This window comes from Molossus molossus, unplaced genomic scaffold (assembly GCF_014108415.1).
Source record: "Molossus molossus isolate mMolMol1 unplaced genomic scaffold, mMolMol1.p scaffold_m16_p_5, whole genome shotgun sequence".
Taxonomy (NCBI): Eukaryota; Metazoa; Chordata; class Mammalia; order Chiroptera; family Molossidae; genus Molossus; species Molossus molossus.
In genome coordinates this window covers 12,527,527-12,660,687 of record NW_023425388.1, presented here as the reverse complement: position 1 = coordinate 12,660,687, position 133,161 = coordinate 12,527,527, and the positions used below count along the sequence as shown (strand labels likewise).

The 133,161-nt window shown below is 50.7% G+C and overlaps 4 protein-coding genes across 6 annotated transcripts in view; 3 read left to right on the top strand and 1 right to left on the bottom strand.

The window, feature by feature from the left end:
• Nucleotides 1-22,329, top strand: part of LSS (lanosterol synthase) — a 29,651-nt gene extending 7,322 nt beyond the window's left edge. The window contains exons 6-22 of one of the 3 annotated variants that reach the window (XM_036242880.1): nt 2,228-2,324; nt 4,802-4,937; nt 5,226-5,334; nt 5,953-6,071; nt 7,275-7,372; nt 7,868-7,895; nt 9,868-9,924; nt 10,560-10,631; nt 10,918-10,968; nt 11,566-11,715; nt 12,429-12,525; nt 13,270-13,375; nt 16,221-16,286; nt 17,005-17,085; nt 17,497-17,667; nt 18,575-18,653; nt 21,357-22,328. In XM_036242880.1, the coding sequence (XP_036098773.1) occupies nt 2,228-2,324; nt 4,802-4,937; nt 5,226-5,334; nt 5,953-6,071; nt 7,275-7,372; nt 7,868-7,895; nt 9,868-9,924; nt 10,560-10,631; nt 10,918-10,968; nt 11,566-11,715; nt 12,429-12,525; nt 13,270-13,375; nt 16,221-16,286; nt 17,005-17,085; nt 17,497-17,667; nt 18,575-18,653; nt 21,357-21,488 (1,649 nt within the window). In that variant the 3' untranslated portion in view covers nt 21,489-22,328. Of the gene's footprint in view, nt 1-2,227; nt 2,325-4,801; nt 4,938-5,225; nt 5,335-5,952; nt 6,072-7,274; nt 7,373-7,867; nt 7,896-9,867; nt 9,925-10,559; nt 10,632-10,917; nt 10,969-11,565; nt 11,716-12,428; nt 12,526-13,269; nt 13,376-16,220; nt 16,287-17,004; nt 17,086-17,496; nt 17,668-18,574; nt 18,654-21,356 lie in introns of all 3 variants that reach the window. The other 2 variants (XM_036242881.1, XM_036242882.1) reach the window with 2 other exon arrangements.
• Nucleotides 22,330-30,468: 8,139 nt separating this feature from the next.
• SPATC1L (spermatogenesis and centriole associated 1 like) lies at nt 30,469-60,135 on the top strand. The gene is made up of 4 exons (XM_036243575.1): nt 30,469-30,670; nt 50,514-50,864; nt 59,080-59,231; nt 59,684-60,135. The coding sequence occupies exons 1-4, from the start codon at nt 30,469-30,471 to the stop codon at nt 60,008-60,010; spliced, it is 1,032 nt and encodes a 343-aa protein (XP_036099468.1). The 3' UTR covers nt 60,011-60,135.
• A 3,084-nt stretch (nt 60,136-63,219) lies between these two features.
• On the top strand, nt 63,220-79,243 carry FTCD (formimidoyltransferase cyclodeaminase). Its single transcript, XM_036243563.1, has 14 exons — nt 63,220-63,273; nt 63,934-64,117; nt 65,295-65,423; nt 66,233-66,321; nt 66,452-66,631; nt 67,667-67,804; nt 67,888-68,019; nt 75,045-75,106; nt 75,479-75,608; nt 75,718-75,879; nt 76,463-76,506; nt 76,725-76,863; nt 77,936-78,031; nt 79,157-79,243. The coding sequence occupies exons 1-14, from the start codon at nt 63,220-63,222 to the stop codon at nt 79,241-79,243; spliced, it is 1,626 nt and encodes a 541-aa protein (XP_036099456.1).
• Nucleotides 79,244-81,834: 2,591 nt separating this feature from the next.
• Nucleotides 81,835-117,307, bottom strand: COL6A2 (collagen type VI alpha 2 chain). Its single transcript, XM_036243680.1, has 28 exons — nt 117,260-117,307; nt 99,490-99,632; nt 98,698-99,296; nt 98,420-98,440; nt 97,744-97,809; nt 97,121-97,174; nt 96,994-97,038; nt 96,658-96,684; nt 96,385-96,411; nt 96,236-96,280; nt 95,581-95,634; nt 95,122-95,184; nt 94,445-94,507; nt 94,120-94,209; nt 93,409-93,471; nt 92,824-92,886; nt 92,550-92,612; nt 92,090-92,152; nt 91,800-91,850; nt 91,471-91,506; nt 91,075-91,137; nt 90,525-90,587; nt 90,324-90,359; nt 89,829-89,874; nt 89,461-89,613; nt 88,845-89,297; nt 88,622-88,660; nt 81,835-82,914 (listed from the first exon to the last, which is right to left on the bottom strand). Exons 2-28 carry the CDS (start codon nt 99,617-99,619, stop codon nt 82,316-82,318), a joined length of 3,075 nt encoding a protein of 1,024 aa, XP_036099573.1. The 5' UTR covers nt 99,620-99,632; nt 117,260-117,307; the 3' UTR covers nt 81,835-82,315.
• Between the last annotated feature and the right edge of the window lie 15,854 nt (nt 117,308-133,161).

Below are 133,161 nucleotides of genomic sequence, written 5' to 3'. Positions count from 1 at the left end.
GTCCTAGAGGCTCCTTACACTATCCTCATCTTTTTGGATTCTTTTTTTCATTTTGCTGTTCTGATTGGGTGTTTTTTGCTTCCTTATATTCCAAATCGATGGTTTGCTTCTTGGCTTTACCTACTCTATTATTGAATCTGTGTAAATTATTCTTTATTTCAGTTAATGCCTTCTTCATTTCTGACTGGTCCGATTTTATGCTCTTGAAGCCCTCACTAAGTTCGCTGAGGTTCTCACTAAGTCCATTGAGCATCCTTATAAGCAGTGTTTTGAAATCAGCATCTGTTAGGTTGCTTATCTCCATTTCGTTTAGTTCTTTTCCTGGAGTTTTTTTCTGTTCTTTCATTTGGGACATGTTTCTTTGTCTCCTCATTTTGGCTGCCTCCCTGTGTTTGTTTCTGTGTATTACTTAACGAGAGGTATGGGGCTAGCTGAGACCAGATGCTGCTTGTTTGAAAGAATTTAGAAAACCTGAAGCAGGATCCAAGACAGGCCAATCCTATAGTTAACCAACTGGCAACAGTTTGGGTGGACCTGAAAGTTGGGTGGGGCAGGGCCTCAGGGGATCACCAGGGCGGGGCAACCAGGTGAGCCAGGTTGCTGGAGTCCCAGATATGGTGACTGTTTGCTGCCCAAGGGAAGGGCTCACCAAAGGAACAAAGGCCTCTGACAGCACGTCTGTCCAGGAGAAAGCCCCCTCTATAGCCCTTGCTCCAGTGCCAAACAGCTCAGTTCTTCCCTGTATGTCTCTGGTGCCCCTCGAGCTGCCTCCCCTCCAAGCTTAGAGGGAGTGAGTTCGATAAGTTCGTGCGCAGGCTCTTTAAGAGGAGCTGCCTGGGGCTCCAGCCGTCTCAGCCTCCCTGAGCCTCAGTTCCCGCTAGTTTTACAGCGAGAGGTTATGGGGATTCTCTTCCTGGCACTGGAACCCTGAGCGGGGCACCTGGTATGGGACAGGGACCCCTCAGTCCTCAGGGAGGGCTTTCCTGGCCAAGGTATCCTGATTTTTATCAGCCACACGTGGGTGTGGGACCAGCCCCTCCGCCTCCGCCCCTCCTACCAGTCTCGGTGTGGCTGCTTCTTTAATTCCGTAGTTGTAGGACTTCCATTCAGCTTGATTTCAGGTGGTTCTGACCAGTAATTTTTTTAAAAGCAAGTTAAGATATACCCTCCAGTTTGCTGAGTTGGCTTCTAGCAGGTAGCACTCCCCCTGCCTGTGTGCTCTGAAGGCTAATAATCACAGCCCTGGGATGGCTCCACGGCTCTCACTGATCTGAGAGCTATCTTGCTGCTCTACAGAACCTGGCAGGTCTTACCGCCTGTCTCTCATGGCCATTTCTCTGTTCACCTGTCCTCCTGCTCTGGAGCTCACACACGGGCTGTCAGCTCCTTGAAGTCCCTTCACGCCACAGGGCTCTGGATGCTGCTGCTTCTGCCTGGGATCCTGCCTTCCACCCCACCCCACTGCCATGGGAGCTCCTCCTCATCCTCTACCTGGCACCTTGGATGTTCCTACTCCCGGATCCCTTCCTGACCTGCCCAGCTAGGTTAAGCTTCCTGTGTGCGTTCTAATGAAATCCTGCATTCTTTTCACGTGTCATTCTTGCAGTGAGCTCCCCATTAGCCTCTGGTCTCACCAGCTGTGTTTGGGCTCCTTGCCTAGGGAGGGAAGGTGATTGGGCACCTTCCTTCCCTGGTGGCTTCCTGTGTTTTTGACTTCCAAATACGTGCGTCTGGGCGAGGCCTCCTTGTGAAGCACAGCCAGGATGGTGTTTCTGTGCCTAGGACCCGTGCTGCTGGGGTGGCTCCAACTTGGGCTAGAGTGTCACTGACAGCCAGGTTGGATTCCTGACCTGCCTGCCAAGTGGGGGCGTGCATGTCAGGGGCAAGTTATAGTGGCCCTAAGAGGAGAAGGCCGAGTGTGTGCACTCACTGCCCCTCATCACCTTCTCCAGTCACATGTGGTACAGGCTGCTGTGTGCATCTGGGCCCTCAGCTTCCCCAGGTAGCTGCCTGTGTGTCTCCTTCCCAAAGGAAGGACTGGACACACTCATTTTGGGGAAGCTGCTGATGCCACCCTGCAGCTGTGGTGTTGGGTAGTTCGGAGCAGCTCTGGAGTCTGCTTCTCATGGGGTTTGGAGGCCCCTGCCTCCAGTTCCTGCAAGAAGGGCATGCATGACTCCTGAGGGTCCACTTGGAGGGAGATGACGTGGGCCTGTTCTCTCCCCAGGTGGAGCTGTGGCCGTCCCATCCTGGGGGAAATTCTGGCTGGCTGTTCTGAACGTTTACAGCTGGGAAGGCCTCAACACTCTGATCCCCGAGATGTGGTACGCTTGCCTCTGGGGACATGGCAGCCCAGTCCCTGCTGCCCTACTGGGTGGAATGACAGGGCCCTGGGTCCCTTGCTGCAGACCGATGGAAGGAGGGAGGGAGGTGCCCTGGGTTGGGCCATGTGGCAGGTGGGTCACCCTGCAGGACTGTTACAGAGCCCCTGGGGTGGAAGGGCGAAGCTCTGGCTTTGCTGCCTAAATGAGCATGATTGCATCTTGTTATTACGGACATTGTGAGCATCTGCAGAAATGGAGAAGGTAAAAGCCCAGCACTCCTCACCAGCCCCCCTATTGGGGTGTGCTGTGCTGTTTTATCTGCTCCCTTGTCTTTTTTGATGGTACAAGTTTTTTTTTTTTGAAAATAATATTTTCAATCCTCACCTGAGGATATGTTTATTGATTTTAGATAGAGAGGAAGGGAGAGAGAGAGAAACATTGATATGAGAGAAACATTGATTGGTTACCTCCCCTATGCACCAGACTGGGGATCAAACCCACAACCTAGGTATGTACTCTGACAGGGAATCGAACTCGCAACCTTTCAGTGTATAGGGCGATGGTAAATATTAAAATTAATCTCAGACATCAGATTTTACCCCTGAACACTTCAGTGTGCATCTTTAGAAGACAAGAATTTTCTTTTGAACACAACCACAATACTATGTACATACTCAGTAAAATCACACTAGTTCCTTATTGTCTGATACAACCAGTGTCTTATAACATTTTGTGAATATCTAGTGTAAGCTGTGATTTATCCCCAGCAAACATTCATATGCATGTATGTACCCCACTATGCCTTATAGGAGGTGAGATCACGGAACCCTGCTGGCCCCCTGGAGCACTGTCAGCAGGGTTAGGTCCCCCAGGAAGCATCAGGAAGGTTGTGGGGCCCTTGTGTTAGGTGACTTTGGTGGAGGAAGAATGCCTGGTGAAGGGGCCACTGGGGAGATGACTGCAGGGTCCTGATGAAAGGACCACAGCTACGAGGCTAGGGTGATGGTGGCAGAGGGACAGCAAGGTAAAGTGGCGGAGGGATTCTGTTACCCAAGGCTGGCCACTCTGGAAGAGGCAGGGAGGCGTCAGGGGGCCATTACAACATTCCTCACTGGGGAGCTTGCCAGCTGGGCTGTGAACCTCACTGGTGTGGAAGGAGTAAGTGAAGAAAGGCACCGAGCAGGCTCCAGGGGGGTGTGGGTGTCAGGCTGCTGTTGGGGAACTGTGTTGTCTGTGTCCCCCATGAGATGGGGCCCTGGCAGTCATTGCCACTCTTTGCTAGAGTTTTGAGAGGGGTGTGGGTTAGAGAGTAAAGGGCAGGTATGCAGGATGGAGGACCTGAACCCAACATGTAAAAAAAAACCAATATCCTTTAAATTGAGTGGAGAAACTTGCAAGAAAGTGAGGGAACTGGCCTCAGGCTGGGAGACATCTGCTCGACCTTCATGACTGGGAGCTGGGTGGATACACTCAGCTCTGCGCCTCCCTTGTGCCCTGCACATGAGGACGGGGACTTGAAGGGGAGGGTGTAGAAAATAATCCAGGTGCTCACCCACCTGGGAAGGTGGCCTGGCTGTGCTGATGTCAGAAGACACATGGGTGGAGGTCACAATCAAAAGCTCAGGCCTAACCATTTTATTTTATCCTCACCTGAGGACATTTTTTGATATTTTGTTCAGATAGAGTGGGAGGGAGGGAGAGAGAGAGAGATAGAGAAACATCGATGTGAAAGGGACACATTGAGTGGTTGCCACCCACACGACCCAACCAGGACCGGGGACAAACTGTAACCGAGGTTCATGCCCTTAGCGGGAGCCAAACCTGGGTCTCTCCGGACCGCAGGCTGACGACGCTCTAACCGCTGAGCTAAACTGGCCAGGGCTTATTTTATTTTTAAAAAAAAATTTTTTCTTTATTGATTTTAGAGAGATAGGAAAGGAGAGAGAGAGAGAGAGAGAAACATCAATGAGAGAAAACATTGATTGGCCGCCTCCTGCATGCCCCCCACTGGGGATCGGGCCCACAACCTGGGCATGTGCCCTGACGAGGAATTGAACCAGTGACCTTTTGGGTTGATATGGGTTGACACTCAACTGCCGGGCAGGCCTAACTGTTTTAAATACACTTATTATTTTGGAATAGTTGTTTCAATTTCCAGAAAAGTTGCAAAGATAGTCCAGAGCCGTCCCACAGACCCCTCACCTGTTTCTCACTATTAACATTCCATGTTACTGTGGTTTGTCACAGACAGCCCTGAAGTCTCCTGGGTTTGGGATGCATTTGGCTGAACCAGGAGTGGCCTGTGCCCTGGGACACCTAGGGGGTTTGATTGCTCCCCATGGGACCATGGCTGTGCAAGTGCTAGCCTTGGCGGCTTGGGTTGGACATTTTGCACCCTGAGTCCATGCTTGGGAGGCCTGGGACTGTGGTGGTGCTGATGGTGGGGCCAGGGCTCCCGCTAATCACTGTTTCCCCAGGCTGCTTCCGGACTGGGTGCCTGCACACCCCTCCACACTCTGGTGCCACTGCCGTCAGGTCTACCTGCCCATGAGCTACTGCTATGCCATCCAACTGAAGGCCAAGGAGGACCCACTGGTTCAGAGCCTGCGCCAGGTGAGGACCTGAATCTGGGCCATTCTGAAGTCCGGCTGGCTATGCATGCCTGCTCCCATGGGCCTGCAGAGCTGAGCCCCCTGAGATTAGGGTGAGGCCTCCCTCTCCTGTCCCCTCAGTGACTGCCCAGAGGGGCTCCTGGGGAGGGATGGGGCACAGGCACCTATCCCTGGGAAGCAGGCCCTCAGGTGGGGTTGGGGTGTGGGGTGTTCATCAGGGTGTGCACTGGGGGAGCAGAGGGAGGAGACAGCTATAGGCAGCCTGGTGCTGAGGTGCTGTCACCCCCAGGAGCTCTATGTGGAGGACTACGCCAGCATCAGCTGGCCAGCACAGAGGGACAATGTGGCCCCCGATGAAGTGTACACGCCGCACAGCTGGCTGCTCCACTTGGTGCACGGTGGGTGCTTCCCTGGGGCTGGCTGGGCCTCTCTGGGGTCAGCTGACATCTGAGGTGACGATGAGTTTGTTCTCTCCTATTGTATGGGTCATGTGGTGACGAGCGGGCTATGTGTGCCTCGTGTCCAGCAGACCTGCCCTTGCCCTTGCCCTTGGAGCAGTCCTGGGTCTTGGGCTCCTAGATGAGAGAACTTGGAGCTGAGGGACCTGGAGGGTACAGTCATTCCTTCCCTGGGGGAGAGAAGGGCAGTTCCCACCAGGCCCAGTCCAGGTTCACTGCCCTGTGGGACCCCTCCCCATCCCCAGAGGCCGGCACAGGGTGCTGAGTGGGGAAGCAGTCGTGTTCCTCTGTGCCGGGCCCTGGGTAGTAGCTGGGTCCCTGTCCCATCAGTGCTGAGAAACAGCTGGATTTCCAGTTATGGAGCCCTCCTAACACGACACGGCAGCATGCCAGAGTGTGGGGGCAGGCAAGGTATGGGGTATAAGGGTCATGGGGGAACAGTAGGAAAGGAAGGCAGAGTAGGGCAGACTGGAGGGGCTCTGGGGGCTCTGTGCCTGGCTGGGCTAGGGCCTGGAGCTCCTCTGTGCCCTTTGCTTGCTGATGTCCTTGCCTCTGCAGCAATCTTCAACCTGTACGAATGCTACCATAGCACCAGCCTGCGGCAGCGGGCCATCCAGAAGCTGTATGAGCACATTGTGGCCGATGACTGCTTCACCAAGTGCTTAAGCATTGGCCCGGTCAGTCCTCCCTGTCCGCTGGGTGTTGGCCTTGGGTGGGCACCTGACTGCAGCCCTAGGGTGGGCCAGGAATCAGGGCGGAAGGCTCAGAGACCAGTCTCTGTGGAATTGGGAGTAGGAGTCTCCCTGCACGTGATCCTGTGCTCCCACAGGACCACATTCTGCCATCACCTTTGTGCCTGGTCCTCCTCCCACCCCCACCATCTGGTGTGTCTGAACGCTGCTCTTTGAGGCTACTTCTCAGGATCTTTCTGGCCAGCCCCACCCCTGATAACCTCTATCTGCCTTTCTCTTATGGGCTTTAGAGCACCAGAGGTGCTTGGGTTCCATTGCTGGATGCCCCCGAGCCCTGTGACGTGGGTCTTGACTTTCACTGCTCTGAGCCTCTGGGCTCCTCACCTGGCTTTGCCTCATGGGGCCAGGTGTGGACACACCTGTGGGGACTGTGTGGCAAGATGCACAGCAGCCAGTATAGGTGGGGAAGGCTGGCTCATGGCCATGGGCAATGGGTGCAGGAAGCAGAGTGGTTTTGAACCCTTGGGTGGGCCATGACCAGGTTCTTGGGGTACACCCAATTGGTACAGTGTTACCCAGCCCCACTCCCAGCCCTGCTCCCCAGGCATTTTCTGGGCCTCATGGGACCCCAGTGGATTGAAAATGATGACACGCAGCAGAGCAGTCCGTTGTGTTTCTTTTAGCAGCAGTGTGACTCTCAGGCTTTGACTTAATGCTGCATAAAGCATGTCTGACTTAAGTTAGATGTAGGCTTCAGTTGGGTCTTGACTTATGAGATCCCAGAGTTGAAGGTCTGGGCCTCTAGAGCATGGCACCCTGAACACCTGCCCCTGTGCACAAGTCTGGTCTCTGCATTTCCCCTGTGCCCCTCAGATCCCACGAGCTTGCTCTGGCACCCACGTGGTGGTTCTGCTTGCTCCCCTGCTGGCTGGGCTCACAACTCTTACAGGTCTCCCTCCCTCCTCTGTGCACACCCTCGGCCCCTTCCCACTTCCTTGGGAGACCTGGTTTCTTGGGCACCAGGGTGGCTCTCTCTCTCTCAGGGCCTGGAAGCAGCGTGTGCTTGGGAATGTGGGTTAGAGGAGAAGGGCCAGCCTGGCCTGGGGTGCTGTGCTGGGCCCTCAGTGGGATTGGGCTACATCCTCTATCCAGGTTAGAGCAGAGTCCTGACAGGCCTGTCCCCTACAGATCTCGAAAACCCTCAACATGCTTGTGCGCTGGCACGTGGATGGGCCAGCCTCCAGTGTCTTCCAGGAGCATGTCTCCAGGATCCCTGACTTCCTCTGGTGAGTGCAGCGGGGAGGGCTGGCTTGGCTGGTGTCATGGTTAGTCTCTGACCTGGCTGAGAGCACGGTGTAGTGTTCATGGGCCCTGCTGCTACAGCAGCAGGTGTGTGCCTGTGTCTCTCTTTGTGTCCTGGTGAGGGTGCAGTGGATCTAGCATAACGCTAGAACCAGTTGTTTCAGGGTCGATGGAAGCTGGGGAGGGTTGTCTTTGAATGGAAAGGTCCACCCCCTAGCACAGACTCTGGGTGCTTTCAGAAGGCAAAACCGGGAAGCCTGTGAGTGGACAGGGCAGCTTCAGGTGAATGTTAGGAAGGCTTTGGTGACGAGAGCTGGTCAGTTATGGATTGTGCCATGGAGGGGGTCTTCTGCTGCCCTTTAACATGGCTGGGGGGAAGGGGAGCTGTCCTTGAGTCTCTTGCACAGTGTGGGCTCTGGGCACCACCTGACTTCCAGCTCTTTGCCCTCTGCTCCCTGACCTGGCTTTTCTCCTCACAGGCTGGGCCTTGACGGCATGAAGATGCAGGTGAGGGCTGCAGGGCCGGCTGCCCGCTTCCTTTGCAACCGTTCCTGCCTGTGGGTTTGTTGAGATTCAAAAATCACTCCTCACAAGGTCTGGCAGTGTGGTGAGCGGCTGCAGGCCCTCCGTCCTGTCTCTGAGGGACATGGGGCACCACCTGGGCTGGTCAGCCTGCAGGGGAGTCTAGAGCCCTAGGGTTGTGGGAGTGTTAAGGGTCAGAGCCCCCCAGGGTTGTGGGAACACTGAGGGTCAGAGCCCCCCAGGGTTGTGGGAACACTGAGGGTCAGAGCCCCCCAGGGTTGTGGGAACACTGAGGGTCAGAGCCCCCCAGGGTTATGGGAACACTGAGGGTCAGAGCCCCCCAGGGTTGTGGGAACACTGAGGGTCAGAGCCCCCCAGGGTTGTGGGAACACTGAGGGTCAGAGCCCCAAAGGGTTATGGGATCACAGAGGGTCTGCAGCCGTCATTTGGGAGCTGTGGGCCAGAGCAGTTCAGAACTGCAGGTCAGGAGGAGACAGTGACTCAGAGCCCACACACTGGCCTGACTAATGAAATTTAGGCTTCAGGTAGGAGGAGAGCCCTGCCCTCCATACCCCCAGCCTAGCACCTGCTGAGCTGCTCCCGCCTTGTCCTCCAGCCCTGAGATACATTCCCATGGCCCTTCTCTGCATGTGTCCCACTGGTTTGTGCTGTGTGCACCACCCCCAGCCCGCTCATATTTTCTGTTTGTGTGACCCTGGGGTGGGATGTCACATTGCTGGGTTTCCTGGGGTGACCTCCTCTGTCTGCAGCGGCTCTGGAATCAGCGAGCCTGGGAGCTGTTGGGCCACGCTGAGGAGTTCTGTCTGCTATACCTGCCTGGCTCAGTGTGGGAGTGCAGAGGTTCCAGCATGGTCCTTGGGGTGCACAGGGCACTGGGTTTTGGGACAGGGCATGGGGCCAGCACCCCCAGCACAGAGCTCACCTTGGTACCTTCTCCAGGCATGCCCCTCTCCCAGCTCCTGCCAATCTCTTATAAAAGGATTTTCAAAACATGCCAAGTCGGAGAGGGTGGCAAGCCTCTGTGTGGGCCCTTTCAGTGCCCTGTGCTCTGGGGCTTCTTTGTCTTTAGGAAGCCTCTGTGCTGCCGCCACCACGAGTGATGCCCTCGTATGGTCTGTGCTGTGCTTGTTGGCATCAGTGTTAGAGCCCAGGGGCTGATCCTTGTAGTTGCTTTCCGCTAGCCATATCCCAAGTGCCTTCTTCCTGGTTCTGACCGATTTCTTCCTCTGGGCCCTGTATCTCCAGCAAACGAGTGGTTAGACCCTGAGGGTTGATCTCATCCAGGTTTCTTTTGGCCAGGCGGCTTTCCTGGTGGTGTGTGTTCTTCCCACACACATCCCACTGGACCTTGATACTTGCTGCCCCGTTGGTGCTGCCCGTTGGTCTTGGCTAAGGTGTTTCTACTCCCATCCTGTTATCTGCCTGTCCGTCAGTCCTGCTCTGTCTCACTGGGGTTTGGTCATCGGTGTTCTGGTGGGACCAGAGTGCTGACCAGTGAACCAGGCTCCCAGGGTGGGATTTGAAGGGGGCCTTCTCAGCCCCTCTGAGGCCTTGGCCAGCCCTTACCACCTTAGAAGTGGGGGGTGTTTCTAGTTATTACTGTGAACAGAGCCAGAGGCTGTCATTGGGTGGGTAGAGGCCACAGGCAGTGGAGGCCACAGGAGGTGGCTGTCCAAATCCTGAAGTACCCTGCCACGGTCCGGTTCTGGCTGGTTGGCCCAGTGAAGGCAGGTAGGGCTACCTGCAGTACCAGCCCCTCCAGCCATCATGGGCTTTGAAGTGTGCACAGAACCCAGAGCCAGAGGTCAGGAAATGCTGGGCTTCTGCCTCTTTGTGGGAGCTGGTGGCAGCCTCCAGACTCTGTCGGATTCTGAGAGGAGTGGGCAAATGGGAGGACAGTCATTGGCTCCTGTAATGGTTCATTCTCTGTGTGCAGGGCACCAACGGCTCGCAGATCTGGGATACCTCATTCGCCATCCAGGCTATGCTGGAGGTACGCGGTGTGTCTCCTTGTTCCTCAGCCTCCAGCTGATCTTCCTGTGCACCTACCCCTGTGCCCAGCGCGGGCACAACACCTGCTGGCCCTGACTGCACTCTCCTGGGCTCCGAGGCCTCTGGCAATGGTCCAGCTTAGGCTGGGTCTTGTCTGGCAGCTCTGGCCAGTGGGCTGGCTTGGAGGCTTCTGGATCAGGGAGGCTGGAGAGGCTGTCCCAGAGACACAGCAGTGGGGACTGCTCTAGGCTCTGCTCAGACTCAAGCTGTTCCTCTTGGACACTTTGAAAAGAGCCTTTGAGCACATAGAGAGAAGCAGGAGTGTGTTTTTATTCTGGTGGAATAGTTTGTGGAATCCTGGGGAGCCCTGAGGAGGGGTCTGGGCTCTGTGGGGCCTGCGCTGCATGGGGCTTGCGCTGGACGGGTCAGGACCCTGAGTGTGGGTGAGTGGGCGTGGTGTGGACATGCCTCCCTGCCCGCCCTCCGTCACGTCTTTCTGACTTGTTGGCAGACCCAAGACCCCAGGTGAGTGTGGTCCTTGTTCCCAGGGTTGGCAAGAGTCAACAGGATTGTCCGGAGACCAGCCCGCCCGCGCTGGTTCCTGCAGCCAGTGGCTCAGCCTCTTCTCTTTTCCAGGCAGGTGCACACGACAGGCCTGAGTTTTCGTCCTGCCTGCAGAAGGCGCATGAGTTCCTGCGGATCTCACAGGTGAACCCTGGGGGCTGTGAGAGGCCTCCCATGGGCAGAGGTTTCCCCTTCCGCCCTGCCTTCTCCAGCTCAAGGGGCGCCTGATTGTGTCTCCCAGCAGTGGGTGGGGCTGTGGTCAGTGGGTCATGGGGGTGATACCTTGAAGGCTCCCTCAGGCACCGATGGCCAAGAGGCCACAGCACAGGGCCCCGCATGTCCTGCTGTGCTGGCCCTGCCCTGGTGTCTGGTGTGACGGTGACACGTTTTCTCCAATGCTTTCCACATGTGCCCTTCGGACAATGCCCAGGTCCCAGACAACCCACCCGACTACCAGAAGTACTATCGCCAGATGAGCAAGGTACCGCAGTCATGCCTACTACCCCAAACCCTGGGAGAGGCTGCCTGTTAGCTGGGCCTGGCCTTCAAGGAGGGCTTCTCCCTCAATTTCCTGTGGGTTCCTGCTCTATGAATGCACATGTGGGCTCCAGTGACGCTCCTACAATTCCCTGACTGAGGCGCGAACAGCCGAGGCTGCTCTTGTGTAAGCCTCTTCACATGCCAGGTGGACGTCCGTGTCCCAAGACGCTTCCATACAGACACATGTCCAGACATGAAATAAGCTGTCACGTTGTGAATTAGAGTGATGGGGAGGACAGGGAGCACCAAGGGCATTCAGTGTGAGTGAGAGTGTAGACGCAGTTGTGACTGCATCCGCACAGGGTTCAGGAGGGTGCTGTGGCTGTTTCTTGTGTCCGTCCTGTGGTGGGGTGAGGGTGATAATGGGGAGAGGCTCCAGTCTCGTGGGGTTCTCGTGCTGGAAGCTGGAGGCCTGTGCACATGTTCAGCTTGGGGTGTGTCTCCGCAGGTGTGGAGGCTGCAGTGGCTTTGGGTGACCCCAAAGATGGGTGTGGGCTCAGCCTCCCACCCCCACAGTCACAGTCTCTGTGCTTTCCAGGGTGGCTTCCCCTTCAGTACTGTGGATTGTAGCTGGATCGTCGCCGACTGCACAGCTGAGGGCTTGAAGTCTGTCCTTCTCGTGCAGGAGAAGTGTCCTTTTGTCACCACACACATCCCGAGAGAGCGGCTCTTTGATGCTGTTGCTGTGGTGAGGCTGCTGCGCCTGGGGCTCTGTTCCCCAGGTGCCGAGGGTGCAATCACACAGGGGTCCCTTGGTTGTGGTTCGAGTTTTAGAGGAGTTCTCATGTACCTTTCCCACGGGGACGGTTTCAGCCAACACTCAGGCCTAGGACCACAAGCCAGAGGGGCCTGTCCTCTAGTGGCACCTGTGCCAGGCCAGTGGGAGGTCCTGGCTGGGTGTGTGCAGAGCCCTGTGCTTCCCCAATGGGCGTATGAGCCAGTGACCTGGGCTCAGCAACCGAGGGCAGGATGGGGCCAGTCTGGGGTAGCTGCCGCGGCCCCATTTTCTCTCCAGTTCTGGAGGCTCACAGACCACTCCCAGGCGCCTCCTTTGGGAGGTCTGGTCGTCTCCACTGGGCGCCTGATGAAAGAGGACAGCCTTTCAGCATACCCATTTCAGTGCCTGCCTTACAGCGGAGGGCACATGGTTCAGCAGCACACACATGACTTATAAACGCACGTGCCTGTCAGGGTGTGTTCCCAGATGGTTACTTACAGCATAGCTGATCCATAAAGGTTGCACTCCTCTTTCAGGGCACCCAAGGGTCTCGGTCTGATGTGAAAACTAGCTCCCTGCTACTCACCACTGTCGGTGCTTAGCCCTGGTGCTTCCAGAAAGCCCACCCAGCCTTGGGCACCCACACATGCTCAGCTCTCAGGATATGCGGTTTCTGGTTTCAGTTGCTGAACATGAGAAACCCTGATGGGGGGTTTTCCTCCTACGAGACTAAACGTGGGGGGTACCTGCTGGAACTGCTCAACCCCTCAGAGGTCTTTGGTGAGTGACCGGCCTGCCGGCATGTGGGCACAACCTGGGTCCCGCCACTCCCAAGGCAGATGAGCTGACCAGAGCCCTGAGGTTTTTCCCTAACCAGGGGCAGTGCCCACAACAGCTCTGGTGGATGATGGTGGCTCCTTTAAGGAGCCCCCCAAACACCAGGTATCCCATGCTCCTTGGCCTCCATGGGTGGCACCCCCTGCTATAAACAGAAAGCTGCAGTTCTGTCTCGGCGGTCACATCTGGCTCTGGCCTGAGCTGGGCCGACTCCTGCTCTGTCCTCCATGGAGACCGTCCTGTCTCCCGAGCGCTTCTTGCAGGGAAGTGTTGGTGGGACCCTCTCCCTGAGTCCTTGTGCTGTCTGTATTCGTTCTGGTCTGTGAGGGCTGGTTCTTTACCCTGGTCTGCCTTTGTGGTCCCCGAAGCCCTCCTATAGCTGTCAAACACGATCCAATGGAAGGTTTTCAGGGTGGGGTGCAACTCTGCTGTGTGCCCCCTACTTTACCCTCCCACTGGCCTTGTTGTCCCACAGCAGATGGGCCACCAGGTCCCTTGTGTAGGTGCCACCTGCCACCTGGTGGCTGGGTTGCCTGGGCTGGTCACGGGATGCTTCCTCATTTCCCCCAAGGATGGTCAGGCCCTTGATGCGCCCTGCAGGCCCTGCGCGTTACGGTGCTGTGTTCTTCACGATTGGCCTGAATTGCTGAGGTAAAGCTCACAGGCCTTGGCCCTTCACTTTCTTAGGGGACATCATGATCGACTACTTGTACGTGGAGTGCACCTCGGCCGTGATGCAGGCGCTGAAGCACTTTCACAAGCAGTTCCCTGAGCACAGGCCAGGGGAAATCAGGTAAGGGTGGCCTAGCCGCCGTGGGTGCCACCAGCTGGGTCAAGAGCTCAGACACTGCCAACATGATACTGAGAGCTGTTGTCCTCTAACTAGGGCCCATGGCATAGGAGGCCCTGGAGTGAAGCTCATTTAGGTATGGGAGGGGTTTACAGCGTTTCTGAACCGAGTTGTATTCCTTGAAGTGCATCAGATTGTGTACTGGGGCTCCAAGGAGCACAGTTACAACACAGAAGTGAATTATTTTTCAAGTTATCTTTTTTTTTCTTTATTGATTTTAGAGAGAGAGGAAGAGAGAGAGAGAAACATCGATGAGAGAGAACATCAATTGGCCACCTCCTGCATGCCCCCCAGTGGGGATCAGGCCCGCAACCTGGGCATGTGCCCTGACCAGGAATTGAACTGGCAACCTCCTGGTGCATGGGTCAACGCTTAACCACTGAGCCACACCAGCTGGGCTCAAGTTATCTTCTTAATAATGTTAAAGACCGGTACCCCCCACCTCCACCTGTGTCCAAATGTATCTTTTAACATTTCCCGATGAAGTTTGACATATGTGCAGAGCAGCACACAGACCCTCTGTTTGGTGCCTGAGGAACATTGTGAAGTGGATGGAACATGTGACCACAGCGGGCACACACATTAATTACTAGAAGTTCCCTTCCCTCCTGGTTTTGTGGCTGCTACCCTTCTGCACCAGAGGACCCAAGGTGGGAACTCAGAGGCCTGGCTTCTCTCACTTGGCCTCGTGCTGACAACACTGGGTGGCAGAGCGGTGGTTCACACTGTCCTCGGCCATCAGCATGTCTGCTGAGCACAGGTCCACGTGTTTGTCGTGGGTCCTTGGGGGTGTTCGTGGTTATTACGGATCATCCTGCTTTGAACACATGGGCTTATCTCTCGGGCACAGAGGATGTTCAGGAGTGACATGCTGTGTCATAGGGTACATGCTACAGGTTTCAGAGGTTTCTTCCTGGGACAGTTCCCTTGTCATGTGTTTCATGGGGGACCTGGTGGAAGCTCAACTTGGTCCTACGTGTTTTCCTTTTTATATGTTGTTGTATTAAGTTTGAGAGGTGTTTTGTTTAGGATGTTTATCAGAGAAACTGGTCTGTAATTTTTCTTATTCTAATGTCTCTGTCAGGGTCTCCTGTGAAGGGATGCTGGGCTCATGAGTTGGACAGTATGTTTTCTTTTTATGCTCTCAGAAAGAGTTTGAGATCTGTGCTATTTTGTCCTAATGTATTTGGAGACTCCATCTAGGCCTGGGGTTTTCTTTGAGGAAAGTAGTCATAGTGGCATCTTTGTTGCGTTTCCTGATTTTTTTATAGGGGAATGCTTCTTATATTTCTCCATTAAGAATGATATTTGCAGTAGGGTTTTGATAGTTAACCCCATTTCTGGGTAACAAAAATTTTTTTTTTCTAATTTGCTAAGTTGTTTCTTTCTGTTGTGAGCATACTGTGTTTAGTAAATGACTTTTCTTTTTTTTGTTTTTTTGTTTTTAATCCTCACCCGAGGACATTTTTCCATTTTTTGTTCAGGTAGAGTGGGAGGGAGAGAGAGGAACAGAGAGAGAGAGAGAAACATCGATGTGAAAGGAACACATCGAGTGGCTGCCACCCGCACGACCGACCAGGGCCGGGGACAAACTGCAACCGAGGCACGCGCCCTTAGCGGGAACCGAACCCGGGTCTCTCAGGACCGCAGGCCGACGCTCTAACCGCTGAGCCAAACTGGCCAGGGCAGTAAATGACTTTTCAATGTCTATGAGATGATTATGTATTTATCTCCTTCATCTCTTAGTGTTGTGGATGATTATTTTAGATTTTTCTAATGTTAAAACACCTTTGCATTTCTGGAATGAACCTGATTAGTATATCTCTACCATGTTCAGTTTCCCGATATTTTGTTTAGAATCTTGCACCCGCATTCGTTGGTGCCGAACTGCGTCATAGCCAAAGGGCACACCCCTCACCTTCCCCGTCTGGCTTTGAAAGGCTTATGCTGGTCCCTACAATGGATTAGGGAGTGTTCCTTCCTCTTTCTAGTCCCTGGAAGAGTTTTTGTGAGATTTGAATGCTTGTTCATGATAGTTTAGTAAAATTCACTTACAAAACTTCTAGGCCTGGAGGCAGGGGTCATGGGTACCTCAGACTGTACTTGTACTTCCTCTCTGGCCTTTACAGAGAATTGGGTTTTCTTCAGAAGTACCAGATAGACTTGCAATAGAGCTTCTCTGTCCTCTGAATCTTTTGTTTCTCTCTGATTTTTTATTTATTTTCAAACTTTTATCTTGTGTGATTTACCCAAGCTTGTGTCACTGACATTGTTTTCAGGGATATTGATCCTGTTACAGCTGCTGCTAATGTTATTTCTTACCTCAGTGTTTGCTTTCCTCTTACATTTCAACTCCTTTCTATGTCCTATAGTTGCTTCTGCTTTGACCTTGTATCTGCTCTTTGAACTGTTGGTTTATTTTTAAACACACACACACACACACACACACACACACACACTATTTTTAAAATTGATTTTAGAGAGAGAGGAAGGAAGAGGGAGAGAGAGGTAGAAACATCAATGAGAGAGAAACATCAACATCTATCTGCTGCGTCCTGCACGCCCCTGCTGGGGATCAAGCCCACAACTGGGGCATGTTCCCTGACCAGGAATCAAACTAGCGACGTCTTGGTGCATGGGGTGATGCTAAACCACTGAGCAACACTGGCTGGGCTGCATATTTTTTAAAGAGAGACCATGCTCATGTTTTTGAGACCATAGAATGGGTAGAACTAAGTAAATTGCTGTTTTGCTGGAATGTTCACTGGGCTGTCCTCTGATGTTGCAGGGAGACTCTGGAGCGGGGCCTGGAATTCTGTCGGCAGAAGCAGAGGGCTGACGGCTCCTGGGAAGGGTGAGTGAGATGGGCGGGACCCAGACACAGCTCACTCACAGTGCACATGTGTTGTGCCAGAGGACTCTGCAGGCAGCTGCTAGCGACGGATGACTGGTGGACCTTGACCCTGTGAATGCCTGGCTCTCACCCCAGCAGTGTTTGGCGAGTGTGTTGGGCATGCTTGGTGGCCTGTGCCTTGTTGGTTGGGTCTGATTATTCACGTCTTCCCACTGGGTTTGGATCAGTTCTTTTTTTTTTTTATCCTCACCCGAGGACATTTTTCCATTTTTTGTACAGATAGAGTGGGAGGGAGAGAGAGGAAGGGAGAGAGAGAGAAACATCGACGTGAAGGGACACATCGAGTGGCTGCCACCCGCACGACCAACCAGGGCCGGGGACAAACTGCAACCGAGGTATGTGCCCTTAGTGGGAACCGAACCCGGGTCTCTCCGGACCGCAGGCCGACGCTCTAACCGCTGAGCCAAACTGGCCAGGGCTGGATCAGTTCTTATCTTGCTTGTGTTTCCATTGGACTTAGGTGTCCCCTGTGGACCTTGGGCAGGTCTGTCTCACTGGCCTTAAAGCTCTGCAGTTGGTGTGGCTTGTGAAGGCCATGTGGATGTTTTTCTTGAAAATAACCGCAGCTTGCCCACGCTGGAGGGTGTTCCCATCCTCTCATACCTGCTGTGAAGAGGCCTGGGCAGCTGAGGCTCCGTTTCCCCTTGTCTCCCTCCAGCTCCTGGGGGGTTTGCTTTACCTATGCCACCTGGTTTGGGCTGGAAGCTTTCGCCTGCATGGGGAAGATTTACCAGGATGGGTGAGTGTGGGCATCCCCCTGGGGGAATAGGGTTTTCTCAGTGTGATATTTTGCTGGGGATCATCTTTCTTTGATGTTTGATTTTGGAAGTGTTTTTACATTTTTTAAACAGTAACAGTTGGAGAGGCTAGAGTTCAGTATACTCACTGGGTTGGGTTGAGGGAAGGGTGGAGGCCTCAGTCTGAGCTGTGTCCAGTGGCCTCATTCAGTTCTGCTTGGCTGGGTGGGTGTTCATGGGTGGTCATGGCAATTAGGCTGCCTGCAGCTACAAAGCTTTTTACTTTATTCATGGTGGGGTGGCCTCAAGTGCTGTGCCCCTCCCCATGGCCCTGAGGAGGCCTGGCCAGGGTGAGAACCCAGGGGTCTTGGACTTCCACTCTGTGATGGCATCTGTGTCTGGTGTCTCTGTAGGGCTGCCTGTGCGGAGGTCTCCCAGGCCTGTGACTTCCTGCTGTCCCGGCAGATGGAGGATGGAGGCTGGGGGGAGGATTTCGAGTCCTGCAAGCAGCGGCGTTATGTGCAGAATGCCCAGTCCCAGATCCACAACACGTGCTGGGCCCTGATGGGGTTGATGGCTGTCAGGTGGGGACAGGCGAAGGCAGGACACTGAGCCTGGTGAATTGGGTGGGATGTGGGCAACTAAGCTCTGCATGCAGAGATGGGAGGAAGTGTGGTTGCAGGGTTCCTGGGGCAGAATGGTAGGTCTGTCTGAATCAGTGGGTTCCTGCAAAGAGCCTCAATACCCACAGTGACAAGGGACACAAGAGGCCCCAGGGAAACAGTGTGAGGTGGAGCATTTACAGCTGTGCTCCGTGGTCTTGTCTGTTTCCACAGAAGTGCTCAGCTATGGGTATGCATGTGCACATCTATGCACACACAAACATGCACATTTATGCATACATGGACATGTGCAGTATCCCAGTCTGTGCTGCCCTGTTGGTTTGGGGTCATTTGGGGAATCTTCCTAAAACCCTCTACAAACTAGGCCAGGCTAGTTTGGACAGCAGGGGTCTAGTCTGTGGGGACCTCGGGGATGGGATCAGGAACTTGCAGGGATGAGCGATGATTAGCATATGTGGCTTCTGTGGCTCTTAGAGGACCCTGAGCATCAGAGGGCAGGGTGGACATCAGGCTTGGCCTCCTCCTCATCTAGGGGGTGCAGAAGAGCAGCACCTTGTGGCAGGGGCCAGAGCGGTAGGTCTGGAGCAGTCAGGGCCCTTCCTCAGCCACGTCTGTGGGGATGCCCACCTAACCTGCGTGCCCCCGCACTGTCTGCATCCTCTGCTTCTCAGATCGTAGCTATGCAGTGATGGCCTGAGGTGTGCTGATTGTCCCTAGTGGTGCCAATACCTTGTGTATGTTGGATTAAGGTTTTCACATCTTTGTCCTTTGCTGGGCTGTGGGGGGTGAGGGCTAGATTTTGGCTGCAGCCAGTGTGGTCTCATCCACTGAGTGGTGATGGTGTGTTCACTGCCTCTTCTTCCCACAGGTATCCTGGTGTAGAGGTCCTAGAGAGAGGAGTCAGCTGTCTGCTGAGAAAACAGTTCCCCAATGGTGATTGGCCCCAGGTATGCTGTCAGGGCTCAGTACTGACTCCGGTTTCACATCCCCTCCTGGCCCTGTGTCCCTCGTGCAGTGCTCATAGGTGGGGTTTAGCTTTGGGGATTTGAGATTCAGAAACGCCACCCACAAATGGCCTGTGTTGAAAGCAGATCTGAGCACTAGCTTGGGCAGGGCTGGTGGTGCCAAAAGGTGCTGGGAGGCGCTGGACTGAGGAAGCCCTGGGGCTCTGCCTGATGGGCCCCTCACTGTTGATCCTTGCAGGCATGGGGTCATGAGGTCACATGAGGCAAACCACCCTCCCCTGGATGAGACTGGGGTTGACACACCTGTGTGGGCCTGGTAACCAGATAGAAGGGTGCTGCAGGGGGAGGGGTCCGGGAGCTGGGATGTGTGGGAGAACTGTGGCTGAGGCTCTGCCCTGTGAACTCACCACTAGCTGCCCAGTCCTCCACCTGGGGTCTCGGTTTGGAGAACCCCTTAGCTACCTGGTGGAGCCTTTGAGTTTAAGTCCCTGTGTTCTTTTTTTTTTTTCTGGTATTTTTGTTTTTTATTTAAAAAGATTTTTAAATCTTTGTTGTTTAAAGTATTACAGATGTTCCTCATTTTTCCCCCATGGACCCCCTCCTCCCCACTCCCGCCCCTCCTGCCTTTCCCCACACTGTTGTCTGTGTCCATTGGTTATACATATAAGTTCTTTGGTTTATTTCTTCCCACCCCCCAACCCCTTTCCCTTAGAGGTTTGTCAGTCTAGCAATGAATTTGTACTTCTTAATCCCTTCACCTTTTTCACCCATTCCCCCAATCCCCCTCCTATCTGGCAACCAACAAAATGTTCTCTGTATCTATGAGAATGTTTCTGTTCTACCTGTTCATTTTGTTTGTAGATTTCATTGTTGATAGATATGTATTCATTGCCATTTTGTTTATTCATATATTTTATCTTTTTCTTCAAAAGACCCTTCAACATTTCATATAATAATGGTTTGGTGGTGATGAACTCCTTTAACTTTTTCTTGTCTGGGAAAGTTTTTATATGACCATCGATTCTAAGTGACAGCTTTGCAGGATAGAGTAATCTTGGTTGTAGGTTCTTGCTCTTCATCACTCTGAATATTTCTTGCCACTCCTTTCTGGCCTGCAAAGTTTCTTTTGAGAAATCAGCTGACAGTCTTATGGGAACTCCCTTGTAGGTAACTAACTGCTTTTCTCTTGCTGCTTTTAAGATTCTCTCTTTGTCTTGAACCTTTTGCATTTTGATGATGATGTGTCCTGGTGTGGGCCTCTTGGGGTTCATCTTGTTTGGGACTCTCTGTGCTTCCTGGACTTGTATGTCTGTTTCCTTCACGAAGTTAGGGAAGTTTTCTGCCATTATTGTTTCAAACAGGTTTTCAATTTCTTGTTCTCTCTCTTCTCCTTCTGGCACCCCCAAGATGCGAATGTTGGCACGCTTGAAGTTGTCCCAGAGGCTCCTTACACTATCCTCATTTTTTTTGGATTCTTTTTTTCATTTTGCTGTTCTGATTGGGTGTTTTTTGCTTCCTTGTATTCCAAATCAATGGTTTGCTTCTTGGATTTCCGTACTCTACTATTGAATCTGTGTAAATTATTCTTTATTTTAGTTAGTGTCTCCTTCATTTCTGACTGTGCATCCATCATTTCTGACCGGTCCTTTTTTATGCTCTTGAGGCCCTCACTAAGTTCACTGAGGTTCTCACTAAGTCCATTGAGCATCCTTATAAGCAGTATTTTGAACTCAGCATCTGTTAGGTTGCTTATCTCCATTTCGTTTAGTTCGTTTCCTGGAGTTTTGTTCTGTTCTTTCATTTGGGACATGTTTCTTTGTCTCCTCATTTTGGCTGCCTCCCTGTGTTTGTATTACTTAACGAGAGGTATGGGGCTAGCTGAGACCAGATGCTGCTTGTTTGAAAGAATTTAGAAAACCTGAAGCAGGATCCAAGACAGGCCAATCCTATGGTTAAGCAACTGGCAACAGCTTGGGTGGGCCTGAAAGTTGGGTGGGCCTGAAAGTTGGGTGGGGTGGGGCGGGGCCTCAGGGAATCACCAGGGCGGGGCTACCAGTGTGAGCCAGGTTGCTCTAGTCCCAGATATGACAGCTGTCTGCCGCCCCAGTGAAGGGCTCATCAAAGGAACAAAGGCCTCTGACAGCACGTTTGTCCCGGAGAAAGCCCCCTCTCCAGCCCTCGCTCCAGTGCCAAACAGCTCAGTTCTTCCCTGTTTGTCTCTGGTGCCCCTCAAGCTGCCTCCCCTCCGAGCTTAGAGGGAGAGAGTCCGATAAGTCCGTGCGCGGGCCCTTTAAGGAGCTGCCTGGGGCTCAAGCCGCCTCAGCCTCCCTGAGCCTCAGTTCCTGCTGGTTTTTCCAGCCAGAAGTTATGGGGATTCTCTTCCTGGCACTGGAACCCTGAGTGGGGTGTCTGGTGTGGGATGGGGACCCCTCAGTCCTCAGGGAAGACCTTCTCAGTTAAGGTATCCTCCTGATTTTTATCGGCCACAGGTGGGCAAGTCTCGATGTGGCTGCTGCTTTAATTCCGTAGTTGTAGGACTTCAATTCAGCTTGATTTCAGGCGGTTTTGAATGAGGGTTGTTCTGTAGTTTAGTAGTAACTTTGATGTGGTTGTGGGAGGACGCGATACCGCATTTACCTATGCCGCCATCTTGACCGGAAGTCCTGAGTCCCTGTATTCCTTTAGGAAAACAACTCCGGGGTCTTCAACAAGTCCTGTGTCATCAGCTACACAAGCTACAGGAATGTCTTCCCCATCTGGACCCTCGGCCGCTTCTCCCGCCTGTACCCAGAAAGTGCCCTTGCTGGTCATCCTTGAGAAGGGGCCTACGTGTGCCTGGCCAGTGGGTGGCAGGCACAGGGATTCCGTGGGGCTGCTCACCGAGGTTGGAGCATCTCGCCGGGACATGGGTACCCCTGTAGCCCCCTCCTCACTGCCTCATTCACAACTTCTGGAGTGAGTCCTGGGACCAGGCCTACCTAGGGGCATGGTGCATGGCCATGTGTGGTCATGGAGCTTGGAGGGCTTTCTTGACCAATAATAGTTCTCAGCAGTTGTGCCTTATCTGCCTCCTGCCTGGTGCTGGGCTCATTTCCCAGACAGCTCTTCCTGCATCTTCTGTCTGTTGGACTGAGGAAGGTGACAGCTTCCCCGAACAGCCTGGAGCAGAAGCTGGGCCTGCCTCCACCATGGCCACCCAGGGCTCCATGAGTACCAAGACCAGACACGCCAACCCTGCCGCAGATTTTGTTCGTCCACGCTGCATCGTGGCCTTCCCCCTGCAGCTGTCGCGGCCCCTGGGCTTGGTCTGGGCTGTCTGGGCTGTCTGGGTTCACCAACTTCTCAGTTTCAGGGAACAAGAGTAGCTGCTTGAAGATAAGCAGGTGCATCTCCAGTTATTTCAAGGGAAAATATTTGTATCAACCTGATTAAAAATCCAGTTCTCTATCCTGGTAAATCATTGAAAAGTCTTGAATTCAAATTATCTTATTTCTAGGTAACAGATTTTGAATATTATGTTGGGAAATTTTCTCTGGAATCACATTAGATTATCTGTGTTCAGCACAATTAAACTTCATACCCTTTCCTTTGAGGAAATGTTTAACTCACAGGGGAAACTTACCTCTAGGAAAATACTTTTTCTTATGAACATAATCACTATTGCTACATCAATTTTATTTAGGCAATAAAAATGTAAGGATCGAGCCAGTCTACTTGGCGTTCTCCTCCCTCCTCCTTCTCGTCTCCCAGCAATTATTTAAGAATCATAGGTTAACCGGTCAGCTTCATTTATTTTTCATCTTCATCTACAATATAAATTATTTATAATTCACTTTGTTTCAAAAAGGAATTGAGTTTAGAGACACGAGGCAAAGGGAAATAAGGGCAGGAGAGTCCGATGGGGTGGGAGGGATGTTAGCATTAGAGATACGTGCCCGTGGGTCTGGTTAATTTGCTGTTGTTGGCCTCCAGGCTCGGTGCTAACTTTCTGGGAGGCAGCGGAGAGGAAGATCCGTGTAAGACAGAACCCCTGTGGCTGAGAAGGTGCACATGCCACTGGTTGTGCTGTTCCTCGTTGGGCCACAGCACAGTGCACCTGGTCACAGCAGAATCCACCAGCACAGAGTCCGCAGGGACAGCTCTGGATGGCTGCGTGATTTACTAGGCACGCTGGCCAGCAGTTCTGGACCTTGGGCTCCTCAGTGATGTGGGACCTTAGTGCCTGGCATTTTCATTTGGTATGTCTGGTGCCATTCAAAGACTCCCTTTCCTCACTCAGGAAGATGAGGGTGAAATGGATAACTTCAGAGTTACTTGTTTTCTTTAGTGAAAATAATTCAAACATTAGTTTCCATATGATGAGAGGGGACAGTGATGCCCCAGGGGGTGTCTAAGACCTATGCTAACACAACTGGAGAACAGCTGGTTTGCATAGCTTCGGGCAGCCTCAGTCACCTAACCCACAGCAAGGTCTTGTATGGGTGTGAGATGCAGTGATCCTGAGACCCCATGTTCCCTGATGCGCCTTCTGGCTCCTGGGGGAAGGCAGAGGAGCAGGGCGGGCCCCTGGCCATTCAGGAATAGGTGAGCACTGAAACACCTGTGGGGGCCAGCAGACTTAAAAACAAAGCAACCTCAGTGACTTGTTTTATAATATAGGGTGAGGCAAAAGTAGATTAATAGCTGTGAGTAGGCAAAACAGTTTATTCTTATATTATTTATTTATTTTATACTTTTTATTGATTTTAGAAAGAGAGGAAGGGAGAGGGAGAGAGAGAAGAAATAGAAACATCGATGAGAGAAAATATCGATTGGCCGCCTCCTGCATGCCCCCTATGGGGGATCAGGCCCACAACCTGGGCATGTGCCCTGACCAGGAATCAAACCAGCGACCTCTTGGTGCATGGGTCAATGCTCAACCATGGAGCCATACCAGCTGGGCTGTATTATTATTTATTAATGTATTATTTTCCATATGAACAACCGCAAACCTACTTTTGCCCTACCCTGTATTGAGTGGTCTAATATATGTGTACTTGGAGTGTCAGAAAAGGGGGACGGAGGAAGGCAGAAAAACTTTCGAAGTAATCATGGCTGAAATTCTTTTAAATATGATGAAATGTATAAGCCCAGAGATCCATGAAGCTCAGCAGACATGTAGCAGAATAATCACACAGACCCTCCCCCAAAACAAAACCAAAAAAGCACTTCATAACCAAATCTATAAAAACCAACAATGACTAAAAGTCTTACAAAACAGACATATCACATATAAGTGAATACAGATAAGGGTGGCCAGCTTCTCATTAGGAAAAATGTAAGCGAGAAGAGAGTAGAATGACATCTTTGAAGAGCTGAAAGGAAAAAAGAACTGGTCATCTTAAATTCCATGTTCAGAGAAAGCAAAAACAAACGAGAGCTGAAGGACTTCTCCAGCAACCATGTCCTGCGAGAGATGTTAAGTTGTTTGGGCTGAAGGAAAGGGGTAACAGTTGGAAACTCGGGTCCTTACCAAAGAATGAAGAGTGCCAGAAATGGTAAGTGGTAAATATGGAAGGCTTTCCCCCCATCATTTAAAATATATATATTTTTAAATTTATTTTTCTTTATTGATCTTTAGAGAGAGAGGAAGGGAGAGGGAGAGAGAGATAGAAACATCAATGAGAGAGAACATTGATTGGTTACCTCCTGCATGCCCCCCGACTGGGGATTTGGCCCACAACCTGGGCATGTGCCCTGACCGGGAATTGAACTGGCGACCTCTTGGTGCATGGGTCGATGCTCAACTACTGAGCCACACCGGCCAGGCTAAAATATTTTCTTTAAAATATTACTAACTTTTAGCCCTGGTTGGTTTGGCTCAGTGGTTGGAGCATTGGCCATGGACCAAAGGGTCACAGGTTCAATTCCAGTCAAGGGCTTGCAGATTCGATCTCCAGCCCTGTCAGGGCTGTGTGGGAAGCAACCGATTGATGTGTCTCTCTCACATTGATGCTTCTCTTCCTCCCTCCTGCCTACTCTCTCTAAAAAAGCAATGGAAAAGTATCTTCAGATGAAGATTAACAACTGTGTGTGTGTGTGTATAAATATCTTTATATATACGTATCTTTATATAAAATTAATGTTTAAAAGCAAAAAAAATAGTGGTGTTTTCAGATATAGAGAAGTAAAAGATATGACACCAACGACAGGAAGGGTGTTAGAGGAGGGTGAATGTGTACTGCTGTGGGTTCTCACCTTGTATGTGAAATGGTACATCACAAAGTGGCATATTATTCAACATAGATTGTGATAAATAAGAAATCTATTGTAAACCCTAGAGTAAATTACTGAAGTAAGAAAGAGGAGGTAAAACAATCCAAAACAAGGCAGAAAAAAGAACAGATGGGACAGAATAAATTTCAATTCAACTCTTATGGACTGAATTGTTTCCCCCAAAATTCATATGTGACTAAATTAGGAGACAGGGCTTTTGAGGAGATAAGATTAAATGAGGCCATAAGGGTGAGGCCCTAATTCTATAGAACTGGTGTCTTCGTAAGAGACACACCAGGAGTGGACATGCACAGAGGAAAGCCACGTGAGGACACAGGGTGCAGGCAGCTGTCTACGTGCCGAGGAGAGAGGCCTCAGGAGAAACGAGCCCTGCTCACACCTGGATCTTGAACATGCAGTTCTTGGAACTTCCAGAACTGAGCCCCACAGTCTTTCTGGTGTTTTGTTATGGCAGCCCTAAAAGATTAGTATACCAACCATTTAAATAATTTTATTTACTATAAAGGGCTAAGCACTTCATTTAAAAGGCAGAGATGGTCATATTGACAATGAAAAAGCATGAAAAACCATCTATGTTGTGCATAAGAAATTTTAAGTATAAAATACAGGATAAAAATAAAAGTTTAGGGAAATATGTAACAAAAATACTAATCATAAGAAAGCAAAAATGCTATTTTTTAATACCAATGTATGAATAGTATCAGAAATAGACCTTTACTAATGATAAGAGCATCAATTCATCAAGAAGATAGAACAATCCTGAACATATATTCACCTAATAACAGCTTCAAAATACATGAAACAAAAACTGGTGGAACTGAAGAGAGAATTAGACAAATAAACAAGGTGGGAGATTTTATCACTCATCTCAGGAATTGTAGACACAAAATTTTCAACCAGCTCGAAGTAACTGGCATGTGTAGAATACTTCACCTAACATTTAAAATAAATTTTTTTTATTGATTTTTAGAGAGAGAGGAAGGGAGAGGGAGAGAGATATAGAAACATCGATGAGAGAGAACATCAATTGGCTGCCTCCTGCATGCCCCCCACTGGGGATCAGGCCCACAACCTGGGCATGTGCCCTGATGGGGAATCAAACTGGCAACCTCTTGGTGCATGGGCTCAACCACTGAGCCACACCAGCCGGGCTCACCCAACATTTTTATCAGGTGTTCATTGGCCAGTCACTAAGATTGGCTATGTGCTGGGTCATGAATCTCAAGGAATTCAAAAGGATTGAAACCATAGAGTGTATTCTCTGACCACATGGAATTAAATTATAAAAAGAGATTTAGGAAATCTCAAATACTTGGAAATGAAACAATACTCTTCTTTTTTTAAAATCCTCATTCGAGTACATTTTTCAATATTTTGGGAGGGAGAGAGGAAGAAAAAAAACATCGACCTGAAAGGGACACATTGAGTGGTTGCCACCCACATGACCCAATCAGGGCCGGGGACAAACTGCAACCTTAGCAGGAACCGAACCCAGGTCTCTCCAGACTGCAGGCCAACGCTCTAACCGCTGAGCCAAACCGGCCAGGGCAACAATACACTTCTTAAATAGCCTATGGTCAATAATGAAGCCCAAGAAAAATGTTAAAATATTTGAAGCTGAATGAAAATAAAAACATATCAAAGTTTGGGATGTAGCTAAATCAGTATTTAGACCTAGGAGACATAGCAACTCTACCTAAAACATAGAAACAATCATAGGGAAGCAGCCATATAAGGAGATAAAGAAACATGTCCCAAATGAAAGAACAGAACAAAACCCCAGGAAAAGAACTAAACAAAATGGAGTTAAGCAATCAATCAGATGCAGAGTTAAAAACACTGGTTATAAGGATGCTCAAGGAACTTGGTGAGACATTCAAGGAACTTAGTAAGATCTTCAAGGAACTTAAGGAGACCTCCAAGGAACTTAGTGAGAACATCAACAACATAAAAAAGGACCAGTCAGAAATGAAGGATGCAATAACTGAAATAAAGAATAATTTACAGGGAATCAATAGTAGAATAGGTAAAGTCAAGAAGCAAACCATCAATTTGGAATATAAGGAAGCAAAAAAAAAAACAAACACTCAATCAGAACAGCAAAAAGAAAAAAATCCAAAAAAAATGAGGATAGTGTAAGGAGTCTCTGGGACAACTTCAAGCATGCCAACATTTGCATCACAGGGGTCCCTGAAGGAGAAGAGAGAGAACAAGAAATTGAAAACCTGTTTGAAACAATAATGGCAGAAAACTTCCCTAACTTGGTGAAGGAAACAGACATACAAATCCAGAAAGCACAGAGAATCCCAAACAAAATGAACCCAAAAAAGGTCCACACCAGAACACATCATCAAAATGCCAAAGGTTCAAGAGAGAATCTTAAAAGCAGCAAGAGAAAAACAGTTTATTACCTACAAGGGAGCTCCCATAAGACTGTCAGCCAATTTCTCAAAAGAAACTTTGCAGGCCAGAAAGGAGTGGCAAGAGGTATTCAAGGTGATCAAAAGCAACGACCTACAACCAAGATTACTCTATCCTGCAAAGCTATCATTTAGAATCAAGGACATATAAAAAAAAAAGTATAAATTTTCCCAGACAAGAAAAACCTAAAGGACTTCATCACCACCAAACCAGTATTATATGAAATGTTGAAGGATCTTCTTGAAGGAGAAAAAGAACAAAAATATGAACAATAAAATGGCAATTAATACATATCTATCAACAATTGAATCTACAAACAAAATGAGAAAGCAGAACAGAAACAGACTCATAGATAACAGGGAACTTTTTATTGCTTGCCAGATGGGTGGGGGCTGGGGCAATGGGTGAAAAAGATGGAGGAATTAAGAAGTACATATTGGTTGTTAGACTGATGAACCTCAGAGGGAAGGAGGGAGGGAGGGCGGGATGAGATAAACCAAAGAACTTCTGTGCATATGTGCATAACCAATGGACACTGACAATAGTGTGGGGAAGGCAGGAGGGGGCGGGATTGGGGAGGAGGGGGTCAATGGGGGAAAAAAGGGGGGAACATCTGTAATATATTAAACAATAAAGATGAGTTAAAAAAAATACATCAGTGCTTAGAGAAATGCTTATAGGCTTATATGCTAGTGCTGTAAATAAAGTTTAAAATTAATGATTTAAGTGTCCCTCTTAAAGATTTAAAACCAAATTAGAAGGAAAGAGATAATAGATAAAAAGAGTAGAAGTCAAATGCTATAAAAACAATAAAGAAGACCTTTAAAACCAAAAGTTGATGCTTTAACAAGAAAACAACCTATACCGGGAAAAAAAACGATGCATCACTCTAGATCCAGCTGTTGAGCTTGTCCTGCTGAGCCTACTGTTCTGGCCTGGTCACCCTGTAGGCCTGCTGACCTGGTGTGGTAACCCCCAGATCTGCTGACCTGGCCTGGTCATTCCCTGGGCCTGCTGACCAATCCCCCAGGCCTGCTGACCTGGTCTTTCATTCTCCAGTCTGATCACCCTCTGAGCTTACTGTCCAGCCTGTCCCACTGAGCTTGTCTCTGGGTCACACTGTTCCCACTTGGCCTGTTTGCCGTACATCCTGCTGCCACAAAGACCCACATTGCTGTTTTTCCACTTTCCCTTTATGGTTTCTGCCTTGGCCGAATCTATTTGTCCTCAGAGGCATAAGGCTGCAGAGGGAATAAGGGAATATCATGAAGCACTCAATGCTGGTATTCCACAACGTAGATAACACGGACATTCCTTCAAAGACCATTGCTATCTCGATGGGCATGAGAAGAAATGAAAAATTTAAATAACCTTCTATCTATTTAAGAAATTGAACTAGAAATTTAAAAACTTTCCTAGAAGAAACTCGAGGGCAGACGGTTTCACTGGTGAATTTTATCCAATATTTAAGAAAGAAATAACCTAACACAAATACCCAGGAAACAGAGAAGGAGGGAACACTTGGCAACTCATTAGGTCAGTGGGACTTCGACAGCAAAACCAGACCAAGAGGTTACAAGAAAAGGAGACACAGGTCAGTTTCCCTTACAACATAGAAAATGCGTAATAAAATATCAGCAAGTTGTATTAAAAGGATGGTGCGTCAGGACCAGAACATTGACAGGCCCACGGCTGAAGGGGCTTTGAGACGCTATTTTTTGGGCTGGGAAAGAAATGGGACTTGAATGCATAGGAGGAGCCTGTGGAGGGGGCCATGGGGCATCTGCTGTGAGTCCTGGAAGCTCCCACACCTTCTTCAGGAGCCACTGCCCTCTGTGTATCTGGGGAAGCGTAGGGGATGTTTGGATTTAGAAGGCCTCCTTCCCACAAAGCCTGACTCAGGCTTGCAGTGCTTGAAGCAACATGTCAGGGATGGGGCCATCTGGGGAACAAAGGCCTTGTTCTGCCTGCAGACATCCCACTTGCCGCTTGCACCCTGAGTGCCTTGATGCTGAGCTGGGGACCCAGCGCTGGGGCTAAAGGGATGGAGGACACGCTGGTTCCTTTTTCGGGCTATGTTCCTTCTCCAGAGGGTCTGCTGTCTTGTGGCTTTGGAAAAGGAGGACCAAGATCTTTGGAGCCAGGAAATAGCACAGAACTTAGCTACCTGATAAGCAGTCATGGGAATCACTTCACGGGGTGGTCCTATTGGGCTGGCTTCACGGAGGTCTGGCTGACTGTGTATAGGCTGAAATCTGGCTCTGGCAGGACTCCGTGAGCCACAGGTCTGCCTGTGATTGGTCCAGACGGCCCCTGTGCTCTGGTGGGGGGTGTTCAGTTAGGTCCAGTAATGGTCAGTATCCACACTCAGCACCGTCTGTGTGGGGACAGAGATATCTGCCTGGGCCCTGTCCGCCAGGGCAGTGTGGTCAGCAGGCAGCCTCCAACTGCCAGTCCTTTGGAGCTGCTGGAACTTCTGAGGCTGGGGCCATCGTGGGGCTCCAAGCTGGGCTCCCTCTGTCCTCACTGCCCCTTCCTCCCTCAAGTTTGTGTCCCAGGGGCGCCAGACACCTGCCCAGGTTTGGGCTGACCGGCCAGCCTCTGAGAGCCTGGCTGGGCCTGGAGTCGGAAAGCCACTGAGCCCAGGTTCAGGGTGGGGGTGGGGGGTAATGAGGGTGGCTCCACCAGTCACTCCGACTGAAGGCGGTGACCCCACTGGGCCTTTGGACCCCCATGGTGTGAATGGCCTGAACTCCCTTAGCCTAATATTCTGGCGGCTCCTAGATGGTGCCAGAATCATCCAGTCTCAGGCTTAGCCCTTGCGTGCCCTTTACGGGGCTGGCCTTCCCATGAGTGCCTCAGGCCCCCCGCCCTCGTCCTTCCCTGTTGTGAGGTGTCTGCTGTGCCCCCGGTCTGGGCACCGCCTGGAAGTCTGTGGGTGAGGGCGGGCAGGGCACCGCCTCTTTAAGGCGACATCACAAGGCTGTGGAAGGTGGGGCAGTCGTGGAACTCCCGGTCTGGCTGTTTCTGGGGCGTCCGTGGCTCTGGATTTCCATCTCCATGGGGCCACAGGCCCACACGTGAGCAAGAAGTCATGGCCATGGCTGAAGGGAACGAGCTGATGAACAGGCTCATGAGCGAGAACGCTGACCTGAAGAAGCAGGTCCGGCTCCTCAAGGAGAACCAGATGTTGAAGCGCCTGCTCAACGAGAGCTGCCAGGACAGCTGCGGCCGCGGCGGCCGGGACTTCCTGTTCCCCAAGGCCCCCGCCTACCCCGAGGACTGCTCCCCCGGGACTGCAGGTGAGGCCCAGGGTGGCCTCGGAGTGGGGGCTGCTCCTGCAGGTGGTCCAGGCTTCCTCTCCTGGTCCCTCATTCTGCTGTGCGTCCTCAGATGAGGCCCTTCTCCTCTCTGAGCCTGTAAGTCCACGCCTAGAAAATGGGTGTGGTGGCTTAGCCACTGAGCTGGTCAGTGTATCAGTCAGTGGCAACCACACAAGCACTGCCACTGTGGCTTAAAACAGGATGTGTGTGACCTCAGGACCTCCAGGACCTCTGGGGTTAGCCCAGCCAGTCCGAGCATTTTGCTCTGCTCCATGCATCCCTCTCCTGGGGCCAACAGGCTTGCCTGGGCTTGGGTGTCACATGGCAAGGGCGGGTGTGCCAACCACCCCAGCTTGGAGCCTCTGCTGTGTCTCCTCTGCTCACACAGCATCGACCAAAGGAGTGCTGTGGTGGAGCCCAGCACCCAGGGCAGGAAGTGACCACTCACGGAGGGAGCATCTGGTGGGGTGGGTGCAAATCCCTGGGAGAAAGTGAGCTCGGCACTATAATCAGCTTACCACATAGCATCCCCTCCAATAGTCTATGGCTTAAAAAAAAAAAAAAAAGGCTTTGATTATTTGCTGCAAAAGCAGTTGGTTCGGATTTAAAATTTCTGTGATAAAATTCCCTCTGAAACATGGAAAGTATGATTTAGGGAGTGGTTGGTGGGTATGAGCGGCTTGGATGTGGACCAAGGACAAGACCCTGTGACCAAGTGAGCCCTTAGAAATGGGCCCTCTCCCCGTGCACGGACTTATTGGACTCACTCCCCCTAAGCTTGGAGGGGAGGCAGCTTGAGGGGCACCAGAGACACACAGGGAAGAACTGAGCTGTTTGACATTGGAGGGAGGGCTTGAGAGGGGGCTTTCTCCAGGACAAACGTGCTGCCAGAGGCCTTTGTTCCTTTGGTGAGCCCTTCCCTGGGGTGGCAGACAGCTGCCCCCGCCATATCTGGGACTCCAGCAACCTGGCTCATACTGGTTGCCCTGCTCTGGTGACTCCCTGAGGCCCCGCCCCACCCCGCCCCACCCAACTTTCAGGCCTACCCAAGCTGTTGCCAGTTGCTTAACCATAGGATTGGCCTGTCTTGGATCCTGCTTCAGGTTTTTCTAAATTCTTTCAAACAAGCAGCATCTGGTCTCAGCTAGCCCTATACCTCTCGTTAAGTAATACAAACACAGGGAGGCAGCCAAAATGAGGAGACAAAGAAACATGTCCCAAATGAAAGAACAGAACAAAACTCCAGGAAAAGAACTAAACGAAATGGAGATAAACAACCTAACAGATGCTGAGTTCAAAATACTGCTTATAAGGATGATCAATGGACTTTGTGAGAACCTCAGCGAACTTAGTGAGGGCCTCAAGAGCATAAAAAAGGACCAGTCAAAAATGAAGGAGGCACTAACTGAAATAAAGAATAATTTACATAGATTCAATAGTGAGTAGGTAAAGCCAAGAAGCAAACCATCGATTTGGAATAGAAGGAAGCAAAAAACACCCAATCAGAAAAACAAAAAGAAAAAAACAATCCAAAAAAATGAGGATAGTGTAAGGAGCCTCTGGGACAACTTCAAGCGTGCCAACATTCGCATCTTGGGGGTGCCAGAAGGAGAAGAGAGAGAACAAGAAATCGAAAACCTATTTGAAACAATAATGGCAGAAAACTTCCCTAACTTCGTGAAGGAAACAGAATACAAATCCAGGAAGCACAGACAGTCCCAAACAAGATGAACTCCAAGAGACCCACACCAAGACACATTATCATCAAAATGCAAAAGGTTCAAGACAAAGAGAGACTCTTAAAAACAGCAAGAGAAAAGCAGTTAGTGCCCTGGCCAGTTTGGCTCAGCGGTTAGAGCGTCGGCCTGCGGTCCGGAGAGACCCGGGTTCGGTTCCCGCTAAGGGCACATACTTCGGTTGCAGTTTGTCCCTGGCCCTGGTTGGTCGTGCGGGTGGCAGCACAAAAAATGGAAAAATATCCTCAGGTGAGGATAAAAAAAAAAAAAAAAAAAGAAAAGCAGTTAGTTACCTACAAGGGAGTTCCCATAAGACTGTCAGCTGATTTCTCAAAAGAAACTTTGCAGGCCAGAGAGAAGTGGCAAGAAATATTCAGAGTGATGAAGAGCAAGAACCTACAACCAAGATTACTCTATCCTGCAAAGCTGTCATTTAGAATCAATGGCCATATAAAGACTTTCCCAGACAAGAAAAAGTTAAAGGAGTTCATCACCACCAAACCGTTATTATATGAAATGTTGAAGGGTCTTTTTGAAGAAGAAGATAAAATATATGAACAAACAAAATGTCAATGAATACGTATCTATCGACAATGGAATCTACAAACAAAATGAACAGGTAGAACAGAAACATTCTCATAGATATAGAGAACATTTTGTTGGTTGCCAGATGGGAAGGGGATTGGAGGAATGGGTGAAAAAGATAAAGGGATTAAGAAGAACAAATTGGTTGCTAGACTGACAAACCTCAAAGAGAGGAGAGTTGGGGGGTGGGAAGAAATAAACCAAAGAACTTATATGCATAACCAATGGACACAGACAACAGTGTGGGAAAAGGCAGAAGGGGGGCAGGAGTGGGGAGGAGGGGGTCCATGGGGGAAAAATGAGGAACATCTGTAATACATTCAACAATAAAGATTATTAAAAAAAAAGCATTTAACATAAAAAAAGAAAAAGAAAAGAAATGGGCCCTCTCAACGGCCTGGCCAGGTTGGGAGAGGACTCACCCAGCCTGCTCCATTGCCGTGCTGGATCAGACAGCCTGGCCGGTGCCCTTTGGACCTGGTTTCACAGGATGAGCCCTTCCACCCGTTGTTTCCAAAGCTGCTGCCAGTCCCCCAGCAGGATGCTCTAGGGACTGATGGCTGGGCCCTGTATCGGGTGTGGTCACTTCCTGGACTCCACCTGAATGTCTGCCACCTCCCCTGAGCAAGCTCAGCACATGTGAAAGGCGGCCACCTCCTGATTGTGGTGGCTGCACGGAGCTCATGGGCCCAAAGCCCTTGGGTACAAGGGTCTTTCATGGCATTTGGACACTTTAGAGCCTCAAAGGGAGTCTTAAAGAGGGAGTTCAGACAAGTATGGGGTCCTCAGGGATGGTGGGAAGAGAGTGATGCGCCAGGAGGGCCAGCTGGAGAAACCCTGAGCCCACAGGACCGAGCCAGCTGCAGCTCCATGTTCTGAGCTCCCACCAGTGGCCAAGGCACACACTTGTCACTGGTGCTTGCTGAGGAGGGACTGGCCTCACAGTGCCATGTCCTGGGTGTGATGACAACCTGCTAGGAGTCAATGGTGCCTTCTCAGGTCACTAGGAACACCTGGTGTGCAGTGGCTGCCAAGTCATGTGCCTCATGCTGTTTCGTTGTCCTTCACCCTAAGAATTGAATCAGGCCAACCCTCAGGGCTCAGGCCAACCGTGTGGTCAACAGTGGCAGGCACCCTGGGGCTGTCCCTCGCCCCCTGCCTTGCCTGGTCTGAGGGTGGGCTTTGGGAGAGTGCAAACTCTCACTCAGGCTGGGCTGTTCCCTTGTCAGCATCTCAGAGCAGAGTCTCCCAGATCACAGGCAGCACCCCTGCCCCTGGGCAAGTGCCGATCTTGCTAGACGTCAGCCTTAGGAGGAGCCCCAGCCCCTGGTCAGCTGAGTTCACCAAGGTTCCATAGAGAGGCCTTGGAGCCCAGCGCAGGGCGTGGGCCAAGTCATCATGGGCCCCTCCATCCTCAGGGAAGGGCCATCCTCAGGGAGGCCGAGACTCTGGCTGCTGAGCCCGGGTGTGGCTGGACCCTGGGTTTCTGCAGGAGCAGCTGGGCCCTGGGGCTGGAGCGTCAGCAGCACTGTCAGACAGGGAACCTCACAACAGTGGCTCACACGTCCCACAGTCCCTCAGCCTCTGCTTTCAAGAAAGGATGAGCTTTAAAACCTGTTTTTCTTATTCAACAACATAAATACCCAAGAGGACATAACATTGAAAGCTGTGCCCGTGCTCCTGGCCCCACTCCCGAAGGCAGCCTCTGTCAGTGTTTGCTCGGAAGTTGTTGATGTGTCTATTTTGGCATTTTTTTGCTTTCACGATTTTCCTGCAACCCGTCATCTCACTACCATCGCCCGCTGGTCTCTTCTTTAGCTCTAAATGCACTTAATGCTGGAGAGCAGACTGTTGCATGTGGAGTTCACATGTCCCTCAGCCTGAAGCCACGACAGGCAGCACCCTTCCAGCAGTGACCACAGACAGCCTGACGTGCACCTCTGTGACCGGTCGCAGGGGTGACTGCCTGGCAAATCTTTGGGTCAAAGGCCACGAGCGATTGAAATGTTGAAATAGACACTGACAAGTGCTCCCCAGAAGGTCGGGGGCTCTGCACTCTGCAGACGGAGGAGCAGGTGCCTGCCTCCCGGCGCCTTCCCATCACCCAGCGGTGTGAAGCAGCCACGCCCGCTCCTGGGAAGGCTGTGAACGGCTCCCGCAGGGCTCCCGTGGGGCTGTTCCCTTCCCTTGGGTTTCAAGCACAAAGGTGCACATTTTCAAAGGGACCAGTGAGGGTGGCAGGTCCCCTCAGCCCCACCCCTCAACCCCCTCCTTAGTTCTCAGGGGTCCTTCGCTGTTCACTCAATTCCTCTTTGTTCTTCTGGGTAGAGATGATTTTTAGCAGCTTTGAGTATTCTCTATGTGCAGTCCTCTGCTACTTTCCCTTTCACATACTGACATGGTTATTTCTGTGTTGTTATATTTTTAAATGACTGTGTGATATTAAAAAATCAGATGAACTACAATCTAACGAACCCTTCTCCTCACGTTTGAAATTATACTTCTTTCTTATCCTAAGATAAATAACACAGCAAAATACTTTTATATGTAGGGTTGTTTCCTTAGGGTATGTTTTCCTAAAGTAGAGTCACCAGCTCAGAAGGCATGGGTCATTTTTTCCCCACGTTACTTCTTTTTCTCACATTTTTAAAATTTTTTTTTATCCTCACCCGAGGGCATTTTTGCATTCATCTTCAGAGAGAGAAAGAGGGAGAGAGGGAGCAAGAGAGAGAGGGAAACATCAATGTGAGAGAGATACATCGACTGGCTGCCACCCACATGACCCCAACCAGGGCCGTGGACAAACTGCAACTGAGGTACGTGCCCTTAGCGGGAACCGAACCGGGTCTCTCTGGAGCCCATGCTCTAACGGCTGAGCCAAACCGGCAAGGGCATCTCACATTTTAATCTATTTATTCTTCTGTAAACCCAAAGGATGACTGCACCCACTGCAGTATACTACGCTCTGCTGGCTCGCAGTTTCTCCAAGTCTCTTCATCCATTTCTCACATAGAATTCTTTCACACTTACCAGTAAGTTTATCCCTGCAGCACTTCATGTTTTTTTCTTACAATTATGGACTTCCTTTTCCACTGTATTAAAAAAAATTTTTTTTTCTATATTGATGTTTAGAGAGGAAGGGAGAGGGTGAGAGAGATAGAAACATTGACAAGAGAGAACATTGATTGGTCGCGTCCTGCATGCCCCCCATTGGGGACCGGGCCCACAACCTGGGCATGTGCCCTGACTGGGAATCGAACTGGCAACCTCTTGGTGTTCAACCACTTGATCATGGCTTGATGCTCAACCACTGAGCCACACTGGCCGGGCTCCACTGTATTTTTAGAATCATCAGAGTTGATGTATTTTGGAAAGATGTTGATTAGTAAATGTTGTAGCGTGAGAGAACCAAGAGACCACCAGAGCCAATTAAAGCCAAATAGAGGGCAAAGCCGGCTGGAGACTGATCCCCAGTTCTCGGAGATCAGCCCCGACTGTCAGCTGATTTTTTATTTTATAGGGGGTTTGTTACAAATGTCTGCAGCTGGCATTTCTTGTTGGCCTTGGGGAAGAGCAAGCCAGCAAGTACAGAAGCCGAGGCAGTTAGCGATAAGCAGGAGGGAACGGAGGTGGGAGGGAGCTGAGGCGAAAGGGAGCTGGGTGAACTGGGTCAGCACACATCTATCCTGCTATTCATTCTATTATGTAAGTTCTAAAAACTAACAAATTCGCTTAGAGGACACATTCATTGAGAGGAGTCTCAGGCCAGCTGGCACTTCCTCAGGTTGCCTCTGCAAGCTTCCTAGTTGGCCTTTTGTTTATTTCATCAGGACAGAGTGATAGGAGCAGGCCACTACATTCCCCACTGGTTTTCAGGGGAATCAAATCATTGATTCCAAAATGTTCATGCCCACCTTCATGGGAGTAGAAGTAGATCTGTGGGATTATATAAGTTAGAATACATAGTCCAAAATCATCATTATGGGAGTTAATATAGGGAGTCAGTCAGGTAGTGCAGGTGAATCAAGTCCCTTCTGGGGCTACAAGTAATCTGGGGCCTTTGTCTTCTTGGAGGTCCTCTGGCCTAGGAATAGTTAACAGGCAAGACTCCTGGTGAGGTGATTTGTCCATATTATAATTAGGAGATTTGAAATATAGTCCCCGTTCCTGTAAGTCCCTTAGTGTAAGCTTTGGTTCGTGGCCCCATTTGCATGTTTGTTTGTTTGTTTTCTTTTAGGGCGTCTTCAATAGACAGGTTTCTCGTTTGAGTATGGGAGGATTCCTATGGCTCCACAGATACTGAGTTGGCTTGTGGGGATTTCACCGAGTCATAGGAATAGAGGTCCCAAGTAATAGGATCAGGACTGGAGTAATTTTACCTTCAAAGGATCGTCTGTCCATTGAAGGGTTCATTTTTCTGGTATCTGGCCAGGGTGAGCCTTCTTTACCTGGAAGTGATGAATCCAAAAACAACAACCTGCTGTCTTAAGAGCTGTCGGAGTGGTGAGGATTACAGGCAGAAAACCAGTCCATCTAGATTACAATGAAGCAGGCTGAATTTTCTTGATCCAGATCCAATCTCCAGGCTGAGCATTGCGGAGATCTGAGTCACCTGGAAGAGGAGGCTTAGGGAGAGAATCTCTTATTATCTGATGGTTCCTCAGTCGGATGAGTTGCAGAGCCTGTAAGGACTTAGAAGATAATGGTTATTTAGTTCGGTTAGGGCTTCTTCTCCCAATATGGGGAGAAGTGGTGGTGGTCTCCCGTATATATTTCATAGGGAGAGAGACCCTTAATATAGGGAGTACATCAGACCCGCAATAGGGCAAAAGGAAGGAGGCTGACCCAATGTTCGCCTGTCTCTAATTTTAATTTAGTAATAGTCTCCTTTAGTGTTCGATTCATCCTTTCTATCTGTCCTGAATTCTGAGGCCTGTATGCATTGTGTAATTTCCAAGTAATTTTTAAAATTATAGCTAAGGCTAGTGTGATCTGGGCGATGAACACCGGGCCATCGTCGGACCCCAAGGCTAAAGGGAGGCCAAATCGGGGGACTATTTCTGATATTAGTATTCTAGCTATTGTCTGAGCTGTCTCAGATTTGGGAAGGATTCTGTCCAACCTGAAAAAGTGTCAATAAAAACGAGGGGGTATTTGTAACCAAATTTCCCTAGAATTAATTTAGTAAAGTCTATTTTCCAATATTCCCCTGGGTTCTGTCTATGTAGTTGAATCCCCGGTTGAGCATTTCTTTGTTGTCTTGTATTTATTTGAACATAAGTAGGGCAGCGGGCCACAGTTTGCTTGGCATAATGGTGAAGCCTTGGAATGTAATAATCTCAATGAAGAAGTTCAATCAGTTTAGTTCCCCCTAGATGGGTGCTCTTATGAGTCTTAAAAATTAGATCTCGTCTATCTTGTCTTAATGCCTCAGGTAATAGAATTTTCCTATCAGGATGTATATACCAACCGGAAGAGTTTGTTTCCTTTTAGTTTAGATCCAAGCTCTTTTTCCTCTTCTGTATAAGAGGGAACTTTAGGGAGATTTCGTGGAGGTAGCACAGGTAAAATCTGGAGAGGCCCCACTGGATTTTTGGGGGGCAGTCTCTCTTGCAGTCCGATCTGCAAAAGCATTTCTTTGGGCCACTGGGTCATTGGTTATCTGATGTCCTTTACAGTGAATGATGGCAACCCTTTGAGGCAGCCAGATGGCCTCTAACAGGGCTAGGATTTCAGCTTTGTTTTTAATTTCCTTTCCCTCTGAGGTGAGGAGTCGCTGCTCCTGATAGAGGGCCCCATGTACATGAACGGTAGTGAATGCATATCTACTGTCAGTGTAAATGTTTATAGTCTTTTCTTTTCCCAACGTAGGGCTTGCATTAAGGCTATAAGTTCAGCCCTCTGTGCAGAAGTCCCATGTCCCAATGCCTGTGCCCAGAGTACCTTATCTTGTGTTATAGCGGTTCCCGCATATCTGGTGCCTTTTGACATGAGGCTGTTCCCGTCTGTGTAGACATCAGCATCTGGGTCTGGCCAGGGTGTGTCTCTGAGGTCTATTCGAAGACTAGTCAAGGAGTCCAGGACCTTGAGGCAGTTATGAACAGGTTCTGTTGGGTCATCTTCAGGCAGCAAGGTGGCAGAGTTTAGGGCAGTAGTCTTTAGGAATTTAATCTTTGGGGGGTTTAACAAGAGCATTTGATATTGAACAATTCTGGCATGGGACATCCATTGCTTAGGGGGACTCCTGAATAGGGTTTCAATAGCATGGGTTGCTATAATTTGTAAATCTTGTCCTAGGGTCAGCTTAGAGGCTTCCTTAGTGAGCAAGGCTGTAGCTGTTATGGTCCTTAAGTAGTGTGGCCATCCAGAGGCTACTGGGTCTAGTCTCTTAGACAGGTAGGTCACTGGACGTCTCCAGGGACCGAGGTCCTGTGTGAGTACTCCTTTAGCAATCCCCCAGTTCTCAGAGACAAATAACTGGAAAGGCTTATTAATGTCAGGTAGGGTCAGGGCCAGGGTGCTGATGAGAGCCTCTCTTAGTTCTTGGAAAGCCTTTTTCTCAGTTTCAGTCCAAGTTAAATCTTCTGTCTTTCCCCCTGTACTGGTGTATAGGGCCTTTGCAATGTTTGCAAGTCAGGGTATCCAGAGGCAGCAGTACCCAATTGCTCCTAGAAATTCCTGGACCTGTTTCTTTGTGGTCGGGGTATTTTCAGAATGGCCTCAATGTGGCTTGTCGAGAGGGACCGTTTTCCTCCTCTCAGTTCATAGCCCAGACAGGTGGCATCCTCAGTGCATAACTGAGCTTTCCCTCAAAACCCTCTAACTCCTGTAATTTCCTCCTGATGTCTGGGGCCGACTGGGTAACTAAAGCAATATATATATTTTTTATCCTCACCTGAGGACATTTTTCCATTCTTAGTTCAGGTAGAGTGGGAGGGAGAGAGAGGAACAGAGAAAGAGAGAGAAACATCGATGTGAAATGGACACATTGAGTGGCTGCCACCCGCACAACCCACCAGGGCTGGGGACAAACTGCAACTGAGGTATGTGCCCTTAGCGGGAACCGAACCCGGGTCTCTCGGGACCGCAGGCCAATGCTCTAACCGCTGAGCTAAACCGGCCAGGGCGCGAAAGCAATATTAATAGTTCTATTATCAGGGGCTTCCAGGTCTATGGGTGTAAACAGCTGGTAAGCTTCCATCAAATGCTCTAAGAAAGCGGTTGGTGACTCTCCTGGCTCCTGAATAGTCTTGCTTACCTTAGATTAGTTGGTTTCTTAGTCGTTCCCCAGATGTCCCGTAATAGAGTCAGGCAATATTGTTCCAGAGCCTCCTTACCTTGGGGATGTGGGTAGCCGGTGACGAAGACAGTCGGGATCAGAGGTGGGTTCTCCTTCTGGCCTGAGAACAGCCTTAGCTGCTTCTCAGTAGACTATCGCTTTCTTCAGAGTGGAAAGGACCTGCAGAAGCTGCTGACAACCATCCCAAGTGGGCTGGGGGTGTGAAACACAGTTTCTAACAGAGAGATTAATCTTTGGGGTTTTGTCCGAGAAAGAGGGGTCTTGTTTCCACTTATACAGGTCATTAGTGGAGAAGGGGGATATACACCATAAAAGGCCGGGAGACAACAGAATAATGAGTGATTCAGGGGCTGGCACTTCAATGGTTAAACAGTTTGCCTGTGAGAATGTTAATAAGCCTTGCAGAGAGGCATTGAGACCTCACCACAAAGAAGCCAGTACATCTGAAGAATACATCCCTACCCTTCAGACACTGGGTCCTCCCATACATGGGGGACATAACAACTGAGGCTCTGAGAGAAGCCTTCCCTGCCGACAATGCAGGAGAAAGCGGCAAAGAATCATCTTTTTTTTTTTATCTTCTATCATTCATAAATCTTAAATCTTTATTATTTTTATAATTTCCTTTTCATAAAGCCCTTCTCAGTAGAGACCCAAGTACATCAGAAGTATCATTTTATTCATGTTATAGTAACCATAGCTCAGATTCATTTTTTTTTTTCTTTTTATAGGTGAGTACATTGTAGCACCATGAAAGAAAAAACTTTCTTAGTTAAACCAAAAAGAGCTTGATCTTCAGGCCTCTGGGGCTTAATCATGTTCTTTCTTTAAATAATCCAAGCATGACTTTATAAAATACATTATATGGCCCTTTAAAGTGAGGACTGTTTGTATAACCCACGGCATTAGCAGAGACCCACATATAAGAGGCATTCTATGCATCTATTAAGTGAATAAATAATCACTCTTAGTAGTGTGTATGCTCTTGCATTTGGAGTTTGTTGTCCCCTTACCCATACTCCAGTGGGGAAACAGACTGTGTTAAGCCATCTGCACTGATTTGATTTCCTTTCATAAGGAGAGAAAACAAATCCTTGAGGAATTCCAGGGCCTATTGGAATGACCCAAAGCTAATTCCAGGTCAAGAAAAAGTTTCTTAAAAATCAAATCCTGGGAAGGTTGTCAAACATATTTGATCAAAAGATTATATAGTATTGTTATTATTAAATAGAATTCAATTGCTTATTCATTTAAAGTGACAACGACAGATGTTAAACATAAACATAGGTCAGTGAAACTTCAGTTCTTATGATTAAGAAAATGGGTCTTTAAGGAATCAAGTACTTGATTAACATAACATAAAACCATTTCAATAATATGTATAACTTTTGCTTCCCAGGCAAATATTGGGAAAAAACTTTTTCCCTTTTACAGGCTGAAAAAGAACCAAATAAATTCTATAGTAATTTATTTTAGAGTCATGTATCTTATTAAATTCATTATTTAATTTATTTATGATTTCTTTCTAAGATTTCTCTTAACAAATCTTTTTTTATTTTTATTTTATTTTTGTTACAGATGTTTCTCTTTTTTTACCCCATTGGCACCCCCCTCCCCATCCCCCCCACCCCGTCCCCAGCATTGTTGTCCATGTCCATTGGTTATGCATACATGCATATAAGTTCTGTGGTTTATCTCTTCCCATCCCCTACCACCCTCTCTTCTGAGGGTTGTCAGTTTGTACCCTACTTCCGTGTTTCTGGGTCTACCCTATTCCTCAGACTGTTATATTCATTATATTCCATATATAAGTGAGATCATGTGGTATTTGTCTTTTTCTGCTTGGCTTGTTTCACTTAGGATAATACTTTCCAGGTCCCTCCATGTCGTCTCAAAGGATAAGAGATCTTTCTTTCTTACAGCTGCATAGTATTCCATTGTGTATATGTACCACTGCTTTTTTATCCATTCATCTACTGATGGACACTTGGGCTGTTTCCAGATCTTAGCTATTGTAAATAGTGCTGCTATGAACATGGGGGTACATATATTCTTTCTGATTGGTGTTTCAGGCTTCTTAGGGTATATTCCTAGAAGTGGGATCACTGGGTCAAATGGAAGTTTAATTTTTAATATTTTGAAGTAGCACCATATTGTTTTCTATAGTGGCTGCACCAGTCTGCATACCCACCAGCGGTGCACTAGAGTCCCCTTTTCTTCACACCTGCGCCAACACTTGTTTGATGATTTGTTGATGGCGGCCATTCTGACAGGTGTGAGGTGATACCTCATTGTTGTTTTAATTTGCATGTCTCTGATGATTAGTGATGTTGAGCATTTCTTCATATATCTCTTGGCCATTTGTATGTTCTGTTTGGAGAGGTGTCTATTTAGCTCCTCTGCCCATTTTTTAATTGGGTTCTTTGTCTTCCTTTTATTGAGTTGTCTGAGTACTCTATATATTTTGGAAATTAACCCCTTATCTGATGCATCATTGGCAATGATGTTCTTCCATACAGTGGGTTGCCTTTCCATTTTGATGATTGTTTCTTTTGCTGTGTAGAAGCTTTTTAGTTTGATTTAGTCCCATGTGTTCATTTTTTCCTTTGTTTCTGTTGCCTTAGGTGATGTATCAGTGAAAATTCTCCTGCGTATGATGTCCAAAATTTTGTTGCCTACATTTTCTTCTAGAATTTTTATGGATTCACGGGTCACATTTAAGTCTTTTATCCATTTTGAGTTTATTTTTGTGTATGGTGTAAGTTGATGGTCTAGTTTCATTTTTTTGCATGTAGCTGTTCAATTTTCCCAACACCATTTATTAAAGAGGCTGTCTTTACTCCACTGTATGTCCTGAGCATATTGTCTTGGGTCCATTTCTGGGTTCTCTATTCTGTTCCACAGGTCTATATGCCTGTTCTTGTGCCAGTACCAGGCTGTTTTGATTACAGTCGCTTTGTAGTATAACCTGATATCTGGTACTGTGATCCCACCTACTTTGTCCTTCTTTTTCAAAATTGCTGTGGCTATTCGGGGTCTTTTTTGGTTCCATATGAACTTTTGAAGTATTTGTTCTAGTTCTGTGAAATATGTCGTTGGTATTTTGATGGGGATTGCATTGAATCTATAGATTGCTTTGGGTAATATGGACATTTTAATGATGTTAATTCTTCCAATCCATGAACAAGGTATGTGCTTCCACTTTTTTATATCTTGCTCTATTTTTTTTTTCCACTGTCTTGTAGTTTTCTGCAATTAGGTCCTTTACTTCTTTGGTTAAGTTTATTCCTAGGTATCTTATTTTTATTTATTTATTTTTTTGCCACGATGGTAAATGGGATTGTATTTTCAGTTTCTCTTTCTGTGAGTTCATCATTGGTGTATACGAATGCCATCGATTTCTTGACGTTAATTTTGTATCCTGCTACTTTGCCAAATTCATTTATTAAGTCTAGTAGATTTTTGATGGAGTCTTTAGGGTTTTCCATGTATAATATCATGTCATCTGCAAATAATGACAGTTTCCCTTCCTCTTTTCCAATTTGGATCCCTTTTATTTTTTTCTTCATGTCTGGTTGCTGTGGCTAAGACTTCCAGTACAATGTTAAATAAGAGTGGTGAAAGTGGACATCTCTGTCTTGTTCCTGTTCTTAAGGGAAATGCTTTTAGTTTCTGCCCATTGAGTATGATGTTGGCTGTAGATCTTTCATATATGGCCTTTATTATGTCGAGATATGATCCCTCTATTCCCACATTGCTGAGCGTCTTTATCAGAAATTGGTGCTGGATTTTGTCAAATGCTTTTTCAGCGTCTATTGATATGATCATGTGATTTTTACTCTTCATTTTGTTTATGTGGTGTATCACATTTATTGATTTGCAAATATTGTACCAGCCTTGCATCCCTGGGATGGATCCCACTTGGTTATGGTGAATAATTTTTTTGATGTATTGCTGGATCCGATTTGCTAGTACTTTGTTCAGGATTTTGGCATCTATGTTCATCAGGATATTGGCCTGTAGTTTTCTTTCTTTGCAGTGTCTTTTTCTGGTTTTGGAATTAGAATTATGCTGGCCTCATAAAACGAGTTTGGAAGTCTTCCTTTTTCTTGAATTTTTTGAAATAGTTTGAGGAGAATGGGTATTAGTTCTTTTTTGAATGTTCGGTAAAACTCCGCCGTGAAGGCATCTGGGCCCGGGCTTTTGTTTGCTGGGAGAATCTTGATTACCTCTTCAATTTCCTTAGTTGTTATTGGTCTGTTCAAGTTTTCTATCTCTTCCCGGTCCAGTTTTGGGAGATTGTGTGTTTCTAGAAATTTGTCCATTTTGCTTAGATTGTCGAATGTGTTGCCATATAATTGTTCATAGTAGCTGTTAACTATCTTTTGTATTTCTGTGTTGTCAGTTGTTACTTCTCCTCTTTCATTTCTGATTTTGTGCATTTGGGTTCTCTCTCTTTGTTTCTTGGTGAGTCTAGCTAAGGGTTCATCAATCTTGTTTATCTTTTCGAAAAACCAACTCTTTGTTTCATTGATCCTTTGAATTGTTTTTTTTTGGGGGGGGGTGGGTGTCTCTATGTCATTTATTTCTGCTCCGATCTTTACTATTTTCTTCCTTCTACTTGCTCTGGGGTTTTCTTTTTGTTTGCTTTCTAATTCTTTAAGTTGTGAGGTTAGACAGTCAATTAGAAATTTTTCTTGTTTCTTGAGGTAGGCCTGTAGTGCTATGAACTTCCCTCTCAGAACTGCTTTCACTGCATCCCATAGATATTGTGTTGTTGTGTCTTCATTTTCATTGGTTTCCAGGAAGTTTGTAATTTCTTCCTTGATGTCCATGCTAACCTATTCATTGTTTAATAACATGCTATTTTGCCTCCATGTGTTCAAATGTCTTTGCATGTTTTTGTTGCAATTGATTTCTAGTTTCATGCCATTGTGATCTGAGAAGATGCTTGATATGATTTCAATCTTCTTGAACTTGTAGAGATTTAGTTTGTGTCCTATCATGTGGTCTATCTTTGAGAATGTCTCATGTATACTTGAGAAAAATGTGAATTCTGTAGTTTTGGGGTGTAATTCTCTGTAGATATCTATTAAAAACATTTGGTCTAGTGCTTCATTTAGAGTCTTTGTTTCCTTGCTAATTTTTTGTCTAGAGGATCTATCCAGTGCTGTCAACGTGGCATTGAAGTCCCCTGCTATGATTGTATTGGTGTCGATTTCTCCTTGGAAGTCCTCCAGAAGATTTTTAATATATTTTGGTGCTCCTATATTGGGTGCATATATGTTTATCAAGGTTATATCTTCCTGTTGGATAGATCCTTTCAATATTATGTAGTGGCCTTCTTTGTCTCTAGTTATGGCCTTCATTTTGAAATCTATTTTATCAGATATGAGTATTGCTACCCCAGCCTTTTTTTTTTTTTTGCTTTTCGTTTGCTTGGAAAATTTTTTTCCATCCCTTCACTTTCAACCTATGTGAGTCTTTTGTTGTGAGGTGGGTCTCTTGTAAACAACATATATATGAATCATGCTTTCTTATCCAATCAGCTACTCTCAGTCCATTTATATTTAAGGTGATTATAGATATGTATGTTTTTTTTTTTTAAACATTTCTTGTAGTGCTGGTTTGGTGCTAATGTATTCCCTTAGCCCTCCCCCCCCCTTTTTTTTTTTTGTCTGGGAAGCTCTTTATTTGACCTTCTATTTTGAATGATAGCCTTGCTGGGTAGAGTAGTCTTGGATTCAGATCCTTGTTTTTCATGACCTTGATTATTTCATTCCATTCCCTTCTGGCCTGTCGTATTTCTTGTGAGAAGTCAGCTGAGAGCCTTATGGGGTCTTCTTTGTAGGTAACATGTTGCTTATCTCTTGCTGCTTTTAGGATTCTCTCTTTGTCTTTAATTTTTGGCATTTTAATACTATGTGTCTTGGTGTGGGCCTGTTTGGGTTCTTCTTACTTGGGACTCTCTGTGCTTCTTGAACTTGAATGCCTTCTTTCTTCGCCAAATTAGGAAAGTTTTCTGTCACTATTTCTTTGAATATATTCTCTAACCCTTGCTCATTTTCTTCTACTTCGGGGACTCCTATGATGCGAATATTATTACGTTTCCAGTTGTCTCACAGTTCTCTTAAGCTGTCTTTCTGTTTTTTAATCATTTTTTCCTTTTGGTTTTCTGATTGGTTGATTTTTTCTACCCTGTCTTCTAATTCACTGATCCGGTCCTCAGCTTCCTCTACTCTGCTCTTTAGACCTTCCGATGTGTTCTTTATTTCTGATATGTCACTCTTGATCTCTTCTTGGTGGTTTTAAATTTTCAGTTGGTGTATCTTTAGCATCTCTATGTCCTTACTCATGCTATTGAGCTTCCTCAAGATCATGGCTCTGAATTCTAGCTCTGTTAACTTGCCTAACTGCTCCACATTGATATCATCTTCGGTAGAGGTCTCTTGTTCTTTCATTTGGCTTTTGTTTCTTTGTTTCACCATTTTGGCTATCACAGTGGGCTTTGGAGCCTGCCAAGTTTTCCCTGTGGGTATTGGTGTTCTGCTGTTTGTGGCTTCCTCTCCTGGGCTTAGATGAGCGAGGGAGGACCCACGTTAAACGCCACTGCCAAGTCTTACTTTTCTGATTAGAGTTGCTAGCCCACAAATGGTACTGTTATCCTCTAGCTTTTTGCCTGGAGGCTAGCAGTCCAGGTTACTTGAAGAGTTTTGGGTTGTTAGTTGATTGAAAAACTCCCTCAGGTGCTCAGCATAAGGGGATTTCCCGAGGGTGGGGCAGATGCTGGTTGTTAGTAAGCCTCAATTTGCATTTCAATGGCCCACAGGATGGGGTTGAATCTCCGAGGGAGGGGCTGCTGCCTCTCCCCAGAGCCCTGGGAAGGAGCAATACAGTGATACCTCGGTTCTCGAACGCCTCGGTTTTCGACCAAATCGGTATTCGACCAGGAGATTCGAGAAACTTTTGTCTTGGAATCCGAACAAATATTTGGAACTCGAACTTCCGAGATGAGCCGAGTTGAGCCAAATGGCGTTCATTCGGCCCAGCGCGCCTTGCTTGTGTCATCAGTGTGAGTGCAGAGAGAGAGTCATGCTTTGTGGAGTCACGCTTTCCTATTGGTTTCATTGCTTCGGTTCTCGAACAATTCGGTTCTCGACCATCCTCCTGGAACGAATTATGTTCGAGAACCGAGGTATCACTGTATGTCCATCATCTGGCGTGGCTGCCACTCAGCAAAAGCTCTGAGCACCCTCCAAATCCCGAGAGTCCCCACACAGTTCCAGTCCAATCTGCCCTCCCTCTGCCGGAGCCCAAGGTGAGTGGCTGTGGCTATTTTGGCTTCTGTCCCAGCTCTGCGCTGTGGAGACACTTGGGAGTTTAACCTGAGATCGCTGCTCCCAGCTAAAGCCACTGCTGTCTGTGGGCTCTCAGCCCCTGTCTCGCGCCTTCGCAATCCTACCAGGATCGAGTCAGCATCCCTGGTTATATGGTCCTCGCAAGCTGCTATTCTGTTGCTTTTTCCTGTCAATTTGTCCGTGTTTTGGTTATAATTCCAGTTTGGTCCTGGGAGACGGTCTGTGTAGCTTCCATTCACTCCGCCTCCATTTTCACATCCTCTAAGCCTATCTTGTGTGTGCAACTGGGTCACACAGGCCTCTCTGGTGCCCCCGTACCCTGCAGGTCCCACGGGTAACTGGATGGCACAGTCCCTGCTGGGTCACATAGGCCTCTCTGGTGCCCCTGCACTCTGCAGGTCCCGCGGGTGGGCAGCTGGATCGCACCAGTCCCTCTCAGCTCCAGCTCCCCATGGCTTTTGTGGGCTACTGGGTAGCAGAGGCCTCTCTGGTGCCCTTGCACCCTGCAAGTCCCGTGGGCTGGCTGCTGAATTGCACAGGCCTCTGTAGAGCCCCAGGTCCCACAGCTGGTGGCTGAGGAGTGCTGCTGCCCAGTGGGGCTCAACTCCTGCTCAGCTTTTGCTGTAGTTTTTGGGGATGAGTCTCAGCTGCTGGTCTGTGATTCTGTTGTCTGGGGATGGATGTCCGCTCCCCAGCCTCTGTTGCTGGGGGTATATCTCCACTCTGATCAGGCTGCTACTGTGGGGGATGGTGCTGGGCTCCGGGCTGTCTGTGGCTTCAGTGACAGGCACCTTAGGAGCTCTACTACTGTGCACTGGCCTGTGTTGACACAGAGTGTCCACTGGTCCGATGGTGCCAGGTGCACTGGTGGGCTCAGGTTGCTGGGCCCTAGCCGCTCCCACTGCCTCCTCCCAGGGAAGACCCAGGATCTTCCAAAATGGTGGGACCTCCCCGCAGCTCAGGGAGAGGTGCCCTGAAGGGCTGCTCACCGCGGTAGCAGACTGCTCCGTCCACAGTGCAGGAACCTCTGCTTCGTGGCTCTGCACTGCTCGGGTGTGGTCATCCACACTCATGTCCACTCACACTCTCTCACACACTCGCTCACTCTCTCACACACTCACTCTCCCTCGGGTCCTGCCTGCAGCCATCTTTTTCCTGTTGACTCCTTTTATACCTTTATAGTTTAATTACAATGTGGCTTAAAATTATACCTACATTTTGGACTTGACGGATGATTAAAAATTTTTTTAAATGTTTAACACAATTTTATTGAAGTCTTGAGCATAATAGGAATGAATTACAATTTACTAAATAAAAGCTAAAAGCAAAGTCCAAACCTGACCACAACAAAAATCCCTTTAGAGCTGGTAATAGATGTCACTCTTCCCCAGGTCTCTGAGGTGAGGTGGTCTAGCCCCTGCCCCACCTCTGGGACACAACCCTCCTTCTGAGCACAGGGCTCCATTCTCCTCTGGGGAAGAACCCAGGACTGAGGGATTCTTGATGTCTTATGCTGGGTAAATTATTAGATGTTCATTGACAGTTTCTGGGCCATGTGGTTGGCTGGGGTGGGAGGCTGTGAGGCCCTGAGCCAGCCACCAGGACTAGCTGTGTGCACTGTGTGGGCAGGTGGGAGGCAGGCCTTATACCCATTACTTCCTCTGGAGAACATTTTTTTTGAGGGGAAAGCATTGCTGGGGATAGATTAGTTGGTTTCTGAGTAGGTACATTTTAGGATTTAATTTTGTAATACAGCTCTCAAACTATTTTTTTCCCAAATATATATACTTGCTTTTTCACTAGGAGAAAAAAAATCATGACCCAGCAGTAGAAAACGATTTCATAAATCACAGAAGAATTGATAGGTTAAATTTGAGATGTTAAAAATTTAAAAATTCTGTACGATAAGTCACTACAAAAAGGGTTAAAATATCAGCAAGGTATCCACTGGGAGAAGACATTTTATCTAAAAGGAATTAGGACGCAGAATACATAAGGAACTGCTACAAAGAATTTAAAGTGACTACCCGACCAAAAATAATGAGCAAAGAAGAGGCATAGGTAAGTCACAGAATGAAAACCTGAGAGGCCCATGGACACGTGAGATGTTCAAAATCACCAGGGATTAGGGAAAAGCCATGTGTCACCATCTGTGCACATACCAAGGAGTGATGAGGGGGTGGGATCAGAACCTCCACTGCTGTTGCAGAAAACAAAGTTAAACATGCACACACCTGGATCCGGGTGTAGACAGCAGAAGGTACTTGCTATGAGCAAGAAGGTGCGTCAAGGATACTGATCAAAGCTTTGTTTTTACAAGAAAACCTGAAAACAGCTCCAAATGCATCAATAGGGCACTGAATAAAAAAGTTGCTGTATCTGTGTGTGTGCATACGCATGTATGCCAGGAAGTGGTTAAATGAACCAGGTAACTACCAAGTCACTCAACATGGATAAACCTCAAAAAAAGATGATGCTGCAGCAAAAAGGTATGTTGCAGAATAAAGTGGGCATAGGTTGATACCATTTATACAAAATTTAAAAAGCATGTAAAGGTCACTCTGTATGGGGTGTGGATGCATGGTAGCTAGAAGCTATGGAGGCACACATGCTCACCATGCCCATGGACTTGAGGCTGGTGGATTCCTTGGGCAGGGGTGGGGCCCACAGCCTCTGCACCCACATCCTTCACCTTCTCCAAAGGGGAATGGGGAGGGATCTGAAGATGAGAGATGTAAGCAGGTGTCAGAGCTTGGGTCGGGGGCGTAGAAGTGTCCTCTACACTTCTGGAGGTGTTTTAGGAACATCAGCCTGACCTCTCCTCTCTTTCCTCCCTGTCCCAGGTCCAGAGATTGGAAGATTCACCAGTGTCCCTGATGTGCCCTCCCAGCTGCAAACATCCTCCCTAGAGGACCTGCTGTGCTCACACGCCCCACTCTCCAGTGAGGATGATGCTTCCCCAGGCTGTGCGACCTCCTCCCACGTGCCCTTCAAGGGTTTCCTCAGCTCCTCGGAGCTGCATGTGCCCCGTAGCACTGACAGGAAGCTGTGCCCACTCCTGAACCCCTTGCAGGACTCAGTGGTGGACAAGACCCTGCTGGAGCCCAGGGAGATGGTCCGGCCTAAGAAGGTGTGCTTCTCAGAGAGCAGCCTGCCTTCAGGGGACAGGACGAGGAGGAGCTACTACCTTAACGGTACAGCAAGGGCCGGGGAACACTAGTTGGCACTAGCGGTTGGCTAGCAGTTGGGTAGGGCAGGTCTAAGTGGCCAGCTGGGCACAGCTTCTCCATCTATCCAGCGCAGGGAGGAGAGAGTGACTGGGATGCCAGCATTCGGGACTGTGTCTTTTGCCTGTTTAAAGAAAATTGAGTTGCTTAACTTATTGTGCGGTAAGAGTTCTTTATATAGTCTGGATCAAGTTCTTTTTGGGTATATGTTTTGCAAATGTGGTCTCCCAGTTTGTGATTTTCCCATTTCCATAACAGTGTTTTTTGAAGAGCAAAACAATTTAATTTGAAAGTCTGGTGTCTTGACCTTTTTTTCTTTATGTATAGCATGCTTTTTGTGTCTTATTTAAGAAATATTGCATTTCTATACAAATTTTAGAATCAACTTGTTCATTTATATAAGAAAGCTTGCTGGTGTTTTGATTGGGATTGTCCTGTATTTACAGATAGATCAATTAGATCAGTTTTCAGTAAAATGACACCTTACCAATGTTGAGTTTTTGGATCCATGAACATTTTATATCTTTCCATTTGTTTACATGCCCAGATATTTCATCAAGCATTATCCTAGATATTCTGAATATTTCTGTGAGGGTGTTTTTGAATGAGCAGACTGCTTTCCTTAACGTGGGTGAGCCTTATTCAATCAGTTGAAGGCCTGAATAGGACAAAAAGGCTGACCCTCTCTCAAGAAAGAAAGAATTCTTTCTGCCTGACTACCCTTGGACTCCAATGGAAACATCTTGGGTCTCATGCCTGCTGCCTCTGGATGGGAGCCACACCATTGGTTCTCTTGGTTCTCAGACCTTTGAATTGAGACTGGAGCTATACCACCAGCCTTCCTGGGCTCCAGCTTGCTGAGCTGACTCACCCTGCAGATCTTGGGGCTTGTCAGTCTCCATAATCATGTGAGCCAATTTCTTATAACACACACACACACACACACACACACACACACACACACACACAATTGGTTCTATTTCTGTTTCTCTGGAGAATTCTGATAAATGCAACTTTGTGTCTTGCAACCTTACTGAACTCAATTATTTGTTCTAGCAGCTTTAAAAAAATATTGTTTAGGAAAGATGATCATATCAATTGCAAATAAAGACAAGGTTATTTTTTTATTTCCAAATGTGTACCTTTAATTTATTTTCTTGTTGCATTGGCTAGAAACCCTAGAATAATGTTGAATTCAAATGGTGACAGTGAACAATCATTTTTATTGATTTAGGGGAAAAGCATTTAGCCTGTCACCATTAAATACGATGTTAGCTAAGGTTTTTGTATATGCCTGTATCTGGTTGAAGATCTGCCCTTTAATTTTTAGTTTGTGTGGAGTTGTCATGAATGGATGTTAGACTTTATTGAATGCTTTTTCTGCATCTATTGAGATGGGCGTTTGTTTTCATTTGTAGTCTGTTAATGTAGTTAATTACATTGATTGATTTTTGAATTTTAAAACCACCCTTGCATTCCTGAGATAAACCCCACTTGGTCATAATGTATTATACTTTTCTGCATCACTGGATTCAATTTGCTCAATTTTTGTTAAGAATTTTTGCTCTCTGTGAGGGGTATTGGTCTATACTTTTCTTTTAATGTCACTTTCTGGTTTGAATATCAAGTTAATTAATGTTGGCCTCAATGAATGAGGTAGAAAGTGTTCCATCTTCTTTAATTAGCTAGAAGAATTTGTGTAGAATTGGTATTATTTATTTCTTAGATGTTTGTTAAAATTTAGCACTAAGCTTTGACTTTTCTTTGTAGGAATTCTTCCACTCCACACATTCAATTTCCTTAGTTGATTTATGTTGATTTAAATTATCTATTTCTTCTTAAGTGAGCTTTGGTAGTTCAAGTACAAAAGTAAGCTTTTGTGTCTTTTATGGAGTGGTTCATTTCATCTAAGTTGTCAAATTCATTGCCATAAAGTTGTTCCTAATCTTTTGTTATTATCCTTTTAATGTCTGTAGGATCTGAGGTGATACCATTTCTAATTTCTGATAGTGATAATTTTTGTCTTCTTTTTCTTTTTTTTCTGTAGTAAAATATGTTTATCAATTTTATTGTCTTTTTTTTGAATAGGTTTTTGGCTAGATCCTTGAAGGCCTAAGTTGGACTAAACATGATTTCCAGAATATCTTTAGGAGTACTTGTTTCTTCAACCTAATTTATGCTTTAGAGAGAGAGGAAGGGAGGTAGAGAAACTGAGTCCTGATGAGAGGAACGTAAGAATAGAGAAGGGGGGTTACACCCTACTCCTCTGTCCCTCATCAGCCCTAATGTACTTCTGTGCAGTGTGTCTGGTTCTCAGCTTTAATTCCTGGGTACCTTCTGCAGCCTAGCAAAGTAATTAGGGAAGGAGTACACTGAATACAGCAAAATATTTTTGAAAAAAATTAAAGAAGAACTAAATAAATGAGATAACATTTAGTGTTCATGGATTGGAAGACAATATTATTAAGCTGGGAAAACTCCCCAAATTGATCCACAAAATTCATTGCAATCCCTATCAAAATCCCAGTTGGCTTCTTTGCAGAAATTAACAAGCTTAACCTAAAACTCATATGGAAATGCAAGGGACCCAGAATAAACAAAACGATTTTGAAATAGGAGAACACACAATTTCAAAGTTTACTCTAAAGTTACAGTACTCAAAACAGTGTGGTAGTCATAAGGATAGATATACAGATCAGTGAATAGAATTGAGAGTCCAGAAATAAACCAATGCGTTTGCAGGTTTGATGTTTGACAAGAATACCAGAAGTCAATGGAGAGAGAATGGTCTTTTTTGTAAATGGTGCTGAGACAAGTGGATATCCACATCCACAAAGGAAAATTTACTCAAAGTGGATCAAAGACTTAAAAGACTTAATGGAGCTAAAACCATAAAACTCTTAGAAGAAAACAGACATAAATCTTATGACCCTGGATTTGGCAATAAATTCTTAGATATGACACCAAAAACATTAACATCAAAAAAAAAAAAAAAAAAAAGAAAGAACCAGGTACATTGGACTTGATTAAAAAAAAAGAAAAACTTCTGTGTTTCAAAGAAATACATTTCAAGAAAGTAAAAATTACACCCACAGAATGGGAGAAAATATTTGTAAGTCATGCATCTGACAAGGGAATAGCACCCAAATTATCTAAGAACTTTAACAACTCAAGAATAAAAAGACAAATAATCTAATAAAAAATGGGCAAAGAGCCATCCTATCCAAGGACATGTGCAGACATGGCAATGGTGGACCCTCAGCTGCAGCTGGTGGCATGACACATCTGCAGCTTCCAGGACTTCCCATTGTCCCTGGTGTGCTGCTCAGGGATATCTCCCCACTCCTGAGAGATCCTGACTCATTTCTTGCTTCTGTTGTGGCAGAAATTGGGTTGGTGAGAAGAGACAGACTGCGCGCACTCGGAGGATTAGAAAATGACTGTTTAATGCGCACTGGTGCTGGTCCGGCGGAGTCACCTCCAAAGGCTGAGCCCCGTGCCTGGTTCCAGCTTCCTTTTATACATGATAAGCCTCTGGGTATTTGAGGGCTTTCTAGTTCCGCTGTAGTTTGGTCAGTTGGCAGATGTAAGGAAATTACAGGGGCAGGGCCTCTGCACTGCCTAAGGGACTGCACCTAGCTTGCCTTCTCACCTCTATCAGCCTTCTGGCGAACCATGGCAGCAAGATAGACTACGTCTTGGGCCTAGACTCAAGATGCTTTCTTTTTGGTCTTTCCCTGACCCAGGATTGTGGCTTGAGCTGCTGGGCCAACTGCAGGCTCAGGTGTTGGAATGGTGAGCTTGGTGAAGCTGACCTCGCTGAAGGGCAGAGAGAAGTTGGAGGCCATGCCCTTTATCCCCCTCCTGCAGCATGAGTGACCTCGATATCCTGCCCCACACCAACTAGAAAAAGGAGAGGACACGCCCTGGTGACTACAATGACCTCTACTGGCTGTCAGTGGGTACTCACTGCCCACCTAGACTTTTAAAAAATCAATTTCTGTGGTTGAGTGACTTTATTCAGCACCCAGAGACCTTCCTGCAGGTTCTGGAAGTGCAAAGGCCTGGAGCCAATAGGCCAGGGCAAAGCCAAGTCCAAGCTGCTCAGGTGCATAGTGAAATGAGAACAAGACTAATAAAAAAATAAGGGGCAAAGAACTTTAATAGACATTTTCCCAAAGAAGATATATAAATGGCCAATAAGAACTTGAAAAGATGCTTTATATCATTAGTTATCAATGAAATGCAAATGAAAACCACAATGAGATGCCACTTCATACCCACCAGGATTGCTAGAATAAAAAAAGATGGACAATAAAAAATGGTGAAGAGGATGTGGAGAATCTGCAATCAACATACATTGCCTCTGTGGATGACAGTCTGGCAGTTTCTCAAAAAGTTAAACATAAAGTTATCATGGGTCCCAGGAATTCCATTCCTAGGTACATACCCCAAAGAACTGGAAACATCTGTGCACATAAAAATTTTATATGAATGCTCATAGCAGTATTATTCATAATAGCCAAAGAGTGGGAACAGCTCAAATCCCTGTTCATACAATGGAATATTAATTCGCTGTAATAAGGAATGAAGTTCTGATTCATGCTGCAGTGTGGATGAACCTTGAGAACATCATGCTGAAGGCAAACTGGGCACAAAAGGCCACAGATTGTATGATCCCATTCATAGGAAATGTCCAGAATAGCCCTGGCTGGTTTGGCTGAGTGGTTAGAGTGTTGGCCTGTGGACCAAAGAGTTGCAGGTTCAATTCTGGTCAAGGGCACATACCTTGGTTGCGGTTCGTTCCTGGCCCTGGTTGGTGATCGAGCAGGAGGCAGCAAATAGATGTGTCTCTCTCACATTGATGTTTCTCTCTCTCTCTCTCTCTCTCTCTCTCTCTTTCTCATTCTATCTGAAAATAAAATGGAAAAAAGTATCCTTGGGTAAGAATTAAAAAAAAAAAAAGACCAGTCCAGAGTTGATAAATTTATAGGGACAGACAATAGATTAGTGGTTGTGGGTCTGTGGGAGAATTGTAAGCGACTGTTAAGGGGTATAGGGGTTGGGGGTTTTTGGTGATGAAAATATTTTGGAAATAGATTGCGATAATGGTTGTACCGCTCTGTGAATATAGGGAAAACCACTGAATTGCGTACTTTAAAAGAGTGAATTTTATAGTAAGTGAATTATATCTCAATAAACAGCACTGAATGATTGAGGAAGCAGTGTGCCCCTAAGCCCTGTTCCTTGGGGTGTAAGTTGCGTCTGCGGCCCCAAATAGGGTCATTGTGAGCGTAAATGAAGTCAAGGACAGCTCCATTACAGGACAGTGCCAGGAGAGGACCCTCAGGAAGTCCCGGAGAATCTCACCAGGACCATCCCTCCTGAGTTAACTCTGAGGTTCAAAGGCTCTGCTGAGATCTGCTCTAGCTGCCCGAGCGCCCACAAGATCCCTTTCTCAACACCCTCACCCATCATTTGTCCTGAGCTCTGGAGACCTGGCTTCTGTCCACACCTCTCCTGTTTCTTTGACCTGTGACCTTGTGACCCTCTACCCAAATCACATGGCCCTCCTATGGCTCTGGGTCATGTGGTTCAGGAGGACCCTCTGCCTGGGACGGCCACACCCCTGCAACCCTTCCCTCACCCCACCCCCATCTGCAGAGCTTCCCTTCCCTGGGGTGTCCCCACTATGCCTCATCCCCAGCTGCTCTCCGGTCAGCACCTGCAAGCGTAAGGACAGGCGCCCCGGGCCTATGCCCCGGGCCCACTCAGAAAGGAAGAGGCTACTGTGACCGGACCTGACAACCCCGTGCTGAGCAGCTGTCATATTCCTGTGTGAGAGTGACTGGGCAGGGATCTGGGATGGACACAGGATGGGGCCAAGGGAGGCTGAAAAACTGCCCAGGTCACAGGCAGACTTGGGCCTGGAGCCCAGGCACTTAGGCCACACAGATTCCTGTGCAGGAGCTTCCCTGGGGCTGGTCTCAGAGCAGCCAGCAACCCCCCAAGGCCACGGGGCCAGCAAGGGTGGGAGTCCAGCAGACCTTTTTGCCTGGTGCCAGGGGCTGAGCCTCTGGTGGGCACAGGTGTCTGACAGAACCCGGGCTGGTTGTCCGTAGCACAGCACCTGGCCTGCGCACCCGGTGCCTGAAGCTGGGCTGACCCAGCAGGGCGGCACCCAGTTGACACCCTGGGCGGGAAAAGGTCTGGGGGCTTTAGAAATGGGCACATTATGAAGTGTGTCCTGCAGAGATGGAAGAGCAGAACCTGGAGAGTCTGTGCCGAGCAGATCGGGGTGTAGGGTGCCAGGCGTGCGGTCTCCAGGCTCCGAGTGGCTGACCGCCTTTCCTCACTTTGCGTCTTTCAATTTAAGCGGCATCTAATTTCAGACAGTAATAACTGGCAGGGTGTTTTCAAAGAGCACACGGTTCTGAAGGGTGTTGACACACATTACATTGTGTGATGGATGACTAGTGACATCAGGGTCTGCTGTGGAGACAGAAGACTTGGAGGGGAAGGGTGGTCAATGTGCCCGGTAACATCTGGGAAATGATTGAAAATAGAATCTCCTGCCAACATAGCAATCCTCTGCACAAACACAGAAAAGGAGTCGTGCTATCGAATACCCGTTAAGCCTGCCTGTGAGGCACAGAGGCTGCAGGACTGACAGACTCTCCCCTTTCGCTAGCCAGGCAGACTGGACCTGATGTGTGTGTTACATACATGTTCTCGTGTTAACCGGAATGTTGTAACCCAGGAGATCGACCACACTCAGACTCAATTTTTCAGTTTTTTTGGGGATGCTTTATTACCTGCGCAGGGACTGCAGCCAACCTACACAGAGGAGAACTGCAGCCCCGAGCTCAGGGGGAGGGTTGCTTATATAGGGCAGGGCTCATTCAAGAGTTTAGCAGAGCAAGCAAGCTGCGTGTACAGAAGTGGAGGCAGTTAGCGATAAGCAGGAGGGAACGGAGGGGGGAGGGAGCCGAGGCGAAAGGGAACTGGGTGAACTGGGTCAGCATACATCTATTCTGCTATTCATTCTATTATCTAAGTTTTAAAAACTAATAAATTCGAGACAGATATCAGCGGTCAGTCAGGTGCAATACACACATGTTTAACAGTTACAGTTTTATGGGGTAAAGGGAGCTTCAGTTTCTCCCTATCAGTTTCTTTACAGAGCATGCAGGACACTCTGGCCTTGGGGCCGTTTCTGTCCTCCCTTTTCCTGAAGGATGTTGCTTTTTAAATTCCCAGTGAAGGTCAAACTCTGGTTAACTTTTATGGGGCTAAAGCCGTCTATAACATTCCCCATTGTTCATCTTGCTGTCTCTGAGGTTGTTAATTAGGGCAGCTCAAAGACAAGTTGGATTCTAAGGACAGTGAGCTACAACAGTGTTAACCGGTACCCAGCCCTTGGGTGATGGGACAGGCCTGCACCTCCCTTATTCACCTGGTCATGGGGCTGGGTCTCTGTGACAAACAGGGGTCATCCTTGACCCAGGTGCCTGGGCAGACTCCCTGGTAACAAGGGGACAAGAAAAACAATCCTGGGCTGTAAAATGTCTCAAAGGGACGAAGCAAGGACTTAGCATCTCAGGTTTCCCAGGGAATACGTTCAGAAAAGGGAAGAGCCCTGGCTGGTTTGGTTCAGTGGTTAGAACGTCGGCCCCCAGACCAAAGGGTTGCGGGTTCAGTTCCTGGTCAAGGGCACGTGCCTGGGTTGCAGGTTTGATCCCTGGGCCCAGTCGAGGTTGTGCGGGAGGAAACCAATTGATGTCTCTCTCGCATAGATGTTTCTCTCTCTCTCTCTCTCTCCCTCCTTTCCACTCTATTTAAAAATCAATGGAGAAATATCCTCGGGTGAGGATTTATAAAAAAAGAAAAAAAAAGAGGAAAGGGTAGAGAGGAAGGCCCTTCTCCTTTCTGGCAAGAGAAATATCAGTTTTCTTTTCCCCTCACAGTGGGGGTAGAGGAGGGCACCCTCACATCACTACCAAGACCAGGGCCGTTGGGGAGCCCCTGCCAGGAGCCCCGCAGGCTTCGCCTGGAACACACAGCAGCTCCTTCAAATCAGTCCTTTCCCTAAAATAGATGCTGGAGCATAGACAGGATGAAGGCAGGTGGCCCTTGACCCTACACATAGGGGACCCCAGCCTGTCTCACTGCCCTACCCCAGAGATCCATAGCTTCACCAGTGCGGAGAAGGATGGGCGCATCGTTGGGGAGATCGCCTTCCAGCTGGACCGGCGTATCCTGGCCTACGTCTTCCCTGGGGTGACCCGGCTGTACGGCTTTACCGTGTCCAACATCCCCGAGAAGATCAAGCAGGTGTGCCTCCTTGCCCCATGAAGGTCACCTTCCTGCTCCGGGGTCCCCTCCCTACCCCAAGTCCCCTCCCTGCCCTGTCGCCTGTGGTCCCCGCACAGCTGTAGACCTGGAAGAGGCTGAGGGGTGTCCAAGGCACATGGACCACAAGGTGTGCTGAGCCCCTGCCATGAGCACCCCTGCTTGGTGGCCTGGGACAGTCTCAGGAGTGGCTCCCAGGACCACAGAAACTTTGGCTTCCTCCTCGCCCGGTTGGCTCTGCTCTTCTGCCTGGCACTGTCTGCTGGAGGGGAGCGTGGGAAACCCAGCTCGCTTGCCATGGTGGGGGGCTTGGTTCTGGGCCTGTTTCCCCATCTTTAAGCTTCCTTCATGGAAATATGGTCACTGTCCCTGCCCTGGCCTCCCATGGTGGGTTCTGGGCCCAGACACACCTGCCCCATGTTCTATGTCCCCAGACATCCATCAAGTCCCTGGACGGCTCTATGGACGAGAAGAAGCTGCGGGAGCTGACACACCGCTACCTGATGCTGATGGCGCGCCTGGAGAAGCTGGGCTACAGCCGCGACGTGCACCCCGTGTTCAGTGAGTTCCTCATCAACACCTATGGCATCCTGAAGCAGCGGCCCGACCTGCGTGCCAACCCGTTGCATAGCAGCCCGGCCGCCCTGCGCAAGCTGGTCATCGACATCGTGCCCCCCAAGTTCCTGGGCGACTCTCTCCTGCTGCTCAACTGCCTGTGTGAGCTCTCCAAGGAAGACAGCAAGCCACTCTTCGCCTGGTGAGCCCGCACTCCAGCACCCGCCATGCCTTTCCTGCAATAAATGTGTTTGTTCCAACCCCCGGGGGCCAACGTGCCTCCTGTGCGTCCCCTCCAGCCGGGGGAAGGTCCGTGTCCGCCGAGGGCGTGCCCAGGGCCACAGAGAGGCACGCTTCGCCAGAGCAGGCGCCTTCATGGACCGGCCGGGCGCACCCAACGCCCACAGCCCCGCCAGCTGCCCACATCTGCGTGGCACTTGTCACACTTTATTAAAATCATCTGTTTACTTGTTTGCCTTTACCTCTGGCTCTTTGAGGGCGTGGGCAGCGCCTTGGTCGCCACTGGTGCCATAGGAGGTGCCCTGGTATTTGTGGAATGACACCTGGACAGAGCCCCGAGGGGGAAGGGCTGAGGCTTAGGCAGGGCCCCCAGCCCCCAACCTCAAGGGCCTACCCTTTGAAAGGGCCAGAGGGTCCCATCACAGCTTGGGTTTTTTCAAAAGCAGAGCTTGAGGCAAGGATTTAGGGCGGGCAGGATGGCCGCAGAATCCGCAGGGCCCTGTGCAAAATGAAAACCCAGGCTCCTTGTTCAAAAGTTAGAAATTTCACCCTGGCCGGTTTGGCTCAGCGGTTAGAGCGTCGGCCTGCGGTCCAGAGAGACCCGGGTTTGGTTCCCGCTAAGGGCACGTAGCTCAGTTCCAGTTTGTCCTGAGTTTGTCCCGGGCCCTTGTTGGGTCATGAGGGAGGCAGCCACTCGATGTGTCCCTTTCACGTCAATCTCTCTCTCTCTCTCTCTCCCTCCCTCTCTCCCTCCTACTCTACTTGAACAAAAAATAGAAAAATGTCCTGGGTGAGGAAAAAAATACAAGTTAGAAATTTCCAGATGGCTACAGCAGAGATTTAACCTGGGAGTGGGCCGTGCAACCCTGTAGTCAGTTGCGGGTGAAGATGGCCCAGGGCAGGCAGTTTATCTGGGAGACAATTTAAGGAAGCAGGACCACCCAGGAAGCTGGGCCAGCACCTGGTGCTAATCAGCTCATTGTGTCTATTTCCTGCTGGATCTGGAATCCGGAGTGCTGGTTCCTTTCATTGGAGAATGGTGATAGAAACCAGGATCTGGGTGCCAAGTGAGATCACGTGTCCCTATAAATGGTGGAGCTTTCTGGGGTCCCCTATTCAGGAACTATTTATAGGATCTACTAGAATTTTTAATGTCGTAACACCCAGAGTCACACCAGGCCCAGTCCCTGCGTCTTGTGTTCCAGCTGTGACCAGGCCGGGGCTGTCTCCTAGGAAACGCACCACTGCTCCTGCTGGAGCCCAGGCCCTCTCCTGAGGCCCAGACAGGGCAGGGGACCTCCTGGGCCCTGCGGTCAGGACCAGGGTGTTGCCTCCTTCCTGGGGTTCAGCTTCAAGTGTCTCCAGTCACTTCTCTGTTGCGGGGACCAGGATGAAGGTGTTGGGGTTTCTGGGTCAACCTCAGTTGTGGGACGACCTGTCCCTCAGTCCTCACAGCCTGGTGTGTCCTGGACGCCCTGGAGCTTAGACCCCTGCCTGGTCAGTTCAGGCTGCAACAAACACATGGAACAGGTTGCTTACACGACAGACCTTCACAGTCCTGGAGGCCGGGTGTCCACGACCCAGACGCCCCGGGGTTGGTTGCTCCTGAGGCCTCTGTCCTTGCTGCACAGACCCCTTGTCTCCTGTGTCCTCACATGGTTGTCCCTCTGTGTGTCTGTGTCCCAGTCTCTTCTTATAGGGACACCTGTTTTGTTCGATTAGGGCCCACCCCAGTGACCTCATTTTAACCTCTGGAAAGACCCTCTCCCCAAATACTGTCACTTTAGGGGTTAGAGCTTCAATGTGTGAATTTAGGGTCACAGTTCATTCCATAACAGACCCCATCCTCCCCTCCCAGCGACTGGACACCGACCTCTGGCCAAGGACCTCCCCTCCTCTGGGGGCCCCTGCAGGTGCACGAATGCAGCCCCAGGGTCCTCGGCTAGAAGAGCTGCTGGCGGGCCCTTTGGCTGGACTCTCCAGGTGTGGCCTGGCATCAGGGCGAGTTTGGAGAGCTGCCCTTGCTGGGCCTTTGGGTCTGCCCGGTGCTGCTGAGGCTTCCACAGTCCCTCCCTGGGACCAGGAGGTGGTACGGCCGTCACCGATGGTCACCCACACTCACCTGGGGGAGCCGTGGCTGGAGAGGACCCGGCCAGTCCCCAGCCTCAGAAGGTCTCTGGGTTCGCCTGTCTGCTCCAGGGTGGTAGGGTCCCTCTTCCTCTGAGTCCCCTTGAGTTGAAAAGCTGGGGATCTGAAGATCTGGGCACCTCCTTGCCCTGGCCCCATGATGATTGCCAAGGGGTGATGTAGCCTCAGACACTGACCACCCTAAAGGCTGTGTGGCGCACCTGTGCCTGGAGGAGGACAGATGGGGACGACTGGCTCTTGGCAGGGGCCTGTGGGTGTCCATGTGCTGTCCAGGTGGCCACGTGATTGGCAGGCCTTTGCAGAATGAAACTCCTGCCCTGATTAAAGATCATCCAGGACTTCAAGACAGCATTGACCTGAGGGCGGCACTCTGAGTACAGATCCTTGTGCTGCTGACCAGGGGCCCGGTGCCCTTTGGGAGGAGACCCTGGCCTCGGGGAGCAGCAGCCACAGCTGGGGAGAGCTGGGGCCTCGTCTGGCCTGCCTGCCCACACCCTCTTCCCACGGCCCTGCCTGACCAGGCTAAGCTGACCTCTGCCCAGAGCCAGGCCAGTGCTGAGGCCAGTGCCCTTCTTGTCCCTCGGACACCCTGAGGCTTGGGCATTTACGTGAATGAACGAAGGCCCAGAGGGTCACTGGGAGGGTCATGAGGGAGGTCACACAGATGGCCACCAAATGGCCCTGGGCCAAGGTGGGAGTGGAATCTCAGCTGACCTGAGATCATGGTCTAGTGAGGATTTGCCCACGAGGGTCCAGGCCACAGGAGCTTCTTTCAGGAGTGCTCACCCCGGGCAGTGCGATCCTCCTCCAACCCCGGCAGCCTCCCGGGATCTGTTCCGCCCCTCCCCAGGCTGATCCGTGCCTGGTGTTTGCACGGGACCAGCCTGTCCCTCTCCTTGCCCTAACTGATGGTTAATAAGCAGCCCGGTGGGGAGTATAAAGGCCCTGCTGGGCACCGAGAGCCCGTCCTTCCTCCCCTCCTCCTGCCTCGTGAGAGGAGCACCCATTCAAGCTCAAGGCCCAGACCATGGCTCGCCTGGTGGAATGTGTCCCCAACTTCTCAGAGGGGAACAACCAGGAGGTGAGATGCCCGGGGGCAGGCGGGGGCAGCGCAAGGGGCTCAGGGCAAGGAGCCAAAGCTCTGCTCCGCGTGGGGTTGGGACTGTCTTCTCTCAAAAGGGACCACCTCCTATCAACCACAGTGACATGCATGCCCTTCCCCCTCCCCACAGCCCCACAGGTGAGCACTGTTGTTATCCTCACGTCGCCTATGAGGAAACTGAGGCACAGAGAGCTGGGCAGGCTACAGAGCAGTTTGGACCCTGGGTCCCTGCTGCTAACTGCTGGGCATTTCTGTCACCTCAGAAGGTTCTGGGCCTTTTATGCCCCTCCCCCCATGCAGCTACTCCCACTGGAGGCCTCTTGGAGGGGCTGGAACCCTGACCTCTGTGACCTTGGCCTGTCAGTCACCTTCTCAGAGCCCTGGCAGCGCCTCTGCCTGGGTTCTGCTTCCTGCCCCAGTTTCACCTGGAGATGCCACTTGTTGCCCCTGCTTGGCGACTATAGCTGGCGGTGGGTCTCCCCAGGCTCCTGCGTCTAGGGGAACTCCCACATGCTCGGTGCCAGCTTGCGAGGTACACGTTCAGTTGGGTGGGGGACAGGAGAGGCACAGCCACCTCTGAAGCTCTTCTTCCCTCTTCCAAGTGGCGAGACCAGGAGTGGGTCGGGCTCTCGTCCCCAGGTGATCGATGCCATCTCCCAAGCCGTGGCGCAGACCCCGGGCTGCGTGCTGCTGGACGTGGACGCCGGCCCCTCCACCAACCGCACTGTCTACACCTTCGTGGGGCGGCCCGAGGACGTGGTGGAGGGGGCCCTCAATGCTGCCCGGGCTGCCTTCCGGCTCATCGACATGAGCAAGCACAAAGGTGAGGGGCCGTTCTCGCCCGCAGGGTATGGCATGGGGTGCGGGAGTTTCTCCTTGGAGGACCCCCAAAGCTCCTGAGAGGTCTCAGATGCAGCCCGTGGAACCTGCTGCCAGGCTGAGGTGTGTGGCAACGCCCCGTCCACATTCCAGGGGTGACTGGCAGTGGGGCTCCAGCACTCTGAGCAGGCCCTGGGGTGGGGGAGGGCATGATGAAGACATGGCCCTTCTGGAAACCAACCTGTCAACAGCCTGCAAAGCCAAACACATCAGGTGGCAGGGTCAAAGGTCTCTGGCTGCTCACAGTGGGGACGCCAGGCCCACAAACCGGGAATTCCAACTGGTGAGGAGATGGGGGCTCCTGTCCATTGAGGAGCTGCTTGAGGGGCAGGGAGAAGAGCTGGGGGCGCTGCTGGCCAGCAGGGGGACACTCAGCATGGATCCCCAGCTGCCAGGGGAGGGAGCTGCGGGCCAAGGCCTTGCAGCCTGGTCAGAATCTCCCAGAGCACAGCCTGGAAGCCCTTTGGTGTCACCTTCGTGGCTTTTAGGAGACAGGGGCATTTACACCGTCAACCTAGGAATACAAGGGTAAAGTGAGGGGCAGAAGCATTTATCCGAGATCGAAGAAGAGGTATTCAGGAAACACTGATTCAGGCAGAAGCCCAAATAGCGTTCTGATTAGGAGACACAGGCAACGGGCATTCATGCAAAGGGAGGGGGACAGTCCCATCAATAACAGAAACACAGTTCTGTCATGCAGATAACATAGTGCCGCTGATTCTAACAAATGTTTTACATTTTCAGCCCTGTAGTCATAATCTGCTTTTCTGTTGCAAACAGTTCGTTGGGACAGTGTTGCTTTGGGCCCAGACCGGAGGTTATTTTGCCTGTTTTAACATTCCAAAGGTGTGAGGAGTAACATCTGCAAGGCAGTTCCTCTGGGACAGCAGTTCAGGTTCCATTTTGAAGTGGCTCAGTTTACGTTATTTTTTCCTCAACACAGATACCAAAATCCCGGGGGTCTGCCTCTCTCAGGGTCCCTGTGGTCAACGTGAATAGCTGAGTGTGTGGATAGTGGGGCGGATGGGGGCCTGAGAGGGGCAGGTTCCGAGGGAGCCCACTGAGCCCCTGCCTACGTCTACAGCTGGGCCTCCTGGTCCTCAGTCCCCATCTCTCTGCAGGGGAGCACCCTCGGATGGGAGCCCTGGATGTGTGCCCCTTCATCCCGGTGAGGGGCGTCGGCATGGATGAGTGTGTGCTCTGTGCCCAGGCCTTTGGCCAGCGTCTGGCAGAGGAGCTAGGCGTGCCAGGTGAGTGGCCCCGAAGAGAGCCGTCCTGATCTCAGGGGCTCCCCCAGCCAGCCCTTCCTCACTTTCAGTTCCCACCAGCATCCCTCACTCGTTTCTGCTCATAACTCCTTAAAAATGCAGATTATTAAAAAACACCCCCCGCCCCGACTCTGCTACCAGCGAACTGACAGCAAGAGTGTTCCCATTCTTCCATTGGGAGATGAACGCCAAGGAAGCCCCGTCTCAGGAGGCCCTGGGCGCTCCCGCCTTGAGGCCGTGGGAACCAGCAGCCACGTTGTGATGTAATTTAGCAAGATGAGTAGACAGCCCTGAAGGTCCTGTCTGCAGTGGAAGCAGAGTGCATGGTGGACAGGACACGTGAACCCTGGGCGCACGTCCCGCCCATGCAGATCTGGGGAGTAGCACACACGGCACTGTGCTTGTGCAGGTGCTGGGCATTGGCAGTTTCCTTAATTTGTGGTCATATTTATTGTACAATGAAAATACAATTTAGAAAGAAATGTGAATGTTCTCCCAGTAGCATGCCTGAACTCTCCTGGCCAGTGGATGGCTTTTTCAGGGACATCTGCACGGGGGAGCAGTAAGGGTGGAGACTGCCCTGTCCCTGGGTGCGCAGAGGAGCAGTCCTGGCCCATACTGAGTGTCCATCAGTGACACCCCCAGGGAAAGGGCGCTTCTGGAGAGAGAGGAGCGGAGGGAGGTCGGTCCGCCAGGCTGCGGCTGGTGGGAGTGCCTGCCTCGGTTCTCCTCTGGGAATGGAGATCAGGACTGCCCCCCTGCCGGGCTGACCAGCCAGGCCCCTCTTGCAGTGTACCTCTACGGCGAGGCGGCGCAGATGGCTAGTCGCCGGACCCTGCCGGCCATCCGTGCGGGGGAGTATGAGGCTCTGCCTGAGAAGGTGTCGTGTTCCCCCAGTGGCGGGCGGGTCTGGGGTGAACCCTGTAGGGGTATGTACCCTCTTCTCTTCCCCAGCCCCAGTGGGATGCCCTTCCATGGGGTACAGCACCCTAGGGTGAGTCTCCCTACAGCTCAAGCAGGCGGAGTGGGCACCTGACTTTGGCCCCAGCTCCTTCGTCCCTAGCTGGGGGGCCACTGTCACGGGGGCGCGGAAGTTCCTCATCGCCTTCAACATCAACCTGCTCAGCACTAAGGAACAGGCACACCGCATCGCCCTCAATCTTCGGGAGCAGGGCCGTGGGAAGGACCAGGTGAGAGGCAGCCAGGCTCGCCCGCCATCTCTTGGGCTGGGCCTGTCACATGGATCACCAGGGACCCAGGGAGAGGATCAGAGGCTCTATGGACCTGTTGACCAGTCCAGCCTCAGTGTCCACGCCATGTGGGAAGAGGCAGGGTGCAGGTCCAGTGTTTGAAAGGGCGGAGCACTTGCTTTAAAGGACATTTTCCGTGGATGCAGGCAGGGCTTCCTTGCAGCATTTCTATACTGGAAGAAAGACAGCTGATTCCTGAGCCCATTACCCCAGGTACTCTCAGGTTCCCCCGGATATTCCTAGATATTTCCAGGTACCCCCAGGTACTCTCAGGTAACCTGACCCAGCTAGTCTGCCACAGTAGCTGTCACCTAGATTGAACATCACTGCTATAGAAAGTCCGAGTTAGACACAGGCAGACACAGGAACACCTGGTGAAGGTGGAGGGCAACACCCTGCCCACCTGTCAGCCCCCCACTTCCAGAGACCCCAGGGCCCCAGCCTGCTGGGTAAGCCCAACACAAGAGCAGGGAGAACCCCACATCCTTCTTTCTACTCTGGCTGAAGTCAGAGGTCAGAAGTCCCTCCTCAGATGGTCTGAATCACCCCAAGGATGAGGGGTTGAGAGCCGGCCTCTGGAGTGAGGGATGCAATGGAAGGAAGGGACCAAAGACAGGATTTTGGAGTTGGGTGAGGGTGGCCCTAGGCTGGCCCCCAAGACAGTGTGGGTGGAGTGCTGGTCAAGAAGTAGGGCCTAGTCTGACTCTGGTGCCCATGGGGGTAGGCATCCTGGAGCCTCAGTTTCCCTGCTGCGGGCCGTACCCTTCCTGCTGGCTCTGACGAGAGAGCGAGAGAGCGAGGAGAAGGATCCATGTGCACTTGGCCATCTGGGAGCACCACATATGTGCAGGCTGTGGTGGGCCAATGTACCTGCCAACCCCAGGCGCGCTGAGGACCCAGGGGCAAGTGGCTCTCAGCACCAGGAACAGGCGAGGTTGGACAGGGCATGAGCTGGGAAAGGCTTTTTCTTTGCAGCCAGGACGTCTGAAAAAGGTTCAGGGAATTGGCTGGTACCTGGATGAAAAGAACCTGGCTCAGGTGTCCACAAACCTCCTGGACTATGAGGTCACAGCGCTGCACACGGTCTATGAGGAAACCTGCAGGGAAGCCCAGGTGAGCAGGACAGTGTCCCCACCACCCTCCTTGGTGTTCGCAAGCCCAGCTCCCTGGGGGCTGACGCTGTTCGACCTCTGCAGGAGCTGAGCCTCCCCGTGGTGGGGTCGCAGCTGGTGGGCCTGGTGCCCCTGAAGGCCCTCCTGGATGCTGCTGCCTTCTACTGCGAGAAGGAGAACCTCTTCATCCTGGAGGAGGAGCACCGGATCAGGCTGGTGGGCTGTGCCCCAGGCAGGGCTCCGGGGGAGGGTGGTGAGGAGGCCCTAGGGCGGAGTGAGAGCCATGAGTGAACTGCAGGCTCTGGGAGCAGGGCTGGGTGCTGGAGGAGCCCATATGAGGGTGCAGCCCTGTCTATAGGGCCAGCACACATTCCTCCTCCTTTGTTTTATTGTCTGTGCTTAGAAGATGAGATTCTACTATTTTCATTTTGGGGACACTTTGGAGGTTTTCTCTGTGACCTAAAATATGTTCAGTCCTTTTTTTAAAAAAAATGTTTTTATTGATTTTTTTAGAGAGAGGATGGGGGAGAGAGAGAGAGAGACATCAATTGGCTGCCTCCTGCAGGCCTTTTGCTGGGGATCGATCCCACAACTCGGGCGTGTACCCTGACCGGGAATCGAACTGAGACCTCTCAGTCCATGGGACGATGCTCAGTCCACTGAGCCACACCGGCCAGACAAATGTGTTCAGTCTTGTAAGAATTCCGACCGAAGGTCTGTCCTCCGGCCTGTCTTTCTTCCTCTGGTGTCTGTTCTGGGGCCATCTCCAGCCTCCTCGCACTTCCAGACGAGGGGGGTTTTTTTTGGTGGTTAATTTTTTTTTTTTTTAGGTGTGGTAAAATACACAGAACAAAATTTGCCATCAAAACCATTCTTAAGTGTATAGTTAAGTAATATTAAATACACTCACAATGCTGGGTAGCTCATCGCTACCATCCAGGGTGGGTTTTTCTATATCTGCAAAAACCATCATTGGGATTTTGATGATTTTATTGAATCTGCAGGTCGCTCTGGGTAGCACTGCCATCTTAACAATATGTCTTCGGGATGTGTTGCCTTTGTTTACGTCTGCTTTAAATTCTTTCAGCAGTGTTTTGTAGTTTTCATTGTATAAATCTTTCACCCCGTTGGAATTCCTAAGTATTTTATTCTTTCTTTTTTATTTTATTTTATTTTTTTTTATCCTCACCCGAGGATATTTTTCCATTTTTTGTACAGATAGAGTGGGAGGGAGAGAGAGAGAGAAACTCGATGTGTGAAGGGACACATCGAGTGGCTGCCACCCGCACGACCAACCAGGGCCGGGGACAAACTGCAACCGAAGTACGTGCCCGTAGCGGGAACCGAACCCGGGTCTCTCAGGACCGCAGGCCGACGCTCTAACCGCTGAGCCAAACCGGCCAGGGCAGTATTTTATTCTTTCTGATGCTATTTTATTTTTATTGATTTATTTAAACTTAGAGAGGAAGGGAGAAGGAGAGAGAGATAGAAACATAGATAAGAAACAACATCGATTGGCTGCCTCCAGCATGCCCCACCCCTCTCCCCCAGGGATCGGGCCTGTAACTGGGCATGTGCCCCAACTGGGAATCGGACTGGCGATCTCTGGGTGCATGGGTCGACGCTCAACCACTGAGCCACACCGGCCGGGCCCTGATGCTATTTTAAATGAAATTGTTTTTGTAACTTCTTTTTGAGATTACTCATTGTCTGTGTATAGAAATGCAGCTGATTTGTGTGTTGACTTTGTATCCAGCTACTTTGCTGAATTCATTTATTAGTTCTAAGTGGCTAAAGTTTTAAGTTTAATACTATACTTAGTCTTTTAGCACTTTATCAATATTAGACAATACATGTTGACTCAATGAAGATAAGAAAATTAACTCACTGTGAGAACAGTTATCTCTGCTCGTTTTAAACTGCAATGTTGTTATTTTTACATTGTCAAATATATAACAGTGACCTTCTGTACTGATATCCACATGTTAAATATATTGAATATCCACAGATAATTAATCTTAGTTTTATAAGTAAATAAGTTCAATGTGTACCTCTCTTGTCCTGCCAACCTCCTTACTTGTCTGTTGGCTGGGTTTCACAATTGAGTAGATTTTGTTTTAATTTTAATTTAATTTTTTTATTGTTGAAAGTGTTACAGATGTCCTCCTTTTTTCCCCCGTTGACACCCTGATGTCTGTGTCCATTGGTCAGGCATATATGCATATAAATTCTTTGGTTTATCTCTTCCCACCCCTCCCACCCCTCATCCCTCTGAGGTTTGTCAGTCAGTTCCTACTTCCATGTCTCTGGGTCTATTTTGATCAACAGCTTACTTTGTTCATAATGTTCCCCAAATAAGTGAGATCATGTGGTATTTGTCTTTTTCTGATTGGCTTATTTTGCTCAGCATAATACTCTATGTTGTCCCTCCATGTTGTCTCAAATGGTAAGAGATCTTTCTTTCTTACAGCTGCATAGTATTCCAATGTGTAAATGTACCACAGCCTTTTTGTCCATTCATCTACTGATGGACACTTGGGTTATTTTCAGATCTTAGCTATAGTAAATAGCACTGTTATGAACATAGGGGTGCATATTTTCTTTCTGATTGATGTTTCAGGCTTCTTCTCCTTCTCCTCCTTCTCCTCCTTCTCCTCCTTCTCCTCCTCCTCCTCCTCCTCCTCCTCCTCCTCCTCCTCCTCCTCCTCCTCCTCCTCCTTCTTCTTCTTCTTCTTAGATACATGCCCCTAGCAGGAACCGAACCTGGGACTCTCTGTTCCATAGGCCGATGCTCCAACCGCTGAGCCAAACTGGCCAGGGCTGTTTCAGGTTTCTTAGGATATATTCCTAGAAGTGGGGTCACTAGACATGGTAGTTCAATTTTTAATTTTTTGAGGTAACACCATATTGTTTTCCATAGTGGCTGCACCAGTCTGCATTCCCACCAGCAGTGTACTAGAGTCCCCTTTTCTCCACGCCCTCGCCAACACTTGTTGTTTGATGATTTGTTGATGGCGGCCATTCTAGCAGGTGTGAGGTGATATCTCATAGTCATTTTAATTTGCATCTCTCTGATGATTAGATATATTGAGGATTTTTCATATGTCTCCTGGCCAAAGCCAGTACAATATCCACAAATCAATAAATGTGATACACCACTTAAATAAAATGAAAGCTAAAAGTCGTATGATCATATCAATAGGTGCTGAAAAAGCATTTGACAAAATCTAGCACCTATTTCCGATAAAAATGCTCAGCAAAGTGGGAATAGAGGGATCATATCTCAACATAATAAAGGCCGTATATGAAAAACCTACAGCCAACATCATACTCCATGGGCAAAAACTTAAAAGACAGGGAGGCCCACTTTCGCCATACTTATTCAACACAGTACTGGAAGTCTTAGCCATAGCAATTAGACAAGAAGAAAAAATAAAAGGGATCCAAATTGGAAAGGAGGAAGTAAAACTGTTATTATTTGTAGATGACATGATATTGTGCAAAGAAAACCCTAAAGATTCCATCAAAAATCTACCAGATTTAATAAATGAATTTGGCAAAGTAGCAGGATACAAAATCAACATCCACAAATTGATGACATTCTTATATACTAATAATGAACACTCAGAAAGGGAAACTAAAAAAAAACAAGCAGATTTTTAATGAAAGACTCGGGGGAGCTTTGTTTTGTGAATTATAGCATGTTTGGGAATTATAGCATGTTTATTCTTGAGAGACAATCGGACAAGCAAAACTCCAAGTCACTTGTTTTTCCTGAGAATGTTGCAAAAGTCTCTGTAATTACCATCTTTTGGAATTAAATGTCACTTTGGGAAGTTTAGGGCAGCCCAGTCATCTCCCCACTCAAGGTGACCAGTGCTTTCTCCCTGATGCCTGACGAATTTGTTGCTTACCCTTGGAATTCAATAACTCTACCATGTATGTGTTGCTGTTGAATGTTTTACGTTATCTTTCCCTTTGGAAGTGTTCCTTGAGATTTACAGATTCCATCCTTAGTTTCAGGAACATTCTCTCTTATTATATTTTTGACCCAGTTATTTGATTCTTTCATTCCAGGGACACTGATTATATTATAGACGCATTTTCTGTCTTCTCAATATTCTATCTTTTCTCTACTTTTTTTTACATTTATTTCCCTCTGTATTAATGTGGTTTTCTCAAGCTTAGCTTCAAGTCATAGGTATAGTTTATGGCCAGTTTATTCTCTTTCTTTTTACCTTTTTAATGATCTTTGTAGCTTTTTCAAATGTTTGTGTCACTTTTTGTTTTGTTGTGGTTTTCTACTCACAGAAAAGGTGAGGAATAGTATCGGGAACACCTTTCCATCTTGCAGATTTACTGGTTGTTTGCATTTAGCCATATATATATATATATATATATATTTTTTTTTTTTTTTTTCCTGGACCATTTGAGAGTAGATTGAAGACACTGTGCCCCTGTACCCCTAATTTATTCAGGGTGTGTTTCTTAAGAACAGGACCTTCTCTTACACAACTGCAGTACAATGACCAAAATCAGGAAACTCAACATTAATACACTTCGAGCATCTGATCTATAGTCCACAATCAATTGCAGTGATGTTCCAATAATTTCCATTACAGATATTTATCTTCCACTCCGGGATTCGATCCAGATGACACAGTGCATTTAGTTGTCATGCCTTTGGTCTCCTTTAATCAGGAACAGTTCTGTAGTCCCTCTGTCCTTGGCAGTCCCCCTGCCCATTGACCTTGGCAGACTTTGAAAGTACAAGCTGATTGTTGTGTAAAAGTGTTCCTCACAGGTACTGGCCTGAAGTTTCTCACAACTAGATGTGCTCATGCATTTCTGGCAGCAGCAGCACAGCGGTGTGTCCTCAGGGTGGCAGGCCAGGAGACCACGTATGTGCCTTTCATCTCAGGGGGTGGCGTGGGTCCTTGGTTGAGGTGGCCCAGACCCAGTGTTATTCACTGCAATCTTTCTGTTTTTCCTTTCGTAATTAGTAAGCACTCTGTGGGAAGGGACTTCAAGGATATGCAAATACACTGTGCCCCCCAAATTCCAGCCACAGACATTAGCGGCCACCCATGGTTTTCTGATTCATCTTCTTTCTGTTAGAAAAAGCTTTCAACCTCTACCACATTTATTTATTCTTTTTTTATCCTCACCCGAGGACATTTCTGCATTTATCTTCAGATAGAGCGGGAGGGAGAGAGGGAGGAAGGGAGAGAGAGGGAAACATCGATGTGAGAGAGACATCAAGTGGTTGCCACCCACACGACCCCAAGTGGGGCAGGGACAAACTGCAACCAAGTTACGTGCCCTTAGCGGGCACCGAACCCGGGACTCTCTGGTCCACAGGCCGTCGCTCTAACTGCTGAGCCAAACCGGCCAGGGCAATTTATTTATTCTTTATTAATGTGTTTGATGCTCTCTTCTATTTTTTAATGAATTATTGTATATTCTTTAGCTGAAAGGTCTGATTTATACCATTGTTTCTGCTCTCTTGTGGTGTTTTGTGATTTTTGGATGTGAGTGTGGGTTCTTTGGAACTTTCTCTGTGGTAGTCTGTGTTTGCCTGTTAAGTGCTTGGGTACACTGCCACATGGGCCACTTTAGACGGAGCCTTGTGCCTGCAGCTTCGGAAGCTCATGGTTTGAGAGCTCAGTGTGAGCATGGCTCATGCCCTCATCAGGATGGCTCAGGGTTAGAATTTCCAGGAGAAACTTTTTCCTGCTTCACCAAAGGGAAGGGAGAGACTGGGAAGAACCCCAGTTCTGTTCTTCAGAGGATTGTTTTTCTAGTGCATCCTTAGAGATGTCACCTTTCAGGGGTTTGCAGTCTGCCCCACTCATTGAAGGCTCGAGCCCTCCCCGCTCAGGAGACGCTGCCAGAGGTGCTCAGATGTCCCCAGCCTCAGGGCCAGCAGGCCTTTTTGGTTTGCATTTCTGGTCACTTCTGGCCTTGACTGATTTCCTTTGCTGTCTGCTAGCTTAGCCGGGTGTTTACATTCATTTGACAAACCCTGGTCACCCATCTGAGGTTTTCTGCATCAGCAGGGCTTTGCCTAATGTTGATTCTACAAGCGAACTCTCCAAGGGTCTCTCCACCTGTTCCCATGTTTTCAGAGACACCTCACTGCCCCCCCACCCCGGACCCTGCTGGCTTGTTCCTCTAAGCAGTACTTGTCACCTATTTTTTGTATAAGTATCAGCCTACTTGGCTCAGAAAGAACTGGGCCTGTGTCGCTGGCATATGGCATCATAACGTGTTTTGAATGTTTTTTGGTGGCAAGAATTCTAATCTTAAATGAGGATCGTTTCAACTTCGGTTTGAGTTTAGGTAAACTTCACTTTTTCTTGCATAACAAGTCTTACGTTGAGGCAAATCAGGCAGCTCGTGGGCTTTAAGAGCTAGTTAGTTGTTGATGCCTGAAGAAACAAAACCTCGATCTGAGAGGCAGTGCTGTCGGCCCCTTTCAACAACGCGCTCGTGGGCGTGGTGTCATCTGTGGGACAAATGGGAAGTCCTGTGTGGTTCAGAGTGGGGCCAGTTGCTGAGGGATTGAATGGGCAGCTCCTCTCTCTGGGCCTCAGTTTCTCTGTGGAGTACCACAGGTGGGCGAATGTGTCAGAAAGTCTGTACGGGCAAGGTGCCTGCTCCGAGCTAGCTGCTCTCCCAGGTGCGCCCGGCTCGCCCGGCTCAGATGGGGAGCCAGCGGTCAGCAGGCCTCCTAGTGGGCAAGAGTGTGGTCGGCTCACCTCTGCCTCACTCCCCACGCAAAAGCTGGATCAGGTGTTGTAGATCAACGAGACAGACCAGACTCAGACTCTGAACTGGGTTCAAGCGTTATTAGCCGCGCGGCGACTGTCCCATCCTACCCAGAGGAGAGAGCAGCCCCAAGCTCATGGGGAGGGTTGCTTATGTAGTTGTCTTAGCCCTTAAGGAATTTGGGCTAAAGGTTTGAGAGCAAGCAAGCACGTGCAGAAGCAGATGTCTGCAGTTAGCCGTTACGCCCGAGGGATGAATGAACCATACATGGGTTAACTCTGGCTGCTGTATATCTCCTTCCTTGCTTAATGGAAACATTTTTACTGTATGTTCACATAGCATGTGATTGTCCTTCACACAGGGTGGGAATGTTACCATGAGCTAAGGTGGGACTGACCCTTTGATGGCCTTCCTTATGCATGGGGGATGGGCTGAGGTGACTTGTTGGTCACCAGCCCCTTCTTTTCTAGGTGGTGAACAGGCTGGGCCTGGACTCCTTGTCCCCCTTCAATCCTAAGGAGCGGATCATTGAGTGAGAAGCCCCCCTTTGTTCCCCATCCTCAATCCTTCCAGAGCCTTCTGCTTGCTCATTTATTCATCAGCAAACACCAGGGTGCCTGTGCCAGGTGCAGGGTTGGGGGTTGCAGTGAGGCCCCAAGAAGGTCCTACTCTGTCCTCAGGGGGGCTCCAGGTTGGTCACAGCCCCTCCAGGCTTCACTGCTCTGCAAGCTGGGACTGTGCCCCCTTCCTCATGTTGTGAGGGTGTGGTGAGAGGAGGGTGAGCTGGAGTTAGGGACTGTGGTCTGAGCCAGACCTTCCTTCACAGTCCGCACTTATGACCCAGGACCCTGTTCCTGTCCCACATGACCCAGGACCCCCTCCCTGTCCCTCCTGTGTCCCACAGATACCTGGTCCCCGACAGCGGGCCTGAGCAGCGCTTGGTGGACAAGTCCCTGCATGCCTTTGTCCGAGAGGTGGGCGCCCGCTCAGCGACCCCAGGGGGCGGCTCAGTGGCAGCCGCCAGTGCAGCTATGGTGAGTTCAGGCCGGAGGAAGGGACAGGAGTGGGGACAGAGGCAGTGGGGGTGTGGACAACGATGGGGTGATGACAGGGGCCCAAGTGCCTCAGCTTGCCCCTCTGCAGGGTGCCTCTCTAGCCTGCATGGCAGGCCTGATGACTTACGGGCGGCGCCAGTTCGAGCACCTGGATGCGGCCATGCGGCACCTGATCCCGCCCTTCCACGCAGCCTCAGCCAAGCTGACAGCGCTGGTGGACGCAGATGCCCAGGCCTTCACGGCCTGCCTGGTGAGTGCCTGCAGGGGCCAGAATGAGGTCAGTGGGCAGAAGGGATTTGCAGGAGAGAAAGCTGCATGCCCTCGAATGCATCCAAAAATCCTGCAGGAGGACAAGACCTGGACATGGCCACCCTCATAGCTAGGGGTGCACGAACAAGGGGGTCCTGCCCGTGTGGTGGTCAAAGGGGTGTGAGCACATTGTGTGGAGACCACTCCAGGGTAGAGGTGACTTTGGGGGTGCCATATTGTTGCCTGTGTCACTTTTGACAATGACAGCAGGTCAGGTCTGTGGGAGAAGTGGGGTACAGAGACCTCATGGGACCCCTTCGGTGCCTGAGGGTACTGCCAGCTCTCCTCCCCAGTCCCTCAGTGCCCACCGTGGGGTCCCTGAGCCAGGTCACCTTCCTCTGTGGGGGCCCCACATCAAGGACTTCAAACCATGAACGCAGTGGAAGTGCTGTTCCCAAAGCGACATCTGTGCTGTGTGGATGGTGACGGGCACAGCTGCCAGGCTGCCCAGCCCTGCCCAGGCTCCGTGTGGCCCGGACACAGCTGTCCCTCACCCCCTGGGTTTCTGTGCTTTGTTCCGGCAGGAAGCGATGAAGCTGCCTAGGAGCACCCCTGAGGAGAGGGACAGGTGGGTGCAGTTGCGGCAGGTGTGGTGCCGGACATCCAGGAGCCTTGAAAGGACCTCATTTCCAATTAATCTACCCTCTGAGCATGTGTTTGTGCTTAAAGAACGGCTTTCCTGTTGCCCCAACCCTGGCTCTGTGTGCTCGGAGCTGTCGGGGTGGGCTCCAGGGTGGGGTTCCTGGATGGCCCAGGCTTCGGCCATCAGCACCCCCGTGGTTTCAGGCGAGCAGCCGCCCTGCAGAAGGGACTGAGACAGGCGGTGACTGTGCCCCTGGAGCTGGCAGAGACGGTGTCCTCGCTGTGGCCAGTGCTGCGGGAGCTGGCCCTGTGCGTGAACTTGGCCTGCCGGTCGGACCTGCAGGTACACGGTGCAGCCTGGCCTCCTGCTGTCAGGGGTGTGGCCACGTGCAGGGTGGTGGGTCACTGGGTGATCACAGCTGTTCGTGGGTGTTACTGAACAAGGCCTGGGCATGCGCAAGGCCCGGTGCGCTTGGCCAGCCTCAGCCCGCAGGGCTGCTGTGTTAACCTCCTTTGAAGATGGAGAATTCAAGATCTTGTTCAAGGTTGCAGGGAAGACAAGTAGAAACTCACGTGAATCCACCTCTGACCCTCTTGGTGCCTCCTCCTCATACTCCCCTCTCTGGGCCTCCCCCTTTCCCTCCTCCTGGCCTCCTAGTTCTAGAAAACACCGAAGACAGCTCACAGGTGTGCACATATTCCGTGGTCCACAGCTGGTCTGTGGAGGGCTCTGGACTGTGATTTCTGCAGCTCGAATTCAGACCCTACAGTTTATAGTCTTTGTAAGAGAGACACCCGTTTCCTGTGTCTGGTCTTGAGGCTACGGAGAAGTGTCCCCTGTGCGCCGACCAGTGTTCGGTGCGTGAGGTCAGGGAACTCTGAGGCCAGTGAGATGTGGGCCCAGGCTGCTGAACAGATCAGCTGAGGGGGAGCCTCCACGCTGGACGGCATGGGGTCCAGGAACCCCCAGGAAGAGCCATGCTCCTGCCAAGTGACAGGCTACCACGCTCACTCAATTTGCAGTCACCTCCACACCTGTGGCTTTGAGCAGAGCAGGCCCAGCCTGCCCTGAAGCTGGTATGCTGGGAGGCTGGGCCTCGCTCAGATAAGAGAGGCCTCCATTTCTAAGTGCAAAGGCGGAGTCAGGCCGTGGTTTCCCTCCGTCCTCTGGATTGACAAGGCTGGAGCCCACTCCCCGCTGTGGGACAAGGGCGGACCTCCTCAGACAGGCTGCCCAGCTGCCTCTGGGGAACCTTGGTGATCAATCTGCCATCAGTATTGATGAGTTGTGAGGGCTCAGAGGGGCAGGCACTTGCTGAAATCCCAGATGCTGCTGCCAAACCTAGGCCTTGGCCCCTTGTGAGAGTGGACAGGGGGAGCCTGCCGTCCCCAGCCCTGTCCCCATGACCTTGCAGGTGGCAGCTAAGGCCCTGGAGACAGGCATGTTTGGTGCGTATTTCAACGTCCTCATCAACCTGAAGGACATCAGTGATGAAAATTTCAAGGACCAGGTGAGCAGCAGGGGCTCAGGGCCAGGCCCTTGGAGGGCCTGCAGGTGGCCCTCGGGGCTGCAGTCTGCAGATGTGGGCCAGAGCCTCCGGCAGCAGGCCCTCAAGGGGAGTCTGTTCAGCCTCCTGCCTGTGGACGAGGCCCGATGGGGGGGCTTCTGTGGAGACGGGTGGCTCTTCCTCTTCGCTCACTGTGGGGCTCTGGCAGGACCTGGGCCAATCCTGGCTGGAGACCAGAAAGCTGCAGAGATTGAGGCCCCTGTGCTTTCGATGGAGCTGCAGCCCAGCCACCCTGAGCTTGTCCACTGTGCCTACCTGCCCGGCAGGGCCTCCCAGGGCTGGGGTACCCTAGTCTGGCCAGGCCAGACACTGGGCACCAGCAACACCGGGCCTCAAATAACAGTTGCTCACCCACAAAATTATCTTAGCTTTAGCAGTCATGATGCTTTCATTGTTACTGTGATCGAAGTAAAATTTATAGATCATACATTTACCATTTTAGAATATACAAATCAGGGCTTTAGAACACACTACGATTGCAATCACCACTTCTATCTAGTTCTGGAATGTTCTTTTCACTCCAGAAAAACCCTCCACACTCCTTACACCCCATTTCCCTGCCACAGCTCCAGCCGTCACTGAATTGTGCGGGTTCTCTCTGTAATTTTGCGATAATTGTTAAAAAGCAATTTCACAGCTGAGAACAGGCACACTGTGGCCTTTTCAGGGGCCAGGCCCTGTCTCTGTCTGCCTAATCCAGCCAGGCAGAGGTTGGCCATCCTCAGGGAGTCACTGCCTACCACATGGGCATTGAGTTAAAGCACCGACCACATGCTCACTCCCCTCTGGGACTTGGGGACACAGCCCTACTCTTGGTAGTCATTGCTAAAGTGGGAAGATCAGGAGGGTGGGGGGCCTTGAGCCTGAAAGTCCCCAAATCTCAGGACAGACAGAGAGCCCCTCCCATCTGCACCAGGAGGCCTGTGAGGAATCCCAGGACGGCCCAGTCACCTGAGTGGACAGGCAGGGAGTTTGGGCCGGAGGTGGCCCAGGGAGGTGGCAGGGAGGGCCTGGGTCAACAGGGATGGGCCAAGTTACAGGGTGCTAACCTGACCCCTTGTCTGTCAGATCCACCAGCGCATCTCCAGCCTCCTCCAGGAAGCCAAGGCCCAGGCCGCACTGGTGCTGGACCGCCTGGAGGGGCGGCAGGAGTGATGGCCAGGAGGGGGCCTCCCGAACGCAGCACCCCCAGCACCCTCTCTTCCTTTCCAGGAGGGTCTGGCTTGCCCAACAGGACAGGGTGGCCTCTGGAGGCAGTCCTCGTGGGGCCCAGATGGTGGGCATGGGGGTGGGTGGGGCCGTCTGAGGTTGGCAGTGCCACCAACCGTCACCTGTGGCCACTAGTAAAGTCACAACACAATTGCCTGTGTAGTGTGTTTGGGGTTTGGGGAGGGGGCTGAGCGCTGAGGGCAGGGATTGGACTGGGATCTTCTAAGTGGTGTGCGTGTGTGGCAACACGCACACATTCCAAGTCTCCTTCCTCAAAACCCTAGGGTCGCCCTTGTTCCTGCGAGTGAGGTCAGCTCAGGCCACAGCTGGAGCCAGGGGCCTTTGGTGTGGGGCACTGGTGAGGGAACATTGCGAAAAGACGTTACGAGGAGGATATTAGTGCGATGATGTGCCCCTCTGAAAGACAGGAGCGGAGCTGGTCCGGGCCCTTCGTCTTGGCTGAGTCTCCTTGACTCATGTCCACACTTCTCGGGGAACAGGATGCATGTCCAAGTGGGGCCAGGTGGGGGCGAGCAGGCAGAGCAGGGAGCCCTGCCAACTGGGGCCATGGTGGAGGGTCTGAGGGTGTCCCATGTGTATGAAGGGAAGGTCCCTGTATGAAAGCATCATAACCCTCACTCAAACATCACACATGGCAAGCAGCGTGTCTGAGGGTCCCTGAGGGGCTGAGGGATGGGGACATGGGGCTCAGAGTGCATCTCCGAGACGGGGTTGGTGCCCTTGCCCTGGGGGGTGCTGGGGGGCCTAGTGGAAAACTCAGTGGACATCAGCATGGCCTGCACCAGTGGGGCTCAAAGATGGCCTGCACCCTCAAAGGACCCCAGCCACCCCCTCATGGGTATTGTGAGCCCCTTCCAAAGGGACAGATGCTCTTGCCTCCTGAGGGTCAAAGGCTGAACATGCAGGGGACAGTGTCAAAGAGAGAGATGTCTTTTTCTCTACAGAGGGGATCCAGGGCAGGGTCCGGAGGGCAGAACCGCAGATATGTGGGGGAAGGGCCTCTGCCTCCCGCCACCTTTTGACCCCTGGACGTTCACAGGCATTAGGGCTGTGGTTCGAGTCCTCTGGGTGGTCGCAGGGTCTCCTCTCTCTCTTGCTGGCAGTTTATATGGTTCTTTGGTGGGAGGAGAAAATGCCTGGTTTGAAGTCCTGCCTCCAGATGCCGGCGGTGTAGGCAGATGATACGAAAGGTGGAAGTACCTCAGAATGAGTCAGTCATCCCCACATGGGGACGAACATGGTGTCCCCTCAAATTCACACGTGGAAGTTCTACCCCAAATACCTCAGAATTTGAGCTTACTTGGAAATCGAGTTATTGCAGATGTGATTAGTTAGGTTGAAATGAGGTCACACTGGAGTAGGCTGTCCTGATAAAAAGGGGATTGTGGGCACAGACATGCACGGGGAGAACAGCCCGTGAAGATCGGGGTGACACTGAGAGGAACCCCCAGGAGCTGGAGCAGATCCTTCGCAGACACTCCACTGGAGCCCGACTGAAACACTCCGTTTCTGGTGTTTAAGCCGCCAGCCTGTGGCCCTTTACTAGGGCAGCCCCAGGAAGCTGTAAATAGCAAGAGCAGAGCATCTGCCTATGGGAGCCAAAGGTTTAATAGGGCATTTCCCGAAGGGTGAGCTTAAGACACCTGGGAGTCAAGCAGGAAGTCACTGAGATTTCCAGAAAAAAAAAGAATCTGTCTAGCCATCAACAAAGTATCCTCATTCAAACCAATAGACATTTTTAAAGCACTTTGGCCCTGGTTTGAGGACAGAGGGAGACTTCATTGACCAAGTAGTACGTTTTCAGCCCAAAGCTGACTAGACAGGTGTGGATTTCATGGTTGAAGCTGTAAAAATGAATAAGGGAAACCTCATTAAAGTTGGGGTAGGGAAGCCCTGAGGGGAAGCTGTCATGTAGGACCACCCACTGCCTGCCCACTGCCATCTGCAGACTCCCGCAGGAAGAAGCTACCTTGTACTGTACTCTCCAACAGGAAGACTGTTTTACTGCCCAGGAAGGAGGAAGGTTTTCTCCTTACCCAGCAACAGCCCAGCCAATGGGAGACCAGCACACTCAGCCAATGAAAAGTCACCACCAACCTGAACTCTCACTGTCCTCCAATGGACTTCTGCTCATCACTGCCCCTCCCAATTCCTAATTTTTCTCACGTTTCCCTCCTTTGTGTTCCTGACTTGTCTATGGGTTTGCCATAGTTTGCATGTCCCAAACTGCTATTCCCGAATAATCTAATTTATGCCGATAAAATTACTATTTTAAGATCGACAAGACTGTCCAGTCTACACACTTGGGGATGGTGTGGACAGTCAGTGCTGGAGAGGAGGCCAGGCACCATCTCCATGCTCAAAGCATGTGGGTATGTGGGTGTGTGGGTAATGGGGTTGGTGTATGATACATGCTGGTGGGCATGTGAATGGTCTGAGTCCACTTGGTTCACAAGGGTCCCTGGTGGGCACAGACACATGGAGGCTGGGGAGCAGGAGGTGGTTCAAAGCCTTTATTGGACTGGGGTGTGTGCATATAGGGACATGTAGGGTCTGCTGTCACAGCTCTGTCTAATGGGGGCAGGTGACCCCCAGAGGGGAGGCAGAGACCTGGGAGCAGGGACAGGAGGGCTGGCAGGGCTGGCAGAGAGCCTTCGGAGGGCACTGGAAAGTGGGTTAGAGTTCAGGTATAAGGCTGGGCTGAGGGGGAGATGGGGCCTGTTGATGAGGATCTGAAACTTACCCTGGGAAGCTTCTGGGGACCAGGGGGGTGTGGAGAGTAGGGCGTTGCTGGATAGCGAGGAGGGGTGGAGGGGAGCAGTGCTCAGAGCCGCAGGACCCCGGGAAGATCTGGGGATGGGAGGGGGTACTGCACTCCTGACTTTATACCCACACCTGGAAAGATCGAGTCTGCAGCGCTCTGGACCTCTCTTGGTGGGATGTGAGTAGCACCATGGACAGGAGGACAGAGCCTGCAGGGCTGGGTGGGGTGGGGCGCTAGCAGATCCAGCGGATGAACCTGTCGAAGAAGCTGGGCTGGGCCAGGCTGTCATAGTTCTTCTCACGGAAGATGGCAGATGTGTCGCCCAGGCTGATCTTGGAGAGCATGTCCATGTCCACATCGTCGCCCACGGCCACCACAGTGGGCACCACATTCTGCTTGCGCATGGAGTGCACTGCCTCATCTATGCTATCGTTGCCTGTGACACCGTCCGTGAGGAACACGAAGGCCAGCTCAGCATGGCGGCGTGCCCCAGGCTGCGTGCCAAGCACCACCTGGTTGATGGCTTGCACGATGCCCGAACCCACATGTGAGAAGGAGTTGAGGTAGCGCGCACTCTCCAGCGCCTCATGGATGACCGTCAGGTTGAAGGTCAGTGGGAAGGCCACCTGCTGCTCCCTCGAGCTCCCAAACTGCAGCAGTGCCACGCGTGCGTTGAGCAGGTCATCGTCCCTGCGTGCCAGCGTCAGCCGCCGGGACACCTCCTCCACGAAGCGCCGGGCCTTGTAGAAGTTCTGCTCACCTAGTCGCTCGGAGCCGTCCAGCAGGAAGACGATGTCCACGGGCCGCTGGGTGCACTGGGCCACATAGAACTCTGGGGGGAAAATGGGTGGTGGGCAGGGGCGACCCAGGTGAGGCCCTCACTGGCCCCACCCTGGCCTTGCCCTGCCAAGGCTGTCTGGGCCACAAACTACCCAGGCCGTATCCCCTCGGGTCCAGCCCACTCTGCACACCCTGCACCACATCTCTTCATGTGCCCCACCCCCTGCGGAGCAACATAGGCAGCTAGAGCTCGGGGGTTTGGGGGGCCTGTACCCAGAGTCATCTGTTGCTGGATCGCACCCCGTAGCCCCTGGGCAGAGGTCCAGAATCCCACACTGTCTCCTCAGACCCTCACTCTCTCTTTTGGTTGTGCTCCAACCAGGAAATGTCCCCAAACCTGGGGACGGAAGGCCTTTTCCACCCTATAAGCATTATCTGTGCCTAGTGCTTCCTCCAGGCCCCCCAGGCAGAAAGGGGTCAGCAAAGTCCCTTCACTTGGCCCAAGAATTGGATACCCCCAGAAGGGCCACAGTCCATGGGAGTGGGGTGGGAGAGAGGGGCAGGGAGGCTGTTATCATGTGTATAATGATGTAAAAAGACCTTGTGAAGACCCTGGGCCTGAAGACCCCTGGATGCAAGGACCCACCAACAGCTGTGACTGTCCCAGAGCTGCCTGGCGCAGGCCAGACCACATCTCTCCTTGGCCCTTAGGGCATCAAAAAAAGAATGAGCTTATGTCCCCTCTGAGAGGACAAGGCTTTGGTGGGCAGTGGGCACAGGTGTGGCGAGACCCCTGCAGTAGCCCAGGTGATTCACCCGAGGAGACCCTTGCCCCCTTCTGGGCAGTGACTAGCCTTGGACATGCCAGACAACATGGGGGGCACGGAGCCTCTGGGGGACATGGGCACCACGCACAACCTGAAAACCCACTCCCCCCACACACATGGGACCACCACACAGCCAGGCTCCTTCCTCAGGGCCTTACTCGAGACCTCAGCTCTGATCGCCATTGTGCTGGGCAGGGACGGGGCCAGGCCTCCGCTCTCATCAGCTCCTCAGCCCCCTGTGCTCCTCCCCTGGACATGGGCCAGAAAGGACTCTGTTCACACCCAGGTGTGCCCACCCCGGGGCTGGGTGCTCAGGGATCCCATTAGGATGGAGGACCTGACCCCGTAGCACCGATGCCTGAGGGTCTCAGCCCAGGACCTGGCTCTGGAGCGGCGCCCACCTGCGCAGGTAGGTGACCGCCGTGGGCCAGCCCCCAGCCAGCAGCAGGTCACCCCAGCACACCACTCAGCCACAGCAAGGATTCACGTTCTTTGTTTTTCAGCTTTTATGGAATGTTTAAGATGCGCTCACAGCGGCTGAAGGATACCCTCCGGGTGTGTCACTGAGAGGGGCCAGGTGTCAGCAGACAGGATGCTTTCTAAGGAGCTTATTAATGACGTAGCTTATTTTGGTAGCAGTGCAAATGCAGAGCAGCTTCTTTTTCGTGTACACGTTTTTCTGAGTGCCCCGACCTTGAGCCCTACAAGCAGGTAGACGTGGGGAGGGGGCTGGTTTTGGGGGAGTTTTCCTCAACAAGGGGTGATCAGACACAGAGGCCAGAAGCTGAGCCAGGAGTGTTGGGGGTGTTTAGGAGACTCTGCTGTTCCCCTTCCTTCCCTCCGCTGACCCCCACCCACATCAGGGAGTCTGTGCAGCAGGGAGGTGAGACCCTGCCCCCTGGAACCGGGGTCCAAGCCCAGGATGAGAGCTTCCCTGTATTAATCCAGCTTCTGAGGGAGCAGGCACATGTGTGTTTGAGCATGCTTCAGCAGTTGTGGAGATGGGGTGCTCCTGATGCTCCCCGAGGACCTGGGGCAGGAGGGGGATGAGCAGGTGGTGTCTGTGGTCCCTCCCCATGCTGTCGGCCAGAGGCTGTGGCAGGTTTGTCCTAATGGGTGACTCTTATGTCCCTTAAATGTGTGAGACAGCTCAGCTAGAGGGTAGTGATGGGGTTCCCCCAAAGATGCCTATGTCCTAATCTCAAAGCCTGCAAAGGTGACCTTATGTGGCAAAATAAAACTCTGCAGAAGGGCCTAAATCACAGACTTTGAGATGGGAGATTGTCCAGGGTTATCTGGTTGGTCCTAAATGCCACCTGTGTCCTTGTAAGGGAGGCAGAGGAAGGTTAGGCTACAGAGGGGCAGCCATGTGACCATGCAGGCAGCTAGGAGCTGGGAGAGGCGGGAAGGGCCCTCCCTGAGCCCCTGGAGGGAGCACAGCCCCGCCAACACCTTGATGCCGGCGTCAGACCTCCAGACTGAGATTCCGGTTGTCATAAGCCCCCAGTGCACGGCGGGCAGCCCAGGGAGCGAACGCGGCCCAGTTCGGGCAGCTCCGGCCTCTCTGAGCATCGGCAGCCCTGTGGCTTCAGCAGAGTGCTAGTGCGGTCTCGGGGTCGCCCACAATGTCCCTGTGCACCAGCTTAAACGTGTCAATGAACAGCTCCATCCAGTCCTGCCGCTCGCCTCCTGTGGCAAACTTGGCCCGCTCAGCGGTGTAGACCAGCACAGCCACCAGCCTGGAGTAGGCGGCTGGGTCCTGCGTGAGCTCCGTGGCGTTTAGCAACTGTTGGATCTGGGGGATGGTCGTGGGGAAGGAGGAGTCCGGGCCCTCTTCCGTGCGGAGGAAGGTGACCGGGGGCGCATCGCCAGGCCGCGGTCCATCTGCGGGGCATCCAGAGAAGGCTTTAAGGGACTTGGTCAGCGAGAGCAGGCCTCCAGCCGCCCTCCTCAGGGCTCTGTCCTCAGAGATGAGTTAGGACCAAAGCCAGGAATGGGGCTGAGGCTCAGCCAGCGGTGGACGAGGAGACAGGGATGCCGCAGTGCCAGAGACAAACGCTCTGGGGCCAGCAGCAGGGCACACGACGCAGAGACGGGAGCAGCAGGCCTTCTGGTCCCCGCTGACCTTAAGAACTACAAGACTCTCAGCTGCACTGAGACTTGACCGAATGCTAGTACAGCTGCTGACCACTCAAGGTCATGTCTGTGCCCTGGGATGGCCCCAGCTCCTTCAAATCCTCCGCGCTGCCAGAACTTACTGTCTGTTGCAGCCCAAACCTGGTCACAGGACCCCTCTCAGAACAGTTACTTTATTTATTTATATATTTATTGGTATGTGCCCCTAGCGGAAACCGAACCCGGGACTCTGGTCCCCAGGCCGACGCTCCAACTGCTGAGCCAAACCGGCCAGGGCGGACAGTTACTTTAGAAAGCTTGCAGTTATAAAACCTTCTCTGCCTTTTCCGACATAAATCCCCCCCTCCCAGAACTGTCCCCACAAAGACCTGGGAGCAGCAACTACTCAGGGATGCTCTTGCTCTCTCCCCAGCCCCCAGGGAGGCCAGGGCCTCACTCCCATGGGCAGCCGTACTCCAGCTGCCTCCTGTCCTAAAGGTTGAGAAGTCTGTTTCTCCTCTGGGTACAACAAACCCAGGTGGCCTGGTCCCATGGACCACCCCCTCCCCACCCCCATGGCCTCTGTGCCTCTCCTGCCGTGGATTGGCCTTTGGAGCCCCGGCCTCTGTCTGGGGCAGCTGAGCTCAGGTTGACCTGGGCCCCCCTCCCGCAGCAGCGATCTCGCAATGAAACGTCTTTGCCGCCTTTACCTGGAGTCCAGCTTTGTTTCTCTTTGACACTCTCGTGGTTCTGACACAATCAGTCTGGGCCTCTGGGTGGACAGGGCAGTTTGGCCCAGAAGGTCAGAGCCACGCCAGAAGTGGCAGCATCCCCTCTGCGCCCCGAAATGCCGAGGACAGTGCCCAGTCTGTGGCAGTCTGGAGTCCCCTCATGTCTCAGCATATCTATAGTTACGTCTGCATTCTTTTCTCTGGTCACAGTGTCTATTTTGCTTGGAAATTTCTAATCGCTTTAGCGGAGGACGAGTTTGTGAGTTTAGTAGCAGGAGATTAGTTAAGAGAAGGTGGGGAGGGGTCTGCAAGGGGCCCATTCATTTTCTCTCTCAGGTCCTGGGGGCTCAGGAGAAGCGAGATCAGTCTTGGGGGCCAGTGTTGCTCTAATGCCGAAACCAGACGAAGACATCACAAGAAAGGGAAACGTGGCCCAAGCTCTCTCATGAGCAGAGACACAAAAACAACAAACTATTAGCAAATTGCATCCAACAATATATACATAAAAATGATACTCTGTAACGAAGTGGGGTTTACCCCTGATGTGCAAAGCTGGTTCCACATTTGAAAATCCATGACCACATCTATCATATCAACAGGCTGAAGAACCTCGTGATCATGTCAACAGACCCAGACAAATCATCTGACAAAACCCATTCATTCACGAGAGGACTTCAGCCTCAAGGAGCGGAGGGACCTTCCTCAGCTCGGTCAGGAGCGGCTATAAAAACCTCCGCTAACACGGATCGACAGTGAGGCCAGGGCCAGGGCGAGGATGCCAGCTACTGCGGGGCCCAGGCGCCTGCGGCTGGGGTTTGGTTTTTACCCCAGAGGGATCACATTTTCTGGGGACCCACCCCAGGAGAACTAGGGTGCCCTGGAGACAGGGGCATGGCCTGTAGCTGTCTGGGCCTCTATGTAGACTCCAGTCGCCTCACCGCAGGAGGGACGGTGCTCTTGGGCAACATCTGGAGTTTTGGGTGGTTCTGACCACCACACGCAGCTGTCCCCAGAGGGACCCCAGGCCCAGGCAGTCTCTGGGATGACCCCACAGCTCGGTCCCAGGCATGACTTCGACGAGCAATTTCTCGGAAGTTCTCTGTCAGAACAAGAGGGAACCCTGGCCCACTACTCGACATATTCCTTCCTTCAGGCACCCCAGCTCCCTCGAACCTGCCGAGGGCCCAGCTGCCCTGCAAGGGGCCCGCACAAAGCCTGGACAGGCCGACCTCACAGGCACCTGTGAGCGTCCTCTGCTGACCTGCCACACGGCCCCACTCCTCCACGGCGGCCTGCCTTCCAGGACCAGCTCCAGTCCCCACCTCAATGCTCCTTGGAGGCGACAGGCAAGTGCCCACATCCCAGCGGGAGGGTCCAGCAATGGCTCCAAGACCCAGGTTGACAGGACACATGGACTGCCGGTGGGGGCTCAGCTCCCGCCGCCCCTAGCACCTGCCTGGGCCCCGTGGCCCTAGTCACTGTGTAATGGCAGAGGTGGCAGCATGATGCCCAGAAGAGTGACAACGCTGTTTGCCCTTCCCCGGCCTCTGCAGGACCCCGTGGGGCCCCCAGGGCTCCAGCTAGGCACACAATGCACCGTGTTGGGCGGGTCCCCTAAACACAGCCGGAGTCTGCTCCCAGAGGGAAGATGGATGGGCGGGCAGGGTCCGAGGGAGCGCCTCAGCCTCTGTGTGGCTGTCAATACGCTCACCTCCCAGAAGGTTTTAAATCAGCCATTTCATTGACTGGATCCAAGGCTTCTGCTGGTGGCGGCCGGGGGACGCCCTGGGTGTCTGTCTCTCGCGGGCACGGGGAACCACAAGACCTGAGCACCTGGGCACCAGGCACAGGGCCAGGCCCATGGCAACCCCTCCTCGTATGTGCCAGGAGGGTGGGGTGGCTGAAACACTCAAGACACCAAACCCTGGGCCTCCCAGCCCTTCGTCAGACATGCTGAGGCCCAGGGGACTGAGAAACCCATGGGTCCCACCAAGGGGGGACCCCACAGTGCACTTCCTTGCAAGGTCCTCTGGGCCCTGGTCACTGCTAGTCTGGGGTGGGGGGGCTTGGCAGCTCCCCGTGTTACCTGTTTGGCAGGGAAGGTCCGGGCACACGATCTGGGGGTCTAGGAGAGAGAAAAGGAGGCCGGGGCTCTGGTCAGGCTCCGCTGCCCAGGGAGGGCTGAGCTCCCTCAGTGGCCCACTGATGCCCCAGCCCTTCCCTCCTGAGGTCCTCTTCCCTCCTGCGGGGACAAGGGTGGGGAAGGGGGGTTGGGGATGGGGGGATGAAGGGAGTCCCACAGCACTCACCCGGGCACAGGACGTCCTCCATGTCGTCGATGAACTTCTCGGCCACCAGGTCGGAGAAGAGCGTCATGTTGCGCACCTGCTGGGGCTTGTCGCAGGCGATGGAGTTGAGGTTCTCACTCTCGTGTTTCTCGTGGAACATGTCGCCTATGCCGATGGCCGTCACGGTGACCTCGTGGTTGCACAGCGCCCGCAGATTGAGGTCGTCATCCCGGGGGTCGTGTCGGCCATCTGTGATGACCACCGCGAACACGCGGGTCTTCTTGCGCCGGCTTTCCTTGATCAGCTTGTTGTAGGCGAACTTGAGGGCCGAGGGCGTCCAGGTGCCGCCCGCGATCCACTCGAGGTTCTTGACGGCCTCTTTGAAGCTGGACAGCGAGTCGATGCGCTCGTCGTCCAGCTGGATGGCCTCAAAGGTGCCCTCGTGGCTGTACTGCACGACCCCGACACGGGTGCCTGCGGGCCAGGCGCGGGCGTGAGGGGCGGCCGGGCCGCTGCGCACTCAGCGCCCCCACGTGAGGGCCTTGGGACCCTCGGCCAAGCTAACATCCCTCCCAGAACTGGATCTCGGGGTGTCCTGCCCACCGACTCCTGCCCCTGCCCCGAGGGCACAGCCGACCTGTCTCAGACTTGGGGTCCTTGGCGATGGCCCCCAGCCTGTTGACCACGTTGATGACGAAGTTCTTCTCCAGCGTGAAGTTGGTGTAGCCGATGCTCTCAGAGCTGTCGATGACGAACACCACGTCCAGGGCGCCACACCGCTTCTCACAGTCTGTGGGCCGGCAGGGGGCGCTGGCTGTGGGCACCGACTCCGCCCGGGACACATCCCCAGACCACAGGGGTGCACAGCCAGGTGCGCAGTGGGAAATGGTCACCACAGGGGCGAGGGTGGGGCTCTGCGGATGCCCTGACCCTTGGACAAAGTCCCACCCCTGGACGAGAGCCCGGGGCAGCCCAGCAAGGCCAGCACGTGGGGCAGAGACTCACCACAGCACCCGCACGTCTCACGCACGTACGTCATGACGTCACACTCCTGCAACACAGGGGGTCAGCCCCGCGGACAGCGGACCGAGAGGGGCCTCGGGGCTGCTGGAGGGAGTCTGTGGCCCTGCTCCCCTCTCCCCTGACCTCGCCCTGCTGACCTCATGCTAACTTGCTCCTGTTAACCTTGCCCTCTGACCTTACAGTGGTTCTCAACCTTCCTGATGCCGCGACCCTTTAATACAGTTCCTCATGTTGTGGTGACCCCCAACTATAAAGTTATTTTTGTTGCTACTTCATAACTGTAATTTTGCTACTGTTATGTCTTAGGCGACCCCTGTGAAAGGGTCATTCGACCCCCAAAGGGGTCACGACCCACAGGTTGAGAACCGCTGCATTGACCCCTCTCCTGCTGACCTTGCCCCCTGACACTGTCCTTGCTGCCCTTGCTTTTTAGTTTTAGGAGGGAGGACACTGGTTCCATCCTCAGCTGACACCTACCGTGAGGCCGGGGTCTCCGGGGGGACCGGGCTCGCCCTGGAGGAGGAAGGATGCCAGTGAGAGGTGGCCGTGCTGTGGCCGGGGCTGGGCAGGTCCTGGCACACTGACCCTGTCCTTCCACCACGGGCACAGCCCTGTGCTTCAGGGTGCGTGTTGGCCTGGCTGGCCAGAGGCCATGGCCTGAGGGCCAAATGGACCTACCTCGGGTCCTGCGGGTCCTCTCGGTCCCCGAGGGCCCGGCTCACCAGGGGGACCAGGATCTGCCTGAGAAGAAAAGAAAACAGGTTGGCTCAGCAAACACCCTGGTTTCCAGGAGGAGAGACAAGGAAGGAGGAGGTGAGGGGAGGAGAGACGAGGGGAAGGAGAAAGGATGAAGAGGGATGTGGGTGGAGGAGGGAGGAGGATGCAGATGGAGGAGGGAGGAGGGTGCGGGAGGAGGAGGGAGGAGGAGAGACGAGGGGGAGGAGAGAGGATGAGGAGGGATGTAGATGGAGGAGGGAGGAGGATGCGGGTGGAGGAGGGAGGAGGGTGCGGGAGGAGGAGGGAGGAGGAGAGACGAGGGGGAGGAGAGAGGATGAGGAGGGATGCGGGTGGAGGAGGGAGGAGGATGCGAGAGGAGGAGGGAAGAGGAAAGATGAGGGGAGGAGAGAGGATGAGGAGGGATGCAGATGGAGGAGGGAGGAGGATGCGATGGAGGAGGGAGGAGGGTGCGGGAGGAGGAGGGAAGAGGAGAGACGAGGGGGACACTTACAGGTTCACCCTTCTCTCCTTTCCGCCCAGGTGCTCCTTTCACTCCGAAGTCGCCTCTGCCCCCCTGGGACACAGGACACAGGACACACGTTAGCCGGGTGGAGGAGACCTCTGTGGGAGAGCTCTGCTTGCCTCCGCACAGCCTCTCAGGACCCCCAGTGCTGGTGACATGGACATGCTCCGCCCAGAAAGACCTGTGCCTGGCTCTTGGGGTCAGTGAGATGGCAGCGGCACAGGGTGCTGCACGTGACCGCAGTTTTTAGTTTGAGAGAGACTGGTGCTCAGCTCTCAGCGCGGGGCAGCCGCTGGTGGCCAGGCAGGAGGTGAGGGATATGGCACCCCAGCCAGGGGAGGGGGCGCAGACCACCCAAGGCGGTGCAGAGGGGCCCCGACGTACCTCGGGGCCGCGTGGGCCTGGCTCGCCTTTCTCTCCCTGGAAGAAAGCATAGGTGGGGGTTTCTCAGCACAGACCCCTGAGGGCTGATGCACTGGCCCCTGGGACATAGCTGAGACCCGGAGGTTTCCTGCTGCCCGCTCTCTTCCCTCACAGTGGTCTCAGTTATCAATATCTGTGGGCATATGCTGCCTGCACCGCGTCCCAGACCATTCCAGGGGCTGACCCTGCACCGACGTGTGACTCCGGAGCCTCCTCTGCACCTTGTCCCCCAGGTTCCTCCGGCAATGCCCGCCCCTCCCCAGGAGCTCCCATCCCATGCCAGGACTTACAGGCAATCCTCGAGGTCCTGGGTAGCTGAATCCAGGCCTGCCGGGGTCTCCCTGGAGGAGGGGAGGCCGGTCAGGGAAGGTCCAGTGGGAAACAAGAATAGTCAGCACGGACTGAGGGCTGCTGGCAGTTGGTCTGGGTGGGGGCACTGGGGGAGTGAGGACAGGAGGGACTGCCTGGCCCCCACCACCAGCCCACACCAAGGGCTGGCAGGCACACGCGAGGAGCCTCACTCTAGAGCTGAATCCACCCCCTTTCCTGCTTCAGTCCAGCCAGGCAGGAGGGGCTGTACCTTTGAGCCAGGCTGTCCAGGGTCTCCGCGGGGACCAGCGTCACCGGGGTCTCCTCGAGATCCCTGAGGGCAGAGAGAAAGTAGGGAGTTGGCACAGACAGAGACCAACCGTGCTCAGCTCTAACCATCAGGAAACACTGCTCTGCTCCCCTGTTGCCCTGAGGGTAACTGCCTGGCTTCTCTTGTCCACGTGCTCCCATGGGGCTCCCAAGCCCCACCCCTGCCTCTTGCTCACCACCTGCACCTGGTAAAGCTGGGTCCCTCAGGGCAGAACCAGGAGGAGGTGCACGGGGACCCTCGGCCCCTGTTCCCCTGCCTGAGTTTGCCATGGGGACAGTGTCCTGCTGAGGACAAGAGGACCCAAGCGGCACTACAGGGCAGGAGAGCGAGACAGGTTGAAGGGCAGACGGCGGCCCGAGACCCAGAGCCACAGACCCCTCCCAGGTGTCCCGCCACTGACCTGCTTCCCGGGCTCCCCAAGAGCCCCCTGGGGTCCTCTGGGTCCAGGCTGGCCTCGGTCTCCCTGGAAAGAAAGAGACCCTGTCATCTTTCTTGGATGCCAGACAGGGGAGGGGGTGCTGCTGCCCCCCAGGAGGTCCTGGGCATGGCCTGGGTCTTCAGCCCTGACCACAGTGGCCCTGGCAGGGTCTGCAGGAAGGGAAAGGCAGGCGAGGGGCTGGGGTCCTAGGCTCCGCCTCCTCCAGCCACCTGGGTGCCACATGCCACCTACTCACCTTGGATCCTTTGCCGCCAACCTCCCCAGTCAGGCCCCGTGGCCCCTCGGGGCCAGGGTCCCCCTGTGAGAAGAGAGATCCAGTTATGTGTGAGAGGAGGTGAGAGAGGGGGGCATTAAACTCCCTGGAGAGGACCCCAGATTGTGGAGGGTGACATCGAAACAGCAGCCCTGCCCACTCAGCCTCCTGCAGCATGGGCAGGGGTCACCACCTGTCCCCAGAGGAGGAGCCCCTCTCCTTCAAGCTCTTCACCCACACCTCACAGGACACTCTGATTTTGCCACACAGACAAGACACCCTGCACCAGCTCCGGGGGCAGGTGTGTGCGGCGGTGCTGTGGAGCGGCTGGCAGCCTGCAGGGCTGAGCACGCGCCGCGTGGACTCGGCCGAGCCCCGCCCAGGTTCCTCAGCAGGCATGCAGGTGGGGGTAGCCTGGCAGCCTCCTGTTTCCCAGACCGTGCAGGGAGTGCCCTGGGGTCACTTTTGTCTTCCCATGTCACGGGGTGCCATCTGCACCACAGTGAGAACCTGGTGCGGAGGCAGACCTGGCGACAGCACCCGCCTTTCCCCGGCACGGACACTCACCTTCTCGCCTTTGGGGCCCTCGCTGCCTGGGCTGCCCTTGGTTCCAGGGTCTCCCCTGCGCCCCTGCAGAGAGTGGGTGTGTGGGTGGGGGCCCCGATGGTGGGGGCCACAGGAGGACTCCAAACTCTCCTCTATCCATGAGGACTCAGGCTTTGGGGTCTGGAGGCCCCTCAAGAGGACCCTGCTTAGACCCTCATCCTCTGCTGGGTTGGTTTGGCCCCAGCCAAGGATTTAGGAAATGATGGGAGGGCTCCTGGTCAGCTGTCAGTCAGGTTGTTTCAGGTGACGTGACTGGCTATTGGTGTGGTCGCTCAGCTCATTCTGGGCCAGGCCAGGCCTCAGGAAGCATCCCTGGAGGATCAGCCCCAGGACTGGGCCCTTCCCGCCCTGAGGCAGGATACTCTGGGGTTGGCTGGGTGGGTGAGGATGCTGTATGGGACCCATGGAGTGTGTGCCCCGGTTTATGCTCAGCCCTCAGGGGTGTCCTGCCAGGAGGGCAGGGTGGGGACACAGGGCCACTTCATGGGCACTGATGGTCTGGCAAGGGCGTAGCTGAACCCTTCCTCTGCTGCAATGAGGTCGTGGAGGCACTGGGGAGCCCTCTGGCAGGAGGCCCAGAGCAGGGCACAAGCCAGGAGGGGCTGGGCAGGTGGGCCGGAGGAGACAGTGGTCTGGACCCTAGGCTTCAGGCGCCCGAGGGGTGTAACTCACGGGCTCGCCTTTGGGTCCCCGGGGCCCAGGCCCGCCTTTGGCTCCTTTCACACCAGAACTTCCCGGAGCTCCGTTGTTGCCTTGATAGCCCTGCAGAGAGGTGACAGCTCAGCAGGAGCAGGCTCGGCCTCGGTCGGGCGGGACCGCGTCTGCCTTGTGGAGGGGGTGCCCCGTCACTTGGCAGCGGGCAGAGAGGCTGGTCTTCTGCTCAGGGCACAGGGCTGGCAAGGGCACCTGCTGTCCCTCCTGCCTCCCATTTCTGTGGTCCAGTGGGCACTGGGGATGTGGCCGTGGCAGGATAATAGGTACCCTCAGGGGCACTTGCCTTGCTTCCCTTGGTCCCGTCTTCTCCTGGGGGCCCTCTGCGTCCTGGGCGGCCAGGGTCCCCCTGGAAGGGTTAGGAGAAATCAGCCTCATGTCCCTTGGATGCCAGACATGGGGCAGGACTCTGGAGAGGCTGGGGGCACATGACTCCTCTCCCGTCGGCAGAGCACGCTCTTGGGAGGCAGAGCCCCCATGCGGCCCAACGGGTGAATTACAGATGGTCCTTGTCTGAGGGCGCTGGCTTCTCGGGGAAAGGCTGCCCTCCTGGTCCTCCAGTGGGAGGCAAAGTGATGCCTCAGGTGGTCTAAGGGGCAGAACCTCACAGGCGCCTGAGAGCTTCCACGGGAGCCCCTGGAGGCCCGGGAGGAGGGGGGCTTGTTGCTGTGGCCACTCAGCCGCCTGAGCGGGGACTCCCGGTCCTGAGTGGGGCACAAGCTGGTAAAGCTTCAGAAGAGTGCTCTACAACCCCCTCAGCATGGGCACCCCACCACCCACCAGGCAGGACTCCCCTAAGCTTCCTGCCCCTGACTGCCTGGTCCGCAGGGACAGGTCCCCTCTGCTGTGCTTCTCGGCCCGGGCGCCTCCTTCCAAGGCCAGGCACTGCAGCAGGGAGAAGGCCACCTGGAGGGCAGGGACCCCAGTCTGCTCTGGCGCTGCCAGCTCGCTCAGGCCGCCTACCTTGGCACCTTGGTCTCCGGGTTCCCCAGGGCTGCCTGCGTCCCCTGGGTAGCCGTCGAGGCCCTGTGAGAGAAGGTAGAGAGGCTGTCTTAGGTCTCTTGCTGAGAACTGCATGCATTTGTGGTTTCCCCGTGAACCAGCTGACACGGGGAAGGTGACGAGCCGCGCCCCCCCCCCCTTTGTCTGGACTGAACACTCTGCCTGGGTCTCGGTGGCCAGAATTCAGCAGGGCTGGGCAGGACGACCAGACAAACCTCAGAGCTGAGCCCATCAGGACTCTGGGAAACAGCTGCTCCAGAGGCCATTTAATTCTGCTGTGGCCCCAGCAGCGATCAGGGACAGTCAGGGCAGGGCTGAAGGAAGAATCCAAGTTCAGGGACTCCCAGCTTCCCCACCCCCACCTGGAGCCTGGCACTTCCATTTCACGTTGATGAGAAGAGGAGCCAAGGCCATGCTTACCCGACTCCCTGGGTCTCCCTTGCAGCCAGGAGGTCCAATGCGCCCCAGCTTGCCCTGAAAGAGGATAGGGGAGCAGAAGGTGTGTCAGGGGCGAGATTTGGGGGACGATGCATCAATGACAGTGTAAATGGCAGGCATAGTCCATGTCGGTCTACACACTCTGGGCACACCTGGCTTGACTATTATAGTGGCATCTCTAGGGTGAGTCCCTAGTTGTGGCTGTGAGCACAGTGCTCCCTCCAACTGTGTGCATGCCTGTGTGCACGTGTGATGTGTGTGCTTGTGTGATATCTGTGCATGTGCGAGGGCACGTGATGTTGTGTACATGTGTGTATGTGTGTGAACTGCCACTCGGGCCGTTCTGGGATTCTGCAGAACAGACTGGGAAGTTCCTGCAAGGCTGGGCCTTGGTTTTCAGAAGCAAATGTCCATTCCTGCTCTTGCAGTGACCTTATTTGTCCTGTGTCCTCTGGACAGGTACAATCTGGGACTGCTAAAGCCACAAATTGTGGGCAGTGGGCAGTGGGCCTGGCCTAGCGGCCTGGCCCCAGGGAAGGATCTGAGAGCCTGAGGAGGTTCTGCTCATTTCTGTATCTGAGATGCTGTTGTGCACGAGCCTCATGCCCAGACCGTGGTGCAGTCCAAGGAGCACTACCTTCTGTCCATCGGTCCCGTTCTTGCCGGCCAGGCCGGAGGCACCCTGGAGTGAGAAGGAAGAGGGGACTCTTATCAGCCCTGATCGGCATCCCCTTGGAGCAGCAGGAAGGTGGGGTGCCCTGCTCGCCCAGCCCACCACCTGCTTACCTTCCGCCCATCAGCTCCAAATTCTCCCTGCGCAGAAGGAAAGGGAGGCTGTTAGCTCAGGTCTCCAGCATCACAGACCCACTTCTTAGGGGCCCAGGTCTGCCCTCAGCCAAACACGAGGCCAGAAGGACCCAGAACGAGGCCACCACCAGCACGAAGCCGCATCACGCCCCCAGCAGGAACCACGGGCTCACTGAGGACACACTGGGGAGTTGGGGCTGAGGCTCAAGCGGAGGCTGTGTGGAGTCTGGCTGCTCAGAGTTAGAATCTCACCTTCTCTCCTTTGAAACCAGGAACACCCTGCGGTCGGAAGGAAAGAAAAGCAGCATTATGGTGGGGCATGTGTACAGGACCCAGAAGGCAACCAGAGCGGGGGGTGGTCACCAGCCTTGGATTGGGAGGCATGACCGGGGCTCAGGCTAGACACTTGGTCTGCTGACAATACTCAAAAAACTGAAGTGCTTCACTTCTTTGGGTCAGAGGAAGTGGGGGGAGGGCTGGCTGGGCCAGAGACATCTTGATCCTGTGGGCTGGCCCCACCTGGAGCCAGGCAGCCCTTGGCTTATCCCCAAGTCCCCAGCCACTCGGGCAGGGCCAGCGGCAACTTGCCTTGGGTCCTGGGAATCCGATGGGGCCTTCAATACCTGGATCCCCCTGTGGAAAAAGAACAAAGGGCCATGGATGTGATCTCAGCGTGGAGAGAAGGAGCTGCCGGAGGGGGTGGGAGGACACTTACCTGTCGACCCTTCTGTCCAGGCTCTCCAGGCTCTCCCATGTTGCCCTTGGCGCCCTAAAAGCAGACAGCACAAAGGGGTAAACCAAGGCAGAGAGGGGCAGGGTGGGCCACCCATAGACCTTGTCACTGGCTTCTGGGAGTTGGAAGAGTCTTGGGGTCAGTGTGGCTTGGCTGTTGGTCCCACCCAAGTGACAATGGCAATGCCACATGGGGATGTCCTAGAGTAGGCCCAGCTGCCCCCGAGAATCCAGGCCTCTGTCAGACCAGGGCCAGTTATGACCCTGTTTCTCTGTGCTCTGAAGGACAGCCCCAGGCGGGGCACCTGCCAGGTCTCTGCAGCAGCAGCTCCAATTCTGCACTGGGCTGGGCGGCACCCACCCTCACACTGCCTGTGACACCAACTTGTTTACTTTATAAGTATTTTAATAGCAAATCTTAATTTAGAAAGTGTCCCTACTGTTCTCAAATGCCATTTAAAAGGAAGTAGACAAAAATGAAATTTTACTTCCTTTTGGGTCAGAAGCGTTGAGCCCATTGAGGTTTAGTTGGTACTAAATTCATAGTTCAAGAGGGGCCGGGAGCGTCCTGGCAGGGCAGGTCCCAGGGTGGTCTGGGTATCTTACCTTCTGTCCACGATAGCCCTTAGGACCAGGGGGCCCGGGGATCTCCAGACAGCTCACCTTGTAGCACTGAAACAAGAAGCAAGTGGCAGCGTGAGGCCAGAAGGATGCGTCCCTGCTGGGAGGGAGGGAGGACGCTGCCCAAGTCCCCGGCCCGCTGGGGGTAGGCTGTCCTGAGCACAGGGCTGGATAAAGGACCAGGCTCAGGAAGTGCCCACCAGGGTGGGCTCTACATAGGTTCTAGTCAAGCTTTGGAAACCAAGGCTGGGTTGAGCAATGACTGACAGTAGCAGGGATTAACTAGCGGTTGGCTAGGTTCCTTGTGCTTGTGTGCTACACCACTGTCTGGGGGGAGGTGTGCTGTAGAAGCCCAGTGAGTAGGCAGCACTCCTTCCCGGAAGTGAGCTGGTACTGGGATGCACAGGGACAGGGGAAGGTCCGGGATCCAGGGCTGCAGATCCCGAGCTGGGCACCCATCCTCTCTTGGCCTGGCTCAGGTGGACGGAGCCGGTCAGTCCAGAGGGCCTCGGGGCCTACATGGAGCAGAGGAGTCTCTCTCCCTTGCCTCTGGAGAGCGCCAGGGAGCTGGCAAGGCGAGGCGTGTAATCTTTGCTGGGTCAGCGCCTCAGAAGCCCCAGGGCACACCTGGTGGGTTGGCATGGACAGAAATGCCTCTCACCTCTCCATAAGCCTCATGTTTCTGCAGAAAAGACAGAGAGAAAACCTGGTTAGCCATGAGCTGGAGATCGGGCAGCTCAGCATCTAGCAGAGAACGCAGGACATTGGAATAGGCAAGACCCTGACCAGAGCTTACCCGCTTCAGTCGCCTCACTCACGGAGGGGTAAGCTGAGGGTGATGCCCAGAGATCAGATCCCAGGGCTCTAGACCCCACCCTCCACCCCACACCCAGCAGGTGGACGGTAGCCCTAGGAGGGTGGGGCGCTGTGGCTGCTCACCATGACCTTGATGATTTGGTTGATGGTGTCCTGGTCGATTTCGGTGGAGTCCGGCCGCATGGTGGCGTAGTTGCTGCGGTAGAGCTCCTGGGGCGTGCTAGCGATTTCGCGCAGGCCCTGCTCGTTCAGGTTCCGGTTGGGGGCCACCGCGAAGAGCCGGATGCCCTCCTCGCGGGCCCGCTCAGCCTGCAGCTTGATGCCACCGCACGGGCTGCCCGTGACGTGGCCGTCCGTGATGACCACCGCGAAGTTGACCACACCCTTGGCCCCGTACTGCCGGATCTCCTTGGTCATGTTGGCCAGCGCGCAGTCGGTGAAGGTGCCGCGGCGGAAGGAGCGGATGCCCTGCAGACTCTTGGTGAAGGAGGCCCGGTCGCTGCCCGGTGGGCTGAACACCTCCACTTGGTCGGAGAAGTGCAGGCCACCATAGCGCCAGCTCAGGGCCACCTGGTCCAGGTACAGCTCGTCCTGCAGCTGGCTGATGAACTGGGGCACAAACTGTTGCATGTGGTAGAGCAGGCTGTCGGTAGGGGACTGCATGGTGACGCTCTCCGAGGTGTCCAGTACAAAATACACGTTGACTGGGCAGTCGGCTTTCTCTGCGGGACACAGGAGGAGTCACAGGGCTGCACACGGAGAGTCTGTGGTGAGCCATCCTGGGGTCCCATGCACGTGGGTGGTCCTGAGCTCTGCCCCACACAGGTCTTACCTGCATGCGGTGCCCTGGCTCCCAACCAACTGCCCCTGCTGTCCCCTTTGTTTACCCCAGGAGCGCAGGCCCGGTGGCTATACCTGGGCAGTTGTTGTTTCTCTCAGAGGTGTCTGGTCCAATGACTTCCTGCTGTTGGGCGTGCAAGGTCCCCAGGAGGCCCCAGAGCAGGAAAGTGGAGCAGGAGCCTCGCAACATCTTGGCAGCACCCATGAACCCTGATGTCCTGCAACAGGAAAGAGAGCAGCCGCTGCAGTAGGAGCCCCTCCTGGTTCGCAGTTTCCATACCCTTACCCCCCAAGACGGTGGTGGTGGCACAAACAGCAGGTTAGCCAGCAACTGGGCTCAAGGACCCTGGGTAGGGGCCACAAACATTTAGAGGGTGCAGAGACTGTGGGCTTTGGGCTCAGTTCTGGGTGGGATGAGCACTTTCAACTCTGTCCCTGCCCTGGAGCCTGGGTCTGGAGGATAGGCAGTCTTCAGTGACTGCAAGGTGAGAACAGAGCGCCATCCGGAGGGGGCAGGGCAAAGAGGTCAGCTGGGGATGACTGGGAGGAGGAATGTCAGGGGAGGGGTAAGTGAGCTCCAGGCTGGGGTGGGGGTGGGCCTTGGTACTTGATGCCAGCTGGCTCCACACTGACTGGTTAGGGAGAAAGGCCTGGGGGTGGAATATAAGAGCCAACGTGCACACAGGCCTGGGGGCCGGCAGGCGGTGGGTGCTTGGGGTGAGGGGACTTTCCGCAGAGCCAATTACTGTGCCTGGTCATGTTTCTACAGATCTGAGGTTTCCCTGCTGCTTGCTGCCCCCTATGCCCAGGCCCATCCTGTGGCCACACAGACAGGGAGAGGACCTGGAGGCTAGGCAGGCTGGCTGGGCTTTGGAGACTAGATATGAGAAGAACGAGGACTCTCTGTGGGAAGGCGAGGAGGGCCTTGGCCCAGCTCTTCTGGTGGGGACCCCTGCAACCTGATTCACACCCCCCTCCCCACCGCAGCTGTCTCTCAAAGCATCCAGAACACAGGGCAGACCCAAAGAAGACGCAGCCCTGCCAGGAACTTGGGGCCCTGCTGGTGGGGAGCAGCACTAGCTGGTGGGCCTCTGCAGTGCTGGGGGTGAGAGGTGGTGACAGGGGGGCTTTGGGGAGAAGCAGAGGCATCAGGGGCACTTTAGTCCAGCTTTTCTAGTGTGTCCCTAAACGCTGTGGGAACCTGCTATGTTTGAGAGGAGGTGGATTTGGGGGTTCAGGTGTTACTACACCTGGGTTTATGGTGAGAGAGGCTAGTCCTGGCATAGTTAGGGGTGAACAGGACATAAATACTGTCTCCCTGATCCAGAGCATGGTTAGGACAAGAGGCCGTGATCCTGCAAGTAATAGCTATGACCCCGTAGGCTTTGACAGTTGCCAAGATCAAAGTAAGCTCAGTGGAAGCACCAGGGAATCCAGGAGGGTTCCTAGTAGGAGGTGACAGATGTGCCAGACTGAGAAAACTGACCAAAGGAAGGGAGCTCCAGGCCAAGCAGAAGCTGGTTCAAAGGGGAGGGCTGGCGACAACACGTTTGAGGTGGGGCTGAGAAGATAGCGCAGGGGGCAGGCCAGGGCCCTGAAGAACCTGCAAGCCACAAGGGAGTTGGGCTGCGATAGTCAGAGCCAATGGGTCCAGAGCCATCAACCACTGGTAATGGCCATTGTGGGACCTGTTCAGGGCTGAACACCAGGATGTGGGCACAGCTCCATCTTCCACTACCCTTCACCCTGCTGTCCCCCTGGGGGAGAGACCCCAGTGGTGGTGCTGGGTGTCCCACCCTAATCCATCTGCTACAGTGAGGGAGGAGAAGACCAAGGGGCCAGAAAGACTGCACTCAGCTTGGCCCTGCTCTCCATGTGTGTGTGCATGTGCACCTCCCACACACATTATACATGCATTCCGCATACACATTGCACACACACATCACATGCCACATACACCACATACTTAATAAATTAAAAGAGGCCCACATAATAAAGTGTACTGGTGGGAAAATCTTACTCTTTGTTCTAATTCAGAAAAATATTTCATAAAAAGAATTTCTCACTATAATTTCATTCTAATGAAAAATTTCAAAAACATCTACATGGGGAATAACACAATAGCAACACCAAAATATAGGAAACGCCTAAAGGGAAAATATCATTTTGGCATTGTGGTAGACAGATTCCAAGGTGGCCTCCTGGTATCCATGTCCTTATGAAGTCCTTTCACATACTGAATTGTCACTGGCCTGGCCTGTATGACTGACAGGATAACCTGGAAGTGATGTATGACATCCAAAACTAGGTCATAAAAGATACTGTGGCTTTGCCTGGCTCTCTTGGATTGCTTGCTAAAAGGGAAGCCAGTTAAATACGAACACTCGCAAGCAGCCTTTGCAGAAGCCTTGAAAGGAGGAACTGAAGCCTCTAGCTAACAGCTAGGGGAAGTGACATCTTAGAAGCAGATTCTCCATCCCAGTCAAAACTTCAGATGACCATGACCCTGGCCAATATCATGACTGCACCTCATGAGGGCCCCTGAGCTAGAACCACCTAGCCAAGCCATTTCTAAATTCCTGAACCGAACACGTTATGAGATTGTAAATGCTTATTGTTTTAAACCTTAAGCTTTGAGGTAATTTATTATGGGGCAATAAATAACTAATAGAGGCATCAGACTTTTCTCCACAGTATTGCAGACAGAAGATAATAAAATAATAACCTTGGAATTTTGAGAAAAATAAAATGAACCAACAATGTCTTCTCAGTCAACTTATCTTTCATGGACAAGAACACAAGTCTCAGATAAAAACAGGCTCAGATCTATGCCACCTATATATATATCATTACTTTAAAATTTCTGCAAGGCTCTGGCCAGTTTGGCTCAGCGGTTGGAGCGTTGGCCCGGGGACCAGAGAATCCTGAGTTCAGTTCCCACCAAGGGCATGTACCTCGTTGCAGTTTGTCCCCGGCCCCAGTTGGGGTCGTGAGGGTGGCAACCACTCTCTCTCACATCGATGTTTCTCTCTCCCTCCCTCTCTCCCACTCTATCTGAAGATAAATGCAAGAAAAAAAAAGTCCTCGGGTGAGGATAAAAATTCTGCAAGGACTTCCTACAGACTACAAAGAAATAAATATAAAAACAAAGAAACTTGAGAAACACCATAAAATATAGAACATGAAGGGAAAAAGAGTCAGAAAGCATAAAATTAAATGCCAGAAATATTACATAGATCAGTTGTGACAATAAATGTGAATGGTTTAAACTCTCCTGTTAAGGACAAACATTCCTAAATTGGGTCAAAGAATGAAACCTATTTCAATGAGGTTTAAGAGAGAGAGAGAGTCACACTTTAAATATGTCACAGATGGTGCAAAGAAAGTGAAGTGAGGAGAGGGGGATGCAAAAGAGAAAAGAGGGCACTGTTGTGTGAGACTAGGTAGGACTGAAGACAGAAGAATGCGGGATGGGGCCAAGGAACAGATAAAGGCTGTAGTCTAGTTATAAATCTTTATGTACTAAATTTCATAACATAAAATTGTAGACAGCAAAATTTGAAAAACTGAAAAGAACTTGACAAACTGAAATCATGGTAGAAGATTAACTCATCTTTTCAATATATTGACAGATCCCATAAACAAAAAATAGAAAACCTGAATGTCATTTTTTACAAAACTTTGATAGTAACAAGTAGGGAATATGTGTTTTTTAAACACGAAGGATTTGGATTATGTGCATAAAACACATACATATTATATATTTATGTCTTTCAAACTTACAAATGGGGAATATATATTCTTTAAAAATTTTTACAAAATTTGATCCTAGAGTAAGCCACAAAGAAAGCTTAAATTTAGTTTTTTAAAAATTAGAAATTATACAGATCAAATGATCTGAGCCACAATACAAAAACAGTCACTAATAAGACACAGGAAAAAAAAAATCAAAGCTCTAAAAAATAGAAAACTCTCTCTTGCAAAAACTACATAGAAATTGGTGACAATGAGAATGTTTACACATAAAAACAAACCTGAGAAGGACAAAGCTATAATCAGAGGAAAATATATAGCCTTAGATGCTTTAGAAAATAAGAAATTAGTGATAAGTTAGGCTTGTAGTTGAAGTAACTAGGGATAAAGAAAATCAATAATAAATCTCAGTAAAGCAAGAGAGGAAAAAAAAATTAATTGATTAAAAAAAAACACCCCAGAGTAGAATAATAAATATATTTAAGAGCTGATTCTTTTTTAGTCACCCAAGGATACTTTACCATTTATCTTCAGATAGAGTGGGAGGGAGGGAGGGAGAGAGAGAGACATTGATTGGTTGCCTCCTGCATGACCCTGACCAGGGCCGGGGACTGAACCACAGCCAAGGTACATGCCCTTGACTCTTTGGTCCATGGGCCGATGCTCTAACCACTGAGCAAAACTGGCCAGGGTGAGCTGATTCATTTAAAAGGCCATTAAAATAGAAATTTCTTCAGCAAGTCTAATCAATATGTACAAATACTAAAATATACAAATTTAAGAATAAATAAAATAATATGATATACAAGGAAGGTTTTGGTGGCTGTTTTTAAAAACACATATCACATGCAGCTCTAAGTTAATAAAAGTGAAAGACCATTTTTCTGGGGAAAGTCTTGAGAAGAGGTGAACTCTGCCCAAAGGCTCTGGCCTAGACAGCTTTTAAATGAGTTCTTTTTTTTTTTTTTTTTAATCCTCACCTGAGGACATTTTTCCATTTTTGTTCAGACAGAGTGGGAGGGAGGGAGGGAGGGAGGGGGAGAGAGATAGAGATAGATAGAGAGAGAGAGAGAGAGAGAGAAACGTCGATGTGAAAGGGACACATCGAGTGGCTGCCTCCTGCACAACCCCAACTGGGGCCGGGGACAAACTGCAACCGAGGTACTTGCCCTTAGCGGGAACCAAATCCGGGTCTCTCTGGACCGCGGGCTGACGCTCTAACCACTGAGCCAAACTGGCCAGGGCTTAAATGAGTTCTTTTGCATCAATAACAGGTGTCTGCTATTTAATCTACTTCAAAACGTAAAATTATAAGCTTCTTTTCAATTCATTTTTAAACTTGGGAAAGTCTGAGACCAAAACTTGACAAAAGAAATCCCTAAAAGAAGCTGTACAAATAAATCTCACTTTTGAATATAAATGCAAAAATACTAACTAATATTAGAAAATAAAATCCAGTAGCATATTAAGTACCATTATACCAGAACAAAAATCTAGTTAAAATACAATGATGAAACACTGGGGAATATATTAATGTAAGTCACAGCAATATAAAGAAGAGAAATTCATGTTACTGATTTAATAGAGCCCCCAAATGTTCATTTCTGATTAAAAACAAAACAAAAACAAGGCAAACCCTCACAAGAAATTTAGGAGTTGGATTAACATTATAAAGGATATAAATTTCAAGTTAACATTCAATACCATATTTTACACAAAAACTATAATAGAGGTTCTTTTCTTTGTGGGTCACAGACCACTTTATGACTCTGGACAATTTCACTGACACAAATGCACAGATATGCATATATCAGAAGTTGTATCCTTTATGAATTCTGGAAGTCCTGGATTAAAAACTCCTGTGCTCAAAGAATGCCAATTAGAGCACAAAAAAAGAGAAAAGACAAGAGTGTTCATCTTACTCTATTATTCATTGTTGTGTTGGAAGCCAATGCAATAAGATGGAAAAATAAAAACCCAAAGTATAGATCTTGGAAAGGAAGAGATGGAAACTGTCCTTTTAAAGATGGGACTGTCTACCTAGAAAATCTAATGAAATCAACTGAACAAAGTTTAGAGGGAGAGAGAGAAAGGTGGGGGGAGGGGAATGCAGTGAAGTAGTTACACATATATATATATACATACAAAAAGCATAGATTTTCTTCTATTAACAACAACCAAATTAGATAATGGAAGAAATACTATTTAAACTAACAAGAAAATACCTCTATAAATCCAAGGTATCAACTTAACAAGAATCTATTTTTAGAATGTGCAAGAATTATGAAAAAACTAAAAAAAATTTTAAGGCACACATCAGAGAGACAAATCTGGTTTTTGGATAAGAAACATAATATTTAAGAATATCAGTTATTTCTAACTAACTCTAAAATTGAAGGAAACTTGATTAAAATCTTCAAGAAGAGTTTTTGCTTTTTTGCTGGATTCACCTGGAAGCATAAGTAAAAGTAGCTCAGAAAAATAAAAAATAAAGGGTGATAAGAAAATAGCCTAGCAAGTGCAAATGATACAATAAAATTACAGTAATAAAATTACAGTGGTTTTGGTGCTGGAATGGAGCTACAGATCACAGAGCAACGGGCACAGCAACATGTACAAACTGAGGAAATGGGATGGTGGCAGGGCTGTGACAAGGGTTCCCAGTGAGAGTAGAAATAAAGGTAATCCTAACTCACACAGGGAACCCAAATAAATCTCAGGAGAAGTCATAGAGTATAAAACATGAACCAAAGTTTGAAGAAATTTTGAAGAAAATAGAAAGGATGAAATGACAATGAAATATCTTCTATGATTGCTCTCCACCAGACACTATGTTACATCATTCAGCACCCACAACAGCCCTCAGACATGGGTACTGTTATAATACCATTTCATAGATGAGGAAAGTGAGAGTAAGTGTAGGTAACTTGTCCAAGGTGTTCAGCTAAGAGCTGAGGTCCAAACCAGGCAGCTTGGGTCCAAGTTCACACTCTTAATAACTGGGCTTTCCGTACATGATCTTCATTACAACAAAGCAACATGAGCAGAGTGGAAACAGACCAAGAGCCAGGCAACAGTCTTTCCAATCAATGCATGATCAAGATTTTATATTCTTAAGGTTTAAAATTTTTGATGGCCCTTTATTAAGTGTGTAAATGTTTATAACTGTCGTTCGTATCTTCTTGCTGTATTGAATCTTTTATTGATATACAATGGATTTATTTGTCTCATAACTTTTTTATTAAAGCCCATTTTATCTGATATTAATATAACCACTCCTACATGTTTTTTTGTTCCTATGTGCATGGAATAACCTTTTCGTCCTTTCACCTTCAACCTATTTGTGTCTTTGGATTTTAAGTGAATCTCTTATAGACAGCAATATAGTTGAATCGTGTGCTTTTAAAATCTATTCTGCTAGTCTCTGTCTTTTGACTGAAGAATTTATTCATTTACAATTAAAGTAACTACTGATAAGGAGAGGTTTACTTTTGTCATTGTTTTCTATATACCCATAACTTTTTTGTTCTTCATTTCTTGCATTAATTTCTTTTGTATTTAGTTGATTTTTATAGTGAAACATTTACATCCCTTCTTCACTTCTTTTTGTATATATACCTCAGGTATTTTCTTTGTGGTTACCATGGGGATTACATTTAACATCCTAAAGTTATAACACTCTAATTTGAATTTATACCAGCTTTACTTCAATAATGTACAAAATTTTTGCTGCTTTATGAGCTCCATCCCCAGCCCTTTCAGATGCCTCAAAATTACATCCTTTTTTTTAATTAAAAAAATTTTTTTTTCACATGCAGTTTACATTCAATATTATTTTGTATTAGTTTCAGGTGAAAATTATATTTTATATACTGTGTGTCCAAAAAACATAATATAGTTCCTTAAGTTATGTGGAAAACAAAACAAGAAGTTACAAACCAAAGTTACAATAATACTAGCCTTTAGACTAATGATCGAATTAAAATGTATTCATTTCTTAAACATGTAATTAACAAAACGTGGAGTTTTGCATCGTTACAATAATAATAGTTTTTATAATCATTCATGTGCTTATCTTTATTGAGATCTTTATTTCTTCATATGACTTAAAGTTACTGTCTAATGTCCTTTCATTTCACCCTGCAGGACTCCCTTGAGCATTTCTGGCAGGGCAGTTCTCCCTCAGCTTTTTGTTTATCTGGGAATGTTTTAATTTTACCCTCACTTTTGGAGGACAGTTTTGCTGGTATAAGATTCTTGGGTGAAAGATTTTTTTTCCTTTTAGCACTTTGAATATATCAATCCACTGCCTTTGATCTCCAGTGTTTGATGAGAAATGATCACCTTATTGAGGATCCCTTGGATATGACGAGTCAATTCTCTCTTGCTGATGTCAAAATTCTCTTGTCTTTTGACAGTGTGATTATAATGTATTTCAGTGTGACTCTCTTTGAGTTCATTCTACTTGGAGTTCATTGGTTTTCTTGAATGTTTATATTTATGTTGTTCATCAAATTTGGGAAGTTTGGGGTATTATTTCTTCAAATATTTTCTCTGCTCCCTTCTCTCTCATTTTCTTCTGGAACTCCCACAACATGTATGCAGGTCCTTTAGGCTCTGTTCACATTTCTTTAGTCTTTTATTTTTCTGTTCCTCAGAACATCATCCTATCTTCAACTTTACTGATTCATCTGTCTGTTCATATCTGTCTTTAATCGCACAAATATTTTTTTTATTGTAGTTGTTGTACTTTTCAGCTCCATTATTTCTTTCTAGACTCTATCTATGTATTCTGTCTCTTTACTGATATTTCCATTTTGTTCAGGCATTGTTTTCTTGACTTTAATCCATGCCTTCTTTAGTTCTTTGAACACCTTTAAGATGGTTGTGTGTTGCCCTGGCCGGTTTTGCTCAGTGGTTAGAGCGTCGGCCTGTGGTCCAGAGAGACCTGGGTTTGGTTCCCGCTAAGGGCATGTACCTTGGTTACAGTGTGTCCCCAGCCCTGGTTGGGTTGTGCAGGTGGCAACCACTCAATGTGTCCTTTTCACATCAATGTCTCTCTCTCTCTCTCTCTCTCTCTCTCTCTCTCTTCCTCATTCTCCCTCCCACTCTATCTGAACAAAAAATGGAAAAAATGTCCTCAGGTGAGGATAAAAAAAAAAGATAGTTGTGTTAAAGCCTTTGTTTAGTAGGTCCATCATCAGGTCTTTTTCAGGGACAGTTTCTGTTGGTATATCTAGTTTTTCCTTTGAGTAAGCCATACTTTCTTGTTTCTATGTATTTTTTGTTGTTGTTGAAAACTGGATATTTGAATCTAATAATGTGGTAACCCTGTAAATCAGATTATTTCCCTTCCCTAAGGTTTGCTTTTTTGTTTGTTTGTTTTTGATTGTTGCAGGCCATCTCTGTGCCAAGAATCAACCTGAGATATAAATGTAGATCTCAGGTATTTTATGAGACTGCACCATCCTCTAGGCATGTATATGCAATTGTTTTTTTAATGTCCTAGTCTTTGGTGTCTGGCTCCCAATGGAGAAAAAGAAAAAGAAATGGGGGTGGGGGGTGGGGTAGGAAGATGCTAGCCTTTTATTTATTTTTTAATTAATTTTATTTATTTTTTATCCTCACCTGAGGACATTTTTCCAATTTTTGTTCAGATAGAGTGGGAGAGAGAGAGGAAGAGAGAAAGAGAGAGAGAAACATCGACACGAGAGGGATACATCTAGTGGCTGCCACCCACATGACCAACCAGGGCTGGGGACAAATTGCAACCGAGGTACACGCCCTTAGTGGGAACCGAACCCGGGTCTGTCTGGACTGCAGGCTGATGCTCTAACCACTGAGCAAAACCAACCATGGCTGATGCTAGCCTTTTAAATCCCCCTGAAGTAAATTCAGCTAGAGAGGAAGGGGCTTGCAATGAGGGGGGAGGGGCAGGGGGCAGAATGTAACAACAATGGCAACCTCAATAGGTTTAAAAAGAAAATATTACACAAAGTATCTTCTCTGATCACAATGGGATAATGTTAGAAGTCAATAACAGAAGAAAAATAAGAAAATTTCCAAAATTGTGGAAATTAAACAGTTCGCTTTTAAACAATCAATAAACCAAAGAAGAAATCACAAGAGAAATTAGAAAATACTCAGAGACTAATAAAAATAAAAACAAAAACAATAGATACCAAAACTTTTAAAACAGCAGTGCTAAGGGGGAAATTTATAGCTCTAAATATTTACATTAAAAAACAAGAAACATTTCAAATTAATAATCTAAGCTTACAACTTAAGGAACTGGAGAAAGAACAACAAACTGAACCTAAAGCTAGTGAAGAGAAAGAATCAGAGACAAATAAAATAGGTAATAAAAAAACAACAGAAAATCAATGAAACCAAAAGTTGGTTCTTTGAAAAGATCAACAACATTGCCAAACCTTTAGCTAGATGTACTTGGAAAAAAATACAGAAGACTCAAATTACTAAAATAAAAATAAAAGTAGGGTATTTACTACAGATTCTACAGAAATAAAAAGGATTGTAAGCTATTGTATGCCAACAAATCAAGTAATCTAGATAAAGTGGACAATTTCATAGAAACACAGAATCTACAATGACCAAACCATGAAGAAATAGAAATTCTGAACTGAGTTATAAGTAGTAAGGAGACTGAATCAGTAATTGAAAATATCCTGACAAAGAAAAGCCTTGGACATGATGGCTTCACTTGTGAATTCTACCAAACATTTTTTAAAAATTAAAAAAAAAAAAAACACCAATACTTCTCAAACTTTCCATTTCAATTCACCAAACTTCAATGGAAGAGGAGGGAATAATCCCTAAGTCAGTCTATGAAGACAACATTACCCTTATACTGAAGTCAAAGACATTACAAGAAAAGAAAACTATAAACCAATGTTTCTTATGAATATTACTAAAATCCTCAACAAAATATTAGCGAACAGAATTCAGCAGGATAGTAAAAGTATTAAGCACCATGACCAAGTGAGATTTATTCTGGAAAGCAAGGATGGTTCAACATATAAAAGTCTGTGAATGTAATACACCAAATTAACAGAACAAATAGGGATAAAACCCTCATAATCATCTCAATTGATACAGAAAAAATCTTTTGATAACATTCAACAACCTTTCATGATAAAAACACAAACTAACAAAAGAAGGAAATTACCTCAATATAATAAAAGCTATATATGAAAATTTCATAACAAACATCATACTCAATGGTGAGAGACTGAAAGCGTTTCCCCTAAGATCAGGAACAAGGCAAAGATGCCCATTTTTGTCACTTCTACTCAACATAGTATTAGAAGTCCTAGCCAGAGCAATTAAGCAAGGAAAAAAAAAGTTCAAATTGGAAGAATGAAAGAAAATCATCTGTTTACTGATGTTATGACTTCATATGTAGAAAACCCTAAAGATCCCATAAAAAGAAACTTAGAGTAAATAAATTCAGCAAAGTAGCAGGATACAAAGTCAACAGTCAAAAATCAGTTGCAGATTTGTACACTAATAATGAACAATACAAAAATCAAATTAAAAAAAATTCCATTTACATTAGCATCAAAAAAATAAAATACTGCCCTGGCCGGTTTGGCTCAGCGGTTAGAGCGTCGGCCTGCGGTCCAGAGAGACCCGGGTTCGGTTCCCGCTAAGGGCATGTACCTCGGTTGCAGTTTGTCCCCGGCCCTGGTTGGGTCGTGCGGGTGGCAGCCACTTGATGTGTCCCTTTCACGTCGATGTTTCTCTCTCTCTCTCTCTCTCCCTCCCACTCTGTCTGAACAAAAAATGAAAAAAAAAAAAAATGTCCTCGGGTGAGGATTAAAAAAAAAACAAACAAAAAAAACTTAGAATTTACCTTTACCAAGGAGGTGAAATACGTATTCACTGAAAACTATGAAACATTTCTGAGAACCATTAAAGATATAAATAAATGGAAGATATTCCATGTTAATGGATTAGAAGACTTAATATTAAGGTATCAATACTACCAAAGTGATTTATAGATTTAATTCAGTCTTTACCAAAATCTCAATGTTGATTTTTACAGAAATAGACAGTCCATTCTAATATTCATGAGGAGTCTCAAGAGACAACAATCAATGGCTACCATCAACAAATCATCAAACAACAAGTGCTAGTGAGGATGTAGAGAAAAGGGTACCACCCTAGTACACTGCTGGTGGGAATGCAGACTGGTGCAGCCATTATGGAAAACAATATGGTCTTTCCTCAAAAAAAAAAAAATGGAACTGCCATTTGACCCAGTGATGCCACTTCTAGGAATACATCCTAAGAAACCTGAAACACCAATCAGGAAGAATATATGCACCCCTATATTCATAGCAATGCTATTTACTGTAGCTAAGATCTGGAAACAGCCCAAGTGTCCATCAGTAGATGAATGGATAAAAAAGCTGTGGTACATTTACACAATAGAATACTATGCAGCTGTAAGACAGAAAGATCTCTTACTTTTTGAAACTACATTGAAGGGCCTAGAGAGTATTATGGAAAATGAAATAAGCCAATAAGAGAAAGACAAGTATTACATGATCTCACTTATTTGTGGAATATAGTGAACAAAATAAGCTGATGAACAAAATAGATCCAGAGACATGGAAGTAGGGAACAGACTGACTAACCTCAGAGGGGAGGGATGGGGGTGAGGGGTAGGAAGAGATAAACCAAAGAACTTGTGTACATATATGCATAACTAATGGACACAGACAACAGTGTGATGAAGGTGGGTGGGGTGTTAATGGGGGAAAAGAGGAGGGACATCTGTAATACTTTCTTTTTTTTTTTTTTTTATCCTCACCCGAGGATATTTTTCCATTTTTTGTACAGATAGAGTGGGAGGGAGAGAGAGGAAGGGAGAGAGAGAGAGAAACATCGACGTGAAGGGACACATTGAGTGGCTGCCACCCGCACGACCAACCAGGGCCGGGGACAAACTGCAACCGAAGTACGTGCCCTTAGCGGGAACCGAACCCGGGTCTCTCCGGGCCGCAGGCCGACGCTCTAACCGCTGAGCCAAACTGGCCAGGGCCATCTGTAATACTTTCAACAATAAAGTTACATTTTAAAAATATGCAAAAAACTTACTACAAAGCTATAATAATTAAAACAGTGTGGTAATGGCATAAAGACAGATAACATAGACCAATGGAATAGAATAGAGTCTAGAAATAACTCTGGCATATATAGTGAAATGATTTTCAACAAAGGTGTCATGACTATTCAATGAGGGAAAGATGGTTTTTCATCAAACAATGCGAGGAAAACTGGATATCCACATGCAAAAGAATGAAGTTGGAACCTTACTTAACACCATACATAAAAATGAACTCAAAATGGACCATGACCTAATGTAAGATCTAAATCTATAAAAATTTAGAAGAAAACATAGGGCAAATCTTTACAACATTATATTTGGCAATGATTCTAGGATATGACACTAAGAGCACAATCAACTTAAAAAAAAATAGACAAATTGGACTTGATAAAAATTAAAAAGAAAATTGTGAATCAAAAATCAACTTACAGCCCTGGCCACTTTGGCTCAGCAGATGGAGCGTCGGCCCGTGGACCAGAGAGTCCCGGGTTCAGTTCCCACTAAGGGCACATACCTTGGTTGCAGTTTGTCCCCTGCCTGGTTGGGGTTGTGCGGGTGGCAGCCAGTCGATGTGTCTCTCTCATATTGATGTTTTTCTCTCTCTCTCTCTCTCTCTCTCCCCCCCTCCTTCTGTCCCTCCTGCTCTGTCGGAAAGATAAATGTAGAAATGTCTAGGGTAAGGATAAAAAAAAAAAAAAATCAACCCATAGAATAGGAGACAGTATTTACAAACCATTTATCTGATAAGAGATTAATATCCATAACATATAGAAAACTAAAAATCAACAACAACCCCCTCCCCCAAGACAGCCCAATTCAAAATGGGCAAAGGAATTGAATATACATTTCTTTAAAGAATTACAAATGGTCAGTAAGCACACAAAAAGATGCTCAATATTGCTAATTAGGGAAATGTAAGTAAAAATTATGAGATACCACATCGCACTCATTAGGATGGCTACTATAAAAGAATAAACAAATGGAAAATGAAAACTGTTGAGAAGAATGTGGGGAAACTGGAATTGTTTGGTGGGAATGTAGATAGTAGAGCTGTTGTGGAAAACAGTATGGTGGTTCCTTAAAAAAACAAAAGTGGGTTTACCATATGAGTCAGCAATTCCACTTCTGGGCATATACTCAAAAGAATTCAGAGCAGGGTCTCAAAGAGATATTTATACACCCATATTCATAGCAACCTAGTCACATGAGTAAAACATGGAAGCAACCTAAGATGCCACTGATGGATGAATAAAGTGGTATATACAGCCCTGGCCAGTTTGGCTCAGTGGTTAGAGCGTTGGCCAGTGGACCAATGAGTCACAGGTTTGATTCTGGTCAAGGGCACATACCTTGGTTGCGGTTCATCCCCAGCCCTGGACAGGGTCTTGCTGGAGGCAACCAGTTGGTGTGTCTCTCTCACATCGATGTTTCTCTCTCACTCTCTCTCCCTCTCTCCCAGTCTATCTGAGGATGGATGAAAAAATATCCTCAGGTGAGGATTAAAAAAAAAAAAAAAAGTAGTATGTACATACAAGAGAATATTATTCAGTCTTAAAAGGGAAGAAAATTCTGACACATGCTACAACATAGATGAACCTTAAGGAAATCAAGCTAATAAAATAAACCAGTCACAAAAAGACAAATACTGTAAGATTCCAATTACATGAGATACTTAGTATTTCAAAAATCACAGTGCCAGGAGGCAGAATGGTGGCTGCCAGGGGCTGGGGAGAGAATGGGGAGTTAAGTGTCTAATGGGGACAGATTTCAGTTTTGTGAAATGAAAAGAACTGTGGAGATCAATGTGGTGATGGGCAGAACAATATGAATGTACTTAATACCACTTGAAATGGTTAAGCCTGGCCGGTGTGGCTCAGTGGATTGAGCATCGTCTCGTGGACTAAGCGGTCCTGGTTCCATTCCCAGTCAGCACACATGCCCGCAACGGGCTCAGTGCCCTGTAGAGGACCTACAGGAGGCAGCCAATCAATGTTTCTCCCTCACATCAATGTTTCTCTCTCTTCTTTCCTCTCTCTCTAAAAAAATCAATAAAAACCTTTTAAAATTTAATGGTTAAGATAGTAAATTTTATGTTATGTATATTTTACCACAATCTTTTTGGTTAATCCTCACCCAAGGATATTAGAAAGAGTGGAAGGGAAGGGGGGGGGGGGAGAGAGAGAGAGAGAAACATCGATATGAAAGACACACTTTGATTGGCTGCCTCTCACACATGCCCCAACTGGGTCCAGTGATTGAACCTGCAACCCAGGTACATGCTCCCTGGGAAGACCTATGACCCTTTGGTGCACTGGTCAATGCTCTAACCACTGACTGAGCAACACTGGCCAGGACTATTTTACCACAATTTTTAAAAATTGGAGGGAAATAAGCTCACATATTAGTAGAAATCAGTACCCACGAGGCAAATCATAGCCTGACAAGTAACAACACTACAAACAGTCAATGATAAAAATTTAAAAAATGTTGAACCATACCAAAACAAAGAACATTCACACAAACCAATAAGGCGCCATTCCTCGTCTATGAAACTTGTAAATAAAAAAGACAGCAACACTGCCCATCATCTGTCCCTGGTGATGGGCACCAGGGTCCTTTTCCACTTCTCTGGTGGGCATCTGACAACAGCCTTGAAAAGCATCGACAACTTTCAGAAGTTTCGTCCCAGACCCTGCTCTCCGGGGAGTAGGGGCCCCTCACAGCTGGGGTCCCCATCCTCCATCTGCTCATCAGTATCTACACTGGGCCACAATAAGGCTGACCCTCTGGTGTGGCATGGGTGTTGACATGTTTTAGGTCCCTGGAGGCTCTGTGCAGACTGTTGCTTTTTGATATGGCCCAAACCCAAGGTGTTTCCCTTGGACGGGGGGCCCGCCCCCTAAGTCCTGTTCAATGAGCTGTATTTCACAAATTCTGCTTCTTGCAGGTGTGACCCGCACCAGGGTCCCCTCTGGTTTTGCACAAATGTGTGCAAAAGGAGCCACAGGAGGGACCAACCCCATTGAAATGTGGTGGCATGTTCAAACGGGATCAAACCATTTGTGTTTTTCTTAAAACGATCACAAGAGCTAGGTTTTTCCAGTGTTATAAAGTCTTATGTAGCTGCAAACATGATCTTCCTACACCCCATGAACCTGGAGACCCCTAGCAGCCCTGGAGGTAAAAAAGGGTGGGTGCTGCTAATCCTGACCTCCTTCTACAGATGACAAACCAGAGGCTGAAGAGGAGCGTGGGCGTGGCTTCCTCCACAACAGAGCCCACTGTGCTGGCTGGCAATGCAGAGTCTCCGCGGGGTGTGAGCGTGCACTGCCCAGTGCAGGGGCCTGTGCCCCATCCAACCAGGTGGCCCAGTGGATCGAGCCCGACTGTCCCCCTGGACCTTGCCTTCCTCGAGCTTCCACGGCAGACGAGCCCAACAATCGCCTTGACCAGCTGTGGTCTTCACAGGCCTCCCAGGTCACTTTCAACAGCACAATGCGGCAGCTTCAAAGCAGCCAGGGTGGACATGAAACCCATATCCAGCCAAGGGGGCACACCCGGGTGCCCAGCTCCTGCAGTCTGGCCAGGAGATTCCGAGTCACCTATTCCCCAAGGACTCAACCCTCTCCCCAGCCCCACTCTTCCTCTGAATGACTGAAGAAAGGCAGAAAACTTCTCTCCTGGAGCCCCAAATGCCTGTCCCGCCTTCTGGCCTTGGATGTTAAGCAAATGTAAGATGGCCTCCTGGTCAGAACGATATTGAAAGGAAAAAACAGGGAAATCGTGGATCTCAAGCCTCCTTCTTTTTGGGCATCCATCTAAAAGTGAAGTTCTTCTCTTCTGGGACAGCTGGGTAGGCCAGGGCTGTGGACGCGGGAGCCAGCAGTCTCTTCCCTGGGTACAGGGGCGATATGCCAGGTGGGCACTGGGTGGAGTGGTGAGAACACCTGAGCCGCCACACCCTGCTGTTTTGTGTGCTGTTACTATGTTACTAGGGTCAGTGGGCCTCTCAGAGGTTGACACCCCACCACACTCCCAGAAGGTTCTGGGCTCCTGAAGCTCTGCTGGGACGGGTGAGGAGTCCTGGGTGGGGTGGGGCCTGGCCCAGCAGTGAAGCCACCACAGGTGAGGTCAGGTGGGCTCCCACCTCACACCCTGCTGAGACCATTCAGCCCCCTGCTTAGTCTCCCCAGCAGACTGTGAGGGGGGAGGCTGGGGTGTGGAAGCCATCTCCAGTCTTGCTGATTTTGAGACTAGAGGTATGTGACCGGTACCCACACCCCGCCCACTTTCTACCCTTGGGGTATCAAAGACCCCTCCCCCCTTGTTGCTCCCAGGAGCTCATTCTACCCTCAGCCAGAGAGGAGCCAGCACCAGTGCAGAGCTGTGCCCAGTTCCACACGAAGGGGGGGGGGGTGGTCCCAGAGGATGACTTGGGCCCTCTCCCTCTGAAGGTGTCCTCCCGGCCACAGATAACACCCGAAGTCCCAGGGCCCCGCATGAGTCTGACTGCAGATGCTGAGCCCCTCCAGCTATTTGGTGACTTGGGGAGGTGGTGAGGCCCCAACAGACAGCCTAACTGCTGCACTTTCAGCGCTGAGCCAGAATAGGGGGGAGCCTCCTATTCCCAGTCCTGTCCCAGAAGAGGCCAAAGTGGGGGCAGCACAACACTCGGCGCCCCCTGGCCCGACCGCAGAGACTAAGACGTGGACACGAGGAACAGTGACCTAGGGAGGGGTGCTTGGAATGGGGCCGCGAAGCAGGGCCCGTACCGCGGGGAGAGCCCGTCGGAGCGCGGGCCTGGGAGAACCCATCCGGGAGCCTGCGGGACCGGGTCCTCCGCGCTCCCGCACTGTCCTGTCCGGCAGGACGCGGCTCCAGGCTGACTGCCCGGGTCCCCGGGCAGGACCACAGGTCCTCACGCGGCGGGTCCCGCTCCCGGGGCGAGGGGGCACTTACCTGACCCCGAGCGCGCGAGGGGCGCCCTCGCCGTTCACCCGAGGAGGCTCCGGGTCTTGACCGCGGAGAGCCGACGCCGAGTGGGCAGGAGGGAGGGGACCGCGGGAGGGGCCGCTGTCTTTATACCCACCCCACACCCTCCCAGCCCGCCCCCTGATGCGCGGCCACCGGGAGGCGCTGCGGCCCCGCGGATGGGCCGGTGGGGGCGGGCGGGCAGGGGGCGCACAACGGGGAACCCGGGAGGGCCGAAAGGGAGTGGGAGCGGGGAAGCACCTCCCCCGGCCCGACGCGGCCAGGGCTGGGCGCTGCCACTTCTCCAGAAACTCCCGGGCAAAGTCCCTCCTCACGCCCGGCCCGCCCGCCTACTGCCCCCACCCCACTTCCCGAGCGGCTTCCACTCCGTGTTGGGGACCACGCCGCGCACCGAAGGCCGAGGGCCGAGGGCCGACCTGCACTCCCAGCAGCCATCCCCCAGCTCAATGCCCCCTGCTCAGTGTCCCCTTGCTCAGTGTCCCCCTGCTCAGGCACAGTGGAGCTCCTGCCCTTGTCCTTCCGAAAGGCCACCAGTCATGTGTCCTTGGTGGGCTCCGCCAGCCCTATGCAGAGGGCTACAGAGGCGAGGTTAGAGAGCACGGCTGGCTGGGAGAGGCAAGGGCAACCAGGCCAGCCAAAGCCTCGGGTGCTCGGGGTGGGGAGTGAGGCCCTCTTCTTCGCAAGAACCCCACAGGTGCCCTTGGAGCTGGGCCCTGGGGCCACAGTGATGTCCCTACCTTAAAGGAAGAGGGTGAGAGGGGGCCCTGGGAAGGTTGTAGTGGGGATCCTCACTTCCAACTGTGGAACAAGGAGCCCCCCAGGACGACGGCTGCTTCTCCTTGAGATGGGATGTTGGCAGGACTTGGGGCTAGGTCCTGCGCTTTGGGACTGGGCCGAATCCCACCATCCTTAGGGGTGGGGGGCAGGCAGCAGAATGCGCTCTAGTCTCAGATGAGCAGCTTGGCAAATCTCTGATTGAGCCCCCTCCCACCAAGAGGAGAGAGACCGGAGCTTCCTGATCACCTGTGTGTGCCCCTAGAGGTCCCTGCCGTGTGCACCCTCTGGTTTCCTGACCACCTCTTTCCATCTGCACCCTGATTCCCATCTCCTGGCCAGATAGTAAGGTGCCAAAGGCAGCCGTAGGGGCTGTTCAAGCAGAGCCGGAGCTGCTGCAGCCCCAGGACAAGAGGCCCCTGCTCTGCTGCCCAAAGTCCTGCAACTTTGCCCCGGCCCCAGCACGTGGCCTCCCACCTGTTTCCAGCTCCCAGAGCCCCCTCAGGCTGGACATTCATCAGTGATCAGTGCCCACCATGCTTTCCACTGCCTCCCTCCCTGGGTTGTACCAGTCACTGCTGTCCTCTGCCACAGTGCCTTTCCTGTGGGCAGTGGGTGCCTGGAGCCAGGGGCCACTGGAGAGGGTGTGTGTGTGAGTGTATGTGGGTGTGTCAGTGTGTGCATGCACCTGGTAGCGTGTGAATGCATGTATGTCTGTGTATACATGTGCATGAGTGTGCAGCCTCCTGACAACCGAACAAAGCTCAGGCTCTGCTGCCAGAGCACACTGACTGAGGGCCTGTGTGCTGCCCTCTGCCTCCCCCCGCCCCCTCCCAGGGCCACGCTTCCCACGGGGCTTCTGGGCTAGGAACACAGGCCCACTCCTCTCATTAGGAATTAATTTGGCTCCAGGTGTCCCCATCAGCTTGCCACTCCTCCCACCCAGCCCCCACCTCCCCTCCCACTCTTTCCTTCACGGGGCTCTTGTGGTCTATGGGCTCCTCCACCATCTTCAGCCCTTCCCCAGATCCTCACAGCCATTACCCCATAGATCTGTAATCTCATCCAGCCCTGCCTTGGTGCCTCCTTCTCAGAGGAGCCCCCATGAACACAGGGACTGGAGGGGATTCCTGCTGGCTCACCCACCACTGACAGGTGAAAGGGATGCCATCCTTGTTGGTGTGAGAGGTACAGGTAGTTCCTAGAACAAGGTGGAGGCCCAGCTGCTGTTTCGTTAGAGGTGTCCTAGGAAACCATCCCCGTGGAAGGGAGCAGCTTGCAGGTATGAGGACGCAGGTGTTTGAGGGGGGGAGGGGGTGGCGATGGACTGGCTGCTGAGTTGCACTGAGGGTCCTGCAGAGGGTTAACCAGCAGTGGGAGGCTCAGCATGAGACCAGAAGGCTCTTTGACCTGAAAAGAAATCTCCTTTCCGGCAGAGGATGAGATGAGAAGACTACGACTCCAAGCGTGTTTGAATATTCATGGATGCTGAACTCTGAAGGCCAGGACCCCAGCCAGGATGACCTGAGACTGAAACATGGACTGGGACATCCGAGTGGAAGCCTGAGAACATGGGACTGAAGGACCCTGACCTCTCAGAACTTTTGGAGGGCTACTTCTCTCTCTTAAGAGCCAGCACTTCCTCTGCACTGGAAGATGCTGAGCCTCCCACCCCCCCAACAGAGCACCAGAGGCCCTCATCAGATGCTACCCCATCCTGTCCTCTGGCTGCCAGGCCAGTGACCAGTGAACTAGGCCAGTGTACCCTGGATGTGGATGTGCTGGGCCTGATCAGGAAGGAAAGGAGTTGCCAGCACACAACTGCAGGATCCAGGGGGGTCCCTGGGGAAGGGTGAGGGGTTACTGACCCAGGAGCTAGAGTAGAAGAGAGGAAGCAAGCATCATTGACTTGGAGGTGCTGTCTTGGAATCTGGAACTTAATTCTCTGGCACGTTCTTCGGGTCAAGAGCAAACTCAGTTCTGGGATGGTGATGGCCCCTGTTGAGCAGAGTAGACATACACAAGCTGTTCTGGTAGGTGGCCAAGGAGGAACGAAGAGGCAGGGGCTCCAGTAAGAAGGCGTGATTCCTACTATATTCTCAGACTAGAGATAATTTTCCCACCTGGAAGTGTTGACTGCAGAGGGCCAGTCACCAGGAGGAGAGCCCAGGCCACACCTCCACACACATATACTGTGATATCCTCCAGTTCTCCTGCAAAGAGACCTACAGCATTTACTGGGTGACTGGACACTGGGGAAGGGACTGTCAAGACATTTTGAAGACAACTGGACACAGAATCTGAGTAGACACTGACACCTGGAGACCCAAGTGTCATCATGGCCTCCCTGTTGGAGGAGGGGCCAGGTAGTAAAAGGAATCCTGGCTGAAGTGTTGGTCACTGTGGGTCTCCTAGTCAACAGGCCACCCAGTGGTCATTTCCCTGGTCCCCAAGTGTGTAATTGTACCAGCACACTGGGATCCTGGCCTGTGTACTTGACACTGTAGGAGAGATGCCCTAGGGCAAACCTTGAACACTGCCCCCTCCTCAGCTTGGATGGAAAACCAAGGCCTGGAGGACGCAGGTGTGGTGGGCCAACGTGTCTCCGTGAGGTCAAGAGCTGGTCCAGGCCTTGCAGAGAACATCAGATCCTGGAGAGGGATCCTGAGGCTTCACCAGGTAGCAATCCACGTGCATTTACTGTGCTGGAAGCGGTGGGGTGGGGATGGGGTCCTTGTCACAGCAGATTAATAAGGCCGTTGATTGTCAATCACATTCTTTTCAACCCATTTAGAAAAGAGGATTAGAACAGTTTGCATTCACATGGGAGGGACAGTAATACTCATTGATGGTTGGCCTCAGGGCTGTGCTAAATCCTCCTATGTCCTAATTGTCCGAGACCTGGACCACCTGGACGTCCACAACACAAGACAGATTCATTACCATGACGACATCATGCTGACTGAACAGGACAAGTGAGAGGAGCCTAGTGTGCTGGAGGCCATAAGACACATGTGCCCCCAAGGGTGGGAGATGAGCCCTCTGTAAATCCAGAACTCTGCACTTCAGGGAAGTTCATAGGCATCGAGTGGTTGGGGGTGTGCTGGGATAACCCTCTACAGTAAAAGACTAATTGCTGCATCTTGCACCCCCCACTTCAAAGGAGGAAGCACAGGGCCTGGTAGGCTCTTTTGGGTTCTGAAAGTATCACAGTCCACTCTTAGGAATACTGCTCTGGCCCATATCTCAGGTGACACAGAGCAGCCAGCTTGGAGGGGCCAGGAGCAGGGATGTCTGTGCAGCTGGCTCAGGCTGGGTGCTTGGACCACGTGGTGTAGGCGATGTCAGTGTGGGAAAAGACACCCTATGGAGCTCAGGGTAAGCCCGGGGGTCTGCTGCAAGGCTGGCATCTGCAGAGCATTTAAGGAAACGCTTCCTCCTCCCAGGCAGGGCATTTGCACCTCTAGTCTCTGTCCTCGGTGACATCAGGCTCTGGCCTTGGGTGGACCCATCGGGAGGCTGGGCACTTTCTTTGTGGCCTTGCTGGGACATTATTGTTCCTACCCCTTCCTTCTGTGGAGGGGTCCCGCTGTAACAGCTACTAACATGGGCCCTGCACGTGGGTTTCTGTTTGCTTCTCCAAGCTGTAAGGATAACATCAGCTATACAACTGCTTCATGCCTCCCAAGGAGATTGCCATGTGCACCACTGTGTATACAGCCCATGAACCCCTCTGTGTAGCTTCCTCCGGCCCTCTACTGTAAAGGAAACAGGCTGGAGAGCTGAGCGACCTTCCCAAGACCCCACGGTCAGCTGGTGCAGGGTCAGGCCCAGAGCACAGAGTGGGCCCTGTGCACGCTCACATGGGGACCTGGGTCCTGATACTGCCCGCTGGGTTCAAACTTCAGTCCATCCCACCCTCAGCTGTTGAGTGACTGTGGGCTCTGCAAGGTGTGGAACTGACCTCAGACCTCAGCAATGACACTAGATGCCCACATTTCTATGAAAACCAACAGGCCTTCCCGCTGTGGCTTTATCGAGACAGCCCTGGAGGGACCAGACTCAGCCTTACTGTCTCGTCATTGTCTCTTCTCTGTCCAGATTTGTTTTTCTTGTGTCAAGAGGTGGGCTTGTTTTGATGTTCTAGAATTGCAGGTGGGCTCCGTCCCCTCCATCCCCATCATGTCCCACCTGGTCCCTCTTTGCCGGGCCCACAATCATGCCAGCATCCACATTGTCCCCTTGTTTCTTCAGGCAGAGGCAGGACAGCTCAGGGATTCTCAGGTGCAGAGGGATGGAGAGGCACCCAGGTAAGCCCTGCCTCCACCAGGTGTCCTGGACCCGAAGGCCTGGAGGATTTCTACCGGGCTGCTGTCTGAAGTGTCCGCAGAGGCCGGCTCCCTGGTGCGCGCACGCCCCATGTGTGTTGTATCGCTTCCTGTTTCCAGAGAGGAAGCCCATGCCAAGGTCACATGACTGCGTTTTCGCTGCTCTTGAGCCTGTTTGTGGGAAGATGGAGCGCAGACGAGTAATACAGATCTATCTGCCTTGATGCTCAGGAGACTCAGGGATACCTATGGAGACATGTGTGAGCCATTAGCGCAGGAGTGTTCTATATTTGGCCTGTCGGCTGGAGGAGCCCTGAGTAATGCCATTTCCGTCTGTCTGCCCACATGTTCTCAGGCTGAGGAGGCAGTAAGTGGTTCCGTGTGGACCAGCCCTCCATGGCTTTCTCATGCTCAGCACATCTTGCGGAACCGTTCTGTGTGTTGGGGCGTTGCTCCTACGGCCTTAGAAACACATGTAAGTAGACGGTTCAGAGTATGGCTCTGCACTCACAGTTTCCTTTGCTCTCTCCTGGGGTTGAGAGCAGTCCCCCCTCCCCCCACCTCAACAGTTCTCAACTTTCTCCAGGGACAACTCAGGAATGACAAATCCTGATATTAACGGGCAATGGGCAGTGTGTCACAGACTGAGTTCCAAGTCGGTGGTCAAGCAGCGGGCTTTTGTGTTTTGAGCCCAGACTAAATCGCCGGTCTCAGCAATGTTACCTGGTGTCGGGCGGCAGGACCCTTGTGCTTTTTGGTCTAGTTTATGACACCACTCGCATGTTGTGAGAACTCTGCACCAATAATCGCTCATTCCTTCAGTGGGAGCCGGGACAGAGGCTGGGCACGGGGTGGGTGAGGGCACCGGGTGACAAGAAGGTTGAGGGACACATGCTAGTGGGCAATAGCTGCCCCTGGATGGAAAGGGGCCGTGAGCATCTGGTGGATTCAGTCCAGCCAAGGGGATACTCCCAAGGGATCTCTATCCCCCCTGCATGTTGGCGTGGGGCACACAGTTATTTCTCAGAAAGCAAGGCCAGCCTGAGGGGAGCAGCACCCTAATGTGGTGTCCACAGAGCTCCCCTCTCACACCTGGGCTGATCAGCCCCTGCATCGTGAGAGCCTCACAGGAGACGATGCTCACAGGGGAGAGTAGCTGGGGAAGAAAATTTCAGGTCTTTGAACTTCTTCCCCCTCCACCACCTCTGAGTATATCTAAACTACATGAGAAATTCGATGACAAATATTTCAAAATATTTATGTCTCATGTAAAACTCCCCTTAACCAGCTGTGCTGTACTAAATAGAAAGGGTCACCAAAAGGTCATGCAACTAATTTCTCTGCTGGCTTAGGAAGGCCACACGGACAAACACTCCAGGGGCTGGCCTGGCCTGGCCTGTTGGGTATGAGAACACCAGGTAAACACAGCACAGGACTTCTCATTGGGGGTGACTAAGGGGACAGGGACAGCAAGCCCCAAAGTCTGAGCAAAACTTTGTCCATTTTCCTGGGACGAGGGCCTAGAGGCCTCACCGAATTCTCAAAGGTACATGGAATTCTAAAGACATTGCATATGTTCAGAGAAATGGATTACCACAAAGTACACAAGAATTATATTGAATAAAGATGAATCTTTCTGTGATGACTTAGGAGGTCCAGAGTCGTCATCATCGTCACCATGACCACCGCCATCACCATCTTCATCACATCATGGCCACGGCCAGCCCCTTCACCACTGAATCAGTTATCTATTCTCCATCACAAACCATTTAATGGCTTAAAGAAACCATTTTATTTGTTGTTCTTGTGGGCTGGCCCTTTGGGCTGGGCTCAGAAGGGCAGTTCACCTGATGTTCCCCTGAGTGCATGCATGTGGAGGCAGCCAGCTGGAGGCTTGGAGGGCGTTGAGTGATCTAGGGTGGCATTACTTACAGGTCTGGTGGGGTCCGAGTCTTGGTCCTCCTCCCCGTCGCTTCTATAGAAGGTTAACTGAAGCTGGTGTTCACGGTGGCGGCATTGCGACCGAATGAGGGCAGAAGTGTAGATTCTTGAGATGCGGACTCAGAAGCCCTACCACATCACTTTGCCCTATTTTGTTTGTCAAAGCCAGACACAGGCCGGCCATGGCGAGGACTGGAGAGCTAGCATCCAGCTCTGTGGGATGTGGCCACAGGCAGTCTGCATCCTGTCCCACTAGCCTCTTCACCGTCATCTAGCCTCGCCACTCTCTCCCCAAGGCGGCTCTGACCATGTCGGGCTGATCTTAGACAGACGTAGTGTCTGTTCTCACAGGTCTTCCCGTGTAGGTGAAGATACAGACACACTCACGATGGTAAATAATGGTGGCGCAGTGCTCACGGCATACTCCTCAGGCACACCCATGAAGCCCTGAGGGAGAAAGAAGGGCAGGGTCCTGGGTGTCTGGGGTTCTCCTATCTTGGAACAGGAGGTAGGGTCTCTGTCTGATTCAGGGGAGCAGCGCGCCCACCCATTTAGATCCCCTTTGGGGAGTCAGGAGGCAAAAGGGTCCCTTGGGCACTGGGAGCTGGGATGTGACCAAGTGTTTCCTGGAAACTAGGAACACTACCTGGAAGGGACTCGGGGCCACCTGGAGTGACACACATTTCACAGATCCCTACCCCCAGCTCCTGCCCTCAGGGCCAGGACTAGGGAGCCGTGTACACCCCCCCCCCAACTGCAACACTCCCTGAAGTCAAGAAGGGCGGGAGGCTGTGACAGAGCCAGTTTTGCGCCGGCTGGGTTTCCTGGGGACGCTCACCCAGACCCCTCCCTGGCCTGCTGCCCCTTCCCTCCCCGTGGGCTGACTCTGGGAGGGAGACTCAGCCACATCAGCCACAGAGAAGAATCCGTTCCCTTTGATGGAACCACTTTCTGGCAGGAAGAAATTTTAAATTGTCTGACAAATCAAGCCCTAAACAGAACCAGCTTGTCCGAGGGTTACGAGCCTTGAGACGCAGAGCAAAGGAGCAGCGCTGATGAATTCCCACAGACCTGCACTTGGGGGTGAGCTGCGCTGTGGGCGAGCTGGAAGTGACTTCAAGGGAGCCCAGTCCAGGGCTCTGGGTAATCATGGTGTGGGATGTTCTGAAATGCCCCAAGGGCCCAGCGATTTCCACTCAAGATCAGGGACTCCCAGGGCCAGGAGAGGCTCAGACTCAGCAGCCCTCAAAACCCAGAGCCTGGCCCTTGGCTACACAGGCCCTTCCTCATCAGAGCACAGGGCCACCATGAACGAGGTAATGTGAGGCCACAACATGCCAACCACCCTGCCTCCCTCAGCCCCCTCAGTTATCCACTGAACCTGCGGATGCGCGAACATGGCGCAGGCGCAGGATGGACACGGGTGGTCACTGCTTCCATTTGCAGGGGAGGTGGCGTCCTGGGTCTCATGAGTAAACAACCTCACACGGGAACCATACTCCTGTCAAGAGGTCCCCCACCACCCAGGACTTGACCTGTGAAGCAGCCCAGGTCCTGGTGATGGGGGTCTAAAGGGGTTGCCTGGGTGATCCTCAGACCCACGGTGAGTCTGGACTGGGGACCAGCTGCCCTGGCCCAAGAACAGGGTCCCCTGGGCTGGGGGTCAGGTGGGGGCTGTAGGGGCAGGCAGCTGTTGGTGGCCCTGGAGGGCACAGCGGAGCCTGGAGGACCTGAGTGAGTGGGTGAGGGGGCCAGGGCTCTCCCTGTGGGAGGAGGGGCCAGAGCACCCGCCAGGTCTGCTGGCCCCACCACTGAAGGAGGCCTCCCAGGGCCTCGCCTCCAGCATCCACTTCCGAGCCATGGCTGACGCAGGGCTTTGGACCCAGAAAGCCATTCCTGATGCAAAGCCACTGAGGTCCTGGTCTGCAGGCCCTCCTGCCCCGCCCTCTCGGACTGGCCTGAGGAGGGGCGCTGCCCTCCAGTGGGTGGGCTCTTGCATTACCCATGTGGGCTGGAAGGCGCCGAGGCTCTGAGCCAGTGGCTTTTGGCCCAGGCAACCTGGGCAGGGGAGCGCTAACAGCCTGGGTGCCAGTCCCATGACTGGCCAGCCACCGGCCCCATCCACAGCAGAGGCCCTGGCAGGCCTCCCCTATCCCTTCCCTCAGGGCTCACCTCTTAGTTCCTAGGGTTGGGGACGAGGGTCTTCTGTGGGGCCTAAGGGAAGCACACATGGCTGGAGGGGGCAGTGCAGCCATTGCCCCTCCCCTCGGGCCAGCTGAAGTGGTCACAGGGATTCCTGCAATGACACACTTTCCAGACCTGGGTTAGTGAGCCGAGGTAGTCACTCCAAGAATATGTTCCAAAGGAGGTGGGGTCCAGGTGGATGTGTCACAGCTAATTTATCAGGAAGGAATTTGGCTGTTTGTGAGTAACAGTGGAACAAACACTATGTTTTCTGCAGAACAGGCCCTGCATGCAGACTGTGGAGGGGAACTGCGTGGCTCATGCCTTCGTGTCTCCTCTCATCGAGTGGTCCAGAAAGGTCACTTCATGCCCACGAGGCCTGTGGGGTCTGCACTGGCTCACACTCCTGGCCTCACTGTTCCTGAAGCTGTCCTTCTAGTGCCCAGCTTAGGGTCCAGCTTGTGTCCATGGCGGCAGAGTACTCAGGTGGCCCCAGGGTCAGGCCTGTGATGGACACATCCCATTTGCAGTTGACCTGAGGATGGGAGACCACCTGGGTGGGCCGGACCTGGTCGCACAGTTCTGGGGACTCAGTGTGCAGGAGGGGCTCTCAGTTGCTGAGAGGAAGGGGACACATGGAAGGAGCTTCGAGGGCCCCATGCCAACAGATGGTCAGGAAACCTGGTCCCCCAGCCGCAGGAAAGTGAATTTGGCCAATGACCCCGATGAGCTTGAAAGAGGGCTTTCCTCAGGGCCTCTGGTCGGACTCCAGCCCGGCCATCACTTTGATGTCAGCGTGTGAGCACCAGCTGAATCAGGAATTCTCACCAACAGACTATAGGCTCAGAGTGGGTGCTATTTAAGATTCACTTTGTGGAAAACTGATATGCTCTGGGAGTGCCCCCTCCCCAACCAAGCCCAGTGCTCACCTTTTTCTCACAAGACCAGCAGCTCCTGCATCTGTCCTGCACGTGGAGCTGGTGTTTATGACGCACTGGACAGCACTCAGGAACCTCACCAGCTTGTGGGCAGCAGCCTGCTGATGCTCACCGAATGGGTTCCCAGTTCCCCGTAGGAAGCTCATGTTTCAAAGAAGACACACAAGCGGTTAACAGGTACCTGAAAAGATCCTAATCACTAATCATCAGGGAAATGCAAATCAAAACCACAATGAGATATCACCTCACACCTATCAGGATGGCTTATCATCAATAAATCAACAACACAAGTTGGCCAGGTGTGGAGAAAAGGGAACTCTCCTGCACCGTTGGTGAAAATGCAAATTGGTGCAGCCACTATGGAAAACAGTACGGAGATTCCGCCAAGAATTAAAAATAGAACTACCATATGATCCAACTATTCCACATCTGGGCATTTATCAGCAGAAACCAAAACACTAATTCAAGAAGACGTATGTACCCCTATGTTCATTGCAGCATTATTTAAAATAACCAAAATATGCCCTGGCCAGTTTTGCTCAGTGGTTAGCACATTGGCCTGTGGACCAAAGGGTCACAGGTTTGATTACAGGTCAAGAACATATACCTGGGTTGCAATTTTGATCCCTGGCCCGTCTATGTGGGAGGCAATTGATTGGTGTGTCTCTCACATATTGATGTTTCTCTCTCTCTCTCCCTTCAATGAAAAAATATCCTCAGGAGAGGATTAACAACCAAAAAAAAAAAACCCCTCAAAATATAGAAGAAACCTAAGTGTCTACCAGTAGACGATTGGATAAAGAAGATGTGGTACATATATATAATGGAATATTACTCAGTCATAAAAAAGAATGAAATCTTGTCATTTGTGATAATGTAAATGGACCCCTTGAGGGCAAATGCTATATAATTTTATTTATATGTGATATCTATAGAATCAAACCCAAACCCAAACAAAACAACTGAGCTCATAGATACAGAGAACAGATGGGTGGTTGCCAGAGGCAGGGAGTGGAAGGCAGATGAAATGGGTGAGGTGGGTCAAAGGCACACACTTCCAGTTATAAAGTAGGTAGTTCTGGGATGTAATGTGCAGCATGGTGACTGTAGTTGACAATACTGTATTGTATATTTGAAAATTGCTGAGAGTGGATCTTAAAAAGTTCTCATCATAAGAAAAAGAATCTGTGACTATGTGTTGGTGATCCTAACTAGACTTTTTATGGTGATCATTTCACAACATATACAAATACTGAATCATCACATTATACACGCACATTCCCATGGCACCCGCCCCATTGTACGAGCATCCCACACTGCACCCCCTCACAGCAGGGGCTGATTTTCTGTGAGCATGAAGGCTACTTTTCAATGGGGATGAGGAACAGTCATGTGAATGGGAAGAGGGTCTTGGTGCTCCTCACATCCCCATGGACGACTGCCTGTCTTGGTTGCATTTTCCCAAAGCAGAGCCCTTGGATAGGCACCCTGGGCAGGGTGTTGGGAGCCCTGAGTGGTCACTTCAGTGTGCTGGGACACTATGTCTTCACAGACATGAGGAGCTGGTGGAATGTGCTGTGTGTATGTATGTATGTGTGTGTGTATTTATATAGGCATGCACATGTGTATGCATGTATGTGTATTTGCATGGCCATATGTATATGCATGCACATGTATGTATGTGTGCATATATGCACACCCTCATATACACATATCTGTACACATGCATGTATGTGTATGAGTGTCTCTCTGTGTAAGTGCATGTGTATGCATGTGTGTACGTGTATACATGCACGTGCATGTACATATGCCTCTCCGTGTGTATGTATGTGCAAGCATGTAACCAGCTACTCTTGGTAAGGATGAGGAATTGTGGTGACCACTCTCTTGGGTCGGGGTGGACGTGCACAGGAGCAGCGCCTTCTGTAATGACCAGCTAGATGAGTTCAGCTATGTGGCCTACACATGTCAGCCAGACCACGCCAGGGGCTCAGAGGAAGTGAAGTCCTTGGTTAAACAGCCTGTGTGAGTGGTGGGGGAGGGAGGCACCAGCTTCCTCTGAGTCACACATGGGGTCTGTTTCTAATTATATGTTCTGCTAGCAGAGACCAGCGTGTGGGGATGTTGGTGATTGAGAGTCACCCTAGGCAGCCTGGGGAACCCTTCAGACCCTGTCCATGCTGGGCCACCGGGAGCCTGACGGGGCCCATCCGACAGTGGCTGCAAGTCAGCACTCTGACCCCACATCTGAGACCACTGGCCTGAATCCTTGTTTGTTTGTTTGTTATTTTCATAATTGTGTATTTCTTTTATTAGTAAAGCAGACATTTTTAAAATGTGTATGGCCATCTATATTTATTTTTTTGTGAATTACATATTTATGTACCATGCTTTTTCTTACCAATTTGTCAGAGGTTTTGTTTTTGGCAATTCAATGAACACTTTTATTACATTTTCAAGCTTTTCTTTTTGGTTTCAGCTCTATTGATATTTTATTTAATTTATTTCTTTAATCCTCACACGAGGACATTTTTCCATTTTTGTTCAGATAGAGTGGGAGGGAGAGAGAGGGAGATAGGGAGAGAGAGGAAAACATCAACGTGAGAGAGACACATCGACCAGTAGCCTCCTGCATGACCCTGACCAGGGCCAGGGACTAACGGCAACTAAGGTACATGCCCTTGACCGGAATCGAACCTGCGACTCATCAGTCTGTGGGCCAACGCTCTATCCACTGAGCCAAACCGGCCAGGGCTCTATTGATATTTTAAATCATTATTATAAAAAAGCATTGTCTGGTTTTTCATCTGAATCCTTGGGCTTTGTTGATGGGTTGGCAGCTTGGTGGGCCTGGGGTCCATCCTGAGACCTTCTCCAGCCAGTGTGGCCTGGTTCCCTGAGGTGCCCACCCTCAGCAGAGCCAGGACAGCATGTTCTTTATTTTCTTGTAACTCGCTCTGAGGCTAGTCAGCTCCATGCCCCTGGGACGGCAGCTGTTTAGTATCCGTCACCGGGAATTTTCTGACCCTTTCCTAGAGAATCCAGGAGGCCCCTGTGGTGTGGGGCATGGGAATGGCCAGTGGGGACCTCTGCTCAGTCCAGAGCCAGTAGCGTCCGCCGCCCAGCTGGGTCTTTGGTGCCTCAGCTCAGGCTCCAACGGTACCTCACTTCCTCTGGTCAGGCCCCTCAGGGACTGGGGATGCCCCTTCTGTTTTGACTCTGTGCCCAGTGGGAGAATTCCAGGAGGCTTTGGGCCAGGTGGCCCTGCTGTCAGACCCTCACCCTTGTCCAGACAGGTGGAAGTCGGATGGCTCCGCCCCATCCTGGAGGCCACTCTCCTTACCAAGATCACCTTCCCCAGGCTCAGCCTGAAATGCAGGATCTTTCCAGAATCTTCTATTCTATTCGTGGTCCTTCTAGCTCCCTTAGGGACTAAGATTTTGAAACATGAAAGTCAGAACAGGCCCAACTTCACTACTCTCTGTGTTAGCTGGAGTCGGGGGATTGGGAAGCGCATATAGCTGGGAGCCAGCAGCACAGAGAAACCATCGGTGACTCTTTCCACCAGGGCCACCTCGGGGCCACATGGGGCAGTCTGGTGGCTGCAGGGCTGGGTTGGCCAGAGTCCTCAATGAGGAGGAAGGTACAGGACCATGATCTGGCACAGGAAGAATCCAGAAGGATCCTGAGGGCCTGGCCCATTACTGGCGCTGCACTTCCGGGTTATAGGGCCTCAGCAAGAGTATTAGTCAGTGTTCTTCAGAGAAACCGAATCAGTGGGACCTATATCTATAGGATGTACATAGATATACGTAGATCTTATATGTAGATCTTATATGTAGATCTTATATATATATATATGTATGTATACACACACACACACACATATATATATAGTGAGATGTTTTAGAGGAATTGGCTCACGTGATGGTGGAGGCCAAGAGGCCCCACACGCTGCCATCTGTAAGCCGGAGACTCAGGAAAGCCCATGGTGTTTTCCTTTCTTCAAATGTCCTGTAATCACTTGAACACCAACAGATTTACATTGGCGAACCTCCGTGTCCTTCTTCCATCCGTAAGGCCATTGCTGTTACATATTTTACTTAAACACATGTTTAAACCCCAAATACATGACTATTTTTGCTTAAAACAATCAACTATAATTTTAAAAGGAGAAGAGTTCTTTACATTTACCCAGAGTGCTCCTCATTGTGTAGATTTAAATTTCCACCTGGCGTACTCTTCCTTCGTCTGAAGAGCTTCCTTTATCATTTCTCCTAGGCGCCGTTCCGTGTGTGAGGGGTTCTCTCAGCTTTTGTTTGTTTGCAAAGGTCTTTATTCTGCTTTCCTTTTCGAAGACCACGTTGCTGACGACAGCCTCCTAGGTTAATGGACTTCCTGCGTGCAGGGCGATGACTGCGTGTCCTACGGGGTGTGGCTTGCGTGGTTGCTGTCAAGAAGTCTGTTTCTGTACATGTCACCTGTCTCCCCCCAGCCCTTGATGTGACCGTGTCTTTTCCTAAGACAGTGGGAGTAAACGCCACACTGCTCCCCACCCGCTCAGGAGAGTAAAATCAGAAGCAGTATGATTCCAGAGGAGATGACAAAGGGCAGAGCCACCGTGGAAGACCCGACAGAGGCTTCCTGTCATGTCTCTGTAAACTCTTCCCCAAAGCGCCTGCATGGACCCTGGAGGAAGACTACAATGTAGCACAAGAGCAGCAGGCAGCGACTGGAGTTCAGTGCTGTTCTGGCTGTGGTGCTGGTCCAGCAGGCTAATAGAGCCCAGTACGAATGTGACTGTTGGTTTGGTGAAAGCATTCTTTTCTATTCTAGTGAGAAACATGATCAGAGATAGTCTGTAATCATGTGGGATGGACTAAAATATTCACTTGCAGTTTTGCCTCAGATTCTGTGAACTCTTATGTCCTCTGTTATAATATGGTCCAAAGAAATATGGACTGCCTGGTCCTTCCATAGAATGTGACACAGCAATGACCATGATGAACTCCTGCTGATCAGGCAGGGTGAGAAAGAGGGATTCTGTCCAGTCGGTGTGGCTCAGTGGTTGAGCGTTGACCCCTGCATCAGGAGGTCACCGGTTCGATTCCCAGTCAGGACACATGCCCAGGTTGTGGACCAAATCCCTAGTGGGGGGCATGCAGGAGGTGGCCAGTCGATATTCTCTCTAATCAATGTTTCTATCCCTCTCACTTCCTTTCTCTCTAAAATCAATAAAGAAAAAAATTATTAAAAAAAGAAAAACAGAAGAAAGGAGGATTCTGGGTCAAGCCCATGCCACCTATAGCATATGCACTAGGAGAAAATGCTCCTGGAATGTTAAGGCCTTGATGGGATGGAGCACTTGAAACAACAGGTAACGATGTGTCTGAAACTCCCCATTCTGAGCTACAGTCTGTTGGACTCACCATGTCATAAGGCCACATGGGTCCAGCAGCAGACTTTCAACAGATGGACAAGAGGGTATGAGTAAGCTGCATGAGCAGGTAGCTCTGACTCCCATGTCACCACAACAATGACACCAGTGCCTCTCCCCAACTCACACCTATGGCTGTGTGGGAAGCTCTGTATGAAGGAGGAAATCTGAGTTGGGTTTATAGATGGGGTTAGCTTGTTACGGGAACAAGCTAAAAATGAACGGCAGCTGCATTCCAGCTATAGTCCAGAGTAACTCTGAAGACAA

What these genes read in the sequence shown, in the direction of transcription:
- SPATC1L (XM_036243575.1), top strand. Translation starts at nt 30,469, where the DNA reads ATGGCTGAAGGGAACGAGCTGATGAACAGGCTCATGAGCGAGAACGCT. An exon ending in CTGCTCCCCCGGGACTGCAG is followed by an intron (nt 30,671 to 50,513) that starts GTGAGGCCCAGG and finishes TCCCTGTCCCAG; the next exon opens with GTCCAGAGATTGGAAGATTC. An exon ending in TCCCCGAGAAGATCAAGCAG is followed by an intron (nt 59,232 to 59,683) that starts GTGTGCCTCCTT and finishes CTATGTCCCCAG; the next exon opens with ACATCCATCAAGTCCCTGGA.
- FTCD (XM_036243563.1), top strand. Translation starts at nt 63,220, where the DNA reads ATGGCTCGCCTGGTGGAATGTGTCCCCAACTTCTCAGAGGGGAACAAC. An exon ending in CAGAGGGGAACAACCAGGAG is followed by an intron (nt 63,274 to 63,933) that starts GTGAGATGCCCG and finishes TCTCGTCCCCAG; the next exon opens with GTGATCGATGCCATCTCCCA. An exon ending in AGGGCCGTGGGAAGGACCAG is followed by an intron (nt 66,632 to 67,666) that starts GTGAGAGGCAGC and finishes TTTTCTTTGCAG; the next exon opens with CCAGGACGTCTGAAAAAGGT.
- COL6A2 (XM_036243680.1), bottom strand. Translation starts at nt 99,619, where the DNA reads ATGGGTGCTGCCAAGATGTTGCGAGGCTCCTGCTCCACTTTCCTGCTC. An exon ending in AGGGAGACCCAGGGAGTCGG is followed by an intron (nt 95,185 to 95,580) that starts GTAAGCATGGCC and finishes CTTCTCTCACAG; the next exon opens with GGCCTCGACGGCTACCCAGG. An exon ending in GGGGACCCAAAGGCGAGCCC is followed by an intron (nt 93,472 to 94,119) that starts GTGAGTTACACC and finishes CACTCTCTGCAG; the next exon opens with GGGCGCAGGGGAGACCCTGG.